The sequence below is a fragment of the Lygodium microphyllum genome, chromosome 2 (genome assembly GCF_053477565.2).
Source record: "Lygodium microphyllum isolate KBCC chromosome 2, Lygodium_microphyllum_v1.1.10, whole genome shotgun sequence".
In the NCBI taxonomy this organism is placed as follows: Eukaryota; Viridiplantae; Streptophyta; class Polypodiopsida; order Schizaeales; family Lygodiaceae; genus Lygodium; species Lygodium microphyllum.
Window position 1 is genome coordinate 39,987,248 of NC_141136.1, and position 144,179 is coordinate 40,131,426.

Consider the following 144,179-nt stretch of genomic DNA (forward strand, 5'->3'; position numbering starts at 1 on the left):
AATTACATAACTACTTTCACTAATTTAATTAAATAATCTAATTGATTCAAATAGTTTAAGGATTCAACTTGATATTAGATCACCTGTAGCATAATAGCAAGAAAATGAAAAATCCCTTTTGAATTTTTAAATTTCCATGAACCCTACAAGATTCGTGCTAACTAAATGCTTAAATGAAATTTCTCACAAAGCTTGTAACAATAAGTGATTTCTTGGTATATAAACAAATAATAATAATGAAAAGCTTTTCAATCGAAAAGGCTTTTAATCCAAAAGTAAGCATACTTTAACCATATCTTAAAATAACGATGTATTGCCCAATAGTATGGTTGCATTTTAGTGTCTAACATGAAATTCATCCATTATTCATGTAAAAAAACACTTTTCAAATAATATAAAATTTAACCTAGTTTTGTTTCTTATATCTATCTCTTTGTCATTGTTATCATAAGTAACCTACTCAAGTACCTTGAGTATAACCTTAAAAGCATTTGTTAAGACTTGTTTTGGACAATGTATCACATTTTTTGAGCCAAATTGACTATATTGCCCTTTCAAACATGTCTTGGAATAAAATGAAGCATATATAGGCTTTGTGTAAAGCAAGGACTCCCATGGAGTGGTCACACTAGCATATTTATGATTGGTAGCTTCATATGTCATTAAGGAGGCCACATCAAACATGCACAATGAACACCTATAGTCTCATGTAGCATCATGAACTCCAACTTTGCTTTATCTCCAAGCACTAGGTGAATCTCTTAAGAAGATCATTTGAATATGATAAATTCAACAATAAGTATAATCATCCCATAGCTTATGCAGGAAAAGTAGAGCTTTGAGACCTCAAACCACTGCAAAGAGATTCTAACTTTTGAAGGCACTTCACAAAACCTCTTATAAAACTCTACCTATATAAACATTAGACCATATTTTTAGTACTAAAAAGCAAGATTCTAAACCAAAAAGTTAGGTAGTAATTTCAAATTTTTAGCTAGCTATTATATTCACCCTAAAGTACATAGTTTTCAAGCAACCTTAGGTGTAACTAAGTAGATAGGGTACTTTAGAACTATCTATAAAGCCTCAAAATTATCTAAGAAGAAAGCAAAGTATGTAACTATCTTTCTTTAAAGTACCTAAGTTAGCTTATAAAATATCTTAAGCATAGCAACATAGACTTAGGTACCTTAGAAAAACCTAACAAACAAGTGGAATAATTTAACAATGTCAACCTTTATCAAATCTACCTTAGAAGGTAGGCATATGTATGATAAGGTATGCATGGATATATCTCAATTAAAATACATTTCTTTATTTGAAGTATCTAAGTAAGGTTATCAAAGGCCTTAAGCATAAAACATAGAGATACAAACCTCAAAAGCACCTAAGCGGAGTAGTCCATCAACAATGCCTTTCACTTAAGTATATCAAACTAGGTACATATAGCTCAAAAATATATACTTTCTAAAAATTAGCTTATAAAGTATCTTACTCATAAAAATTAGATATAGGTAACATAAAAATAGATTGCTTCCAATAGTCAAAGTAGGTTAAGAAACCCTATAATTTTACTATTCATGGTTAGATAGTTCAAGAGTTATCCTTTTTATGGGTGGCTTGGGAATCACAACCACTTATGGAATGCCACAATAGTAATGATATCTCAAAAGTTGCTACTGCCCCAATGTCCAAACTTCCCATGATCATATGATAGATACAAAATTTATGTCTATAATATATTTGAAGAGTCTAAATGAACCTATAGTAGGCATGTGGGTGCCAAACAAAAGTATCACGCACGATGCTAAAACATCCATAAGAACATAGGTATAATTCATCAAAGATAAATGGGATGCTTTGTGTACATTTTCTTTCCCAATTGTTTTATATATATTTCTTTCTTACTTGCAGAGACCCTAGTCTCACTTCACCAATACTTAGAGTGGCTCTATAATCTCTATATTAATAGTGCTTCTTTGAGGTCATTGACCTAGCATAGTTGCAAAGGCAATTCTCTATCCTTAGCCTATTATAGATGTGAATTGGGAGTTACAAAATTTCATTGGTGCAAGCCAAATTATTTTTCCACTTGCAAATGCCATCCCCCTCATTTTTCAATACCATTATGTAAGTTTCCTTTTCATCTTTAGCTCCTTTGAGGAATAAGGTACTACTATCTAGCTCAGTATATGTTACCCTTGCTCTATTGTAGACTAATTTCACTAGTGCAAGCCAAACAAATTTTTCACCTCCACATGCCCAGCAATCCTTGATTTATCCTCCTTGCTATTAAACACCATCATGCAAGCTTATCTTTTAGCATCAATTTCACTGAGGAACAACGTATCATTACTTAGCTCAATATATGTTAAATATTGCACATGGTTGATTTGTTAATACTAAATGCTAAAGGCTAAAATGTATGGGAAGTAGGGTGTCAAAGAAACTATGGAAAGATTTCCTTTTGAATATATAAATGCATTCCCTTGGTTGCATGCTACCAACATCTAATAATCTTCTTGAGCGTGGTTATCGTGCATTTAATAGAGTAGATTTCATTATTTGGGGAACTAATTCTTTGCTTCCTTGCTTGTTTAGCATACTTCTTGGATGCATAATACTCCCTAATTTGTCACATGGCTTCATAGCATTAGGGGAATATGGATGAAAAAAGAGCCCTTTAGCTTAGGAGTTAATGACTTTCCTAATGATAGGAGATTTGAGGTGGACCAATGGGAGAGGGGATGGTGTGTGTATTTTATCCACTTCCTTTTTTCTCTTGGAACCAACACAAGAAGACTTGTCCCTCTATATCCACTTATTTTCCCCAAATTTTACATCGGATAACGTGGCTCCTATTTTACTAGCCCCCATAGGGCATCCAAAAGTGGAGGGAAAATTTTGAAATTCTTTCTACCTCTTATAAAATCTCATTTTTCCTCAAAAAGCTCATTTCGTGTTGTGAATAATCAAAGAAAAGCTTTTTTTGTGTGTTTCTCTAAGAATTACTTCTTTTTTTTCCATTCTCCCTCTCCACTCCACAAATCCATCAATCAAATCTTTCCACTACATCCTTCCTTCCACAGCCATAACCAAAGCCACAAAGTCATTGTTGTCATTTTCTACTCCTAAGGCAGCATTTGTCCCTTTCTTCTAGCCAACTAATGGCCTTCATCCTTCCAAGAACTGCAAGCTTCTTGTTGCTAAATCTTTAATTCATCAATGATGTTGTCAAGATTCCATCAATGATATTGTCTCTTTGAAACATTTGCAAGTCATCAACAATGTCTTCGTGATTCCATCAATGCTAATTGTGTTCATAATATAAAGGACAAGCATGGACAATGAATAGGAGAAACGTTTAAGAAAGATTCATGGGTCTGCATGCAACCAAGAGCAATAGGCCCTCATTGACTAAGGAATCATACTTCTTAGGTTTAATGAGGTTAGAGACAAAGAGTTGTAATAGTACAACACATATACACTACAAAGGCTTTGAAGTATGCATCATGTATTCCCATCTACTTGTAAGTATCTATTACAATACTTCTTTTCTTCATCATGTTACTTTACACTCATAAATGTCATCTATTTACATGTATATTCTCTCTTTACATATATTTTTCCACCAAATTCAATAGAGGAACAACCCTTAAGGAGCTAAATCAAAAAGTGTGAAGCTTTGCATATTGATGGATCCAAAACCTTGATCATTAGGGAGTCTTCAAAAAGCCTTCTCAATTCTAATTTTTTTTCTAAATGAGTATAAATATTTGGCATCTTTGAATCCATATGATACTCTTAGACTTCTTCCTTGTCTTCCATTTGACTAGATTAAGTACCCGATCCCTAATTAGTGTGGTCAATGCACCCACTGATAACAAAGATGGTAAATGATATTCACAACTCCATGAAGTTTTCCAAAGCTTCAAGATCTAAGGGCCTTTTCCTAGTTTGCACCAATTCATATCTTTATATATGTTTCCAAGGTTACTAATCCATATTATTTTCATTTTATGTTTCCTTACAAAGGTACAAATGAGGAGTTTTTCACATCTACTTTTGGATAAGGTGGATTGTATGCATAAAAATGATGTATGCTCATGCAAAGTGCCTACTCCATAGTATCAATGTTGTCCATGCACTTCCATTTAAATCAATGGTGGATGAAAAAATAAGAAAATTTGATTCCTTTAGAGTCCAATGAAGATAGGGTCCAATAATATTCAACATTGAACTTAATACATGAAATGGGTTGGTAGAGAGTCTCATGAACAAGTACTCAAACTTATCAAATGCATGTAAACATGTAACTTTGATAAGGAGTGAGAGTATTTATCATTTTAGCTTTCAAGCTGGATACAAAAATATACATTTTTTAGTTTTGGTTTTTTCCCAAATGGGAAGAAAAATAGAGAAGATGCTCAAGGTAACTACAATTTTTCATGCATTTATTAATTAATTTAATAATCATGTGTGAAATGTGATTTTATCTTAGACCCTATATATAAGACCATCTGTCTCTTGTTCTCATATTTCATAGCTTTCTTCTTACCTACCTCTCACATCTTATGACCCATGATCTCACCTCTTCCTTATTCAATTCATAAGCGTGGAGGACTCCCCGTTAACTGAATTCATGGTTTTTCTTAGAGAAGACTAAATTTAAAGGTTAATAAGACCTCTCTTAGATTCTAAACCCTCATGTATTCAACTATGATGCCATTCTTTGGTATGGGTTTAGCCTCAAAGATCCCACTATGACTACATGAAACCCATCTTTGGTAGTACATGGTGACATTTGAGGGATCCAATGATGATTGGATCCCATTTCACTTCTTAACATATAGAAACAGAAACAAGACCTTTCAAAAGTGACTCTTTAGGTTTGTAAACAACCTATTCCCAACTTTTATTTAAAATTTATCAATAAGTAGGAAGCAAGGGCACTTTGATATGACATGCTTAATTATCAATGCCTTTCATGGATAGCCACTCTTATTCTCCTCTTGAATGAGTTAACTGATCCCCCTACTATATAGATCAATGCAGAGGGCTAAAATAGTGGCATACTCAAAGATTTACTTGACCCTAAGTCAAATTAGCTCAACAAAGCATAGGAAGAGGATGCGGCTAGATAGAGCTTTCCATAGTGCTTGTCCTCCTCGAGGGCTCATTTGTGACCATTGGTAGTGATTAGGAAGAAGGAGCTTCTAAGGTGTCATCCCTTCAAAGTATGTTGAGAGTCTACTATGTAGCTTGGGAGGAGTTGGATGAGACCATGGATGTCGACTCGAGGATGCCTAACCTTGATAAAATATTTGTTGGCCTTACAAAGTTTTTTTTGTCTCCATGATATGGAGAAGATGATCAATCAAAGAGAGGATGAGGTACTCTCCATACTAACAATAGCATGCGAGTTTCCACTAGACACTATGCCACTATGCAAGCTCCCTCCACCTACCCACGCTTGAAGAAATCAACGGTATCAACAATGTGCCAATGGTTGCAATTAATACCTCAAATAAATCCATAGTTGGGGTGAAAGAATTTGAGGCCACCCATACTAGGGTGGATGCAATGAAACACCCCACTATTTCACCTTATGTACCCCTCAGCATATTACACAATTCTAAATCTAATGTAGACCTAACCAAAGAGGACAAGATTGATGTTGATGAAGCCTAGGAGGTAAATTTTAATAGCTTGTATGTGTTTCTTCTTGTTTGATTTAATGAAAACCCACTAATGGTTTTTTTAAATTTTAATCCATGTCAGATATAAATGACATTGCTAATAGGTGGGGGATCAAGGGGCATTTGGAAGAGATACCACCCTAGCTCAATACATAGGGAAAATCCCCCCCTTGATATATTATTGTGGTCCATATTGAGTAGAGCCATGCCCAACTCACAATTCTCAAAGCACTCTCCAAGGTGCTATGTGTCTTAACTATCACTCCCAATGCCAACAAGGTCATCCTTATTGAGAAGAAATTAGTGGCGCATGTTCTCAACATGCGCTTATATAGGAGAATTGTGAATTGAATGGCTTTGCGGCTCTAAAAGTGGAGATGATTGGCTAGCATAGTGAAGCATGATTGCCTGCAGTAGTGAAGAGAAGTTACCAAAGCCATTAAAAACAAACAAGCTACCAAAGCCATAAAATTTGCTTCTTAAAAACAATTGATTGCTTTTTTACTACTACTACAAGCTACACTAGTGCTTAGCTACAAAGTCCTTTTATGCAAAGACAATTGTCACACCTAACATATTCCTCTTTCTACATGACTTATGTGCAAAGTTGTATCTCAGTCTTGCTTTTCTTTGACTCATTTAGACAACTGAAGACATTATATTAACAATTAAATGGTAATAAGAGTTTTGGAAGTTTGTAATATCTAGATGATATTCAAAATTAGGCCAATGAATTTTGAAGTGTTTGCAATGTGTTCCACACTTACTAAAAATGTATCCTTGATGTTGATGTTGATGTCTCCTTCCTTAAATCTTAATCTTATTTACATCAATCATAGGCATTGTCATGGAGCATGTCAAAGCTAGATTTAATAGTACGACCATTGGTGCTAGATTCAATAGTACGACCACTTGTGCTTCTTGCATTTTCCTATTTCTGATCCATTAGGTAGCATGATTAGATGTGTTTGTTATTATTTTTTCTCTCTTGCACTCACTTTCTTCCATGTGTTTATGCATCCAATGAAGGATATTTGCAATATTAATTAAGGTATTCCTTATGCCTTGCAAGATAATGGTCATCCATGATCTGGACCATGATCTTCGATAGGATAAATCAAGCTACCGATGTTGTTTTGAGAATACAACTACCTAGTAGTGTGGGCATAAGCTAGTAGTGATTGAAGCCCCTCCAATATTGTCAATCCTTAGTGGACGTTGGGCTACTAAAAGTGAGGTGAAATACAAATTTGAGGCACAAGAAGACCAATCAAATGGACTAAAATTTACCTTTTTCAAGCTATGTAAAACCCAAAGCATTTAAAGTCAGCTTAATGTCTTTTAAGGCACCATTCACCTCTAAAGTGCACTTGTAATAATTCTAATCCAACATGTATGGATAAAATAATATTTCATTCTACAAATATTAAGTGAGATTTGGGCTCACTCTTATGAAAATCATAATATCACCCAAGGTTACATTAGAAGACTTGCAATGGATAAGAGGGCCATAGATAATGTTTATTTACTGAGGGTTGTAGGTAATGTTTATTTACTTTTTCCTAAACTATGTTCATGATGGCCAAGGTTGCGTGTAAAAGGAGAAGGACCAATCAAACTAGAAAAGGGTAGAGGGTACCCAATCTAAAGTTGAAACCTAATCCAAATGTATATGTAAAGGTAAATAGAGAGCTCATTCTTATGTGTAACTTTTGAGTTTTCACTCTTCATCTTCTTGTTTATTGCTTGTTACCTTCATTACTTGAGAGTGAGTATGAGTTGAGTGACGGAGTAGTGAGAATGAGGCTCAATCATTAGTCATTGCTTTCATCTTGCCATCTGTCCTTTCTTCCATTGCTTGGAGGGTAAGAGGTTTACTAAGAGGGAGTATGTGATGAAGAGAGTGTGCAATATCAATTCGGAGAAGCCCTTCTCCATCCTCTTCTTCTCCTTTTTCTTTATCTTCTCTTAATAGTGGAGTAATGATTGTGTGGATTCAAAGAAGATGAGGGCAACATCTTGAGAAGATATACTTGGATTATGAGCCACCAATAAGCTATTCATGCAACTTGGACTACAAGATGGAGAAGATAAGTAGGTGAGTCTACTACACTCTTGATCTCTTTGCTTTTTACATTCGTAAAGAATGAGAAAGGAAATGTAGACAGTTTGGAGCTAGAGTACGACAAAACTAGAGAAATGTAAAGTGCTTGGATTGTTACCATGTAGCAATATAGAAGGCATTGTAGTGCTTGAAAGATATGGAATGGTGAGGATTTGATATTTTTCCCATATGCCTTACTCACTTCACAACACATATGCCTAGCTAGGAAACCAAATTGATGAGGACTTGATTTGGAGTAGATTTGATTTAAATAGGTGCCATTAAGAAAAAAGTAGAAAAAAAAAATCAACTTCTCAATTTTGTGTGAGTTGTATTGTACATTTTGATTTTGTGATAGTTTTCATAAGATTCTTTATGCTTCACGCTTGACTTGTGTACCCACCATCCTAAGCCTAGGGTAACGTTTAAGTCACTCAAAATCCAATCTCATCCATTGTCATCTAGACCCCACTGGAATTCTCAAAATTTCCTAGTTGGGTGGCCCTTACCTCTAGGAACCACTTGACCTTGACTCATGAGGATTGAGCCAAGGGTTCCTATTGACCTAATAGTCTTCAATAGCATTCTAGTGCCCAATCTTGAGAATCACTTTGTAATAAATCAAGGCTAAGAGCAAGCTAATTTCCTCACTTGTTTCAATGGGACTAAGAGACCGAGAGATTGGTTCAAAAGGAGTGAGAGACAATGGAGAGTTTGGCTCAACTCCTCTACCCACATAAGGCAAAACTTCAACTCCACCCCCTAAAATGACACTTACTCTAGGATCTAAAACCTGATCCTTGGAAGTCAGCATTTGGCCTTTATTCTATTTTTTCCATGAGTGAAAGCACCCGATAAATTGGATCCACCCAACTATCAATTGATAAATTTTCCCACCCACTTCCCATGTGTATATGTATTGTTTTTTTTTCCCTAAACACAACACACTATGCATGTTTTTTTACACATACAAATAGCTTCATTAATTATTTCTTAGTATAGGATTCATTTCATGTCCATTAAGCACATGTACACAAAAAGGAAGTCATAATTTTCCACAATAGTTGTTTTGATATTAAAAATACCAACTTTGCTCATAAAGATCTAGAAATACAAAAGATCTACCTTGTTAGAGGGCAATCACATTGCCCATAGTTCTAGGCTCGTAATGCACACCACATCACACTCATGCAGATTTCTACCCTATCGTAGGACTAGCCATGAGCATTACCAAAATTTACCAAAGCCCCTTGGTTCTCATGCCACCATAAGGGGGAACCTTCCGCATATGACCTCCTACCTAGATGTTGTCACTTGTAGGTAGGTAAAACTGGCTCCAATGTAAGACCCCTAGTTGTCACTCTTGGGGAGGCAAAATGCTTATCAATTCTATCAATCACTCTAGGGAATTAACTTGATTTAGAATCTTTTCTAGTATAAAACACAATTAGCATTTCTAAAAAAGATGATATTTATCTCCTAAATGCTAGCAAGTCATCATAAAAACCATACATTCTTCTTAGCATAATTCATTTCACAATCATGAGCAGTCTTTTATTCTTACAAGAATAGTCCATCAACTTGGATTAGACTGGATTCCTAACGTGTCACTCCTCAATCTCTTCCCCTCCCTTTAAGTGTAATCTTTATCCTAGCATAAAGCAAAATATTTTATCTTCTCATTGCATCTTATGATGAGACTTATTGCTACTCCTTTATGGTGATGATTGAATTCACATTCCACCCTTCTTTCCTATATTCCATTTGTATCTCTCAATTACATAGAGATCTTTAATGATGAGTTCATTGTTACGTCTATAAGCTACGGTTTGGGAGGTTGTCAATACATAAGTTTGTTGCTTTATGCTAGGTCTTTCTGATTAGCATTTATTACTTGAATTAATCAATGGAAGGCTTCCCTTCTAAAGGTGTACTACTAGATTTTAACTAGATCATAAGATCTACATGACCCCTTCTACAACCGCTAGCATCCTCTTTTACATTATGTTGAGTTTATTTCATGTATAAATCAAGTCTAATACTTTAGGATGCTCATTTCATTTATCTAAGTTTTGTTACCCCTTCTACAACCACTAACCCGACTTTACATTATGTTGAGTTTATTTCATGTATAAATCAAGTCTAATACTTTAGGATGCTCATTTCATTTATCTAAGTTTTGTTAAAGCTCTTAAGATCCTTAAAGTCTAAGTAGAGTTTTGCCTTGTGATTATGCCTAGTATAATTATATCTAAAGACATTTTCTTTGATTCATGGATGGACCCTTTCTAATATAAGTTCATGGTCGTGACGATTGGGAACCATTCAATACAGTGGAGCAAGGGGAGACTTGTCTCCTAGCTAGTGTGTTTCCATCCACAAATCTTTCTCCTACTAATTTTAGATATTGTGAGTAGACATTAAAGTGATACAATTACCTATGACTAGCTTTAACTAAGTTTGCTAGATCCCTTACGGTTCAATTCCTTGAGGTGGCTTCCTTCTATAGTTTGTGCAATAGTTTAACTATATGCTTATAATTATATTAAAGAGATATTTAAGATTTATAAATAATTTTATTAGTCTTCTTAGATTAACTTTATTTGCTAAAAAGTCTATCCTAACTAGCATAAATTATGTAATTTATTACTAACTTCATTGCTAAAGCTACTTAACTAACTTTTGAATTTTAATGACTAATTTGTGTAACTATGCTTACCAATTTTATTTAATCCACTACCTTATAAAAGCTAAGACTAACCTCTAATCTAAGGTTATATATGTTTTCGTACATGTTTTTAAGCTACCATCATGTTAGGTAGTGTTAAGGGGATTATCCATATTAATTATTTACTACTTATGGTCATTAAACCATAATTGTATTTAATTAGGAAATTATAGCAAAATTTCATTGCTAATCCAATCTTGGTTTACTGCATGGTTAATCAAAGTGTCACTTATGTTTGAAACATTAAGCATCCATACATTGCTTTAGGCTATTACACATTTATTAATCTTGGAAACAACTACAGTTTGATTAGGTTAAATATTGTTTTCCTTCCCTCAACATGACTCCGTATGAATTTTTTCTCATTAATTTACTTCATTTATAGTATTTTACAGGGATATTGTTATTGATATTGGTAGTTATCGATAGTTTGACTAATATTATCCTTTGATCGTAATTACATACATCATTATTTATGATTTTTTAAATTTTTACTCAATCTAACCTCATTTTTCATGAGATGAAATGCAATATTCAAAAAAATGGTAAACTTATGCTTTATTTGCTTAAATTTTTCATCTAACTTTTTTAACTTCATTTTCTCTAAATATCTTTAATTTCCTCAATTAAGAACGGAAAGACAATGGATACCTAGTTATTATTTGAAGCATTCGTATGTGTACTTTAGTTATTCATGGTCGATGAGGGTCCCACCACATTTGACAAGTTGAGGGGATTCACTATATATAAACCCTCTATATCACATGCATTCAAGGACTATTTAAACATACCCTTATCTATGAATTTCTTTGAGATAAAACACATCCATTTTCTATTCAATCTATAAATGACCCTTTTATGTGGCATGCTTCTATATGTAAAACATATGTAAATTTTGTATTTTTTAAATCCCTTCTTTTAAACTTACATAATACACTTATATATTTTTAACTAACCTCCTCAAGTTTGAGAGGCTGAACCACATTGATTTACTTGTGAGGAGGCATGACAAAAAGGAATCAAGGGTTTAGATAGTAAAGAAGGGGTCTCCTTTTCATGGACTTACTTTGGCTAGACTCACTTTGGACTTCACCTTGGTTTTCTCTTCTCACTCTTTCTTTTTCCCCGTGTGTGTGTATTGGGGGGGGGGGGGGGGGGGGGGGGGGGGTGCGAGGGGGAGAGGGGGTAAGCATTTCAATTGGAGATCACTTGGTTCTCTCTTCTCCCCATGGGAGGTATTTATAGCAATGATGGGAGTGGGAGAAGAGATTCCAATGACATCATTTTTGGGGGGGAAGAAAGAGAGAGATAGATCCTAAAGAGAGGGGAGGGAAGATGATGAGGTCAATGGAGAAAATTAGGTTATTTTGAGCTGTATCCCTTTATCTCAGGAGGAGATTATCATTTTCTGATGGGGATGAGGCTTCATAAATTCCAAATGCTTTTTCTTTTTCTTTTTTTGGGGGGAGAGAGAGGAGAGAGTGAGAGAGTTGGGCGATTATTTTTTAGTCACCCCTACTCCAATTAATTCATGTAATATGTTCTTCTTAAGTTTAAACTATTTCTATGCCGAATCAAAGTTTGGAAATTGCATGGCTTAATGCGATTAATTTATCATAACTTTTCTTCATGTTATAATGAGACCTTGGGATGTTTTTTAAGAACTTTCAAATGAAATTTGATAGATATGCATATAATAAAGAACATGTATGAATAGTAAATGAAAAACACTCGATATATTACATTCTCTTCTCCTTCAAGAAATTGACATGTTCTCATCTTGAGAGAAACTTGGGGTGGTCTCTCCGAAGAATGGACTCCTTCTTGAGATAGCAAGCTCAATACGTGTAGACATTGATAATGGACCACCTAGTTAGATGGGTCTATACATCTACAGTTAGCACATCAGTGGTCATTATGATTCTCACATTGCCATTGGCTTATCACTTATTATATTTAGTTGTTACACCTCTCTAAAGTTGGCATAGTTATAATGCCAATCAATTAGTATAGTCAATTATTTAATGTTTGATTTAGTAGGTCACTTTTCTTTATGTTGTATCTTATCTATACTTTGTGTCCATTGTATTGTGTATGAAAGAAGAATAGGAAACCAACAAGAAATTGTTTTGGCATCTATCTCTCTTCTTGTGTTCTTGAGTGATTTTTCTCTTGCATGTAGTATGGTGTGTGTTTGGCGTGGCAAATCAAGCAAGTCCCCCCACCACACGATTCATGGCATGGTGTCCAAGTGGCACCACTAAGAGAGGCTACTTTTGAAGAGTGAAGTGAAGGAGAAAAAATACGAATTCAGGCAAGCAAGCAACGAGTAAGAAGCTCTCCCATTATTCCACTCTTTCTCTCTGGATAATGCCTAAAGAGGTTCTAGAAGTAAGGCAGGGTAAAAATCTCAAATTACTGTGAGATTTGGTATGTGAGCAAAACATGTACATTATGCAAATAGACCCATAAGGGCTTCCTCCCTACTTTTTTGGCCATCTGAGGCCATTTTGAGCCCCATTTTAGATCCATAAGGTTGTAGACAATAACTTCAGGTATATTTGCGATTTCAATTGTGTTGACCGAAAGTTGGTGCACAAGTTACAGATTTTGAATCTATAAGTTTTAAGGTGTTTACCAAGAATCAAACACAAGTTTTATCTACAAACAAGTTGTATAATGTACTATTGAGCAATCAATGAAAAAAGATTGCTTGGTGTATTGTTGTATACTTGTTGTGAAAGGTTGCAAAAGACTTACTTACTAGTTCATATCAGTTTTGTGAGAATGACAGGAATAGTGGAAACCCCATCATTGAGAAGATGGAGAAGAACAACTACATATCATGGAAGCTATGTGTAAGAACTTAATTATTGAAAAATTCCTCTTCGATTTTGTTTCAGGTGAAAAAAAATAAGCCAAAGTTGAGTGACCCTGCAAAGTGTAGATGAATTAAACGCGTGGAAAGAATGAATGCAAAAGACAAAAAAAGTGATGTATTGGCTATATGCAATCATTGATAATACTATGTTGGGACATATCAGAAATGCAAAAACTTCACATGCAACTTGGATAATTTTTTAAAATATATTTTTAGTAAATACATAGGCATGGAAGATTCAACTCAAGAAAGATTTAAATACTTTGATAGGAAATATATCTATAAATGAGTATGTTTTGAAAGTGAGAAGCATTGCAGATGCCTTACCGACTATTGATACAATGTTTGATGATGATGATTTGGTTCCATCTATCTTGGGTGGCCTTAATAATGAGAAGGTGCGGAAATCATTTGTCACTTCTATATATATATATGGAACCCATTTTTAATTTTCCATGAGTTGATATCTCTCATGATCATTGAAGGTATCAATATGTAGGGTGAAATATCTAAAAGAAGTGGTAAACAAGTCCAAGCATTTTACTTAGGTTCTAGAAGAGGACGTGATAGATCCTCTTTAAGAGGCCGTGGTATGGGATGTATTATCAATAACCAACAAAACAAGTTAAAGTAGCAATTTGGTAAAATGTAGGTTTTAGAAGGATGTGGAAACTTTAGAGCAGTGTGGCAGTTCTAGGGGAAGAGGTGGATGGAAAAACACAAGTTCTAATCATTTTAGTATTGTTTATCATTATTGTGTGAAAATAGGTCACATTACACCCTAATGTTATATTGAGAAAGATATATCTGTAATAGTAAATTGTAGCAAGGAAATTATGCATTGTCTTCATGATGAAATGAAGCCAAAAAAATGTCTATTTGTTATGCAACATATGATGAATATTGTTATAGAAAAGAAAACACATTATGATATATGGTATATTTATTCAAGCGCATCTAGTCATATGACTAGTCATGCTGAACGGTTTGGAAAGATGCAAGATTTACAAAATCTAGGTTATGTGCAAATGAATGATGATTCATGCCCCCCAATTTTACACATTGGAAAGGTTCCCTTGTCCTTTCATGATGGTTAAACAAAGAGTCTGTCAAATGAATTATATGTGTCATCATCACAAAGAATTTAGTGTCCATTGTGGTCAAATGGTAGAGGAAGGTCTACAAATTCAATTTAATGCAAAATGTTACTTTGTGGAAGATTTTAATGATAAGTGCAAGTTGGTTGCAAAAGGAAGTAGAGTTGGCTGCATATTCACTTTAGATGTTAGAATTCCTACTATGAATGTTGATATGTATACTAAAGGCAAAGAAGTAGTGTTGTAGATATTGAAATATGGTACAAATGTATTGAACATGCAAATGTGTAAATATTTAAATTAATGCAATCCCAAAGGATTGATTACAAGATTCCTTTCTTTTAGAGTTACAGCATATCAATTTGGTAAGCAAGTAAGACAATCTTTTTCGCATGATAGAGATGTGAGTAGAAATATGCTTAATATTATGCATACGAATGCTTGGGGGTCTATACAGAACATATCTCTTAGTGGCAATAAATATTTTGTCACATATATTGATGGTTGATCAAGAAAGCTATATGTGTATTTCATAAAGAAAAAGAGTGATGTACTTAACACTTCAAAACTTTCATAAAGAAAAAGAGTGATGTACATAGCACTTCAAAACTTTCAATGTTGTTATTGAAACAGAAACATGCTTGAAAGTTAAGTGCTTCTTGAGGTCAGATGGAGGGGGAGAATACATCTCTAATGAGTTTACTGACTTTTTGAGATCTCATGGGATAAAGAAACAATTTACTTATAGGTATACCCCATAACAAAATGGGGTTGTAGAAAGGAAAAAAAGACATATTGCAAAAGTTGCACGATCATTGATGGTGGCTTTTAAAAATTTTCCAAAATATTTTTTGGTCTTAAGATATTCATATTATTGTATATATTATTTAAAAAACTTTCATAAAGTTGTGATTCATAGAATGACCCCCAAAGAATGCTTTATAAGTAAGAAGTGAGACATGTCACACTTAAAAGTGTTTGATTATATTGCATATATTCATATGCTTGATAGGCTACGAAAGAAGCTTGATTCAAAGGCTGAAAAATGTATTTTTATTTAATAATCTTTAGATAAAAAAGGATATCGTTATTATAACCCTATCACATGTGAGTTTAGAGTAAGCAAGGATATTATTTTTTATGAGATAAGTATTTGGTATGCATCTAGTGGTGATACATTGGATGATGATGATGTTTACGTGAAAAAAGAAAAGAAAAAATCACATAGCCTTAGTGGACTAGAAACATCATCTACTACTACATCTACAGTTAGTAGCCCTTGGTCTGGCAAACTAAGAAGCACCCCCACATCTTTAGGCGCATCTACAAGTGTTGTAGATAAACAAAGGGAAGAAGAAAGTTTCAGATGGTAATCATGCATCAAGTAGTCATTTGGGATTTAATGGAGATTCCAATGGTTCTTCAGAGAGTTTGGATGATGAGTTTGGTATTCCTTTAGTTAGGATACCAGGTGAAAAGAGAGCACATGGTAAAGGCTCCACTAAATGATCCAAATGTATGCAAGTCTAAAAAATTTAAATACCTTGTTAAAATATTTGATTTTGAAGGTTATGCAACTTACCATTATGCTTATATAGTAAAGGTTATTGAGGATGTTGAGCCCACTTACTTTGAGGATGCTATTGGTCATGCTCATTGGGATGTACCAATGGATGAGGAGATAGACACATTAGAAGCCAATAAAACTTGGGATCTAGCACCATTGCCTAAGGGCAAGAAAGCTATTGGTTGCAAGTGGGTCTACAAAATTAAGAATAATGTAGATGATTCTATTAGCATGTATAAGGCTAGGCTGGTTGCAAAAGCTATGCTCAAACATATGGTATCGATTATGAAGAGACATTTAGTCTAGTTTCTAGTATCTATTAGATGTGTGATTACTTTGGCAGCATCCAAAGGTTGGAGTTTGCAAAGAAAATAGATGTGAATACTTTCTTGCATGGTGAATTGTAAAAAGATGTGTATATGGATCAACCAATAGGTTATGAGGATTTAGAGCATCCCACATATGTGTGTGGGCTAAAGAAGGCCCTCTATGGGTTGAAGCAAGCATCTAGAGCATGGTTTAATAAGATCAAAGAGTATCTTGTCAACATTGGCTTTTATGTTTCTAATGTTGATCACTCACTTTATGTGAGAAAGGGAGATTCAGGTTTGGTCATGGTAGTCATCTATGTGGATGACTAATTATTACATGTGATAATGACAGTGGGATTGCTAAAGTTAAGGACTTTTTGAAAGAGAAGTCTCAAATGAAGGATTTGGGTGAGGTAAGGTATTTTCTTGGTATTGAGGTGATGCGATGGTATTCATGTTTTCCCTTAATAGTATGACAGTTACGTGGAGCAAAAAAAAGCAACCTACGGTTACTTTCTCAAGTACAAAGGTTGAGTATAGATGTGCTGCCATGGAAGCATGTGAGGTGATATGGCTACAAAAGTTATTGGGTGATTTAGATGTGCAGGGAGATGATCCAATTGTCATTCATTGTGATAGCATGAGTAGTATATAGCTAGCTAAGACAAAACAGAGAAAAGATACTTGCATGTTAGTACATTTTCACAAAGGCATCATTGGATGTAGAAGAGCTTTGAAATTTTCGAAGCTTACTTGGAGTTGCAAAGATATAGTTGAGCTTGAGAGGGAATGTTGAGATGGCAAGCTCAACACCACCTGCGGATACTAATGATGAGAGGGAATGTTGAGATGGCAAGCTTCAGAGGGAATGTTGAGATGGCAAGCTCAACACCACCTGCGGATACTGATGTTGAGAGGGAATGTTGAGATGGCAAGCTTCAGAGGGAATGTTGAGATGGCAAGCTCAACACCACCTACGGATACTGATGATGAACCACCTAGTTATATGGATCCACACATCTATACTTAGCACGTGGGTGATCATTATGATCCTCACATGGCCACTGACTTATCACATTATATTTGGTTATTACACCTGTCTATAATTAGCATAATTATAACGCCGATCAATTAGTATAGACTTAATAAGCCAATTTTCTTTACATTGTATCTTATTTATACTTTATTTACATTGTATTGTGTGTGAAAGAAAAAGAAGAAGAAGAAACTAGCAAGAAAATGTTTTGGCCTCTATCTCCCTTCTTGTGTTATTGAGTGAGCTTTCTCTTGCATGTATGGTGTGTGTTTGGCACAACAAATCAAGCAAGTCCCCCCACCACACAATTCGTGACACTCCTAAACCTATGTTTCATCCTCTTTTGGAAAATTTCTCTCCATTGTATGATGTATGAGGTATTCATAAAGAGTTCGATTTATAAGGAGCTTCTTCCTAGCTTCTAGTATCCTCTCAAGCTATAGCTCAAGGACTCCTTAAGTTGATATTATAGTTTGTTTATCATTGAGAACATCTTCAAGGTTAGGGATGCAAGATTTTACGAGGCTTACATGAAATACATTATGAAATTTGAGATGATATGGAAGATCTAATCTATAGGCATTTCTAGCAGGACACTTGATGATTTTGAGATGAGATGGTGTAGAGGCGATCGACCGTCAAGACCCGCAGACCCCTTATTGCTTCAAGCGTTCCAAGCCGAGCACTAATGGCTACCTCTCACATAGCTGACGCGCCATTCATCTCTACAGGTGTAGTGAGCTTATCTCCAAGCTCGATCAAGTTACCTCCTCTCTCGAGCACTCCCGTAGCTCCACGATCCAAGTGCAAGATTCAAGCAAGCTCCATCTTCAAGCTCCACGCTCCAAGCTCCATTGCCACAAGCAAGACAAGAGAAGAGAAGAGAAGAGAAGAGAAGAAGAGAGGAGAAGATGGAGAGCTTCTCCATCATGCTCCCTCACCCTCACACACTCACTCCCTCACACTCTCACACTCCCTCTCTCAAGCACAAGCTCAAGCAAGCAAGAACAAGAACAAGAAGAAGAAGAGGAGGAGAGCCACTTTTGGCCACACACAAGAATGTTCAACTTTATATACAAAACCCTAAATCTCTTTTGGGTGGTCATCCTCTTATCCCCTTTTTTACATGGCCGGCCATGGCCTAGGACCCTGTCTACCTTTACAAATTGCATGAGTGAGAGCCTGGCGCTCTTAAAATAAATCATAGTGTGCCTTGCACTCTTTTACAAAAGTATTGACTTGTGCTTTTTCTTATGTGCCTTTCTCCTTGATTTAGGACTTTTCTACACTTCTTATGTTTCCAAATTCTTCTTGGCACTCCTTTATCTTTCATTTCACTTTTTCCTTAGCTTTGTCTTCTACTTTAGATTTTTCAAATTTTCCACCTTATTTATTTGAGGGTTAATATTACATCCCTCCTAGATGAGTACTCGGGTAAGTTACTTATGAATATATGTGTACATCATGTGGGTTCAAAATAAGGTATTTTTAAAACATCATTTTTATACATTTTTTACATATAGAAGGGTGTAATATAAAGGGGTTATTAATAGATTGAATAGAAAATATTATTTTTTATTTAGCAAAAAATCACAAATAAGGATATTTATAAATAAGCCTTGAATGTATGCGATGTAGAGGATATACATACAGTAACTTCCCCGAGGACGAGTGCCAATCCCATGGCACTCACCGTCATAGGTAGCAAGCTTTGGCATGCACCAAAGACGTGGGTGGAAGGGTTGTGTGTGGTTGCCTTGAAGGAGTTTTAGTGGTGGGGTGGATGAAGATCATTGTGCCATGTTATTGGCGAGGGTGGTTGGTGGTAGGGTTGTTGGAGTTGGAGATAGGGTTGTTCGTTATTGGGAATTGCATTGGTTGCTGGCACAGGTGGTAATTTGTGGGGATTCCACACAAGACAATTCTTTGGTAGTAGGGCTTGCATGATGGGAATGGGCCAAAGTGCAGAGTTGAGTGTTGATGAAGAGCTCACAACACTTTTGTTGGAGTCTACAATACCTACAATTGAAAACCTTGCAAATGTGGTCTCTCCCTGGGGGTAGTGCTAGTCTTCATATAGTGTGCACAAGATGTAGTTTGATTAGTTTGGGAGACAGGCCGGACTCTAGACACACTAGGCAAGTCGAGAGTAATGTCCTACACTTGAGGACCCAAACTGTGTATAGATTGTGGTACAGATATTATGTGAGTGCTCGTGCATACTTAGATAGTACCTAGTTAGGAGAGTGCTAGTCGGATTCCTTGTAGAAATGTGTGAATGAAGAAAGGGTTCAATGGAGTGGAAAAGATTGTTGATGTTGAGGAGTACACTGAAAGGATTCTTGAGATATTATTTGTGTTTTTGTCAACACGATGTAGGATAATTGAGCTCATTGACGTCGAGATTAGATTTGATCAGGTAGTGGGGGTCTTCAATGTCAGTGGTGGTGGATCGCCATTGTTGAGTATACTTGGAAAAAAAAAAAGTGCAATACCTAGGGCTGTGGCTACCTCATTGTGCAGTGTTGCATGGTGTTCGTGCTAGTCAAACTAGGAGTTGGGTCAAACCTCAAGGAAGCATGTGGTGTTGTCCCCACACTTGAGGATCCAATTTGTGTACATAGGAGGTGCCGGGCGTGTCACTTAGGGAGGCAGATCTAACCATAGGCGAGCACAAACTCCCTAGGTGTGTCCTACCCTTGATGTGCCCTAAGTGGAAGTGGGGGGATAGGAAGGGCAAGGGGGTTAGGTATAGAGCCGGGCTGACCAAGGCCACCAGATTTGCCTAACCTGAGGACCCCTAGGTGCAGTGTTTATAGCACTCTGATATACATGGAAAATCTCATTTTTTATTTCCTTTTTCTTTTTGTGAGTCTTTGTTTATTTGCTCTCTTTTTTCTTTGGAGATGCATTGGGAGGGGGCACGCTAGACATCATCATGATGCTCTACAGTTACATTCCAAGGGGGGCTAAGAGATTTGCTCTCTCTTTTTTCTTTGGATATGCATTTGGAGGGGGCACGCTAGACATCATCCTGATGCTCTACAGTGATTGCATTCCAAGGGGGGCTAAGAGATTTACCAAGGAATGCATGGCTTGGCATGGAGCCCTTTTCTCTTCTGGTTGTACTTGTTGTGGCCACGGAGGGGGACTTGGTTCCTACACTCATTATTTCTTTCGTTGATCTGATTTAGAGTCACGCCCTTCTTCGTAGACTAGCTCCAGTGGCTCCTGTTGAGGCGGCTGCATTTGTTGTTTTTGTTCCCCAATCCCCTAGCAATGAGAGTTCCTATGAGGTTCAACTAGTTGAGATTAGGGAAGCACATTGCTCCCCTACTCCTAAGCTAGTGTTAGGCTCACGTGTCATGGCATGGAGTCCATGTTGTAGCGATGTGCTAGCTTGTAGGCTAAGTCTTTGATTCCCTCTTTATAAGAGTAATCTCCTCCTCCCTTTTTGCCTTAGTCGTTCTTTCTCTTCTAGCATTTGCTTGCACTCTTCTTCTAATCTCTTCGATTCCTCCTCCACCCTTTGCAGCTCTCTATTTTCTTTGGAGGTGGATCGAGTTCTTCTTATGGGGATTTTGAGAGTGTCATTCTTCTCTCCGCTTGACTTGACAATTTTTTAGCCTTGCTGCTCATGGATTGTCCTCTTGCTCTCTTGCTGTTGAGATGGTTGGTCATTCTCCTTTTTATTAGTAACTCTCTCCATGTTGTCCTGTTGTTCCTTGTGGACTTTATCTCCCTCTTGTTCTTGGATTGGTGACGGCTTCCCCCAACACATTATACACATCCCTCCTTGGGTGTTTCTCAGTCTTGCTGCTGGGGCTAATAAACTTAGAGCCTTCTCCACCATTGCAGGGATCAACTCCATCTCCACTTGACGAGCTTCTTCTCCTCTTCTTATCGTCGCCACAATTTCTTTCAGTATCAAAGCTCCTCAGAAATTCTACGCACTTGCTGTAATCGATAACTTGCCCGACCTTCTCTACATACTTCTATAGACTGCACTGGTCTAAGAGTTATTTTATGACTGGCTCCTCCAAGAAGGAGTCTTTTAGGTTTAGGGTAAACTTGAATGTAAACTAGCTGAGATCCCTCGTTTCCACCATTAAGTTGTACTTTGCTTGCTCTTTCACCGTGAATGGGAGCTTACCACCTTAATCTTACCTCGAATGTAGAGTCTGGCAAAGAAAGAGAGAGTAACCAATGACAATGCTTTGGGCCATGCTCAAATGCAATGTGTGCTTTTTGCAAGGGTGATTTTCTCTTCATGGGGATTCCATCATGGCTCTTTGTTCTTGGAATTTTTGTCACTTTCTCCATAATGATTCTTTGTGGGGTTGGTGGTCTTGTGGTGACTTGGACATTGAACACTTCCATATAGAGACATGTGTCATCCTGCATTCACTTGGCAACTCGTGAAAGTACATGCAAGTCCTATGCTTCAATTATAATGGACATGTGTAGCTCAAAGAGACATCATTTATTTGAATCCCTTGGTATTGACTTCGATGCATATCACCTGCACTTGATTATCATAGCTTGTGTGTGTGTTGGCTTTGTTTTTATTTTTGTATTATCTATACACAGTTGCAAAACTTATTTATTTATGTACATTTTTATGAATCCATGTCACTTCCTAAGGATAAAAACCAATTGTAGAACTCAAGATTGTACTAGAGTGTGGCACAAGCATCCAGTACTTGTGACAACCTACTCAATAACAACAGATATTTTACAACATCGAGTAGCATGGTACCTTATCCAAGTCTACTCGCAACATGTAACTCCTCCTCAGTGAGAACCTTATTAGCCAAAGAGTTCTCTTGGCTAGTTTCGGCTAAGTCCATACCCTGAATAGCAGTCAGTATTCAGAAGGAAGTTGGTACCACATAGGTTGGGTCTCTTTGAGACCACCATTTGGCCAATCGCTCCTCCGAGACCGTCATAATCTAGGCTCCTAGTTCAGCCATTGTAACACAGTTTTCAAACCAATGTTTTTCAAATTGACTTCAACCCTTTGATTGTTGCTTAAGTTGCTCTATCTCTAAGAGATTTTGTTGGCAAAGTGCTTCATTGAATGTCACAGTTAAGGGTAGTTTGTCAGCCTCCTCGTCAGATATGAGTTGCATACACTTATGTAGGAGCATGTCATAGTGCTCGCTAAGACATTCTTGCTCTTCCCAAGATAGAGGACATGGCAAGTATTCCTTAAGCTTCTCCCTAGGGAATGTGCCCATGTCTGCAAGGACGTAGACATGTGCGAATATTTTGAGTTTAGCATCCAACTCAATCAAACACTCTGTGACACTTCTATGTTCTATGAGGGCTTGCTCAATTGCTATCTCCTATAAGATTCTGGGATTTTTTCTAGGACTACTAGCTGGGGGGTCGAGTCTAGATGAGCAAGATTGATCAATGCTAGGATTGCTCACATCCTTGATGTTTTTATGTTTTGCCTGAGGTCTTGCTGCTATTGTGTCATGGTTCTCCTTGGATGTGACTGGCATAGTCTTGTCACCATGTTGTGACAGTATTGTATCCACTCTTGATTAATCAATGTGAGTTCTATTATCAGTGGATTGAGTGTTGCAAGCAACCATTGATGGTAATGGTTGCTCTGGCTTTTCAGAGCACTTGGATGTGTCTGAATTTTCACCATTGTTAGGAGAGATGGCAACGGGTTCATTGGTGGATGAACTCGATGCTTTATTCCTCAGGTCTTCAGCACTCTTGGTCTCAATGTTCTTGGCATCTACAGCCACTAGCAACTGCCATTGTTTTCATTGTTTTCTCCTCTTTTTCTTGGGCATTGCGATGTATCCTTTAGGGACTCAGGACCTTGAACCAGGTCAACCATTGATGTGTTTGGTTGGGCCTCAACATTCTCTTTCTCTAATGTGTCCTTATGGGACATGGCTAAGGCCTGCTAAATGGCCTTGCTAGGTTGTGAGGATACAAGCTATGATTCCTTATTGGAAGAAGTAGCGGCTTGTTCAGAGGACTAGCCACTATTGGTCGACTGCGATCTCAAGTCCTTAAGAAGATTGGAAGTGGTCATGTCTTTTGTTGCCCTTTGAGCATTCACCAATGCAGATCGAGCATCCCTTGAGCTAGTCACGATGGATTGCACAGGCATAACCTTAGGTTGAGAGCTAAGGACAGTGTCATGATCCACCTTTTGGACATTCGGAAGCTTAGATGGAGATAGAATTTGGAATTGGGTAGCCACACTTGACAACTGTTTTGTTGTACTTCCTATGTTCGTTTAGGAAAAGAGAGTGTAGGAGATTTGGAACTCCTAGGTGGACTTGGCACTAGCTAAATGATTTGCTCATGGCTATGAAACAACTCTACCATTTGCTTTATTGAGCAATCAGCCTTATCATGAGCAACATTGCACCCTTGATGCTCATTATCCTCTTGGGAAATCAAAGGCTCCTTGGGCACTAGTGGCTTTTGTGCACATTCAACGGTTACACCTAATATCCACTTATTAGGCACGCTAGGTTGAGGATCTACCTTTCGAATAGTCATGTTTGGTTTCTTGCCTTGAGACTTGGATTTTCGTTTAGTTTTCCTCATGCGCTTATTTGCTTTTGATGCGATTTTGCCTTTAGCTAATAGAGAAGGTTTAGTAGGGGTTTTGGTACCCAAATCCATTGGCTACCTACATAATACCCTTGAGCATGTAGCAACACTTTGGATATCCATTGCGGTGTTGTGTTGGCTCTCCATCAATACCTCTATCTATAAGGCTTGGGCTTCTTTTGTGGTCTTCTACAATATTTGTAAGTCGAAAGCCTATCCTTGGCATTGTCTCTTGACCTTTTTGTTTCAAGTATGGCCTTGCTCTTTGGTTCTCTCTGTTCAACATGCGCTTGTACCAACTCTTTCAACAAGTCCTTGCTCTTGTTACTAGGCTTTCCCGATATGTCAGAATGCTCCTTGTCCTTTCCCTTGAGGTTTGATGAGTTCACCCTTACTAAAGGTTGTGATTATCCTCACACCCGATAGTGTCAAGTGTATCCTCAATGCTACATAACCAACCTCAGACTTCGTTGCCCTTTTGAAGGGTCATCCTAGGAGGGTTTCCTTTCCACAATTAGCACTATTTGGAGGAACATGGAATAGGATGGACAAGCTTTTAGTTTCAATAGTTACAAGGATTTTGCACTTCCCTATAAGTACTTGTTAGTATCCCCCGTAAGGACTAAGAGTTACATCAGTTGGTGTGAGCTCTAGTTGGCTTAGTAGGGTCCATGCTTCATAGGTCAAGATATTAAAATCAGCTCCTTCATCGATGAGAGCATCGATACAATGCTCCATTTTTGCGATGAGTTTGACCCTAAGATAAGCAGGCGATACTATGTCTTCATCTTTCGGGTCTTGGCTTATAAATTTAAGCCTTCTAATACATGCCCTTGAGTCCCCGATTGCAAACCCGATGTGGATTCTCTAATGATGTCTTGGGTCATCTGGACAGCGCCATTCAAGGTGCATGTATCGTTAGGACTGTCATTTCTAGTCATCCTCCCAGTTGTAGCTTGACATTGTTCCATTCCGTTTTGACTAGACGCAGTCTGAATGCAACATATATATGCTTTTGTGGTGTGGCCGTTTTGCCCTTATTGGCTAGATTGGTCCATTGAGGTTCTAGGGTCTCTGTTTGTCCTTGTTCGGATATGGGCTTTTAGTTGTTGTTTTGCAAGTGAAAATCTATGCTTGTGCAGAGCCATTACTACAGTAGGATCTAACTTGAAGGACTTGTCACAACGCACATTTTCTCTCCAACCTACTTGGGGGAGGCGCGGAGGGGGCACTTGCTCTAGATTTTACCCCTATGATAAATCTATGATGATGTGCCTTCGGCTCTATATAGTATTTGGATCGATTTCAGGGTCTACAGGTCAAAATTTTGAAAAAATCAAAATTTGACCCAACAAGTTCAAATTGCAAAGGCCGAACGTCCAACTCGGCCCATCATCCAAATGGCCGAGGGTCGAATGAGAAAATGGCCAAATGCAACTGGGCTAAATATCCAATTCAGCCAGTCCGAATGTGGTTATTCGAGGGCCAAGTCAGGTGGAACGAATGCAAAGTGGTCCGAATGGTGAATTTGACCATGTCAAATGTCAGCTGGTCCGAGTGGGGTTGGGCTAAGTCAACAGGGCCAAGGGCTGAATATTGAGTTCGTCTGAATGGTCAATTCGGAGACCGACTAGTGGGTGTCCGAGTGGTAGTGATTGATGTCAAGAATCACATGATGGGGGGATGTGCTTGAGCTGCTGTGCCAAACACACATTATATACATAAGAGGAAGCTCACTCAATAACACAAGAAGAGAGATGGAGGCCAAAAATGTTTTCTTACTAATTTCTTCTTCTTCTTCCACACACTATACAATGTACACAAAGTATAGATAAGATACAACATAAAGAAAAGTGGCCTTCTAATTCAAACAATGCATAACCGACTACACTAATCGACTGGCGTTATATCTTTGCCAGCTGTAGGTAGGTGTAACAAACTAAATATAATAAGTGATAAGTCAATGGCCATGTGAGTATCATAATGACCACCAACGTACTAACTGTAGACGTATGGACTCATTTAGCCAGACAGTCCATTGTCAATGTGCGCACGTGTTGAGCTTGCCATCTCAACACTCCCCCTCAAGCTCAATTCTATCTTCGCAACTCCAAGTAAGCTTCGGAACTTTCGAAGCCTCTCTACACCCAATGCCTTTGTGAAAATGTCAATTATCTGATCCTGTGTGTGTGCTGACACATACCAAGTCAATCTCTCTTGCAAGTACCTTCTCTCCCTCACAAAGTGGTAATGCACCTCAATGTATTTTGTCCTAGTATGGAACACTGGATTCCTAGCTAGCTGTATGCTGCTCATGTTGTCACAATGAATGACAACTGGACCATCTCCCTGCACGTCCAAATCACCTAATAACTTTTGCAGCCATACCACCTCACATGCTGCCATAGCGCACCTCTATACTCAACCTCTATACTTGATAAAGCAACTGTAGGTTGCTTTGTGCTGCTCCATGTAACTACTGCACTACTAAGGGAAAACATGAATCCACTTGTAGATCTTCTGTCTGACATGCTACCAGCCCAATCTGCATTTGTGTATCCAAAGACCTGTACGTCCTTACCTGCCTCATAAAAAAGTCCATAATGTAAAGTGGACTTCACATACCTCAATATACGTCTAACTGCATCCAAATGAGGCTTTCTAGGCATCTGCATAAACTAACTGACAAGGCCAATAGCATAGCTCAACTCTAGCCTTGTGATAGTCATGTAAATCAAACTCCCTATTATCCTCCTGAATATAGTAGGATCTTTTATCTCATCCCCAATGTCAACACTCAACTTCACATTTTGCTCCAATGGTATTGAAAGAGGCTTACATGCTATCATACCATACTTGGATAACATATCCAATCCATACTACCTTTGGGACAGCCATATACCATCATCACACCTGATCACCTCAATACCAAGAAAGTATCTTAGCTCACCCAGATCTTTCATCTCAAACTTCTTCTTCAAGAAGTCCTTAACTTCAACAATCCCATTGTCACTGTCACTTGTAATAATCAAGTCATCCATATAGATGACTACGATGACCAAACCTGCATCTCCCTTTCTCACATAAAGTGAGTGATCAGCATCAGAAATACAAAATACAATATTGACAATATACTCTCCAATCTTGTCAGACCATGCTCTAGGTGCTTGCTTCAACCCATAGAGCGCCTTCTTTAACCTGCACACATATGTGGGATGCTCTAAATCCTCATAACCTGCTGGTTGCTCCATATACACTTCTTCTTACAATTCACCATGCAAGAAGGCATTCTTAACATCCATTTGTTGCAAACTCCAATCTTTGGCTGCTGCCAAGGCAATCACACACCTAACAGTTGCCATCCTAGCAACTGGACCGAATGTCTCTTCATAATCTATGCCATATGTTTGAGCATAGCCTTTTGCAACCAGCCTAGCCTTATACCTACTAATTGAACCGTCTGCATTATGCTTGACTTTGTAAACCCACTTACAGCCAATAGCTTTCTTACCCTTTGGTAAAGGTACCAAATCCCAAGTCTTATTGGCTTCTAATGCAGCCATCTTCTCATCCATTGCTGCATCCTAATGAGCATAACCAACAGCATCCTCAAAACAAGTGGGTGTAACATCCTCAACTAGTTTCACCATAATGGTGAGTTGCATAACCTTCAAAACCAAATCTTTTAACAGGATATCTGACCCTGCTAGATCTGCGTACCACTAGATCGCTCAATGGAGCCTTTATATTACTATGAGCTCTCTGTACACCTGGTGTCCTGACTGAAGGAATGCCAAGCTCATCACCCAGACTCTCCAAACCACTAGAATCTACATCAAATCCCAAATTACTGGTAGATGCATCATTACCATCCAGCACTTTCTTTTTTCCTTTGTCCTTCCATGCAACACTTATAAATCCACCTGAAGATGTGGGGCTACTCCTTAGTCTCCCAGACCAAGGGCTCACTGTAGGTGTAGTACCAGATGATGTTTCTGGTCCACTAAGACTCCATGATTTTTGTTTATCTTTATGCACATAGATGTCTTGATCATTATCATCATCCAAAACATCACCAGCAGGTGAATACCAACTTCCCATCTCATCAAAGATAACATCCCTGCTCACTCTGAACTCACATGTGACAGGGTTATAACAGCGACACCCTTTCTGCTCTAAAGAGTATCCAATAAAAATGCATTTTTCTACCTTTGGATCAAGCTTCTTCCATAGCCGATCTAGCACATGAACGTATGCAACACAGCCAAATACCTTCAAGTGCGATACATCAGGCTTCTTGCCAATAAAGTATTCTTTAGGAGTCAACCCATGAACTGCAGTTATGGGAGTTCTGTTCATAATGTAGACAACAGTATGGACAGCCTCGGACCAAAAATGTTTGGGCATTTTCTTTTCATCCATTAATGCTTATGCAACTTCTGCAATATGCCTATTTTTTCTTTCTGCGACACCATTTTACTGTGGGATATACCTTCAAGTAAATTGCCTCTTTATTTTATGAGTCCTCAAGAAGCCACTGAACTCATTAGAGAGGTACTCTCCCCCTCCATCTGATCTCAAGCACTTCACTTTTAAGCTTGTTTTTGTTTCAACAGCTGCCTTAAAAGATTTGAAGTGCTCAAACACATCACTCTTTTCCTTCATGAAGTATACCCATAGCTTCCTTGAACAATCATCAATAAATGTGACAAAGTATTTGCTGCCACCAAGAGATACATTCTGTGTAGGCCCCCAAACATTTGTATGCACGGCATCAAGTATTTTTCTACTCACTTCTCTATGATGCGAGAAGGGTTTTCTTGCATTCTTACTAAACTCGCATGCTTCACAGACTTTATGCAATTCTGCAATCCTCTAGACTGCATTAATTTCAACCTTTGCCCATTTGCATGTCCAATATGTTTATGCCATATTTCAATATCTAAAACTACTCCTTTTCCTTTAGCATACATAGCAGCATCCATTGCAGGAATTCCAGGATGTAAAGTGAACATTCGGCCAACTCTACTTTCTTTTGTGGCCAACCTGCACGTATCATTAAAATATTCTACAAAATAACATTTTGCATTGAATCGGACCTGCAACCCCTGCTCTACCATTTGGCTAACAGACACTAGATTCTTTGTAATTGATGGCACATGTAATACATCTATCAGAATCTTTGTCTGGCCATCATACAAGGACAAGGGAACCTTTCCAATATGTGAAATTGGGTGGCATGAATCATCTCCCGTCTGCACATAACCTGGGTTTTGTAAGTCATGCATCTCTCCAAACCATTTAACATGGCTGGTCATATGATTAGATGCACCTAAATCGACATACCATAGATCATCATGTGTCCCCTTTCCTGTAACTGCATTCATCACATGCTCCATAACAAGCAGACACTCATTTTTGTCTTCATTCTGTCGTGAAGACGATGCATAGTTTCCTTGCTGCAATTTACCACTGCGAATATCATCCTTCTTAGCATAATAATTGGCTGCAATATGTCCTATTTTGCCACAATAATGGCAAACAATAGCAAATTTTCCAGAGCCTCTGTTCTACCATCCACCTCTTCTCTAGAGCTCCCCCTGCCTCTAAAGTTTCCTCTGCCTCCAGAAACCTGCATTTCACCAAACTATTGATTGAACCTGTTTTGTTGGTTATCGCCAGCACGTCCCATACCACAGCCTCTAGAAGAGGATCTACCACGTTCCGTTCCTAAAATTGAGTAAAATGCTTGGACATGTTCACCATTTCTTTCAGACGAATCACCCTGCATATTTATCTCTTCAATAATCATAAGAGAGATTAGCTCATCAAAATCTGGAAAGGGCCTCCGTACATATATTGAAGTAACAAATGATTTCCATGCCTTCTCATTGTTAAGGCCACTTAGAGTGGATGAAACCAAATCATTATCATCGAGTATTGCATCAATCATTGCTAAAGCATCTGCAATGCTCCTCATCTTCAACACATACTCATTGACAAACAGTTTTCCTTTCTTCAAGGTATTCAACTCTTGCTTGAGTTGAATCTTTCATGCCTTTGTATTTACTGAAAACATGCTCTCAAAAATTATCCAAGGTGCACGTGAATTTTCTACATTCATGATATATCCTAGCATAGTATTATCAATGACTACAGATAGCCAGTACATCACCTTTTTGTCTTTCGCATTCCACTCTTTCCATGCTTTTAACTCATTTGCAGTCGGAGGCATACCCAGCTCTGGCTCCTTTTCTTCACTTGAAACAAACTCATAAAGGCCCTTTCCAATGAGGAAGTTCATCACACGAAAATTCCATGAAGGGTAGTTATTCTTGTCGAGCTTCTCAATAATGGGATTTCCATTGTTCTCTGCCATTATCACAAACAAGGATACAACACAGCAAGCTAGTCTTCTGCAATCTTTCACACTGCAACTTGTTTGCAGATAAACCTTATGTTTGCTTCCTGCAAACACCTCAAAAATTACATATTCGCAATCTGTAACCTGTGCACCCACTTTCGGTCAATACAGCCAAAATCACATTGTACCCTGAAACTGTTGTTCGCAACCTTCCGGCTCTAAAATGGGGCGAAAAACAGTATCAGACACCCAAAAAAAACTGCAAGAAAGGCTTGAAGGGCTTATCTGCAGAATATACAATAATCTGCTTGCACACCAAATCTCACAGTAATCTGAGATTTTTGCTCTACCTTGCTTTCGGTGCCTCCACAGGCGACTATCCAAGAGAGAGAGTGGAAGAATGGGAGAGCTTCTTACCCGTTGCTTGCTTGCTCGAACCTTGCTTCTTCTCCTTCACTTTAGCCTTCAAAATCAACCTCTCTGAGCGGCGCAGCTCTGATACCATGTCAAGAATCATGTGATGGGGGGATGTGCTTGAGCTGCTGCACCAAACACACACTGTATACACAAGAGGAAGCTCACTCAAGAACACAAGAAGAGAGATGGAGGCCAAAAACGTTTTCTTGTTGATTTCTTCTTCTTCTTCCACACAGTATACAATGTACATAAAGTATAGATAAGATACAACCTAAAGGAAAGTGGCATTCTAAGTCAAACAATGCATAACTGACTACACTAATCGACTGGCGTTATATCTTTGACAGCTATAGGTAGGTGTAACAAACTAAATATAATAAGTGATAAGTCAGTGCCCATGTGAGTATCATAATGACCACCAACGTGCTAAGTATAGACGTGCGGAGTCATCTAGCCAAGTGGTCCATCAATGTTCGCACATGTTGAGCTTGCCATCTCAACAGTTGAATGGATTTGGGCTGAACGACCGAAAACAAGGTGGGCCAAGGGCTGATTTTGCGACTCAGCCCAAAATCGCCATCACTCGGAAGGGAGCTAAATGCAGCGCAATTTTGGGCAACGCAATGATAAATTGCTTGAATCACACGACTCAGGTCACAGCGTATCGCACACACCTCCAAATCAAATCTATGGATAAATGAGAAGAGTTTTATATAGCTAGAATAGCAAATAAACTCCAAAATGCAAATCGACAAAAAAATTAAACCCTCATGCCCTATTATGATAGCAGAAACCCTATTGCTTACTTTCCTTCTTTTTTCTTTGTTTTTTCCTACTCTATTGCATCCAAATCATAAAGCAAATACCTACACTACTCCAACATGATTTTCCAAATCCAAAAAATCAAAAACTTACTTGCTAAGGAGATCAAATACCTCTTCAAACTCCCTTGCTTCCTGCCTATCTACCTCAAGCATCGGTTCGAGGAAAATCCTACTTCAATGCTCGATTTGGAGCGCGCAAGCGCTCAAGGCTTGAATCCGTTGGTCCCGGGGCAACGGAACCAAAATGTAGAGGCGATCAATTGCCAAGACCCACGGACCGCTTATTGCTTCAAGCGTTCCAAGTCGAGTACTAATGGCTACCTCTCATATAGCTGATACACCATTCATCTCTATGAGTGTAGTGAGCTTACATCCGTGCCTGATTGAGTTACCTCCTCTTCTGAGCACTCTAGTAGCTCCACGATCCAAGTGTAAGCTTCAAGCAAGCTCCACACTCCAAGCTCCATTGTTGCAAGCAAGACAAGAGAAGAAAATAGAAGAGAAGAAGAGAGGAGAAGATGAAGAGCTTCTCCACCACGGTCCATCACCCTTACACACTCACTCCCTCACACTCTCACACTCCCTCTCTCAAGCACAAACTCAAGCAAGCAAGAACAAGAAGAATAAGAAGAGAAGAGCCACTTTTGGCCACACATAAGAATGTTCAACTTTATATACAAAACCTTAAATCTCTTTTGGGCGGTCATCCCCTTATCCCCTTTTTTACTCTGCCGACTATGGCCTAGGGCCCGTCTACCTTTCCAAATTGCACGGGTGAGAGCCCGTTGCTCTTTAAAAAAATCATGGTGCGCCTTGCGCTCTTTTACAAAAGTATTGACTTGTGCTTTTTCTTATGCACCTTTCTCCTTGATTTAGGACTTTTATGCACTTCTTGTGTTTCCGGATTCTTCTTGGCATGCCTTCATCTTCTGTTTCACTTTTGCATTGGTCTTGTCTTTTGCTTCAAATTTTTTGGGCTTTCCACCTTGTTCGTTTGAGGGTTAACAAATGGAAGCTCTAATATGTAGGCATTTCTACCAAGACACTTAATGGTTTTGTAAGAACCACAATATTTGGAGCTAAGTTTCTTAAATTGTCCAAGGGATAGTAAAATTTTCTTTGGCTAGAATCTTAAGAAAACCGTGTCTCTCTCTTTGAAGATTCACAAAGTTCTCTTGGGGTCCACATAGGCCTTTTCTCTATCATGTACTACGGTAACCTTAAAATCTTGGCCGATTGCCTTGGTTTGCTCCTTCATATATTCTAACATTCTCTTGGAAGCTTCAACTATTATTAGGGTAGGAATAGAGAAAATTAGAGAAAATAGGCACTCTTGCCTATATAACACTTGGAAGGGGGTCATTCCAATACTTTATTGATTCAAAGTATTATAAGGGAAGTCAACTAGAGCAAGTACTCAATTCACTTCTTTGGCTTTCTACATCAAGAAGCTCTTTGAATATCTTTTAAAATGTGGTTGACTTACTCAGTCTACCCATCAGTTTGAGGTTAACAACCTCTACCGAAACAAAGTTGGGTAACAATGGCTTTTTGAAAGATACAAGTCCAAAACATAAAAGTGAAACGTAAATCCTTATCACTAACAATTATCTTCGACATCCCATACGATCAAAATCTTTCCTTGACAAAGGAACTAAGAATGTCAAATGCCTTAAAGATAGTTTTTACACGAATGATATGTGCTACCTTAGTCAATATATCAACAACCACTAGGATGGAGTCATATCCTCCTTGTACAATTGGAAGAACAACTAAAAATTCCATACTAATGTATTCCCACTTCATCTTAGAGATGTCAAGTAGATGCAACTCTCTTGGTAGCTTGATTATTTTAGCTTTGAGCCACTGACAACTTGGACATTGAGATATATGCCTTAGTACATGAACTTTTATTCTTGGCCAACAATAGCTTTTTCTTACTACATTTACTATCTTTGTATGGTCAAGATGTTTGGCTATAGGATGATCATATGCTTTCCATAAGATCTTCTTTTTTAGGTTTCAATCCTACTGCTGGTTATGCACAACCTATGCTGATTATACAAGACTTCACCTTCTATGTACCAATGCTTACACTTACCCTTCTTCTTGATGGTTTTCCCTTCTACTTTTATAGTCTTTGTTATCTCAAGGTATTCAAGATCCTTAGGAATTTCTACAACTACTGCCTCCAAAATGGGATTGATATGCATGGAAGTTAAACTCATAAGAAATCTCTTTCTTAAGGGTTCCTCCAAGAGTAAGGAAACCATAAAGACTTTCTAGCTAAGAGCATCCAGCTATGACATGATCCTTTCCTAGGCAATATTTGATTTCAAAGCAAATTCCTAGAGTACTTCAATTCGTCTCCTTTGCCTCACATTGAGATATGACTTGGTAAAAATCCACTTAAGGCTTTTGTGATCAATTATGAGTGTGAATCTTCTTCCAAGAAAGTAGTGAAACCATAGCTTCAGTGCATGGTTAACTACTAAAAGATCTAGATCATGCATGGCGTAATTCCTCTCATAAGGTTTGAGCATACGAGAGGAGTACACTACTAACTAACCTTCTTAGGTAAGAATACACCCAAGCATCATAATGCTAGAATCAACATGACAATGAACTCAAAATCCTTTGAGAAGTCCATCAATTTTAGGATGAGGATAGTAGTAAAGCATTCCTTCAGCTTTTGAAAGCTTTCCTACTCTTGTGTTGTCCATATGATCTTTGCTTGTTTCTTGAGCAGTTTGGTGAGAGGTGTAATTGTCAGTGATAACCTTCATAAAGATCATATAGCATCCAATCGGACCTAGAAATCTAGATATATTTGACATTCCCAAGATTGAGTGATATGCCTTTCTTTGAGACGATAAAGCCCAAGTACTTGATGTTCCTTTTTTAAAAAGCACATTTGATCTTCTTGGCAAAGAGCTTGTTTCCATAGAGAGTATTTTAAACAATCCAAAGATAACTTGGATGATCTCCTTCTTATTTGGAATAGGTCAAATTATCATCAAAGAAAGTAAGAACAAACTCATTAAGATACAACGTAACAATACCATGGACCCCAACCTATTAAAGATAGTATGAGATTCGATTAGCTTGAAGAACATTACAATGAACTCATAATGGCCATACCTGGTGTTGAAAAATTGTTTTTGGAATATCCTCTTCTTTTATTCAAATTTGATAATATCTAGACCTTAAGTCGATATTTGAGAAGAACACAACACCTTCCAACCTATCCAACAACTCATTGATCCAAGGAATAGGATGCTTGTTCTTGATATTCACCTAATTTAATCCCTTATAAGGTTCTGTCTTTTGTCTTATGGAAAAGGATAGGAGCACTCCAAGGTGAGTTGTTAAGACTTACGAATTTATGATCCAATAATCATAATCATATAGCTCTAAAATTGACTTTTCTAGTTTCTCCTCCTAGTTGAAATTTGATGTTATTAACTACTTGCATTCAAATTGTGTCCCTTCCCTTTGTTAATTCTACCAAAAGTTTCTTAACAAATTCAAGACTTAACTTTAGCACCTTTGCATACTTAGGAGAAATAAATGAGTGGTAGCTACACAATCAATAAGGTTTGAAAAGGAGTATCTTGTTGATATGTTGAGACCTAGATGACAAAAAACTATCGCCCAATGCCTTGATTATTTGCAGCAGCATTGATGGAGCCTCTTTCAACTTCATAAAATTTTCTCACTTATTATTGACACTTGAATCAACAGAGTCTTTTTTTTTCAAGAGATTCCCACCTACTCAAACCATCTCTCACATAGTCAACTCATACTCTAGCTCCAAACCATCAATACCTCTCCTCTCACCCTTGTGTTGTATTCCAAATTGAAGAGAAGTTGTTAATGCCCTCATGACCCAAGTGGAGTCCTTCAAGCTACCACCTCACCTTCTTCCAACTACAAGCTACCATTACTCCAAGCCAAGAGAAGAAGATAGAGGAAAATAATAAAAAGAAGAGAGAAAAGGAATATATATATATATATATATATATATATATGGAAGAGTTGTTTCCCACCTAATCCCTCTCTATCTCTGTCATACACTCCCCCTCACTCAACCTCTTAGCCTCTCAAGCTACAAAAGTTGTGAAAACGACAAAGGAAGAAAAGTTGGAAATAAGAAAAGAATATGAAGCTTCACCCTTGCTAGTTCCTCAATCCACCTCACACTCTCAAGCTCACTCTTTCTCACTCTTAAGCTATGGAGGATAGAAGCTTGTAGATAAGCAAATCAAGAAGATGAACTCTAAAAGTATGCATACACAAGAATGAGCTCCTTATTTATTTTTATGCACTTTATACATGGGGGTTTCATTTAGGGTTGAGCACCCTCTATCACTTTTGTTCTTGTAACCGGACTTGTTTTCTTTATAATCCACTTTGGATTTTTGGACATCTGCATGTAAACATAAATAGACTTCCCACAATATTCAAAATTGTTGTGGCTCTACTATTCTAATCATGGTTGCATTTACAACTTTAAGGGTTAATAACAACACTTCAATGATCTCATAAACCCTAGTGACATTACCTTCCACATAGAACTCTACCTTTTCCACATTGTATGGAGGGCTAGAGGGGTTCTTCAGTCTACATGAGTGGATGGTAAATTTGTCCTTATTCCACAAACATGTATTGATGGACCACTATCTCAATCAAGTCAATGCTCTACCATCTCACTAAGAGAACTACTTGCAATTCTACTTGACTGTCTACCAACATACACTCGAATATAATAAATCGTATTCAAGCCATCCTTAATATAATAAATCTTATTCAAACCATTCTTAAGAATAAATATTCCTTAAAAATACAAATCACATTGCATACAATGGATGTTCTTTATTGTTCTCTTCACCATTCATACACTTTCATATATTTGGACACAATTTATATAATTGTTAGGCTACATTTTTGAACATCTAGGTGAAAAGGCAACTTCTACTTTTTAATCAATTATTATCATGTGATATTCAAAATACGGTATCACACCTATTGATGCCTTTAATGTACTGCTCAAGCACTTACCCTCGTGCTTCAATTAGTCTTTTTATTGCACTATGATTGATTCTTGAAGTGTGTGAATCAACCAATTGATTCATTTGTTCCTTGGGTGAGTACTCTGATGGTATGCAAGCATGGACCTATGTTTCACGACAAAATTCTTTTAAGAACATGGATGGGGTGCATCATGCATCGATCACCAAGGATGAATTACACTTTTTGCAATATTTGTTACAAGCGAGCTAGTGATTCCTCAAAATCACTCAAACAATCGCAATAAATTGTTGTTCTATAGGATGCACTCTTTGCAAAACCAACAATATCAAGATATAAATGTATAGCCCATGTGCATGAGTTGCAAGATATAATTGTCTACCACATGAAATCTTTGCAAAATTGTGCAACTACAAGGCTCTTAGGGGGATTGGTTGTTGAGGCTTGCTTGATTCTAGATGTGAGTAGGATATTACTTACTAGTTCTTATTGGATCACCTCAATTTATTTTGGATCTTGTCCTTGTCAATTATCAAGATGTTTAGCTTGGCCAATAATGATTAAGTGGCACTAAAATGGGCAATCCATTTGGATGATGTTATTTCTAAGGATGAGGTGAATAATGTTTTGCTACATATTCCTTAAAAAGGTTTGCTTTCATCACATTAGTTGGCCATTCCTTTGAGAATTAATATCTTCCATTCATTTTAGTATTAGCATTATCAATTGTATGCATATTATTAAATGGTAAGGGTTCAATGAAAATTCCCTCTTTCAAGCAAGGCCACTCTCTTATCCAATTGTTTGCTTCAATGAGCTAGCAACTAAAGACCATCTTCTTGGTTTAACTCTCTCTTGTGGCCAAAAGCTCCTTGGTAAATTATTCGCAAATATTCATTCACGTCTCTCAAGAAATAAGGCAAATTTTGGATAGATAAATGGCTATTACAACATTATCTCTTCCTTTTTCATGCTTGCTCCCATGAGAATAAAAACCCTTGGATGCCTTGGTGCAACTTTTACAACTATGTTGTGGAAGAAGCAAGGTTATGATCAATGATCAAGCCAATTTTGGGTTTCTTATGGCAGCTTTATCAAATGTTTTACATATCATACAATAGCTTTGAGGGTTGGCCATTTCGCATGCTTTGCATGTGGAGCAACACCCTAGGGTTGCCATCACCAAGGCCTTTATTAAGAACATTGGAATCTCTAATAATAATACTCAAATCAAGCCATCAAGATGCCATTTGTTGAATTCGACTAGGCAAATTTGGGCTTGGGGATCGCAAGGTCTATGATTCTTTGCCCAATCTAGGGTTTCCTCCTTCCATTGTATTTGCCATTTTTTCAAGTCCCTAGGGCATACTGGTGGATTCGGACTAGCTTGCAAGATAGGCTAAAGTGGGATTTAGTGAGGCTTAAGGATTTCTAAGGAACTTGCCTATCTAAAATTTATCACAAAATGGTGGAAGATAAGGGATGGGCGACTAAGAAAGCAAATAAGTTATGATTGCATAGGAATAGTAAAAGCTAAATAGCACGACCAGTTATTTCCGAGTCAAAGATACCCACCCAATAGGTGATGTGCTCCGAACACCACAACATATCCAACGGTAGATATATATCTTCTACAAACCTCCTCCCACTTATCTTTTCATTTGAGGCAGGTCAACGCACCACCATATCCATTCTTTGCTCTTTGGGACGTTGCCACCAATTGCTAGTTTGCAGCCAAAAGACATGTTTGTTTTCCCATTTTTGTGCTGGACTGCTGCCCTTTAGCATATCTGGAGTATACATCATTCAAGAAAGCATCCATGGTTCAATTGGCTGGGTACAAGGGTTGTTACTACAACACGTAAATGCCACGGCTCAGCTGGTCTTGTTCTTTGAGAAGTAGCAGGTCCATGGATGAGAATTAGCGGTGGTGTCTGCTTCAGTTCAGCCTCCTTTATGAAGTTACTTTCTACTTTTAGCCTAGTGGGCTTCATACGTGGTTTTCTGCATACCTTTTTGGCTTTACCTCGTAAGCAAGGTCCTTTATGCATAACATTATAGGAGTGTGCAAGAATTTATACTGAAAAAGTAGAGTCTATGAGTAAATAAAATAGTGCATTTGCCATTAATTAGTAGATCTACTTCAGCATACAGCCTTTATAAGGATGGCTTCTATTGAAGTGAAGCTGCCATGCAACTCATTCTCAACGAGCCATCACTTGTGAAACAAGCAAGCTGGTGTGATCATGTAGATAGGAGTTTAGCTTGTGGAGATTATCCTTTTGTTAACTTCTTGTGATCATATAGATGGGAAGTGAAGATTATCCTTGTATGGACCATGGTGCATGAGTGGAGTCAAAGCTACGAGGACAAACTTAGAAGCTCCAGGTAGGCCCCCTGCTTTGCAAGGAGCTCATCATGAGAGCCTTGTTCTAAGATGGACCCATTCTGGAGGACAGCAATACAATGTGCATTCCTGATGGTGCTCAGACGATGGGCAACCATAACAGTTGTTCTGTTCTGCATGAGCTTGTCCAATGCACCCTGCACCAGCTTCTCTGACTCTGCATCCAGGGCACTGGTGGCCTCATCAAGCAACAGAATTGCTGGGTTCCGGAGCAGAGCCCGAGCAATGGCCACCCTTTGCTTCTGCCCCCCTGACAGCTGCACCCCCCTCTGCCCAACCTCTGTTCTATAACCGTCAGGCAACCCACTTATGAAGCTGTGAGCATTGGCTGCCCTTGCAGCCTCCTCCACTTCAGATTCGGTTGCATCTTTCTTCCCATAGCAGATGTTATCATAGATGCTTGTGCTAAACAGTGCCGGTTCTTGCTGCACCAGACCCACATGCTGCCTGAGCTCCTTGAGCTTCAGCAGCTTTATGTCCCTGCCATCTATCAATACTCGCCCCCACTGTGGGTCATAAAACCTTGCTATCAGAGCAATCACAGAGCTCTTCCCTGAGCCGCTGGCCCCCACTAGAGCCAGGCTTCGTCCTCTTCTGATTTTGAGATCAAAGCCTTTGAAGATCTGCACATCAGGTCTTGCTGGGTATGCGAAATCCACATGACTTAGCTCAATGGCCCCTTTCACTTGACCCACTTCTGCAGCAGTGGGATCATCTGGATCAATATCCGTGCCTCTATCCAGAATGTGAAATACAGCCTCCAAGCTCTGTGTGCTCCTCAGTAAATCAGGAGCCAGGGTCAGTGCTCGTGCAACACCAAAAGCAGTGATCATTAACACAATGAAAGATTTTAGCACGTCCCCAAAACTGGCCTTTCCCTTGTTTATCAAGGTGGATGAATACCAGAGGGTAAGAGCATACGAAGAGAACAGGCAAAACTGAGACATGCCAAAGCTAAGCCCCCCTATCTGTCCTTTCACAAAGGAATGCTTGTGGATGATATCAAGCTCCTTGCAAAATAGCTTCATAACTTTGCCCTCTGCACAGAAAGCAGCCACCGTGCGGATATTGCTGACAGCCTCACTTGCCACCATGTTGGCTCTAGCATAAGCCTTACTTAGATCACCACCGTAGCCTTTCATAAATTTATCCTGCCAAAGAAGAAGACGCTCAAGGACACTTATTCCAAATGTTTGTGGGAGCAATCATTTCTCCAGATTGCAGCAGGAAAAGTATTAATGTCGTACCTGCCCTGCAAAAGATGCAACCATAGCAGGGTATGTGATGATTGTAATAGCAGCTACCTGCCATTGAAGACAGAATGCAATGGAAAATGCAGTGGCAATCAGCCCTATATTTTGAAAAAATGTGATCCGGTCAACAACTACAGCTCTGACCAAAGATGCATCTGCAGACAAAAGGGTAGCCAGAAGGGTACTATTGTTCTGGTCGAACCATCCAACTTCATTTCGAAGAATTGCTGCAGAGTATACATTGGCGTGTCAGAGCAGAAGCGTTTTATCTTGACCTAAACAATACTGAACCTACACAACATGTGCAAAACCTTCAAAATATCAACCTAAAGAAAGCCAAACCTAGACAGCATGTGCAAAACTTACAAGAGGAGGCTATAAAACCTCATAATCTTGTGTTTTAAACATATCTTGCTTTCTTTGCTTGCATAATTTTCTAAAATTTTGAAAGAGCAGGTGATTCGATTAGGGGTTTCTAGCACAGAAACATTACCAGAGAACATCATTGTTCGGATTCGTCTAGTGATACTTTCTCCTACAAGTTCAGCAAAGTAAAATAGACAGCTATATGATATCAGAGAAAGTGCTGCAACTCCACTACATAGAACTGAAACCTTCAAAAGGCCCCTCTTCATGTAAGCCGGACTAGGTGAGTAGAAATATTCTATAGCTTGACTGATTAACAGGGAAAATAGAGGCAACTGGCATCCAGCAACAATGGCCCAAATCACAGCCAGAAGCCCATATCGCCATTTGTCAGAAACCAGCTGTATCACCCTTTTCATTGATGGCCCTGAACACGCGTCTGTATTTCCCTTCATCTTTAGGTCCAATTCAACAGAAGGAACTGTTGACTCAGCAGTTGAGCTGAAGCTAAAGATTCTTTGGGAAAGAGAGAGGGAGCCACTGAAAGAACCAGGAGAATGCCTGCAAACAAGCCATTGGTATACATTCAACATTATCGAAGCCAAATAAGATACATAATCTTCAGTCATTTTCATGCACGAACCAAGTGATTTGCAACTTTTAAGCAAGAGCAGATTACCAAACCGGTTCACACCCCACCAGTACTTACCAACTCAACTTCTGTGAACAGGACCTAGTTATTTGCCACTTAAAATTACTGACCTTTCAAGTCCAGATGTTGCAGTACTCTGGCCATGGGCATTCTTTCCATGGATGTTCTGCTGTAACTTCATGAGTTTGGCATATGCTCCTGGGTTTTGCATAAGCTCCAGGTGAGAACCCACCTCAGAAACTCTTCCATCTTGAACAACAGCAACCAGATCTGCCTTCTGAATGGTTGATAAACGATGAGCTACAATCAGAGTAGTCCGTTCCACCATGACACGATCAAGCGCTTCCTGAACAGTCTTCTCTGATTCTACATCCAAGGCACTTGTGGCTTCATCTAAAAGAAGAATGGCTGGGTTTCTCAACATGGCCCGGGCAATCGCTATCCGTTGTTTTTGCCCTCCTGACAATTGAACCCCTTGTTCTCCTACCTTTGACAGAGCCAATCAGCATGATAAAATCACAGTGACAATTGATAAGGCCAGTGGAAGACAGCAGGAAATAGAAATGTTTAAAGACCTTGTGATATTCATCAACATTCCATTTGTGCACCACAAAGGAAAATGAATAGAAGAAACAGAGACATAGTATAGCTTGACATTTAAAACATGTACAATAGCAGCATTAAATGAAGGACTATTCATCTGCATCAACTTACAGAGACTTTGAGCTAAGTAAATGTCATCATCTAGAAGGAGATTGAGCACATAAAATACTTTGACACTGACAAGACATACACAGATGAAAATTTATGCAGTAGATATAGTTGCTTTAGAAGTCACTCAACTAAAACGAGTACCTCTGTTTCATAGCTGTCTGGCAAAGCATTAATGAAGTCGTGTACACCAGAAACCGAGGCTGCAGTCACTATTTCATCCATAGATGAATCTCCATCTGATCCATATGTAATATTTTCACGTATGGTTGTACTGAAAAGAGCTGGCTCTTGGTTCACAAGGCCCATTTGTGACCTTAACCATTTCAATTGCAAGGTCTTTATGTTATGTCCATCCAAAAGCACTTCACCTAGCATTGCAGAGGCACATGTAAGCTGTATAAGTATTGGATAAAAGAAGCTCACCTACAAACAAGTTGCAATATGGTTGAAGATATTGCAATCTTTGTCTGCCTAATTCAAAACTCCAAAAGACTTCTCGTTTCTGATGTGATGAACCTCAGAACAGCATTTTATATTATCTAATTTTGATCAACCTTTCATCACATTTGCCAAATGACTGTATCCATATTTTTCATCTAATGATCCTAAACAACTTCATACAATATATGCCAAACAGCACAAACATACAAACCTAAACAAAGTAAAATTGACGGTTAGGAAAACTCAAGCCAAGAAGGATCTAAATGAACCCACAAATTCAATAGCATTAGGCCATCAACTTTATGGTTGATAACAGTGTTCTTCATAACATGATTGGTTGTCACCTGATAGTGGATCATAAAATCGTTCAACAAGAGAAATGACTGTGCTTTTTCCTGAGCCACTGCTCCCTACAATTGCAACCACCTTTCCAGCTGGAATCAAGAGTGAGAATTTCTGTAAAATGATGGCATCAGGGCGAGACGGATAGCTAAACTGTATATCGTGAAGCTCAATGTGACCCTCTGTCTTGGGTAGCCTTATACCCTCCTCTTCATTACCCCCAATGGCAGGTTTCCTCTTTATCATCTCCATTATTTTGTACCCTGAAGCTTTTCCTTTGCTGAAGGCTATTACATCAGGTGCAGCTTGACCAAGGGCACTGTTACATCAAATAAACATTGCAGATGGTGTTATACAATCTAGAAAATCATACCATATATTCGGATACTAAAGATAATCAACTGAGATTACCAGCAACAACAAATCCTAAAAATGTATGATTAAGAAACTTGAGAAAAGGAATGGTCTTAACCTTCACGAATAAAGGAGAGAACTTAAAGTCATGCAAGCCTCTATGACTCTAGGAGCTTCGAGAAAAGGATCAAACAGCTTCAATAATGTCATGAGCTACCAAGGAGTAGGCAGTAATATTTGTACACTGCATGGGAACACCACACTTGAGCTCTTTCGTACAGAATTTAAAAAGAAAAAAAAAAGTGTTGAGTTTTATTTCACACTTGTATATAGCAGCAAGTGTTCTAGTTGTACTCACATTGTAAATATTGTAAATGGCATAGGAACATTCTTTTATCATGTACAAGGTAGTTTAGTAGGTTACTTCTCCTGTACTCGAGTGACTTACTTTTTTTGTCTAGAGAGAGTTTTTGACTTTTCTCTAGACTAGACTTTCTCTGGAGACTTCTTGGACCTGCCTCAAGAATTGCCCCGCCACCAGAGATATTTTCCTCTAGAATTTTATCTAGAGACTTGGAAGGTAAACTGGACACACAGACTGCACGCTCCTGACCCAGAGGTTTTTTGGTAACAAACTAGAGAAAACCTCCTCCACCACTCCATCCCTAGATACTGATATTGCATGAAGATCTTTTGCCCTCCCCTCTTCAGCTATAAAAAGAGGGGGGAGGCAACAAGTATATCAAGCAATCATTTAATGCTAATAGGAGTGTGCTCTTGCAAATCCGTGTACTTCTGTCTCTCATCCCTCAGGCATCACTATCTTTCTCTTCTCATTCTTGTCTCTTCACTATCCCCCTTCCCCCCAGACTTCACTCTCTCTCCTCTCTCCTCCAGACTTCCTGTATCTAGCCCCCTGTCTCTAGAGTTCTTTCTCTTCCCTCTTCTCTCCAGACTTCACTCTCTCTCCTCTTTCCTCCAAGCTTCCTGCTCTGCCTCTACTTCTCTGTACTTCTCTACAAACTTAGACCTCTATCTCTCTAGACTCCTCGACTCCTGACTTCTCTGTTTGACTTCTCTCTTTCTCAGACTTCTCTGTCTCCAGACTTCTCTCTTCCCCAAACATCTCTGCCTCCAGACTTCTCTGCCCCTATACTTTTCATCTTCCCCAATTTTTTCTGCCTCCAAATTTCACCCCTTCCCTACACATCTCTGTCTTCAAACTTCTTCCATCTTGACTTCTCTGTCTAACTCCTCTGCAGCATTTTCCTCTTCCCTCCAGACTCCCTTTCCCTCCTAGACTGCTCTTACCTCTTCGCTAGAGCTTCTTTCGTGGTTCTCTTTGCATTAACAAGCAATGTCAAGGAATTCGGAGGCATATGAATTATACTAATCTAGGGAATCCCCCCCCCCCCCCAAAAAGCATCTCGTATACGCACTGTCACATGACAACCACACCTACAATTTGGCAATCACGATGGGACATGGCTCTGCAATTTGCTAATCATTGGAAGTCCAAAGTGAATGCCTACAAATTGCTCCAGCAAATGCCTTGAGGTGACTCCCATTTCCGCTCCTAAAACTCCTCTTCAAGCGTTTAGTAGACACCAAATTCAAAGAAGCTCTTCCCCATGCCAAAACATAAGTCCAAAGTGACTAGCACAGGCACGGGAGCTAGCAGCAACTCAGAGGTAAGGGCTGATGCCCTTGAGCCTCTCCACAAGGCACTAGGAAGAATAAATATAAAGCTGCCCACCTTCAAGGGGCTAATCACTATAGATCGTGAAGACAATGTCCCTCAATTCCGTAGCTTCTGTCAAAGCAGAAAGATAGATAGGAAGGATGCATTTCTCATACTATTCCCTTCCACCCTCGAGGACACTGCGGATAAGTGGTACAGCATTCCCCAAGTACGAGTTCGTTAAGGCTTACCATCCGGGAAATCAAGAGGATCACATCATCCAAGAGCTTAACTCACTAAAGTACAATGATAAGACACGATCCCCAATCTCCTCACACAAGCAAAAGTATTAGTAGCACACCTTCCGACTTACCTTGGAGACTTCATGGTACGGCAATGGGTTACTAGAGCACTTCCGCCAAGCACTCAACAAAAGATTCGTGAAACCTTGGACATCATTGCTAGCTTGGGTGCATTTCAATAGTTGGCAATAAAGATCAAGAATGCACACAACCTCTCCTTACAATTAGGTATGTTCTTACCATTATCATTAGAATATCATTATCATTGAATATTCTAATGATGTTATTGCACAATTAGCATGTGAGTTACAGGCCTTGAAAATGGAAAAAACACAAATGAAGGAGCAACATGCGATAGAGCTCTTAAGGAAAGAGATTGAGCAACTCAAGAGTGGAGCTACTTCTAGCGTAACGGCTACCGCTCCTTGGTGTATCCATGGTCAACAACAAGGGCACATGACAAGTCAGTGCCCTCAGCATAAATTCTGCAGCTTTTGTCACAAGATGGGGCTTGAAGATCATGAATGTTGCTACCTTAAAAGACTCAAACCACTCACCCATGTAAGTCCACTTGCACCCCCTATCTTTCTCACCAATTTACCCCTCAAGTTTCTCATTTACAACGAGGCAATAATTCTTATTACTTAGCATCCCACCCAACCTTTCCACCCTCCACAAATCCTCCTTTGCTGACTACTATTCTCCTCCACAAATCCTCCTTTGCTGACTACTATTCTTCCACCCGCGTGTGCTGCCTCTCCTGTACCACCCTCCACAAGACCAAGGGCCCCTCACAATCCCTCTAACCGCCCCATATTGTGCTATAGTTATGGACAAAACGGACATTATGAAAGTAAACGCACCCTCCTAGAAGGAACACCTCCATGCTAGTTTTGCCCAAGTTCTCATGACCACAATACTAGAGATTTTCCCAGAACCAAAAATACACAAGCACCTCCCCTACCACTAGCACGCCCGCTCCCTTGGTGACTGTTCTCACATGAGCACAAGCACAAGCAGAGGCCCTTCAATTTCTTCCAATCCCGTAGAAATCTCCCCGTATACTCCTTTGCACTTCCTCCTCAGAAAATCCACAACTTCCACCAAGAAATTTTAATAAAGTCCCTCCGGGAAACTCTAAACTACCAACATTGGTAAATGAATTTGTAGCAAGAGAAAAGTGCTTACTATCTTTTGCAAGGAAGGCTATTACTTAGGCCACCAAAACAGTAGGAAGGCACAACCTTAGAGAAGAAGCTTTTGACAAACTCAAGAGCAGTTATATCATCCATCCCCACCACCAACAAGGATGGCAAAGGCCCTTGATGATCATTCACCAAGTGAATCTTTGCTCCAAGAAATTTGCAACATCATATCTCTCTCTTCCCCAAGCTCGCATTCTGAGTAGAGTTCAAGAATATGTGCAGAATATTCTCGATCAAGTCAAGGGTCCGAATCGAACACAATTAGAACCCCAATATCTACTAGTGTCAATTGTCACCTACTGTTGGTTATTCCTATCATTGCTAACTCTGGCAGCCCATGACCTTCGGTTAAAATTAAAGGGAATGCTAATAAAGGGGCCATAGTGGATGGTGGCTCAAGAGTTAATGGCTAAAACAACACTCTTAACATGAGGGTTTACAATTACTTGACCCGCCCCTTTTGCCATTAGCATAGCAAATATTCAAGAAGTGTAACCCATGGGATTGGTTGAAGGGATCCTAGTGCACATATAAGACCTCCAATTCCGTATGCCTGCAACCCAGTACTCTTCCCTCCCTCAACTACATTTCTGCCTTTGTGTGCCCTACCAATACTAGCTGCCTTTACACCTAACTATGCTGTTATTCTAACTATTCTTCCTATTAGCTCTCCCCCTTAAAGAACCTAAGACTTTCCCCATTCTCTCCCAACTTCTTAGTGCCTCCTCTCTTCAATCACCATTCCTCTTCTTCAGCCTGCACTTCACCATATCCCTTCTCATTCTTCCTTACCCTCCACTTCAAATTTTGACCCCTTACCTTCTCCCCTACCCAATGGGCTCCAACTCTTCTTTAACCGCGCCTTCTCTTTCTCTTCTTGTTCTTTGATTTTCCACATGCCTTCAGGATCAGAGCTGTCACAACAATACAATGGTGTCAGCTCAAATGTCAAGGACAATATCCAATCCCCACCTTCCCCGAGGTACCACAATGTAGAATCACCACACTCCCTCCCTATTTCTTTGGAAAATGCTCCCCTAAGAGTCGCCCCTAGAAACAAAGTTCCAGCTCAAGGCCTCAACTCTAGTTTGAGATGGGCAATTGCCTATGAGTATGTGCAAACACCATTCAAGAAGTTCTTATCAATTCTTCAACAATGGTTGCTTCAATCATACCGGTTAGGCGTATTTCTACGTTCGATTTGGAAGCTTGCAGCAATCTAAGGAGATTTCCCCTACCAACCCACAAGAGCTTTGGATGTCCATGGCCTTTTTCAACAAATGTTTTTCAGTTTCTATTTTTGGAGTTACATCCCCATTCAAGCTTAAAAGCAAAACCCATTTTTTACTATCTTCTTCAATAGAAGGTCAAATGTATCTCTGCTCCTCTTGACTACCACCTTCCTCAATAGAAGGTCCAGCGCCCTCCAATCGTCCTCACTACAAAGGGAAGTACTTCTCATTTGGAGCTTGCACTACCGTTGTTGAATTCTTTCCTGGCATAGGAGACATATACACACGCAGCAAAGCAACGAATGTAGAGGATGCAGGACTACAACATGCTCCCCAGAGTGCTGCACATTTATGCCCTTTAATGTCAATTGGATAGGAGAGAGTTTTCGACTACCTAAACCCTACCTTGAGTTGACCATTAGATGGTGGAGGGAGATTTTACATGGTAGAGGTCCTTGAGAACCAAAAAGGCACAAATCTAATCCAAGGAGGAGAGTGGGAGCCTGGGAGATGTTCATTTTTCATATCAAAGAACATGCATTGCAAACTTCGATGGAACTAGAGGTTCTTTTCTACCCTCTAAGAAAGACAAGGCAAGCGGAGCTACAACTTTTACAATGATGAATGACTTTTTGATAGAGGAGACTAGCCTCTAGGTAGGCATCAACATTCTGATTACACTCATTTGGATCAATCCTCAATTCAGCTGCTTTTTCAAAGGTTCAAAGGGCTCTCTTGGAGTGTTACGTGATAGAGTTGCATGTAGAATAGATGACGATGATCTTTGACAGTTTATAGCTCAAATCCAAGAAGCTATATCCTTTTCAAACAGTCATGTATTGTGAGACTTCAACAATAACTTACAAGAGATCAGCACATTCTTCAAACATGAGACCTCAAGGAGGAAGGCTGCCTTGACAAGAGAGTAGCCAAAGCTTCACCAGCAGCACTATGAAGAAAGGAGACGAGGTGTCCAAGGTGGTGCAAATAGGTTCACTGCCAAGAGACCTCAACAAAGAATGTATTCTCTAGTAAAAATTACAAATTTGTTTAATTGATTCAAGTTGTTGCTTTTGAAAACCAAAAGACAATTGGATGGAACACTGCATTACAAGCTTGCCACTTATATGGGTCTTCTCTCACTTTCCATTCAGATTCCCTGATGTAACCTTCAGTATAACAATGGAAGATAGCTCTGAATCTTGTGAAAAACATCCCCCTCATCTTCCACCTCATTATTCAATCACTCAACTCTCTTCTTTTGTTGCCGCCTTTCGCCAAAGCAACAGACATGTTTATTCAATGTGAGGCCCTTTCAGTGCATATTTCATCTTCCCCCTTGCACAACAGGATCATGAGTCTTGTTGATGTAATACACACCGACCATGAAGGAAGACTTAATATCTTCTCGTGTAGTTAACTACACTAAATTATTTTGATGCATATGGATGGGATTTCGCTACAGTACAAGGCCCAAGCATTACAAACAAGGAGCAGAGAGGTTCAAGAGAGCTTGTGGTTCTGTGGTTAAGGGCCCACAAGACATTGGACAGGTTGCCACAAGTGAATATTGTCTAAAGCATACTTAGTTATTCCACATGCATACAAAGACAAAGTTAACCGAGATTTCTTTGCATTACAAGGCCTAAGAATTACAAATAATGGGAAAAGGAGCTCAAGAGAGCTTGTAAATTTAGGGCAAAAAGAGCCCACACAAGGTTGGGCAAGTTGTAAGGGATTACTACACAACCCTCATAAGCTCCAGAAGTAGACCTCTAGCCTTTGAGAGAAACAATTTGGCGAAGCACAAAAATTAGTCACAAAAGGTATGCAAGCACCTCTTATGGACATTTCACAAAGGAGGATGTGGAAGATCTAGTTGCATTGCCGAATGACAAGTGCCTTGGAGATGATAGCTTGGAGAGGACTTACTTTTAAGTGATTGGGAGGTTCTAAGTGAAGGAATTCTTTTATCTTTCTACAAGATCATGGAATCGTGCTAGATGTCTCAACCGAAGGAATTCTTTTATCTTTCCAAAAGATCATGGAATCAAGCTCCCTGTCTCAACCACTTTTTGAGGGATTAATTCATCTCATTTCCACGTGCTAGAGACGGATTAGACATCACTTATTATAGATCTATCACCTTGCTAGGAACTTCATATTTCAAGCTTTTTCCCATGAAGCGATCATCGTTCATTTCACTCAAATAGGGTTTGTTTTGAGTGTTAGATCATAGACATTACAATGAGGGTAGAATACCCTTGGAAAGTGAAGGCTTAATTTTAAGTGCGGAGTGGGTACCCTCAATCATTGAACAATTATCATCTATAGGGCCCAATTTTTCAGCAGAAAGCACATACCTATTCTTTTGAGAGGGTTTGCAGATCAAATGCTCAAGAGTGTACAAACACAACTACATTACAATGGACTCAAACAAGAATGCAAAAGGAAAGGAAGAAGAAAACAAATTCTAAAAGAATGAATGAGCGATAGGAATATTTAGAAAGAAAGGATGCTCAAGGACTGGAGATTGTCCAACAGTCACTATCCCTTATGGAAGCAGAGGGAGGGAGTGTCAAAAAGTATCATCCTCTAGAGACACTTTCCGAGTGCAGAAAACCATCACTGATGGAGAGAAAATATGATATAGAGAGATGATGACAGCAGGGCAGCAGGCCTAAACAAAAAGCAACACCTAGAGAGGATCTGAGAGTGGGCAAACTATTGCAGATGATGAAGACAAAACTGGACAGCAGCATCAAACCAAAAAATGTAGAATCACTGGCTACAACAAGTGTAGGTGATTTGGAGGGCTGAGAACCGAAATTCAGCAGGTAAAGATTCTCCAAAAGAGAGGGTGGAAGCACCGGACGGATGGCAGCAGCAGTGGCGGCACTACTGGCAGCTTGCAGCAAGGGCAGAAATTTACATGATGAGGAATGATGATGGACAGCTTGGCAAGGATGCAAATGCATGCCCACATGGCTTCAGTTGTGACATTGTGAGAGAAGCTTGTTGATCTCCTCCTCGAAGGCAAACTCTGCCAAACCTGTAACATGCTGCATAGAAAGGATGATCTGGGTAATGTGGTCAATGCAGTGAATATCCATCTCATAGATTGTCTCCACTCCCCCCCTAAACAAGGTCTGCATTCCTGAAAACCCAAGTGGGGGAAAAGTTTCCAGACCTTGGTCCGCCTAGGGAAAGCCCTCAGTTCACTAGCTTGTTAATACAGACTGAGTCTAGAACTCTGGATTGAGGATCCGCAATCCCCCCTCAAAACACCCAAGTGATGGTCTACCAGGCCATCTTAGCATGTGAGTCCATGGACTCATCTAAGCCAGCAGACCATAGGGTATTTGGACTAATCGGCATATGAGAAGCACCAATATGACACTACATGCCAAGCTATCGCCAATAGGACCCAATTCGCCACAAGAGCCCTGCCAACAAGGGAGAAGCGAGCTATGGTCCAGTAGGTCAGCTTCCATCAAATGGAGTCTAGCACTGGGACAAACTCTTGGGCTGCTGTGATTCTAGCCCCACCTAGGACCCAAGGTACCCGCCTGTCGCTCACGCACCTGAATCCCAAGTGGATGCCCCAATCAGTGCTAAAATTGAGGCCTCTAAAAAACTAATTGACTTAGTACGGTTAATTTTTGCACCTGCAACAATTCAAACAACTCCACTACCAGTCCCACTTTCCAACATCACCTCATCATCCTCTACTTGCAATAATGCAATAGCACAAAACATCTTGTGTGCTCAACGAAAGGGCAGAGGAGTGAGCATCCCATCTCCTCTATCACTAAGGACAGGATGAAATCCCACACCTACTCCCTATTGTGGAATACCTAAGTTGAAACTATCTCTTGCTGAAAGAGTTGTTTGTAGAAGTGAAAGGCTAGCCCTATCAACTCATCAATACATGATTGCACTCTGTCAATACAGATCACGCAGGCTGCGGATTTGGTCTCCAAAGATACTAGGCCAATGCACCCTAAACCACTAACTGCACCTCAGGAGAAATGCTCTTAAGCGAGCCTCTATAAGACCTGCTAGTATCAAGCGGACCAGGCTAGCAGCCACTCAATCACATCCAGGAAACTCTACACCAAACTACCAATTGATGTCCATCATGCATCTAGGCCACTCATTTGAAAGCAGCTCCAGCCCTACATCTCACATCCACTACATCTAGATGGGAGCAGAAGTGGCATGCAAGGCAAGTGATGCGGTTGCAAAGGTGGCGGCAGGCAAGATAGGTAAGGAGGCTGCAATGGTAACACATGTTTCTCTTCCCTTTTTTGGGGGGGGGTCATCGACAAGAACTAACCACGGGAGACAGCAGTCGGCGGGCACTACTCTCCTTGAGGATGTTCATAAAGAATACATAGTAAGCCTCATCAGCCAACAATTGCCAAGTCTTGAAAGATGATACAAATATGTAAATGCAATAAACTGAGATCAAGGTGTGATGGACCTATAACCAGAAATATTCTTCAAATCAGAGGACCGACATCTCAATGCCATATGACTATTCTCATAAGGCATGCGATAAAGAGAGTGATACTAGCTGCCATAAAAGTCTTGCAAATGCTGAACGCATTTGTCAAACAGCTGATGCTACTATGGTAGAAGGATTTTCTTTTGTCAGAACAAGACCTGTATGCCTGCCAAGGAGATGAAATGTCTAATAAACTGAATAGAAGGTGAGTGACTCTGTTTGAGGCTACTCTGGGGAGGCATGCTGACTTGAATGGCAGGGGTGAGCTTAAGAGAGCTTCCTGTGAAAACTTGTTGCACTAGTAGCATTTGCGAAAATTCTTCTTTGCATTATATCAAATCAAAACAGATCGCGTACGTAATAGATATTCGATACTCACAGTGAGCTTGAAATCACATTAAGAATTGCAGCAAATGCTTGGCCACCATTGGTTGTACCATTACGCACTAGACCTCCAGCATACCACAGAAGAAATGTAAATGGTAAAATTCCCATTGCATACAGCAATCCAATGCTTAATCCCATCATTAGACCACTTCTTATACAAAGCTTTTTGGTGTAACGGAGAGCCTCCGAGTATGCTCTTGAAGCTTTCTCCTCACCCCCAAAGGCATGCACTGTTCGAATTTGAGCAATCACCTACATGTGTGTGCACATTTTTGTGTATGTGTGTTTTTTCCAGAAATATATCACAATGCAACATACATTCCAAATCAGTTATAGCAATCTAGCTACCAAGCTGTTATGTCACAGTCAAGAAAACATACACCATTATCTCCTACAACCTGAATATACGTAGTCCTAAGTAAAAGAAATAATTAATGATTCCCTTTACAGAATCATGTATATGTTAAACTAGCTTGCCCCCTCTACACATCAAAATAAAGCAATCAAACACTTGGACACTTTGTTCAAACTTCACATGATCGCATGGAAGCATACAACAGTTAAAATGGTTAAGAATATTGAAAACCCAAAATTCAACGTTGCTTAAAAGATAAAATAGCTTATTGAAACTCGGCTATACCAATGCATGGGATACCATCACATACTGTGCTAACACATTGGCCATAAACTTTGCAAAAGCATGTAGTCATTTTGAAGTACAGCAACTAGTCCACACAATGTGAATGTGACTAGACTTGTGCATGCCATTCCAACTAGACAATGAAAGGGCAGCTAGTGCAGATATGTGTTGAGCAGTTGTATTGTGTAGATTATATGAACTTCCCAGAGAGACTTGTAGTTATTAAAAGCTCAAACTTTCTAGAGGGAGCATGCAAAATCATCCTGAGACATGATTAAGCCCAGAGAGTCATCTGATTTGTAGATGACATGCTAAAAGCATATGGGAGGAGGTTTGAGCTCAGAGTTTCCACTACCATTGTTAGATCAGTCTTCTCAGGATTACCTCAAAGAGATCCAGTTGAAGAGATGTTAAGCAGCCACTTCTCATAAACAAGGAGGTCACATCTGGTACTGTGCACACATTAGGTTAGACAATTTACCTTCCGTGGGTAGATTATCATTGAAGATTGCAGGCATTTAGAGGAGTGGTTCACTTGAGCCACCTTCTTCGGACATACAGGTAGAGATTACAAGGAGCCCAGAAGAAGCCAGTTGATGATGCAGTCTATTCAGAAGGGAGTTCCTGAGGAGTGGAGGACCAGATTGCCAACTTCAGACTTAGATAGGTCTCTTCTCCAAAGGAGATGTCGCGAGACAGAGGTCCTTCCATTTCATAGTTGAGGATGGAAAACTCATGAGGGAGGAGGTTGAGACCAGTTACACACTGCCCCAGATGGCACAGTTTCTCAAAAGGGAAGGGGTGAAATACCACATCAAGGCACCATTTGAGCCACATTTTTAGGAAGCCAGAGACATTTGGGAGGAAATATCTCTCTCCCAGTGTACATATCCTCCCCCCAAGGCACTAGAGGACCCACATCCTTTTTCAAAACAGTTAGTATGCTTGCTACTAAAGTTTGAACCCCCGCCAACAGGTGCAAAGGCTTGCAACCTTAACTAGTGGGCCATGAGCTGCGTTTTGTAAAGGCTGGGCAAAGCAATGGGCAAGGCTTTCACAATCCAGCAGGCAGCTGGGGGAGCCAGCAGTGTGTAGCCAGCATGAAATGACAGAGTACTCTGCCTGCACTAGACAGAGGGTTAGGTTATAGTTCACAGTGACTAGAAGTGGTTTGACTTCGCTCAGCTTGCTACTATCCAGTGACATTGAGTTTTTGGGCAAACCAAGGGAGACCCTTTTGGGATAGAGCTCCAAACATTCCCTCTTTCTGTAAAGCTGAGCTTTGGGCTAGACAACATTTTTCAACCATTTGGGCATATTTGTGGAGGAGAATGAAGAACTGTTTCGAGCCTTGGAAGATTCCACCCTGCCTATAGCTTATGGCACATAGGAGTCTGGCAATGCACAATTGGTTAGCAAAGGCTCAGTTGCTTGAACAAGATGTGGGATGACTACAAAGCAAGGAGACTCCAATGCATTGCATCTGGGATTGCCCTAGGGATCAAGAGCTTTGGAGAGCCCTCAGTTATTCCAGAGTATTCATGGCGAGCGATAGTGATGTGAGGAACACCTGCATAAGAAAATGAGGATACCCAAGAGACCACATACCCTATCAAATATTAGGCAAAGCAGACAATTGTCCCCATGTGTCAGATAGAATAGACCAGAAGTCATCATCAAATATGGGAGGCAGGCTCATTGGCAGTGATCATTGCTTAGTACATCTAGATAGCAAGATGCAGCGATACTATAATGCAGCAAGATATCTCTACTTCTGAGACATTTTCTCATATTGAGAGAGATATCATCCATACTCTTAGAGCCTAATGAATGAGGTTAAAAGAAGAGACTGATAACGAGGAGGAGGCAAGAGGCCTTCCTATTGTTTACCATGAAATTTCTGATATATCGATAGTATGATAAGATGGAGGTTCAGCAAAAACGTCTAGGATTTTTTATTTGGAAGGAAGGTAACCTTCTTTACAATAATTTTGGTGAAGAGAGCCGCAAAGAATAGCAACTTTGTCGACCGGAATCATTTTGATTACTTCCTCATAAGTGTAACAATTTACACAAACTTGCTGTCCTCCTATGAAAAGAATCAGAGTAAATAAATATTTTGAACCTTAAGATTTTCCATCCACTCTATCCATTTAAGGTTGGTTTAGATATAGGGAAGACAATCATCATTGATGAGACTTTTAAGGTTGGTTCAGATATAGGGAAGACACCCATCATTGATGAGACAATATATGCCATTCCTCATCCATCACCTTTCGCAATACATTGAAGAAGGATCATACCATCAATCTAAACATGCGTCCTGTCCTTACTCCTAAAGAAGCTCCTGAATGCACAATTGCTCAAGGATAGCATCACACAGTAAAGCGGTGACACCAGACCTTGAGAATGCATGCACATACAAATCACGATGGAGGGAAGGATCATCATGGTCACCATGTGTAATCAGGTTGATATACCTAAAGAATGCAGAAATCTATGATTCTTGAACCCGACACAGAAAAATACATACTTAAGGTTCATCACTTCATTGCGTAAGAAGAGTAGAAATAGATTAGAACATAGACAAGTTGAGAATAGTTTGGTCATGAACATTGCATTGCATTTTGTACCATTTAGAATACATCAGAATACATTAGATTGAATGCATCAGTTGCTTACATCCTGCTCAATCGATAGATATCTACAGACACAACTCATGACTCTTGACTTCTCAAGATGCAACTCCCGACTCTTCTTTGACATTTGGTCCACCCACTATCCAATACCTAATGGTCTCATGGCTGGTCTTTGTAGTGCATACATGCAATTAGAGACTTAATTTTGACTCTAGTCTCACCTCTAGTCCAAGCTAAAATCATTACAATCTACACAAGGTTGAGCCTAGCTTTCAGTTTTACAATCAAATAGAATATCTTTGAAAAAATAATTGCAAACATTTTCATATGCCCTCCACTTTACCCCTGTTTCAAAACCTGCAGCCATAAACTGCTTCCAACTAGACCAACAAATGAGTCTAAAATTCAAGAGTAAAGAGGCAATCTCACCATGAACATCTCATATCAATGTTCCTGGCTCAATCAAATCTGAATAGCCCTGAAAAGTGGAGTCCCAATGGTACTGAATAGGAGAGAAGTGGTACCTCTAAGATGCCGAGGCACATGTATGTTGGCTGGCCCATGAATCTAACGAGGGGAATCGGAAACCTCACTCCCTCCAAATGAACATGAAGATCAACTAACACACATCGTAACCAAACACATTCGACTCTCACTATGAAAGTTGCCATGTACTCACCCTCACAAGATGAGGTAGGTACAATAGGTTGCTTCATGCTCAGCCAAGAAACGCATGACTAACCTAGAAAGAAACAATGTCCACTAGTATACTACAATGTAAACACATTCGATTGTCATTGTGAAAGCTGCCATGTACTTAGCTTCACAAAATGAGGTAGGTACAATAGGTTGCTTCATGCTCAGCCAAGAAATGCATGACTAGCCTAGAAAGAAACAATGTCTACTAATAGACTACCATGTATCGTGATCAACAGCCCAATTTGAATCACTGTAAGCACACATTTGCAAGTCTCCTCCCTTGGGAAATAGCAAACGTTATGACTATGCTCATTGCAAATTTCAAAAAATGCACCTAACACATTGCCAATGTGGTAGCACCTCTCCTTTCCTAACGGGTTCACACTTAGTGACTATGTGTACATATGTCATGATACTTTCATATTAGTCTTTTATCATGTTGTAAACTTAGTTCTTTTTTGTGGAAGAAGAAGAAGATTTCAACCCTATCTCTCTATGTTCTCAAGTCTCCATTGCTTTTGTATGCGTGTGCTCTTGGGTGCTTCACCTCTCTCCCCTCTTGTCTACTTTCATGGTATTACAACCGTCCCATGGCTGCACGGAGCTCCATTGAAAGCTAAGGTGAATGTGTTAAAGTACGAAAGTAACCAAGTAAAGCAACGGGTAAGAAGCTCTTCCACCTTGCTCAATTTGCCTTAGCTTATAGTTGTAGGAGGCTCCTGAGGTTGGCACAATTGCAATCTCCGATTGCAGTGAATATTGGTAAGCAAAAAGAATAGTGTATATGCTACAAATAAGGCCTTCAAGGCTTACCCATTGCAATTTTCGACATCTGAGAACATTTCGACCTCCATTTTGGACCAGCAAGTGATCCCAGTAGCAGTTTTTGGATATACTACAATTTAGACTATCACCGCCATTTACAAATACATAGATTATAGATTTTGTATCTATAAGGTTTCAAGTGTTTGCAAGGTTGCAAATACAAAAGACATATGCATACAGATTGCAGATTGCAATTATTGTTATACAATCCACGAAAAAGGTTGCGTATTTAGTTGTGGTGCACTTACTATGAGCTTGCTTGCATATTGCAGTTTTTTGCAAGGTTTTCTATTTTGTCAAAATGTCCAACAACTTTAACCAGATTGTTAGTGAGAAGCTTGATAATAACAATGATCCTACATGAAAGTTCAAAATGATAAATTTCTTTAAGGACAAAGGTGTTTGGAATTACATTGAAGGAGACATGGTAATAGCCCTTGAAGTTCTTGCACAAAATGCTACTGCAAAACAAATCAAGGCTAGGAAAGATTGGGTGCAAATAGAGTAACGTCATGTATTGGGTGTCAATCGATGTTATAGATAGCATAAAGGGCTATTTGCAAGACTTTGAAATCCCCACTATTGCATGGAAGAATTTAAAAGGCTTTTCGAAGTACATACAAAAGCCAAAAAGCTACAGCTCAAATCAAAGCTGAACCAAGTGAAAAGAGAAAACCTATCCATTAATGATTATGCCTTGAAGATCAAGAGTATTGAGTAAGCTATTGGATCTCTCAATGTTATAATTAATGATAATAATATTGTGCATGCATGCTTCGATGGACTTGGAGATGAATACAAGAGCTTCAAGTCATTTGTGAATACAAGGAATGATATCCCTGATTTTACAAGCTTGATAACTATGCTGATACTTGAGGAGAAAAACCTTGTCTTAGATTCCTCTTTTCTCAAAGCAAAAATAAGTTTGAACAGGTGTTTTACTCTACTAGCCAAGGTAGAGGTCCTATAGAGACCAAGGTCGTGGTCATGGTCAAGGTTGTGATCTACCAAGTACAAAAACAAGTATATTGCAAAGGTGGCTTGTGCATTGATATCAAAAAGAAACTTACCTCATTACTATTGGGCTAAAGCAGTTGCTACTACTACATATTTTATGAACACGACACCCACTATTGTTATACATGGTATGATACCTGAAGAGAAGTTTACGGGTAGAAATACAAATCTATCCCATCTTAAAGTATTTGGATGTTTTGCTTATGTGCATATTCCTTATGAGTTTCTCAATAAATTGGATCCCAAAGTAAAAAAAGTGTATTTATTGGATATTCTCTTGAGCAGAAAGAATATAGGTGTTTCACACTAACGATCCCAAAAAAGATTGGATGTCCACTTACTAAGTCGCCACTCGAGACAATCTGTGCTTGTAAATACAGCACTAACCCCTCTCATTCAACACACTCACTCACATTCATTCATTCATCAATCATTCTTCTCGCCTTTCTCCAACCTTTCCACTGCTACTCACACCCTACAAGGACATAAAAATTCAAGGTCTACTTCCCCTTGTTGTCAAGTACCTTGATCTTCTCCATCACATGCTATGCTTTGGCTTCAAGTGACATTGTCTAGCTTCCCTCCATCTCCTGTAGGCTTGGTGACCTTCATCTCCACCTAGTGACCATTTCCTCCACCTGGCATCAACTTGGCGACAATGTTTTCTACTCATCATCAACCTCAAAGGCTGCATTTTGCAGTCTTGATCCTTCTTGGCATCAGCGACGGCTGTAACAAGCACTTGCTACCCTATGCAAGTTGTGTTTTGTAGTCTATACCCCTTCTATGGTTGTGTTATAACATCTCACATGCCACCTTGTTGATTACCACCCTCCAAAGTTTACAACTATTACTGATGATCTACTACTTCTTGGACTTCGATGGCCCCTAAGGATTGCATTTCGCTACCCTCACAATGCAAGTTCCCTACAAATACTACCACCTAATCAACCAAGATAGTTTCCAGCTTTGCTCCATTGTATCAACTTGATTCATTCAATGAGATTCCGCAATTTATCATTTGTCATCTTCTTCTTTTGAGTTTCAATTTTCTTCTCTCAATGTTTGCCATACATTGTGTTTCTCCCCACAGACCCTACTATCTCTATGATATGGTATGAGTGCATATCATCTTGTCATTCATCTTAACACAACCCACTAGGTAAGATGAAGTTTGAACAAATTTTGCTAACAGTAGCATTATGAAGTGCTTGAAGGGTATCCCTACTTTTATAGGTACCTAGAATGCTTGTTTTGTTGTTAGCATAGCAACATGGACAAGTAGAATGGAGACTAGGAACGCCAGAATGCTATTCTATAATGAAGGGACGCAAGGAATATGTTCCAACATGGCAAAACATTCCAACTTGTCCGTGCTGCAATGTTTCTCAAGTTCGAACATTGCAACATGGTGTTTCTTATTGGGAACATGGCATTCAATTGGGCCATTCCAACCTATCTGTGCTACCACGTTCCCTGAGTTTAAAGTTTAAACAATTATAAATTATCATTATGGCTCTTGCGTCTTTAGTATTTAAAGTTTAAACTTCAACCATAATTTATTGGAGTTTTCTTGGTTGTGTGCACTCAACACTGCATATTGTATTCATTGTTCAAGTCTTATTAGGTTATTTGCACTCCTAGCTGTTGTGTTAAGAAATGCACTTAGCCACTTAAACAGCCCCAAAACATGCTTATTTTAGGCTTATTTTAGCCAAAACACTAAAATGGGGAGCGGATCAAGAAAGTTAAGTGGGAAAGGATCTAGAACCCTAATTTTCTATAAATCTTTTATAATCTCGTTTTTGCAGGTTTCAGGTGTTACCAGCTTGCTGCCCACACTCCGGTCACGAAGGGCATCTCAGCCCTTACTGTCCATCACTGTTCCCTACAGTCTGGCGCCTATTTCCAGCCCTTCACACGCTGATTGCTGTTGTTTCTGCCTAGCAACTGATTGATGTTCATCTGCACTACTATTGTACAGCTTGCCACGCCAGCAAACTGCTGCATTTGCAGGCTCCAGCTGCTGCCCTAACAGTTTTCTCTCTCCTGTCTACAGTCGTTGCAGTCTTTCTCTCTCCTGCAAGCTGTCCTACTTGCATTTTCAATCTTTCTCTCCTGCAGCCTCCGTTTTTTGTCTTTCTCTCTCCTGCAGGCTGTCCTGCTTGCGTTTTCAGTCTTTCTATCCTGCTGGCGTTTTCACTCTCTCTCTCTCCTGCAGGCTTACCAGTGTAACTAATACACGGGAGGCTAGGCACAGGCGCTTTTACCCCCAACATAGGGTGATTCTCTTTGCCTTCAGCATGTTGAGCCTTTAGTTTGCCTCAACCCAACTCCTTATCCTAGTTAATCTTTATTCTATTCCCTTAAATCTCCACACTCTTGATCTTTGACTTTGGTCCATTGGTCAATTTGCCCTTCTGCTTGCTTTTCTCAACCTTTGACGACTGTGTCTATAGTAGTTTCTCAAGTTCTCCTAAGTCTTCTTCCTTATTTCTGCTTTTCTATTCCTAATCTTTTGCATAATGCCCTGTTTAATGACACAAATAATAAGCATTTAAGAAATGGATAAATTTAACTTCAATGCATGCCTCTAGGCCATGCAAATTAAAGACCTCCAAGATTAGTCTTTCTCTCTCCTGTAGGCTGTCCTACCTGCGTTCTTAGTCTTTCTCTCTCCTACAGGCTGTCTTGCCTGCGTTTTTAGTCTCTCTCTCTCTCCTACAAGCTCCGTTTTTAGTCTTTCTCTCTCCTCATTGCTGTCTGCATCAGATCCAGCTTCTCATTGCTGCTGCGTTTGCTGGTGCTCAATATCCGAAGGCTACCTTGCTGCGATTCGGGATCCGTTCGAAGTACGACACGCTCTACAACTCACTACCCCTGCCCTGATCCTAGAGATACAAGAGTTCGAGGTTCAGTATTCATTCACTGCATAGTATGTTTGATGCATGAGCATCGTATTATTAGTAGTCGTATCATTTCATTTATTCACTGTGTTCATTGTATCTGAGTTACTCTAACCCTAACCCTAACTGTGTTCTTTTTATCAGTCTATGCTTTGTCGTACAGTTTTTGTTTATGTTTCTGTGTTAGGGTATTTTTCTTTACACTAGCATCGATTGGTCTCAATATATCTTTAAAGTATGCTTTTAGAGTATCTATGAATACTTGTAAATTAGCTTAATGCAAAAATTACTTTAAAAATCTTGAATTTTGTCCTTTTTTTCCTCGTTCCTCCTGTTCCCGAACAAGGCCTCCCCATTCCAATCTCATTCCTATAAGATAAATTTAAATATCTTGAGTTTTGTCTTTTTTTTTCTCATTCCTCCTATTCCCGAAACGAGGCCTCCCCATTTCAATCTCATTCTTGTATCAAAAACTTTGAAAGGTTTGAACAATATGGCATGGAAGCCTTGTTGAGCTAAAATAAGCATTACATGATAAATTAGGCACTTAAACACCCCCAAAAATGCTTAATTAATGAAAACCATAAAACAATGCATGGTTGGAGAGAGTTTTAAAACAATGTGTGGTACGAGGTCCTGAAACTTCCTATAAATAGGCATGCTGCCCTTCATTCAGCCCAATCTCATTTTTGCAAGTTTTAGGCCCTCTAGCTTCACTACCCACATACCGTTCGAGGAGGACATCCCAACCAAAGCTGTCCATGATGTCTACATCAATCTAGTGCCTATTTCCAACCTCCTTGTTGATTCGCACTATTTCCAGCCAAGCAACTGCCACAATTTGCTGCACTACTATCGTATTATAGCCTGTCCATGCAGCATATTGCTGCATTTGCAAGCTCCATCAGCTGCCGCCCAGCCATCAGCGACCACTTTCCAGCTGTCAACATCAGTCTACTGCTGCTGGCACATCATCTACTACCTGCGTTTACTGTGCAGACTGCTGCCACATCGTCAGCAAAATCTGTATTTGCAGTTTTCTCTCTCCTCTACCTGTCCACTAATCCAGCACCACACACTGCTGCATTTGCTGCTGTCCAACATCTGGAGGCTGCCTTGTTGTGTTTAGAGCTCCGTCAAGAGTACAACGACACTCTCCTACTTAGCACCTCTGCCTTAGTCAATATATGAGAATTCGGAGTATAGCTTTCATTCTTGCATGGTTTGTTTTTGCTACATGAGCATTGTACATTCAATATTCGGTCATTCATTCAAATTCCATTGTGTTCATTGTCTCTGAGTTACCTTAAACCTACTTGTGTTCCTTTGAGTTTATGCTTTGTCCTGCGCTTTCATTTATATTTCTACATTAGGATATTTCCTCACATGGTATCGAAGGGTCTCTTCCACAAAATCTCGGCCTTTGATATGGAAGCTCTTCGCAAGAAGCAAGAACGATAGGATGGCAAGACGACTTCGAACACATCTTCACCACATCATCATGATGCTCTCAAGCCTAGCACATCGAGACGAGATGGAGTGGGCTTCACAACTTGTTCCTCCTTCCAACATGGAAGAAGAGTCTTCGAACTACCATGGAGTCCACTAACCATATGAGATCTCACGAGCCAAATATGATCTCATTCTCACGTATCAAGCTCAACAACAAATTGAAGGTACATTTGAGTTTCCCCTTTAGGTTCGGTGCACTGGTCTAATGTTTTTGCAAGAAAGAAGAAAGCTCCACAATAAACTAGCCATCCAGACATTGAAACTAGCATGGAGTACAAACAATTTCCCTCTTCGCCACCTTCATCCTCATCCTTACCTCTTACGTCTTTTCCACACACTTCTCCACCTTCATTCACTCCTATGTCAAGTACCCATGCTACTACTTCTTAATCTTTTGACTTTCCTTCTTGTTTTCCACAAGAACTCTTCATACCAAGTATTGGTTCATAAGCCCTAAAGATAACAATTTTTCTTTTTGAACTCAAGAAAAGGTCAACAAAAATTGCAAGAGTCTATGGTGATTGCTCCTTCTTCATCTTTTCCTTCCACTTTTACATCTCGTGGTCAATTTGATTTTGGTGATTCATCTTTTTCATCATTCAAATGGACAAAAGCAAACTAACACATTTCCCACATCACAAATGACAAATCCATTTAATTTCCCACCCATACCCACTAGTTCCACTACACCATGCTTTCAACCTCTATTAAGTGTACTTCACAAGGCTTCACACATCACACTCAGATGCCCATCACCCTTAGGCACACCTTTTAGGACCTTCAACCGGGTGGTGTCTCCATGATGGAGGTTCATCCTCCCATCCCCACACTTTCGAGTTTCTCATGGCTTAGGAATACCCCCAACCCTTACCGAGTGTGGATCAATCGGTACAATAGTTTGCCTCCATGGCATTACCTACTGGGCTTTTTGATCATTTTGTTGTGCCCTGGCCGACCATTGGATAGGGCTTACATGTCTAGATACCTCCACCTCCATCGCCACTTTATGGAAACATTCATGTTCCAATGCCTTTGCATCAATCAGCACCCATTGGACATTATAAGCCTATTTCTACCTACCCACCTTTCCCTTCTATGTATCCCCTTCCACCACCTCCTCCTTATTCCACTTATCCTACACCTCATGATTATTCCTCCTCATCAACCAAACATGCGTTTAATAACAAAACTCATTTTAATGGATCGAACTACACTACTTGGTCAAAGCTGATGAGACATGTTCTTCACTCCTGAAACCTATGAGATCTTGTGTAAGGGTTAGAAACCCAACTTGATCCTACACTCATTCCATACCAAGTTGTCCACTTATGGATTGCGAGGAATGCCTCCACCATTGTCGAGTTGATGCAAGGTCTATTACCTGAGTTTCATTCACAGCTTTAATGTTTTGGCTTGGCATTCGAGCATTGGGCACACTTGACTAACTGCTATGCAACTCGCGATAGAACCCATCGCATCAATTTGAATCATAAGCTCCAAAACTTTAAAATCACTGACCAGAATGATTTGGAAGTCCAATTGGCTGAGTATCAATGCCTTCTCACCGATTTCTCCACCACATCGGCTCTTAAGTCCTCACACAATCAGGTCACATTGTTTCTAACGAAGCTACTAAGAAAATACCTTCGTTTTCTGTAACAAGTGATCACACAATCCACTATGCCAACATTCTATGAATTTGAGTGTCAGCTACTGTGTTATGCTCAACTATTCGATCAGTTTCATAGTTTGACCTCTATAGAGGAGGCTCTCATTGTTGCTTCTCAAAAGGGGCAACAAGGAAAGGATAAACAAAATCAAAATTCCAATCAAAATCAAAAACAAACTCAAAATTAAAGTCAAAATCAAACTAGTGAGACCAAGAAACCTCCCAATCATCTCGAAAACCCAGGTGGTAGAATGTACCGAAGATAAAATGATATTCTCAACACTGTTAGAAGGCTGGCCACTTTGACGAGGAGTGTTGATCAAAGGCAAGAGGTACAACACCAATATCTAATAATTAGGACCCCACCTCTTAGGCAAGTAACCCCTACAAGAGGTAAGGATGTGGCAACCCTCAACAAGGACACTGGCAAGGCCAAACCCACACTACCACTAGTCAACCATTACAATCAACAATGTTCTCAATACCAGAGGGCTTGTCTAACTAGTCTGCAAAGGCCATCGTCTTCACGCAGTAGATGGAGACATCCAAACAGCAGGGCAACAGCTGAAATCAAGCCACCTAGGGTTGAAGAGTGATGGGCTACGGTCAGTGATGGATAGACAACATATGGTAGATGGCTGATGGCTGATTACTGAAATCTGTACAATAGAGTGAGAAACCTTCACCAAAGGATAAGGTTGAATGGTAGGCAACCCTTCTTTTTATAGATGTTCAAGGGTGCCCTTCTCAAATTGCGCACCAAATTTGCATTTTTTATTAATTAAGAGTGTTTTGGGACTGTTTAAAAATGTTAATCTACTGTGAAGCATGCTTTAGCTCAACACCCCCTCTCAAGCCCAAAACAGGCCTAAAAGGAAAGGCCTATAATGTGCACCTCAAGGCGTCCCGCCCCAACGCAACCAAGGCATCAAACAAAGAGTGCACATTGACTGCCCAATGGCCTGCCAAGACTATAGAGGCAATGGTTATCTTACCAAGGGAGTCGACATGGTCACCCCAAAGAGAACAAGGAATCGGAACAAGGGTTCTCGTCAACTGCCTAATGGCCTACCAAGCCTTACAAAGACAAATGGAACCACATTGAACTTCTTCTTCTTTTTTTTATGGAAAGTCAATTTCAGGAGGAGCGGCCGATTAAGTAACAATGACCCAGAAGATGGGAGTAGGAATGGTACACCCAACACATGACAAAACAGTACGTGTATGCAACCACTCAAGGATTTCGATGATAAGGGAAAGGTGATTATCATTGGAAGAAGAATGGTGCTGTAATCCGCCACTGGTGTTCTACACAATGGGATGCATAGTATGCTATATGCTGAAGAATGCTCATGCAGCATGTCCCACTTGGACAGTGTCCCTCTCGGGAAGATTGTTCACTTGCCCAAGCACCTTGATACAATGATGATGAAATCATGCAATGCATAGGAGAAGGTACAACTGTTGAGATATCGAGCTCCACTCGTGATATGCCAGGGTGACCGTTGTGTATTTATGTCACCGACGTGTCAGTCAAATGCGGTTGGTACACCGCTCATGAATAATAGCTAGATGACAGCTATCCTTATCTACTCTAGTTCGTGGCTTAGTTAGTATGCCACCATAGTTAGTTGAGTTTGGTTTGAGACCCATATATAGGGTTCTTCTATTTCTTTGTACTTGAGTTATTTTGGCTTCCACAACTAAGAATAGGAAAATTGTTTTTCAGCCTCCACCTTTGTGTGTATTCCCCCATTGTGCAATCAAAAAAGCTACAAGTGAGACTCCTTCCTTCTCTCCCACAATCTTGGCATGGTATCAGAGCCTTGTTCGTGGTAAGGAGCTCAAGAAAGCAAGCCAAGCTCGCGGTGTTCTGGTAAGAGGAGCAGTGTTGCTTTCATTTTCTGTTTTGGGAGCAGATCTCTGCAAGTAGCACAGTCGGAAATTGCAAGAGTGCATTGTCTCAGGTTGAGACGCCCTTCGCGGTGAAGCAAGAGGGCAGTATATGCTGCGGGAGAGAGCTTTAGCCCTTGGCGACCCTGTTTTTTTTATTTGAGGCCATTTCGGGGCCTGTTTTGGAGGCGGAAGTTTTCTGCACGCACTCAAGAAAAGGCCCAGTTTTATGCTGTGCGACCACTGTTCTACAAGTCGGTGAAAAGTTACTGTAGAAATTGCATCGTATGCCTGTGCGCAGAGACATTGGGAGTTACAGAATCATCCTTGTTGCCTGTTGATGCAAAATCGTCACTAGGAAGTGACTGTGTGGTCAAATACCACTTTCGTCAGTTTTGCAGATTTGCCCTTGTGAGACTGAAGCTGTGTTCTCTGCAGTGAAAGAATTTTTTGCAGTATTCTGTAATGGCGTCTGATTCTCTTTCACAGATTGTAACCGAAAAGCTTGACAAGAACAACTTCCAAGCATGGAAGTTTAGAATGATGAATTTCCTTATAGGAAAAGGATATTGGAAATTTGTTGCAGGAAATGAAGAAGAACCAGTTCTTCCTAATGTTCCCAATCAACAGCAAATGCAGGCATTCAAAGCATGGCATGAGAGAGCCAGGAAAGTTATGTACTGGCTATCTATCAGTATTTCAGACTCTATGATTGTGCATATTTAGGATGCAAGTACGCCAAAGGAGGCATGGGATACTTTGTCAAAAATGTATAGCACAAATACGCAAACCAGGAAAATGCAACTCAAGCAAGAGTTGCATAATGTGCAAAGAGAAAGTATGAGCATTAACGACTACCACATGAAGGTGAAGAAAATTGCAGATGCACTTGCTTCCATTAGGTCGCCAGTGAAAGATGATGATTTAGTTTCCGTGACCTTGAATGGTCTAGGAAAAGATTATGCACAGTTCCGAACATCCATTTCTGTCCGTGAAAGATTTTCTGATTTTGAGGAGTTGATTGCTCCTCTAATTTCTGAGGAGCAAAGAAATAGTGGTGCATCCTCTTCAGGAAGAACTTCAAAAGAAGCTGTCTTCTACTCAAATGTTGGAAAAGATAGAGGTAGAGGTAGAGGAGGCCGATTTGGAGGCCGTAGTAGAAATCAGAATATGCAGCAAACTCAAGAAAACCAGTCCTATGGAGGAGGACGTAGTAACTCAAGAGGCAGGGGGAGCCAAAGAGGTCGTGGTGGATGGCAAAGAGGCCAAAATGCAAACAGTAATGTTGAATGCTACTACTGTGGTAAAATGGGTCATATAGCTAAAAACTGCTATAAAAAGCAGAATGACATCATGAATGGAAAACTGCAACAAGGGAATTATGCATCTTCTAGTAGACAGGGTGATAACAGAAATGAGCATTTGTTTATGATGCAGCACATGAACAATTCTGTGACAAGTGCAGAAGAAAGCAATGATGTATGGTATATTGACTCAGGTGCATCAAACCACATGACAGGTCATGCAGAATAGATGGAGGATGCAAGGAAAATAAAAAAACCAGGATTTGTGGAGACTTGTGATGATACTGCACATCCTATTGTGCAGATTGGAAAAATTCATTTGTCTATGCAGGATGGGAAAAAGAAATACCTGTCTGATGTATTTCATGTCCCGAATATCACCAAGAATCTGATTTCTGTTGGTCAAATGGTTGAGCAGGGCTTGCAAGTCAGATTTAATCCTCATGGATACTTTGTTGAGGATATGAAAAATAAAGGTCGCTTCATAGCAAAAGGAAAGAAGAAGAGAAAAAATGTTTACGTTGGATGCAGACATGTCTGAATTGAGTGCAGCAATGTTTGCACATGGAACCGGTGTAGTTACAGATATTGATATCTGGCATAAACGCATTGGTCATGTTAATGTACAGCGACTTAAATCAATGCAGGCCCAAAATATTGTTGCAGGATTGCCAAAATTCAAGGTTGCAGAAATGCATAAGGTATGTGAAGTCTGTCAATTTGGAAAACAGGCAAGCAAACCATTTTCTAGACATGTTCAAGAGAGTGAGAAGCCATTGGAATTAATCCACTCTGATGTATGGACTACTAAAGCTGCATCTCTTGGAGGCTGTCACTATTTTGTCACTTTTATTGATGACTATAGCAGAAAAGTTTGGGTGTATTTTATGAAAAAGAAAAGTGAGGTTTTTGGGCATTTCAAAACTCTTAAAGCTATGGTTGAAAAAGAAACAGGCCTGCAAATAAAATGCCTAAGGTCAGATGGAGGGGAAGAGTACCTCTCAAATGAGTTTGCAAGGTTCTTGCAGGACCATGGCATAAAGCAACAATATTCATGTAGTCATACCCCACAACAAAATGGAATTGCAGAAAGGAAAAACAAGCATATTGGAGAGGTATCTCGTGCTATGCTCAACGAAAAAGACTTGCCAGATTTTTACTGAGCTGAAGTAGTTGCTACAGCAGTCTATATAATGAACAAGACTCCCACTGCAGCAATACATGGGATGACTCCAAATGAGAGGTATACTGGTAGGAAACCAGATATTTCTCATTTGAAAATTTTTTGTTACATTGCCTATGTACATGTGTCAGATAAGTTGAGATCCAAGTTGGATCCAAAAGCTGATAAGTGCATCTTTATTGGTTACTCTCTGCAGCAAAAAGGGTATAGATGCTATAACCCTTCTACTCGTAAGTTTACAGTGAGCAGAGATGTTTTTTATGAGATGAGTAGCTGGTATAAACCAGTAAATGTGATTGATGATGTAGATGCACAAAATGGTAATGTTGCACAGAATTCACAGCAGCAGTCACAAAATATTAGTGGACCTGGAGCGTCCTCTAGCAGTGGTTCACATTCTTCGCCATGGACAGGCAGATTGAGATCAGGAGAATCTTCTCAAAGCAATGTAGATAGTGGTATGCAGGTATCACGAAAAGAAAAAGAGAAGGTTGATCAACCCATGTTTGATGTGAATGCAGGTCACTCTTATGTGGATGGTAAATCCAGTGGCTCAGAACAGAGCGTTGATGATAAGTTGGGTATTCCTTCTATTGTTACACCTGGAGTAAGGAAGTCCAGGGATGTTTTGAGTGCATCTGGGAGTGAACCTATTTTGCGCAAATCTACGAGAGCTAGGTATCCTGTGGATAGGCTGAAATATGATGGATTTACAGCCATTCACTATGCATATATGGTCAAAGTGATACAGGAACCAGAACCCACTTCTTTTAAGCAAGCCATGGGAAAAGAAAAATGGGAGAAAGCCATGGATGAAGAAATGGATGCCTTGGAAGCAAATGCTACATGGGAATTGGTATCTTTGCCTAAAGGTAAGAATGCAATTGGCTGTAAGTGGGTTTATAAAGTGAAGCACAATGCAGATGGTTCTGTGAACAGATACAAGGCAAGATTAGTAGTCAAGGAGTATGCACAAACATATAGCATTGACTATGAAGAAACATTCAGTCCGGTTGCAAGGATGGCAACCGTAAGAGCAGTCATTACTATGGCTGCATCAAAGGGATGGTCTTTACATCAGATGGATGTAAAGAATGCCTTCTTGCATGGTGATTTGCAAGAAGAGGTCTATATGGAGCAGCCACCAGGTTATGTGCATGCTGTTCATCCTAAGTTTGTTTGCAGGTTGAAGAAAGCCTTGTATGGCTTGAAGCAAGCACCTAGAGCATGGTCTGACAAGATAGGACAGTATCTTGTCACTATTGACTTTCAGATTTCCAAGGTAGATTTCTCACTTTATGTGAGAAAAACAGAGAAAGGTATTATGCTACTTGTCATTTATGTTGATAATTTGATTATGACAGGTGACAGTGATGAAGATATCATTCATGTGAAACTATTGAAGTAGAAGTTTGAGATGAAGGATTTGGGAGAGCTACGTTATTTCTTGGGCATTGAGGTAATTAGATCACCAAGTGAGATACAGCTCTTGCAGAGGCAGTATGGATTGGACATGCTGCCCAAATATGGGATGACAAGCTGTAAGCCTATTTCAGTTTCTTTGGAGCAGAATGTGAAGCTGAGCGCAGATGCAGATGAGCTTCTGGAAGACCCTACTATGTACAGACGCATAGTAGGAAGCTTGATTTATATGACTATTACCAAGCCAGATTTGAGCTATGCTGTTGGATTGGTAAGTCAGTTTATGCAAGCTCCAAGGAAACCACATTTGGATGCGGCTAGACGCATACTCAGGTATGTGAAGTCCACATTACAGTATGGACTATTTTATGAGACTGGGGTTCAGATACAGTTGCATGGATACACTGATGCTGATTGGGCTGATAGCATTTCTGATAGACGATCTACCAGTGGATATGTGTTCTCTTTTGGGAGTGTTGCAGTCACTTGGAGCAGCAAGAAACAGCCTACAGTTGCCTTGTCGAGCACAGAGGCTGAGTACAGGGGTGCAGCAATGGCTGCATGTGAGGTAGCTTAGTTGCATAAGCTACTTTATGATATGCATCAGTCTACAGATGGACCAGTTGTCATTTATTGTGACAACATGAGCAGTATACACTTGGCAAATAACCCAATCTATCATACTAGAATAAAGCACATTGAGATGCATTATCACTGTGTGCGAGAGAGGGTTTTACTAGGTCTTATTGATCTAGTTTATGTCACCATAGAGAATCAGGTAGCTGACATATTCATGAAGACATTGGACGCAGAGAAGTTGCACAAGTTCAGAGATCTGCTTGGTGTGCAGAAATTGGGATTGAGCTCGAGGAGGAGTGTTGAGATATCGAGCTCCACTCGTGATATGTCAGGGTGACCGTTGTGTATTTATGTCACCGACGTATCAGTCAGATGCGGTTGGTAAACCGCTCATGAATAATAGCTAGATGACAGCTATCCTTATCTACTCTAGTTCGTGGCTTAGTTAGTATGCCACCTTAGTTAGTTGAGTTTGGTTTGAGACCCATATATAGGGTTCTTCTATTTCTTTGTACTTGAGTTATTTTGGCTTCCACAACTAAGAAGAGAAAAACTGTTTTTCAACCTCCACCTTTGTGTGTATTCCCCCATTGTGCAATCAATAAAGCTACAAGTAAGACTCCTTCCTTCTCTCCCACAATCTTGACAACAACAAGTGGGAACCCCCTGTCAACCTGAATATCGAGACTGGAGAAGAAAGAGAAGCCAAAGAATGTTGGTCTTCATGTGGTGCCGAGATCCATATGGATGAAGATGATGAAGCATCCCTACTGGAATTGCAAGGATAGAAGACACCACCATGATAGCTTCAAGAGAGATGCTGCATGATCCGCCATGGGAGGGAAAACCTTCAAACTGGTAGAACAACAAAACTCCAAGTAGATGGAACCATGAAAAAAACAGCATGTATCTCCTATCTCTAGCTCTAGAAGAATTGGTACAAACCTATATGTTAGATCTACACTGAAATACAAAACCCTACAAAAACGATCAAAATTTGTAAGCATAGAGGTGAGTAGTGAGATACTGCAAAAAACAAAACTAAAAATAAAAGAAAACAAAGCTAAGTGCAATGCAATGAGTATGTAAGTACGCGACAGAAGTCTAAAAAAGGGAAAGGCTAAGTATGTGGCCGCCATTGTGCACGACGAGGCGAGGAAGCGGTCTTAAATGGTGAAATGAATGCCCTAGGAATGGATACGTAAAGTGTAATCGATAAGTCACTAGCAAACTAATCAGCTAATCCTTCATGAGTAGTGAAGGATATAAACTGTTGAGGCTGTCCATGTGCCACATATCAATACCTACTCGGACAAATGGAGCAAGTGATGCAGCAATGGGAGACGTAGCCCTACTGGACTGGCCAGCAAGAGTGGAGGCAGATGCAATAGTCTACTGTGGTTTTCTAAAAGGAAGACCCTTGGCCTTGGTACAACACTCCTTGTCCACATGACCTGACCTGTAGTAATATGTGCAAGACCTATTTTTCTTAGAAATTTGTTGCCAAAGGCACTCATATTTCTTTGATTCTGTCAAAGAAAGTGGTGAACGTAACTCTGACTTCAAGGAGCCAATAGTTACAAACTCGATGGCAAGTAACCACCAATATTCGGCCAACTTGACTTTCAGATCACCCCCTTCTTTAATGGAAAACTCCTAAAACTCAAAATCGAGATTGATACGTCGAGTGTGATCTCGAGACGCATAGCAATCAATGAGATAACTCCAACACTCAAATACAAGGGAAAAATGTTATAATTGAGAATCGAACTCAAGAAGCAACCCTTGCATTTACTCAACATTAGTTGTAGTATTGTGGTCTCTCCATTGACGAATGTGATTAGGGTGAGCTAATCAAGGACCCATAAGCTCGGTACCAATGACAGGGTTCGCAAGTCTCTCAAATTCAAACACTTGTTGCATGAAGTTTGATCATGTGGTGAAATTCAACACGTTAAAACAAGTCTTGTTTGTGAAGGCCTTCTTAACAGTTGCAATAAGAGTGGTGGTGCTAGGAGATGGAGGTGTGTAATGAGAATAGGTGTTGCATTTTTTATTAATTAAGCATGTTTTGGGATTGTTTAAAAATAGTAATAAGCTATAAAGTGTGTTTTAGCTCAATACCAAGAACTTTGCAAACATATGGACCAAGGCAATCAATCAACTGGTGTTGCAATATATTCTACCCAAGATCAGCTTGGATACACCCTCCCCTACTGCTTCAAATTGACAAGGAGATTGTGATTCCCTCTTGCTTTCCCTTCCAATTTAAGAGGGGATGGCTTTATTTCTCTCGATAGTGACAAGATATTGTTTAAAATTTCTTTTTCAAACATTATGTATATTGTATTTTGTATCTTCATCCGCATTATCAAGATGACATGATTACAAAAGGGTACTTGGGCAAATAAATAATTCCCCTATGAGGACACTATCCAAGTGGCACCATTTAAAGCATCTTGTATAAGCATAATCACATCTACATTGCCTCTTGTATCACTCCAATGCATTAGTATTTTGTTTTGTAAACATGCATCTGTGTGCATTACTCCATTTTTGGTTTTTTTGAGTAGTCAACTCCAGATCCACCATTTTCACAACATTACACATGGCAACCTCCCTTGCTTGCTTAGCTTCGCTAGCTTGCTTTCCACAGATCTTTTTTGCCTCTCTATATAGCCACCATATTTTCTTCACACACCACTAACCTCTTTCTACGTCATTGACATCTACTAGTGGAAGGGATAGCTTTGCTTATTTTATGAAAGCCTTTGGGTCTGGCTACTAGTCTCCAATCCGTTACTTAATCAGCTGCCATATCTCCTTTTTGAAACAATCATTATTAAACCAACCAACCAAAAGAAAAAAAAAACACACACTTACACAAAATAGCTCGCTCTGGTTTTATCCGCATTTGCAAGACTTGGTAGGCCACAAGGCAACCAATGTGTAACCTTTGTCCAATGCCCTAGTGTCCCTAGGGTGGCCACTTGGACTCCCTTGGTAAGATAACCATCGCCTTTGTAGTCTTGGTAGACCACTAAGTAGCCATCATGCACCCTTTGTCTAATGCCTTGGTTGCTTTGGGATAAGACCCCTTGGGATAAAAACACATAAAAACAAAAACACTCAAAACCTTGGGTTGGCCTTCTTTTCTAGCTCAATTTTTTAGTCCTACGAGAGGATGCTGAGCTAAAATAAGCATTACATCCTGAATTAACCACTTAAACAATTCCATAACTGCTTAACTGACCGCTTAAACAATCCCAAAAATGGTTAATTAACAAAAACCTTAAAATGACAAACGGTTTGAGAGAGTTTTAAAATGGTGCACAACACAAGGTTCCAAAACTTTCTATAAATAGATATGCTGCCCTCCATTTAACCCGATCTTATTAAGCAAGTTGAAGGCCCTCTAGCTTTGCTGCCCACCCTGTTTGCAAGGGACATCTTAGCTGAAGTTGTTCGTATTGTCTACATCAATCTGGCACCTGTTTCCCGCCTCCTCATTACTTATTTGCACTGGTTCTAACTAGGCAACTACTACTGATTGCTGCACTGCTGTCATACAACCTGTCCACATCAGCATATTATTGCATTTGCAGGCCCCAATTGCCATCCAACCATCAACGACCACTTTTGAGTGGTCGCCATCAGTCTATTGTTGCTGCCACATCATCTGCTATTTGTCATCAACAGAATCTATGTTTGCAGTTTTCTTTCCCCTCTACCTGTCTAATACTGATCTGGCGGCACACAGTGCTATGTTTGCTGCTATACAACATCTGGAGGCTTTATTGTTGTGTGAAGGACTAGGAGTACAACACACACTCGTGCTCAGTACCTCTGCCTCAATCCTCGAGACACGAGAGTTGGGGGTACAATTTTCATTCCTACACGGTTTGTTTGCCGCATGAGCATTGTATATTCCATATTCAATCCTTCATTCAAGACACCAACAAAACAGTCAAAATTTTGATTTTCACCCACAAGGAAGAGGAGCAAAAATTGCAAGAGATAGCAAAAGCTAAAAAGCTTGAGGTGGATGGTATCAAAGCCAATATGGTAGCATATAATGTTTCTACTATGGGAAACAAGGGCAGTTTTCAAAGGATTATCGAGGGAGTCAAAACAATACAAAACATGGACAAGTAGTGGTAAGAGAATTATACTTCATCAAGTAAGGAATTTGATTATTAAAGATGTTGGTAGTCTCCAGTCAAGTGCTCCACGGTAGACAACCTGTTTTTTTGGCGAGAAAGCTTATTCCTCCATGGCCATGTGTTGTCCTCCCCCTGTGGATGCATTCATGCAAGGGAAAAGGGAAAGGGGCTCTGATGACCAAATTGTGTCAAAGTCCAAGTTTCTCAGAAAGTATAGTCATATGCTTCTCAAGCTGGGTAGAAGACTACCAATGTCAAGCTATTTTCAAGGCATTGTATGCCAACATGTAGAAGATCAATGTAGCCAAGAGGGCAGCTCTCCTTAGGTAAGAAGGTCCATAAGGCAAGCATCACTCTACCAATGGAAGCTATATGCACTAGGTATTATGATTTTTCCACTCTTGGCTCATTTTTCTACTTTATGGGGGAGGTGCCAACACATGAAGAATTCAATAGATGGTTCATCTCTGCATATCAAACTCGCTATTCACTTCAATACAAGTTCATTGGGAAAGGTATTAAGCCTCTTGGGCACCCGTAAGGAGAGGAATTCGGTCCTCTTGTGTGTTGTTGGTTACAAAGGTAACCTAGTTCATGCATTGCCATGGTCAACAACGTTTTCACCCAAGAAGATTCTATAGTCAAGATTCCCAGTCTAGATTAATTTCCCTAACCTCAACCCAATATTTGAACAAAAGTAAGCGCTTGGCATCTTCCTTGGGCAAGTTTTGTATGTTCCCCCTCTACCCTCTAACCCTAGAGGAGAGCACAAAACTTACATGCTGTGAAATCGCAAGATGGAACCCCCTGAGTTACTCAAATTTACAGATGCCAAAGGTTTTTTTATCCTCAATGAGGTCAAGTTCTCTTAATTCCTTGATGCATGCTATCATTGTCATGAATCATGCCATTTTGCAAGGAACTGCCCAAAGAAAGCAAGAAAAGGAAACCAGAAGGAGAATGAAATATAGAAAAAACTAGAGAATAAAGAAGCTGGTGTGGCTGATGAAAGTGCAAAGCAGCAGGTGGCCGAGTCAAAGAAGCCAATGGCCAATAGGCTCCCTGAAACCTTAAAGCATCAATGCTTCAGCTGGTGCCCTCCAACATTTGTCAATGATTTAACATGTTGATGGAGAGAAGCTATTGCTGTGCAACTTGATCCTTGTCATAGCTGGCGGGCTAGCATTGAAGCCATTACTGGGCTGCATAAGTAACATGGTCATAGCAAGGTAGCAACAGAGAGAAGGCTGTTTAGTGCAGTGCAACAGTTCAAGGACAGCACTCTTAGCTGTTTGCTTTCTAATCTTGGGGATGCTTATCTTCTGCACTTATTGCAAAGTGCTGAATATCATATTAAGAGTGAACAAATTGCTTGAATTTCAGCTTCAAATTCAATTAAGGGATCCTGTTATGCTGATGGGTGAATCTGCACACTATTCCTTTTTCCAAGCAGATAAGGGTTAATCATTTACCTTGGAGATGATGGCAAGCCATTGAAGAAGGAAGAAATTACCTCGAGGTTTCTCTGACACCTCTCCTCTATTGTGGGCACCCAGCCCAATATAGCGGAAGGCTATGAAGGGCATCTCTATGACTTCTTCGGGCCCATCAAAGCCTTTGTGGAGAAAGAGCTTGCTCTCTCACTTGAGAGACCATTCTCTACTAAATAGCTTTTTTTATTCTCAAGAAAATGAAGAACACCTAGAATAGATGGTGTCCCATCAGAGGTATTTTTGGCAACATGGGATGTATGTGGCAATGATTTGCTTTTGAATGCATACAAGACTAATGGCAACATGGGATGTATGTGGCAATGATTTGCTTTTGAATGCATACAAGACTAATGGCACCATGCCGAAGGAGGAAGATAAAGGCTTAATTAAGCTCATTCCAAAAGGCGAAGCTAGGAGATCACACAATCATTACATGCCTTGGAGACAAATTTACCCCCATTGTGAGGTCGTAAGTATTTCAGCCTATGCCCATATTGGTTTACAGGACTTGGCATAGAATCTATGTACTCCAAGTCGTCTAGACTCGCTTTTAAACTTCTCAAAAGATTGGATGAACCACAGCCTTGGTGCTTCATGGTCAAAAACTAGATTTGTAACACGCCATTGCTACATGACACATGGCAAGCTCTTACTCCATGGGAGAAAATTTTCTGCAAGAATGTGGAGATTGTCATTAAAGCCTCACAAGTGGCACAGAAGCTGGTAGATGCATGGCCTCTGATCATCAAAATCTTGGATTGGGTTGGGAACCTTCATAGAAGATTTAACAATTCACTATATCAGGTAATTTGACTTCAATTAGCACCGTTCCATAGAAGCTATGTACTCATTATTAAGTCTGATGCCCATAAAGCAAAGAGGCTTTGTGATAAAGGATTAAAAGATAGTCTGACTCAGATCTCAACACCTAGAGTGGTATAGTATTGAGGTATTAGGCCAAAGGCATAGTTTGAATGAAGAAGAGGAAGCATGGCTAGCATAATTGCTTTTGACATATCATATGAGTCGAGCCAATGACCTAAAGTTTTGGCAAAAACAAAAAGGCAAAGTGTCAATTGCTCTTCAGAAGCACAGTGATTTCAACTCTGCAAGTAATGCTTTGATTCTAAAAGCCATGGAGGGCTAGAAAAAGCTACAGCCAAGGGGTATGCCTAAAGTTTGGAAGGGGCATTTCAAAAGAGTTTAGACTGCAACCCCATCCTTCAAATTAAACTTAATGCTGTGGAGGTTTTTGGCAAGGAATATTCTAACGAAAGATTGCACCAAGTTCATGAAGGTTGCAACTATGTGCCTATTTTGTAGAAGACAGGAAGAATCTGTTAAGCATCTGCTGTGGGATTCTAGGGCAACATAGAAATGCTGGGAATTTGTAATGAGTATTATGGATAAGGCTGGCCTTCACTTCTTGATTAGTTGGAAGCCAGCCTTATTTGGAGACAAAGATAGCTAAATGAAGTTAGATATCAATTATGGTCTGTTATGAGAGCTATAGTCATTATGTCAATATGGCTCTACAGAAAAATGATTCTTTTTGGTAGATCCAACTATGCTAGAGTGCTTGACTTTGCAAGTGAGAGGCTTTTTGCTGAAATAGCTGCTGTCTTTGAGACCCTAGGAAAGAAAACTCCCAATTTTAAAGTGGCTGGGAGACTGCTTAAAAAGCTGATGACATCCCTCTGATGTAAATATTTTACATGTCATAATACAAATCTACTAGCATTAAAGAAAGCAATTTGATGATAGAGTACAACAATTAATCATTATGTAAACACATGAATGTAAACACTACTACAACTTCATGGAAGGATAGCATGGTATGTTGATTCAGATGCTTAAAACCACACAACCCACCATGTTGAGTGATTCACTGATACGCATGAAACTAATATACTAATACATCTAGTTATATTGAGAGGATGATCGAATCTCGTCAACATTGTATATATCATAAAGGTCTCATATGTATGAGAGATGGCAAAATAAAGTTCTCTCTTAGATGTGCTAAAAGTTATAAATAATGTTGACTTTATGGTTTGATTGTTGCCATAGGATTTTAATGTGCTACAGAAGCTCGCAATTTTTTGGGAACATAGATCACAATTTTAGTTTTACATTTTTATAAAAGCATTAAAGTTGGAGATACAAGTCTTATCATTCAAGGGAGCCAATCATGTGTACAACACTACTTTGAAGCATCCTTTGCTAGGTGCTTTTTTCAAAATTCATGCTAATGTAGATATCAGAGGAGTAGATGTCAAAGCTTGTTCAGTCTCTCTAGAGCAAAAAGTCACAACCCTTACACATTGTGTGATTGGAAACCAAAATAATAAGTTCTTGGCCAGTTTTGGTGTGTAGGCAGGTTTGAACATAGAGCCTTGCTTATTGTTGTTTTTGGTCAACTACTACAGTATACCTATGGTGCCTCAATTCCATGCACATCTTTGACCTTTTATGTATCATCTACCACCACTTGGAGTATACATTGGACAGCCATTTCGTTTTTTTTTTCCTCACAAAACCAATGTTGAATTTTGACTAACCATTGTTGCCTTCAAAGGAGGTACAATAATACCAAGCTTTCCATTTCACAAAATGCTAAACTATACTCTAGTTCAACGTCAACATTTGTCCGATTTTGCTGCAAATCTTGCATTGCTACTTGCAATATCACTACATGTAAACATTGTTCCACCTAGCCCTGCATGAAGACAACTATTCTCAATTCCGCTAAGCTAAGGGGATCCCTTTGTACATTTCCATCAGCAAATTAAAAGCACATTGGCTAGCACCTTACTCCTCATACAAAAAGTCCAATTCTACATTATCAGGATCATCGCCAAAAACAGAATCAATCAGCAAACACAGTTCAGCATAGGTTAAAAGCTTATTGTATACATTGAGAACTAGATCCAAGTTAGATTGATAAGACACAAAGATGAAAATATTAAAACAACATTCTAACCTCTTGGGCTATTTTTCCTGCCCTAACATATGCCTCTTGGCTTTTACTTGTCAATCCAACCAAGGTGTATGCACAAGCACCTCCAGCCACAATCATGAAAGGCACAATAGAAAGAGTTACGAGAGTGAGTTTCCAAACAAAGGATAACCCAAGAGCAAAGCCAACTGTACATTGTGAGATGTTATGTATAAAGCTCCCTGTCTAACATTTACAACAGCTCTTTTACTTCTCTCTCTCTCTCTCTCTCTCTCTCTCTCTCTCTCTCTCTCTCATAATAGGTAATTGTATTAATCATGAAAAAAGTACAAGATTATGCAGGATGTCTCTAGGCCATCGAGCATAAACCAGATACAATAGACTCAACAGATACTTCTCTCTCTTTTTTTTTGAGATGGGTAGATACTTCTCTTCTTTTTTTCATGAATATGTGTATATTAATATAGATACTTCTCTCTCCCTCTCTCTCTCTCTCTCTCTTTTTTCATGCAGATAATTGAATTAAGTAGTAAATATTTACATCAGACCATCAGGTCAACATTCTCTCTGTATCTCTTACATTCTATTACATCAGACCATCAGGTCAGCATACTATGTCTCTCTCACACTAACTTTATAGAATATTTACATGAGGCCTGTAGGCTCTGAGAACAACCTATCACATGTCCCATTCTAATAAATCATGTAGAAGGAACAACTGGAGTAGAGCAAACAATTGCCAGCCAGGGAGCAACAATATCCGGAAGAACCAGGTCAGCTGACATCATAGAAGAGATTTGCCATAACACCAATCCACACACACGGGCCACATGTCCATGGATGCCCGATGCCGAATCAAAAATAAAGGCATTGCGAGTACGCCACATATGCCACAAGGCTGTCCATCTAGGGAAATTAAATAGGCAGGAACAATCTGAAGGCAAAGAGGGCATAGAGGACATATTTTCCAGAATCCACAAATGAACTAGTAAGCGGTGCTGAGCCATCGAGAACCACACACTGGAAATGAAATTCCAGATCTGTCGCGCAGCAGGGCAGGAGACAAAAAGGTGAAGCAATGTCTCATCACATGTAGTACAGAAAACACAACGACCTACAGAGATCTTTCGGGCAAGGAGCACTTCTCCCGTTGGAAGTCCCCAATGAGCAGCCGCCACATGAACACTTTATCGTGATACGGAACCTCAAACTTCCAAAGCTGGATAAATCTTTTTCGCCACTTCTTTTTGCTATCCCTAAGATGCCAGAGCTTATTAACCTTACCGGTGATCCATCTCTTAGCTTCCACCATCTGATGATATATCTGATTAGCTGACCTTTTCTCAAAGTCATCAGGTAGCACAAACATCCAGTCATGCCATGGATGCAATGGCTGTAGCACAAGCAAAGGAGAGAACCTCTGAATATTGTCATGTATGGACACCCAAATGTCCATGTATCCACGAGGCACCCTAAAGTACTGACGAATACACCTAAAGGAATAAAGACGGGGTTGCCCAAGGATAACACCATCACAAACTGTCTTCAACCCTAACCTAGCCATCCTATTAAACTTGTCTCGCTGCAAATCTTTTTGTGGCCAATCCAACAACCTTGAGGAAGCAAGTATTTCTTCTTGCAACGAATTTTCCTCCTTACGAATATCCGGAGGGCGCCAAACTGCAAAACGAAGCATCTACTGCCAGAAAGCAATCAAATGAGAAAGGAGAAAAGACTGGGAAACCATTATAGGCCTCATAGAATTAAGCGCATGCCACCAAGAAGCATGAATAACCGTGCTACCATGAGAGATGCCAGCCTTTTCTATGAAGAATTTGGCAAAAACACACCAAGGATAACACTGAATACATAGACTTTGCAAAAGGGACAACCTCAAAGCAGCCATATGCAAATTAACATCCAACAAAGCTGCACCCCCCATCCTTTTCGAAGTGGTCACATGCTGCCAAGAGATCCATACCTGCCCCAAACGATTGTCTTTCTTTTTCCACAACATAAATCTGATGGGCTGGACCAAATCCAAAAGGGACTTCTTAGTCCAAGGCAACAATGGCAGAAAAAACGAGATCATACTGATCATAATGCATTGAGCCACTTTTAGTCTAATATGTAGAGGCCAACTCTGAGATTTCCAGTACATGAACCGTCATGAATTTGGGATGCCATCCAATCCAATAAGGCACGGGGAGCAACCTCCACACCAATAGGATATCCCAAGTGTCTGGTTATATTTGTCAGAGTGCAGCGGTGCGGAAGCGTAGGACTGAGAGAGAGAGAACGCAGAAAGAGAAGAGAGAGAAAGAGACAGTGGACGATGAAGATCTGCTGTATAAAGAATGCTGAATACAAAGATATGCAGATATATACACGGGCGCAGTGCGCTGGACTGCGTGTCTCCACCTCGATGATGCAACCTGCTGTCCACCTCGAAGTCCGCTGCAGTCTGCACTGTCTGCTGTCTGAAATCTGTGAACAGAGACAGAATCTGCGCGTCACCGGTCTGTAATCTGCGAGCAGAGAAGTGTACCAGACTGCTGAGAATGTCGGGTATAAATAGCCGAGAATCGGGGCAAAAGAGGGCGCCAGAAATAGCCAGGCGGCGGCTGCATTAAATGCAGCCGACTGGCTGCTGCAGGTCGGACTGCCCCGTGGCAGTCCAACTATGCAGTCCGACTGCACCAGGCCTGCCCTACTGCCCTGATCTGATCTCTAACACCCCCTCTCAGAGCCTGGGCAGGGCAGAAGCCTGAGGGATCTGGAATGTCTCCGAAGTAGAGCCTGAGGAAGCACCTTCGTAAACAAATCCGCAAGATTGTCCTCCGTCTTGCAATACTCCATAGTGATGGTCTCATCTAGAAGCTTTTCTCAAATGAAATGGTACTGGATCTCGATGTGCTTCGTCCGGGCATGAAAAACAGGATTCCTTGCCAAGGCAATGCAACTCTCATTGTCACATCGCAGCAATGTAGGACGAGTCTGGGGGCACCCAAGCTCCTCCAATAATCTCCGAAGCCACACAACCTCGCATGTGGTGGAAGACGCGGCCCGATACTCCGCCTCAATAGACGAAAGGGCTACCGTGGGCTGCTTCTTGCTACTCCATGAAATAACACCGGCACCCAAAGTAAAACAGTAACCAGTAGTAGACCGCCTGTGGTCCACGTCACCGGCCCAGTCCGAGTCGCTCCAACCTGCAAGTACAAGATCTGACCCATCGGTCCCTGCGGGGTAATGAATCCCTAAATCAGACGTCCCCCTCAGATACCGAAGTATCCTCTGAGCAGCCTGCCAATGCACCGTCTTAGGTTCACTCATGAACCCTGCCAAGAGCCCAACAGCAAAACATAGATCAACCCTAGTGTTGAGAAGCCAAATCAAAGACCCAATCAACTGTCGATAGCGGGACGCATCCGCCAAAGGAGAAGCTGAATGGGAAGTGGCCCTCCAGTTCGGATCCATAGGAGTAGAGAGGGCCCAACAATCCTCCATCTCAAAAGACACCAAGAGCTCCTGTACATATCTCTGTTGAGAGATAAAGATCCCCCTCTGAGACTGATAAATCTCATGGCCCAAAAAGAAATGGAGTAGACCCAAATCCGTCATCTCGAACGTCCGATGTAAAGCTGACTTCGTCTCCTGGACCTGCTGTGCAGCATCACCTGTGACAATCAAATCATCAACATATAATACAAACAGCACACAACCATTCTCGGAAGTGTGAACATACAGCTGCGAATCGGCCTTGGACCGCCGATATCCCAACTGAGACTGAAGGAACGAATCAATCTTCTCGTTCCATGCACGCGGGGCCTGCTTGAGGCCATACAAGGCCTTCTTCAACCTGTAGACTTTCCCATCTGAAGATCCAAAGCCAGGAGGCTGCTCAACATAGATCTCCTCCTTCAAATCACCATTGAGGAAGGCCGACTTCACATCCAACTGATAAACAGGCCATCTCCTATGGCCAGCCAAAGCAAGAACAGCTCTAATGGTCGCCATACGAGCTGTGGGGGCAAAAGTGTCATGACAGTCAATCCCTGGGCGCTGTGCAAAACCTTTAGCAACAAGGCGAGCCTTGTGCTTATCCAAAGTACCATCACTGAGGTATTTAGTCTTGAAGACCCACTTGACTCCAATCACCTTCTTCTTCGGGGGGCGTGGCACGAGTAACCAAGTGCCATTCCTCTCAATAGCCTCCAACTCAGCTTCCATAGCTTTCTTCCATGGGGCGGAATGTAAAGCCTCCTTCACAGAGGTGGGCTCTCGATCCTGCATTACACGGGTCATCAAACAATAGTTGGAGCAAACAAGCTCCGTAGAATGTGCCTGGTGCCTTCGTGACCGCCGCGAACCATCCTGTGGTCCCCACTCCTCAGGAACCCCCTCGATCCCTGAATCACGGAGTGTGTCACGGGCCCAACGAGGAGGAGGCCGAACCTCCCCTCGTCTTTCTCCAGCAGCAGAAGACTCTGGAATATCCACCGGTGGTAACTCCTCAGAGGTGTCCGGTGGAACAGTAGACTCTGTGTCAGAAACAGAATCATAATCAAAAGGCACGGTCTCCAGTGGAACTGTAGAAGAAGCCCAACTCTCCCCTGGATCTCCAAGAACGGAATGCTCCGCACCCGTTGAAGTAGCCGGAACCTCCACAAACCGCACATCACGGCTAGTGTACACATCCCGCTTGACGGGATCATACAGTCGGTAGCCTTGGGACTGGGAGCTGTAGCCAACAAATACCTGTTTTCGGGAAGCTGCTTCAAATTTATCACAGTGAGCCTTGGGAATGCGAACATAGGCATCACACCCAAAGACCCGAAAGTAAGAAACATCTGGCTTCGTCCCAAAATAAGCCTCAAATGGGGTCATCCCTTCCACGGCCGAAGTAGGGGATCGATTAAGGATGTGGACTGCAGTAGCCACAGCCTCGGCCCACAGAACCTAAGGGGTCTGTCGGTGCTCCATCATGGTGCGCGCCATCTCGATCACACTGCGGTTCTTCCGTTCAAGAATACCATTTTCTTGAGGAGTATTGGTATTGGCAAACTCCTGGTGAATTCCTCTATCTGCACAAAACCGAGCAAACTCATTAGACACAAATTCACCTCCCTTGTCGGATCGCAAGGTCTTCATCTTCCGGCCTGATCGGTTCTCCTCAAAGAGAAACCAATCCTTGAAGTGCGAGAAAGCTTCTGACTTTAGTGCCAAAAAATAGGCCCATGTCATCTTGCTGTAGTCATCCACGATCAGCATGAAGTACGAGCTCCCACACAGGGACTCATTCCTCATAGGGCCACATAGATCCGTAGATACTAGCTCCATCGGTGAAGTAGACCGCCGCGAAGCTGTGTGGGGAATGGCATCCCTATGCTGCTTCCCCCGTATGCAGGAGACACATGGCTGCTGGCTCACCACTATATCCGGCAACCCTCGAACAAGCTGTCCACGTGACGCCCTCCGAAGATAGTCATAGTTCAGGTAACCAAACCGAGCATGCCATAATTCGGACTGTGACTGAGAGGTAAGAAGAAGAGTAGAGAGGGTGGTGGAAGACTTTAGTTTGTAAATGCCGTTCTCCTCATATCCGAATGAGAGAACTTTCCTCGATCCACGATCAAGAACTCGTACCGTCGTACTGTCAAACTCCACCAGAAGACCAAGGGAGCAAATCTTATGAACTGAAAGGAGATGGTATCCTAATCCTGGTACATGCAAAACCTCTGAGGTATGGGTACCACCTCGTCCATCCGGAATAAGCTGCATCTTACCCTGACCAACAACAGAAACTGAAGAGCTGTCTCCAATGAGAATCTGCCCACGTGAGGGTCGCAACTGGGCAACACCATCTGATAAAGGAGTCATGTGCCACACAAAAGCAGCCCCCTCTGACTGGGAAAACTCAGCCTGCTAAGGCGCTTCCGCGTCCTAAAGCTTCTTCACCCGCTGGAGGCGATGAAAAAGCAAAACCTGCACTTGTAGGCTGAAAACTCAAACTTCCTCCGCGTAAAAAAAGCAGTAAACAGCAGCAAATCCACCACCTGTACTCCTTTCCTGTCCGCCCACACTCGTTTCAGCCTTGTTCCAAGGCGTAGCCCTCCTGTCTGCCCTTAAACGCAAAAAACGCAAATTTGTGTCGCGATGGAAACTCCTCTTCAGGTTGATTCTGCGCTCAGTCAGCCCTCAAACACTGCTCTAATACCATGTCAGAGTGCAGCGGTGCGGAAGCGTAGGACTGAGAGAGAGAGAACGCAGAAAGAGAAGAGAGAGAAAGAGACAGTGAACGATGAAGATCTGCTGTATAAAGAATGCTGAATACAAAGATATGCAGATATATACACGGGCGCAGTGCGCTGGACTGCGTGTCTCCACCTCGACGATGCAACCTGCTGTCCACCTCGAAGTCCGCTGCAGTCTGCACTGTCTGCTGTCTGAAATCTGTGAACAGAGACAGAATCTGCGCGTCACCGGTCTGTAATCTGCGAGCAGAGAAGTGTACCAGACTGCTGAGAATGTCGGGTATAAATAGCCGAGAACCGGGGCAAAAGAGGGCGCCAGAAATAGCCAGGCGGCTGCATTAAATGCAGCCGACTGGCTGCTGCAGGTCGGACTGCCACGTGGCAGTCCGACTGTGCAGTCCCACTGCACCAGGCCTGCCCCGCTGCCCTGATCTGATCTCTAACAATATTGCCCCTTTGGATCACAATTCCATTCCATCCCAAGGCCTATAAATCATTCTTCGTACAGGAGAGAATGGCGGATTTCTGAGTATTAATGTGAAGACCCGATACCAAAGCAAAAAGATTCCAGGCCTCCATTGCCCAATTAACATTGATACGATCAGCTTGAAGGAACATAAAAGAATCATCTGCCAAGGATTGACCCACTAGCTGACCACCGCTGAGAACAGATAAGCCAACTATCTCACCTTGAGCTGCCAACTTATCCAATAAGGAGAGCATCAAGTGAGTTACCAAAGCAAACAACAAGGGATTGAGAGGACAACCTTGCCAAAGAGACCGAGATAAGGCAATTTTCTCCGTAATCCCTCCATTAAGAGCAATATGTGCCACAGCACCCTGACTAATGGTATCAACTAAAGAAATCATACTGGGCCCAAAACCCATTGTAGACATTAATTGGCGCAAAAATGACCAACTAACATGATCAAAAGCCTTCTCTATATCCAGCTGAAGCATAACAACCTGCCGGCTAGAAGCTTTGGCATAATCAATTCCTAGCTGCACATTCAAAATGTTGTGCATTATATGCCGACCTCTAATGAAACCGTATTGACGTGGATGAATGAGGTGCAGAAATACTTTCTACAATCTGTTGGCAATAATCTTAAAGGAGATTTTATATAACGATCCCATAATTGAAATGAGCCTCCATTGCTTCAAAAAGCACAATATTTTCTTGGGCATATTTTTGTTACAAACGAGTAAAAAATTGATGAGTTTGATAGTTGTTATCATGTAAAGCTTCGGCTCTGGCTAACAGTTTGTATTTTGCATATTCCTCATCCAGAAGAGATTGGACCCTGCCTTTCAACCATTCAATGCAAGCGAGCAAGTCATCATTGGAATCCCTAGACTGACACAAAGACAAGGAATGAGCTAATAAAGATTGAGCATGCTGCAATTCAGCTTGAAATGAGGATGCATGCTGAATACTATATTGTCGGGATAACGTTCGCGCATTATCCCTAAAAACCGCCCATGCTTCCATCCCTCTAGATAGGACCTTCGTGCTAAAAGAAGTTATCAGTTGCTAAACATCTTCCAAAAACTGATTTTGCTGCAAAAAAGATTGATTAAACCGAAGAGGCAAATGGGCAAGAAGAGCCTTGAATGCATGAACAGGTCTGTGGCTCATTTCCAGGACCAAAGGGTAATGATCTAAACAAAACATGTTGTCTTTCCACCCGCATGTCAATGACTGTAGGAAGAAAGGAGTCAGTTTGGCAGATGTAGATCCTATCCAGCCTGGCCCAAGTATTTGGATGTTGAAGAGAGCAATAAGTATATCCAGCTTGTGATGGATACATCTAGGACCACATATCCTATTTCAAAGATGCCATTGCAAGAGCATCCCAAGCCTGTCGCTCAAGGCCATCCATAACCGAATTTGCAGAGGTCGCCTAATCTGCAGAAACACAAGCATTAAAATCACCCATAACAAAATCTTGATGAGCCAAGGCGAGGTAGTGCAGGTCATCCCAAAGCTGACAACATTCCCTTGCATTAGAAGGACCATACACGCCTACAATCCACAAAACCTTCCCCTCATAACACATTTCCACAAATCAAAAATATCGTCCACGGATATCTTGAGAAACTAATGCTGGCTGCAGGGAGGATTTAACAGCCAACATAGCTCCCGATTTATGCAAAGCGCGACCACTAAAGAAGACCGCATAATCCTTGTACACATAAGAAGATCCAGCCAAAGAATGTTGTTTGTGCTCCGCAACACAAAAAACATCCCAATTTCCAGCAAGCACAACTTTCCACAACCGATACTACTTGCTGCCCGAAGAGATACCTTTCACATTCCACAAAGCAATTCTCATAATAAATCGAAAAAAGAGAAAACTATTGAACCACCGCTTTTTTTTCCTTTTACATCTAAAGCTTTAGCTGCCTGGAACCTTTCCTTCTCCCTTCGGATTACATCAACAAGGTCTACCTTTTGCAAACCAACAATGGAAGTAGGAGAAGGGAACTATTTTTGTTGTGACCAAAAAACATTCCTAGGAGACACAAGCCTTCCCTGCGCATCAAAGTGCAAAGCAGAATTGGAATTCCTATTATCATCCCCCGCCGGAAGCACAGGAAGATAGAGGGTTCATGTAAAACCCCTTACCTCTTCGTTGAAAGGTCTAAGTAATGGGGTGTGGCAATGGGCGAGCAAGAGCCAAACGAGAAGCTTGTCTTGCATTACGTCTAACCACTGAAACCCAAGAATCTTCCCAAGAAGACACATTCCGGCCAACTGCAATGGAAATACGCTCAAGACCCACTTGTGAAATCTCCTTCTTATCATCATCCCGACCATGTAGGGAAAGCATCTCAAAATCAACTTGAGGCTGCTAAAGTGAGTGGGGAGCATGGTGTTTCTGCGTCTCCATGTCTGAATCTATAGTGTGTTGCAAAACCTCCGGATTTTTGTTACATTCTGAAATGAAATGGCCCAATTGGCCACATTTGAAACAGTGTCCTGCAAAAGTACCCCATTTCAACTCATAAACCAAGGTTTGCAGTCCTAGGACCTAAAAATGGATTTTGGTCGAGTGAGGTTTTCCTATGTCCCAAGGCATGCATACCCCGTTCCGATTGCGGGAAGCCAGCCGAGGCTTTACCAACACCTTGCCTAAGGTTCTCAAGACCAAAGGGAGGAGTCTTCAGAGATGCACAGGGAAATCAACCACCTCCACCCAAATAGGGCATGCCTGCCTCAACACCTCCTGAAACTCGGCTATTGGCCTCCAAGGGACCATGTGAACCAGCTGCCCATCCAAAAACAAAGGGATGCATTGCATGATGAAAGACCGCACTTCCAAGGAGCGAAAAAGCACCTCAAAAAACCCCTTGGGACCATCATAAATTTATTCAACAAGAGGGGTCTGCACAGGCCCTAAAGCATGTTCTTGGCACTATTGCACATTTACAAGCATAGACTGCAGCCAAGTATGAATCCTTGTGATCAAGGGAATCCTTCCTGTGAAATAGAGGATGGCTGCCCTCTCATGGAAGGCAGCAATCTGCTGTAGAACCAGTTTCGTTCCCATGACTGCTACTACATGATCCCCTTCCGGAAAAGAGTTAGCTTTACTCTCATTAACATGTACATAATCGGACATAAGATGGTTGGCAGTGGCCAACATAAACTGAAGAGACCCATCAGGTCCTTGACCAGAAGCCTAGACCTCTGGTGGAGCCAAATTTGGGGGGCATAAGAGCGGGTCTTCTAGCGGCATCTTCTGACGTTTACCTATCTCTTCCCCTTCTGTCAACTGCTCGGAATCCTCCGCCAAAGAATTGCTATCCGAATCCGGCAGAACTTGGTCTTTTCCAATTCCCAAGTGTTGGTCAAGAAAGGCCACATCGATACCATTTGTCTCCTGCAAATTCTCCATCACTGAACTAGATGCTGAGCATAAACTGCTTGTCTCCCCTGTTGCAAGCTTGCAGACCACGAGTCTCTCTCTCTCTCTCTCTCTCTCTCTCTCTCTCTCTCTCTCTCACATTAATTTACTTACTGTTTTCTTTCATAGGCTATTTTGACCTCTTGTAGAGGTTAATAACTTTGGTTCATTACATCCTCCCCCCCAATAATTTATTGAATTAAATAATATTTATACTTCAGCATACAAGGGACCATCTAACCAGCAAACATGAACCATATACACAGCTAGGAAAACAGCCTGATATGCTACCTTGTGTCAAGGTCTTAGAAAACATGCAATGGGGGACTTACGATTTGTACAAGTCAATGACAAGGAGAGTTCAAGCATCAACAGGTTTTTCTATGCAGTGGACAATACAGTTGGACTGAAGTGGGGTTGCCCGCTTTCCCCCTACTCTCTTTGGTATTTATAATGAGGATCTATCTGGCTATATGGGCAAGGTGAGAAGAGCAGGAGAGCAAGCTCAGCTAGAGTATTGATAACCATACTCCTATATGCAGGTGACGTGCAAACATGGGTGATTCATTCAGTGCATCACTTTACCTTCAGGGGGACAATAGTGTAGCATGTTAGATCATATACACTTGGTTGTCACCTTCACAGAACCAGATTTCTCATTAAAAGAGGCAGCATAGCTAGGTGGACAAAGGATATGCTGCATTGAGGGCACTTGAGAGGGGATGGTGAGCACATGTACAACTTCAAACGCCACACACTAAACTGTAGCCGTTTAACACATTGGTCACTCGTCTACTGCACAAAGCACAGATATGGGAAGCTTCAATCATGATATGTGGAGTATAGAGACGCCTGATTATGATGATTGTTTGCATGTTACATATAAATTCATCAATACTACTTGAGATGGGCTGGGCTGGCAGCATCTCCAATGGTCACTGAGGCTTTCTTTCACATTTGGGCTGGGCTGGAAGCATCTCCAATGGTCACTGAGGCTTTCTTTCAGGCCTCAACATGCCGACACAACATTTGGGAGCACCCCTAGCACAAATACCACAGATCCACATTCATAAAGATAGTTAGGAGAGAGAAGATACAAGTTGCTGCTATGCTCAGATGCAGAGGCGGCTGGGAGCACACAAATTCCAGATGTATCACCTCACCCCTTTTCAGTGTAGCATGGATTGCCCACATTTGGAGCTCACTACTCTGATCAGAACAGGGTCATTAGGATGGACATTCTGAAATTAGATACAAAGAGGACTTGGATCAGTCCCCCAAGAGACACTTGATACAAAGATGGCACCTTACCAGCACTTTTTCCTACATATCTTGCCTGATGGATTTGTCTGTAGGCCAGCATACACAGATGTACATTTCCTCACATGGTCCATTGACAAATCCAAATCTCTTGACCTCAACTGAGGATAGAGACAAGCTGCTACACACATACAGCTCTAGAGGACCATATTAACCAATTATGTCATATTTGCCAATTATGCCATCAAGAGAAAGAGTCAGAGGAACACAGTGTGTAACAAATCCTGATATACAGTTTATTACAAGATCAAAGGGACACACCATTGTCTCTTCCAAGAGGGTTACCATTGTCTCTTCCAAGAGGGTTTTGGTGGTTTGCACAAGTGGATGGAGTACGAGGATCAAGGATGCCAAGGTTTATTTCTTTTGGAGATCGAAAGGCACAAAGAAAGTCTATAAAGAGATAGGAGAGTAGATGTTGAACAACATAGACAAAGGATCCTCACAGATTCTTTAGTTCCAACACTCCAATCAACACACCTACATGCAAGTTTCAATGCCTCTATATTAATCAGCACCCACTCAATGTTTGCAACCTATTTTTACCTATCTACCTCCTTATCCCCTGCCACCACAATTTGCCTCCATGGCATTACTTACTGGGCCTTCTAGTCACTTTTTTGTGCCCCAACCGAGCACTTGTGTCCCGATGCCTCCCTCTCTAATGGCACTTTATGGAAACATTCAAGTTTCAATGCCTCCACATAATTGGCACCCATTGGACATTTTCAGCCTATTTCTACCTACCTACCTCCTACTTATCCCCCTCCACCACCTCCTCCTTATCTCTCTTATTCCACTTATCTAACATCTCATGGTTCTTCCTCCTCATTAGTCAAACATACCTTTAATGACAAGAATCGTTTTAATAGGTCGAACTTTACTACTTGGTCAAACTTGATGAGATATATCCTCAACTCACAAAACCTATGGAACTACCATTTTGTTGACATTATTTCGTCTATTGGTTGCGCTTTCCACCCACCACAATTGGCCAATCTCTCACATGGACAACAAAAGTGCCATTCTGAATGGTTACTTCATCAAAGAAGTCTGTGGAGCAACCTTCTCTTTGCAAACAGAAATGATAAGATATTTTGCTTGTGCAAAGCTCTTTATGGGCCGAAGAAAGCGCCAAGGTCTTGGTACCACAAAACGAATGAGTTCCTACAAACTCAGGGATACCATTTTACCCCCCTATGATCCAAATCTATATGTGCACACTACAAGCGCAAGAGTCAACTACATCCTGCTATACATTGATGATATACTTTTCACTAGCTCCAATTCTATGACCATAGCAAAAATCAAGGCAAAGCTTTGCACTACATTCAACATGATGAACTTAGGTTTGTTGTATTATTTCTTGGAGATGGAGATAGTTCAATCCAAGGGAAGTATCTTTACGTCACAACAAAAAGTATGCCCTACAATTGGCGAAACAATATTGCATTGATCAAACAAAGCTTATGGCCATGCCTCTTGATCCCACTATCCATCTACATACAGATACAACCATCATCTCTATAGTCTTGGTAGATCACTAGGCAACCAATGCACACCCTTAGCCTAATGCCCTGGTTGCTTTGGGATAGGACACCTTGGATTTAAAAAAAGTAAACAAAAGGAGCTTATTTCTCATGGCTCAATTTTGGGCCCAAGAGGGGATGTTGAGCTGAAAATGCAGTAGCTTGACTTAGCAACCCCAAAACATACTTAATTAATTAAGAGACCTTATTATTTTAAAGAGAAATGTGATATTAAATAGTTACTATGTTTCATGTGCCAAACCCTAATTCGGATGCCCAAAACTTTCCATAAATAGACCTACACCCAACCACTCTTGCTTAATCTCATTTTTGCAAGCTTCAAAAGCCATATCTCTGTTGCCCGCTCCCCATTCAAAGGATGATTTTCTCCAACTTTGCCTTCAGCTTGAGAGAAGACATCTTTCTTCTCTTAGTGGTGAGAGAATATAATTTACAAAAAAAATTTCAAACCCCACTTGGATAGTGTCCAAGGGGCACCATTGCATAGCATTTTGCATAATGCATGATTACACCTACATTACTTCTTACATAACTCCAATACATTGGTATTTTATTCTTATAAACATACATCTGTGCACATTTATCACATTTCAAACTTTGGAGTGATTGACTCTAGATCCATCATATTCCTAGCATTACACATGGCAATCTCCCTTGCTTCCTTAGCTTCGCTAGCTTGCTTTCCGCACACTTTTTTACCTCTCCACATATCCCCCATATTTGCTTCACACATCCTTAGCCCATTCCTTCATCATGACTATCCAACAATGGTAGGGATAGCTGCCTTATTTTGTAAAGGTCTTGGGTCTAACCATTTGTTAGTCTCCTATTTGTCACTTAATCAATTGCAACCCATAGATTTTAAACAAAACAAAACAAAGTTCATTGTGGTTCCATCCGCCTTTACCAGACTTGATAGGCCACTAGGCAACCAATGTTCATCCTTTGTCCAATGCCTTGCCTTTGGGATCCCTTAAAAGCGGACACACCCTCCAACTCAAATTCACCTCTACCTCAATCTTGGAGACATGAGAGTTTGGGATACAATTTTCATTCCATGCATGGTTTGTTTGCTGAATGAGTATCATATTATATTTATTCATTCATTTAGATCTTCAATGCATTCATTATCTTTGAGTTAATTGATGCTAACCGTATTCTTTTGAGTTTATGGTTTGTTATACATTTTCATTAATGTTTGTGCATTAGGGTATTTATTTACACATAGGCCACCTCTCCACCTCACAATCGTCTCATACATGCATATTGTATTCCCCTAGAGAGAGGAAAATTAAAAATATTGTTGATTGCCCGCAACTCATGCCTTTAATACACTCCTCTGCTTTGGTATATGGATTCTATTTTTGAAGTACATGATTTTTGAGTTCATGTATTATTGTTCTATTGTTCAGTTCTCTATGTTTGCCGCTTTATCTTTTTGCTTTCATTGTTTGACATTCATCTGACAAGTTTCATCATCTAAGGGAAAGGAAATTCTAAGAGCAAAGGGATGGAGTCAACGAGAGAAGCTGAATAAGGGCTACCTGCTATAAGAGAAGTGAGAAGTTGCCATGGAGATGGAGATGGGTGGGGAGAGAAAAATAAATGGGCACCAACAAAAGAAGGAGATTTCTCTACACCAATGGGTAAGATAGTAGCGAGCAAGGCTAGAGAAGTAAGGGCACAAGGAGGATAGACATGCAGCCTAAGATTGGCACAACTTTGCATTTGCAAGAAGTTCAAGCAATCTCAAAGACAACAAAGAAAAAAAATCAAGCATGACTTACATGCATAAGAATTCCCCTTTGACATCTTAATTATCTTGTATCTTATTCAAACCCATGATCGCATACATTCAAGTTCAATCATTAAATATTTTGTGTTTGAGACCAACCACTACATACCAAATGCTCAACTCTAATCACTAATATAGATCCCTTTTTTCTTAAAATACAATCTCTTACCCTATGTAAAAGTATGGCCCCAAGTCCAATCACTAAAATTTCTCCTATCAATGTGAATTACGGACATGCATGTCCAATCAAACATCTCTCCTATCACTAGTTTCAATCACTAAATGATATTCACATATCATGTTCAATCCCTAAATTAGCCTAAATTGGACTTTCACTAATAGCAAGTCCAATCACTCATGGTCTTTGTCTCACAACAAATCCGCTCACTAATAGAGTCTTGTCATGTCATCCAATTGGTGGCATGGTATTCTCCTTTATCATTGCTCAAAAATGGATCCTTCGTGATCCATCTCATCCCTCATAAGTGTGTACTAACAAAATCCCAAGTTCAAAGGGATATTACATGGATTAACATTTCTAATTTAGCACAGAGTTGGTAACAGCTTGAATTAACAACACTAACTCACATTAAAATGACTTAAAAGTTGGCTCATTATGTATGGATCCCTAAAAATTACTTGGCAAAGGAAAACATGGCAAATGCAGGCTGCATACTATCATAAGATACATTTTCTTACATAGATATGTATGGACTTGACTCATTAAGTAATGCCATGAGTGCCTAATTGGCTAAGCTAGTATGTAAAGGCATACAAAAAAGAATTTGAAGGAATGTGTACTTATACTCACTCAAGGAATCATGTGTTTACAAGTATTAAATAGTATCTTACTTGAAGCATGCACTTAGGTGCATCAAAAAGTATCTTACATCATAAGGAACCCATACTTTTACTCTTCCTGTCACATGTAATGTACCAACAATACTTATAGATTATATAGACATGGATGGAACATCACCATAATTCAATTAAAACTGCTACTCTGCCTGAAAATAGGTTTTTGGTCCCAATTCTAGGTCAGTTTGGAAACTGACCAAACCATACAATAGAGAGACCATGTATAGCCTGCCAAGAGTGACCTTCAGCCTAAAACCAGTAAAACTATGATAACACAAGTCTCAATGCACATATGGGGGATGGTAGTGATCTTACACTAAAAATTTGCTTTCTGAAAGCCCTACATAACATGGAGAGATATGAAGAATTAATGCACCAGCAACAAAAGCAAAAAGATGGAATAGAACAACTAACCTTTGCTCCAATCGCATCTTGTATGAGTGCAGTGTCACTCGAAATTCCAACTACCACATCACCTATGCTTTTTAAGTTGGCATCAAAGAAACTAACATCTTGGTTCATCAATGCCCTCAGGTACTCCCTCCTAATTCTGGCTGTCTGCCTCTCTCCACTGTAAAGCCAAAGAGAAACCTCTGCAGCAGTTTAGAAGTCGTTGATTACCTTACTAATATTAAAAAATGTGTATGTTGAAATTTCAGAATAGAAGTTTCACCCATTGTATAAGGATTTAGATGCAGAATCAAACAAACTAATGTGAAGATTGAGCAAAATATTACATTGCACAGAGTCGTAAGGAAAATTACCAAAATGACTCTTTAACATACTCTTTAACAGAGAAGCTTGTAAATTTAGTGAATGCAAAGGCTATCACATCCCTTGCTTGCTGTCCAACATATTCAGAATTCATTAAGATTATAAGAACAAAGAAGCAGGGATTTACCAAGCCAGCCGCTAACCAGGCGTGCAAGACTCAAGTAGACCAGATAAAGAGCATTCTGGCACACAAAGAAAAGGAAACAAACGAGCAACTGAGCTATACAAGTCAGAAGACAGTGCATAATAAAAAATGAGCTCTCCCTCCACATATCCTGCCTCCTCCCAGCAAAAAAGAAAAAGCAACAGAAGTATAAGACGGAAATAGTATAACAGCGAAGGGAATACTATAGGGATGGACCCCAAAGGAACTACCGTAGCACACCTACATTAGTAATACACAGGTAAGACCGTCACCGTCATTTTGCTAAGTGACAGCATTTCAACAGTTGCGTGCAGGGGACACAGAAATGACAAGATAACGTGAAGTCTGCCATTCTCAGTGTTAGCAATAGTGAGAATGGTAGGCAAATAATGAACAAAACACTGTGAAAAAATGGAGGAAGGGGAAATGCAGAAAGGCCTACCTGGGAGACCAAGTGCACCAGGTGAGAGCGCTCTGAAGGGGTGGCGGCAGAGCTGCCGAGGCTATGGATCATGCGGCCAAAGAAGATGAAGAAGACGGGGAAGGTGGCTCCATGGACTGCAGCGGCCATGCCTCCCACCAGCATCAGCATCCAATCCAGCTCATCTGCGAACGAGAAAAGCTTGTGGAACGGCAAGCTCCCCTTTGTTGATGATGCGCTGAATGTACTACCGACCAGCTTATGATCATCTGCGGGCTGCAACCGGCAAAGAGCTGATGATGAGGATGATGATGGCGATGGTGATGACAGAGGGGGTGCGCGCCTCCCCTCGTCCATGACCTCTTTACAGAAGAGCTGATATATGAAGTCACGTCACAGCTCCGTACTGCGGTTACGAACGATAGTGGGTCTTCGTGTATCTAGATATGTAGATGTAGAACCTAGATCACGACGCATGCATGCGACGGAAGAAGCATGCCAAGTTGCGAGCCATCATATGAATATATATATATATATATATGACACAGCAGAGAGAGAGAGAGAGAGAAGCTTGTATAATTGTACTTCTTCGTAATTAATACAATTACCTACTGCGAAACAAAAAAACGAGAGAGAGAGAGAGAAGCTGGCAAGGGAACTTGGAAGGTTCAAGGCATCAATAATCAAATTATGGAATGGCATTTGCGGATGTCAAAATTATATTAAAATTTTCTAATCCGTTGTGAATATTTCCATTGATTTTCCGAGCATTACTTTCGGGTGCTTTATCCGCCTTTTATAATTATCAGTTTATTTACAACTTTTTTGCCTTCTTACTCGATTACAAAAATAAGAGGACTTCGAAGTTCGTGGGATGTAATAATAAATATCCTTTAATACGACTTTCTGGCAGAAAGGAGCTTGTGCATTTGTGCAATGAGCTGTGTATTTATATATAACAATAATATGCTGTTTAATATAACCCCTCTAAAGCTCTCGTCTTCAGCGAAGGCGTGCATGCGCAGCTGCGCTGCCTAATAAACGATCACGCGTTACGCGCCATGCCTCTGAAAAGAGAAGTCGTCAATAACTGTCCGGATCATCAGGAGTCCGATTCAGGACCTGCAGTCCACCACCGGATTTTGGTAGTTCTTTATGATGCTTTTCAACTACGAGGAATTAAAATGTCCAGATGTCTTTAAATAAGACCCTACCGACTTAACACAATAAATGTTTTGTGCGTGGACGTATATATATTTATGTTAAATATTACGGTGTGTGTGTATGTGTGTGTATTTACTTTTGGTTGTTCCTTTAGATTTCACAAGCATACCAAAGTAAAGTCTTGGCTCAAAGGCCAGTCGCACCCAAAGTTAGTGGGGCAGATTGAAGTGCTACTCCTCCCACTAACCCCATGGTCGCACTCTTCAAGCCCACGGCAACAGCATTATCTTAACCCCAACCTTCCCCTGCTAGTACCCCCTCAAAATGGGGTGCTAGCTCAATGCTAGCAGGGGGGGAGGCACTCCTTGAAATATGATTGGTTGGTTCGAGTCGGCTTTTCATCAGCTCCATGCATAGAGCCGATTGGATTTTAGTTTTTTTTCAAGTTTTCCTATTTAAAATCAAATTCACCTCGAGGGTGCAACCGTGAATGGAGTGAGGAATACCTACATCCTGCTTGCTCCTACTATCGCAAGGACAATTGGGCTCTCATCTCCTAAAATAAGTACATTGGAGTGACAAGAATCACGACTATGGTAGCACGCCACCATCAAGAGCAATTTTGAACATTAAGGTGCATGGAAAAAGCTCATATGAATCTCTACAAGTCTAAGCTTGTTTTTACCGTAATTATCAAGCTAATGATGACAAGTCTTTAATCCATGAAGCTCGCCTACTAATCAACCCACAAAAAAATATTTAGCGAGATCCAAACATATCTTTTTTAAAGGGTGGATAGGTGAATAAACCCTCACTAGTTGGTCTTATCGATGTTCTTGGCCAACCTTTTGTGAGCAAAGGGAAGTAGATATCCTCTATCACATGACTACTTCCCTTTGCTCACAAAAGATAAAAGGAGGACTCCTCTCATGACATGATATCAATGTGCTTTGCATATCCATGCTTGAGTCTCTTAAATACACATATGGTTGCAGTTATGTGTGTCTGAATGTGTTTGCACATGTGAATGCATGTTCATGTGTAGGTATAATTGTGTGTCTTTTCAATGTATGACATGGTCACATTCATGTACACACATGGGTGTTGTAAAATAAGAGCATGATTTCTACTTAACATTGTATTGCCATGGCATCTCTCTCTCTCTCTCTCTCTCTCTCTCTCTCTCTCTCTCTCTCTCTCTCTCTCTCTCTCTCTCTCTCTCTCTCTCTCTCCACACACACACACACACACACACACACACACATATATATGGGTATGGGTATGGGTGTATATATGTACATGCATACATGTTTGGATGGTGAAAGGATGGGATCATAGATACCAAAGGTTATGAGTCATGTCTACAAGATAATGTAGTAGTTAAAGAGGATGCATGCTACATTCAAGCATAATAATGTATTCATATGACTATTCATGTCGAAGCAATGATAATGGAAAATCTATGTATTCCCTATCACAACAATCTTTGTGTATTGTTTCCTAGAGGTGCTAAAGCATCCAAATATTCTAGAGGTGTCAAGATCTACAACCTAGAATTGTGATGTGGACGATTCCTTGATCGATGAGGAATCTCAAATAGGTAACATGCCTTCCCATTTTCGATTGCATTTGAGTCCTCTTAGTCATCAAGCTGGCCCTAAGCCCCTACTCACACCAAATTTCCCTTTAGTCTTACACTACTAGTTACTCCAAGCCAATGCATTAGTAATGGTGCCACCTACACTTGCTTTTGTCCCACTCACACCAAATGCCCCTTTAGTATTGCATTGCTAGTTATTATAAACCAATGTGTCACTAGTGGTGGTATTCTTGCTTTTATCTCACTTGTTTTACTTACGGCTTTCAATGTTCCACACAACAATAACAACAAAAGCATGACCCCTAGTTATCAACTTTGCATACTTTTAAAAATCCCAAATTCATTGATAAAGATGGGGAGAATTTAGATGCTCGTTTTTTACAATTTGAGAAGGTTAATCCTCAACTATCTAGGCCAAGTAAATCCAATGCAGTGGGAGACAATAGTTGAATCATTGCAAACTGCAAGTAAAGTGTGGCTAGTAGAGAATGAAATTGCTAACTTTGCTACATGACAACGTTAAGACTGCTTTTCCTTCTCAAGTCCATCAACACAGGATAAGATGGTACCTCAAATGGTGGAGAGTCTATGACTTGGTTTGCAAATAGCCAAGCAAGGTCCTAAGGATATAGAGAGCTACATTACTCAACTCCATACACTGATGCAACAACTTCCTTAGACTCATGGATCCACTCAAGAAGCTCATCATTCCTTCTTTGTTTGAGGTTTGAATGAGGGTTTGTGATCTATTGCCATGGCTACTATAGACTTGATAAACACAGTCTTTGCAGACACAATTAAATTGGCTATAAGGGCAAACCAATCTTGAAAGAAGTTAAGAAGTCCCCAAAAAAAGAATGGCATTAATGAGTAACTACGAAGGCAATGCCAAAAGAAGGTCAAAGTAAAGTCAAAGTCAAAGTATTTTTTTTGGAATGAGGTTTATTATTTCTTGGAGCATCACCCTATTATGTTTGAACACGTATTATACATGGACACATCAATATTCTTGTTGTATTATGTTATGAGAGTTGGTCCCACATCCATGCACATCATAATATTCTCCATAGTTGTATTTGGAACACCCATAACTATTGTATCGATTGCACCCATGAAAATGTAATTGCAATAGTCTAGGCTAGGTCCAATTAATCTAAGCTAGAAGCATGCATCAAGGGATGACAGTCTAGGAGTCCATAAAGTAGGTAGGGCACCCAAAATGTTGTGTAGCCCTAAAATGCAAAATCCAATGCAAACACTAACCCTTATTTATAGGGGTCCTTACTTTAACCCTAACCCTAATTTCACTTTATATAAGGATAGGAGGACTCTATTGTAAGCACCCTTACTGTTGCCTCCATGTTGTTGAAGTTTTGTCGATGCAATCTTTGAGTAACTATTATTATTCTTCTTCTTCATCTATTCTAAAATCACATATCACCATTTTGAGAGCAAGGGAGAGAAAGAGTGAGAATTTGTATTGCATGAAGAACTAGGAATAGTGAAGCTCTTCACTGTCTTTTGCTTTTTTTTTCTTTCCTCTAATTCTTGATAACAACTTTGAGTTTGAGGTTGTGTATGAGATTATATGATTTCTTCTATATCTTATTCTTTTCTCTTTAAGGAATTGATTTAGATGCACAATGGAAGGGAGATGGCATAAGATATAGACACCGAATCCATCTTCTTCTTTTTCATTTTGCTCATGTACACAATGAGTATCTCCCAAAGTGGATAGATACTTTGACTTTAGCATACATTGCATATGCCTCTTCTTTATTTCATTCAAGCAAAAATATGTCTTAACCTATATCATATTTCTCAATGCACCTCTCAAGCTTAAAATGACCTTGTAAACATAGTATTATAAGTTTACTTTTAAAATACCCAAACTTATATTTACCTAATGCTTTGGTAAAGATATCCATGACTTGGCCATGGGTTTTGACATGTACCAAGTTTATCTATCCGTCCATGACTTTCTCTCTGATAAAATGATAGTACCCTTCAATATGCTTTGTTCTTACATGATAGACTAAGTTCTTTGTAAGCATAATCCTACTAATGTTATCACAATACATTATAACTCCACCATATATCTCAATCCCCATGTCACATAGAAGTAGTCTTAGCCATATTTGCTCATATATTGCCAATGCTATTCCTCTATACTCTGCTTCCATACTCGATAGAGCTATTGTGGCACTACAAGATATAGGCCTTATACTGACGTTAAAAGTGATGAAAATGTTTATAAAGAAATTTGCCCCCATCGTTGCAAAAAACGTCGTTATTGGCGATGCCATAGAACAATCGGTATCAAAGTCGTTATCAGCGTTGCTATTTGCGTCGGTATCACTGATGCAAATAACGACACCGATAACGACACTTTGTGATGCATTTTGCAACGCTAATAGCTATGCGTGCAGTAAATTTGTGACGCTAATAGTGACGGTAATAGGGAAAAAATTTGTGGCAATGTGCTTTATTTGGGCCATACAAAATAGTTTCAGAAATGTGTAAAATGCTCGTGTAAATAAAGACAAAGTGTACTTAAATCATAACACTGATACATGAAATAAATACATGATTGCATAATGAAAGTGACCGGTACAATCATGGCAAGATACTACTACTACATAGAAAATGTCTACACAGATCACGTGACAAAAAAAAAAGGGTATGTGAGCTCCAAGGATCCAAGTGCGAGCTATAGATTATCGCCATCCGAAACCTCCTCCCGTTGAACGAACTCTGCAAAAAAAGAAACAACTACACATCAGTCCACCATACAATAATGCATTCTAATTAAACATGGTAACTACGGACAAGAAAGATGAGTGACTTATAGGGCCACCGCATCCATACAATCGATCGATCAATGCAGTGAGATCGTGCCTCTCTGCATATCGAGTCTCAAGGTCAGTGGGATCGCGATTTGTCATGGATTGCTGCAAAGAAAACAAAATACAACTGTTAGAAACACGATTGTCAGTACAAAGGATATTGCAAAAAAATAAGCAAGCAAAACAAAAGAAAAACTTACAAAGTCCTCCAAATATTAACTGTGGCCGCCACTCCCAAGATGATGGACCACTCTGGCCTCTAGTCGTGCCCTCGCCGCCTCACGCTGCTGTCTTCAACATCCTAGAGAATTTGTAGTCTCCTCCCTGAGTCAGTGCCAGTTGTCCGCGTCTAGCCACTCGGGCTTTAAAGCCCTTCTTGAGTACCTTGCATGCGTTCAATCATTTATGTGACATATATACATGCATACACTCATTCATCCAACCGGTAGAAAACCTATCTGCTATGACTGGTACCGAAAACTCCTCATGCAAGGATGCTACTATGTAGTCCTTGCTTTCCTCCAGTATGTTCTTCCAATGATCCAAGACGTTGTGCCGAAAAACTTATTGGCACAACTCTCTCATGCGAGCCATCACCCTCCTCCCCTCATCATTCATGATGATGGCTCATGATCTATCATCTACAAGGTAGGCATACCTCTCTGGGTATGCCTAAGATGGGTCCTCTTTCACCTACGACCACGCTTCTGGGCATATCCAGGAGACCCCTGTACATCTGGTGTGCCTACCGAGGTAGTATCTATCGGAGTAGCACCCATAGGGATGCCACCTAAGGACGATTGAGCAAAAGCTGGAGTGAGTGGAATAGACGTCCCCACAGGTGTGACAAATCTCGGAGGTGACACAACTCTAGTAGAACGACTAGACGAAGACACTGCATCCGTACCTCCACAGTAACCACTTGAGACATGCTCTCTCGAACCGCCACGAGAGCGAGGAGTAGCACCTGTATCCCGAATCGATCACGGGTTCATTGCATCCAGATCTCTGCAGCATCCCCCCTGAACCACTCCCTCCGTTTGGCCCAAGTCTTGAGTGTCGACCTCGTCTGCTAGAAATTGAAGCATTAGAGAGCGCCGAAGTAGAACTAATGACGATGTCCGAGACAGCTCCTAGTCCACCATATCTCTGAACCTCGCCATCTAATCTACTGACATACGCATGAAGATCTCATGCAGCTCCTCATCGCTTATCCCTTGACTCATCCTGATGATCTAAATATCCACAAAGGTCACTTGCATAGACAAAAAATGATGTTAGCATAATCAATATAAATCATACAAAGCACGGTAATATAAATCTTTAAAATTTTATATTACTTAAAATGCATATCTTATGTACCCTTATAAGCGATTCGTCAATGAATTGAGTAGGTGGATGCTCCACGTATGAAGTATCCTATGGTCCCATGTCAATCTCCTAACACAACTCCGCATACATTGGAAGGTCGATAGACATGTCACCACAAAAGGATGAGTCCACCTAGTTCTCAAAGAATTCTTGGACTCTTATATTTCCATTATTGTTCCCCGATGTTGGCTCCTCTACGTGCTCCGAGCTTTCGGTGGCCTCCACCCCTTGCAATATCGACCCCTCTATTTGTATATTGTCCTCATCTATGCTTGGAACATCGCTTTGTTCATATACTGTCGCACTTCGGGGAGCTGAATGTATAACATATCACCATCGAGGTTGTCCGGGTCTTGGATAGAAAATTACATGTTCACAATCACTTACAAGAGAGATTTAACTATTGTGACATGTACCATGTCGTAATACAATTTAAAAACACATGAGTTCATGCACATGTTTACAATGGGCTGGTAACACAAACGTGTCACACAAATCTGTCTATTTTTTTTCGGAAACTATTTCAAGAAATCTAGATGGACCTCATCGAACTGTTGCTCCACCTCCTTCAAGCACCACTTTGAGCCACTGCACATCGAATAGGATCATGGAGAAGCTATAGTAATCCATCGTGACAATACTTTGCAAGTTCCCAAAATATTCCATCTCATCTATAACTATGTTTGGATCTGTTGCTCGTTGTCGGCTCTCTTGCTCGAACCTTGCCATGATACCACAATCTGTTGTGGAGCATAATTTGTTAATACACTCCGCACAGAAAAGCCGTCCGTGCAACCAAGCTGCACTATATATTTTTATTGTACATTGAAATACTCAATTAGTTGTCGCATATAAAATATAGATACGACAAATCCTAAACACATCATCATCTTTGGACTACATCCGCTCGATAATTTCCACTCCTCGGTTGAGATCTCCGCCCCTTTGCGAGATGCTCCGGTCAAAGCTCCATGCAACCATTGCGTTGACATAAACTGCGGCATCTTCTCCATGCCCTCAGGATATCGAATCGGTCGATGGCACGTACTATGTCAAAATTCAGATGGCGCTTCCTCTCGATCTTTCCTAGCTTACTGGTACCTAGTGAGCCATGTCTCCATAGAGGCATTGTGCAACATACAAAACCAATTCGCTTTCTCCTCCATTGCAGCATCCATTCTTTTTTCTACCCCATTTCCAACCACCACATCTCTAGTCAGTCTATCATCGCCCTTTAGCTACCATAGCATACTGTTGTCTGAATCCATCGTTGGTAGCCATTGTGAAATATGCACTAGCACCTTAGACACCAACCAACCTTCAACCATGCTACCTTTTGGCCGACCTCATTGCCGTACAAAGCCTTTCAGGGTTTTCATGAAGCGCTCCAAGAAGAACATCCATTGCGTATGGACAGGTCCAACAATCTCCACTTCATCTACAAGATGCACAAGAACGTGGATTTGTATCGTGAGCATGTTGGTAGGCATGTATTTCTCATAAAGACAGACCGTCTCCACTGCTCCCCGCCTCACGGATTCAATAGAGGACGTCCTAATCTCCTTCTGTGAGATCCATTGCACTAAAGTCGACAATCTATAAATTGCCCCACATATTTTTGGAGTAAGGCTCATGCGATCACGATCAGTAGTACAAACTGTCACGAATGAGAAAGCATTATGAATAATGACTATACTCCAAATAGCAAAATACGCAGGCCACTTACAATCCATTTGTAATACAAACCTGACATATCTTATGCCAATCATGGGATTTTAGCCCTGATAATTGGTCGTCTTTAGAAAATGCGGACCTAAGAGAATGCATTATACCCGTCGGAGTGCGGATAAACTTGACTATTTGCTTCACAATGTGCTCTTCTTTAGTGGACAAAACCCAAGAAGCGCGAGGTAGCTCCAAGTGATCATCAGCACTTGACTTCGGCCAAAGCGCCTCTATCTTGCCTACCTCAAAATCCATTCGTGCCCCTAGAGTGTCTCTCTTTCCTGTGATGTGGTCCCATAGCAAGCTGCCTACGTTCTTGAAAATATACATGGGATCTAACAAGTGCTTGATTTGTAAGTGGGTCTAATATGGCAACTCGTAGAAAACTAAGAACCATCACATTCCGTTTGGATATGACTCCGTGTTGACCATTTTCAACTCGTACCAGGTTTGGGCATTCATACGTATTGGAGGTCATCCAAAAAAACCTTCCCTGAGCTCATGACCCTCTGGCAAGAACGCAGTGTGTCCTTGATATACCATCTTCTTCATGGTTTGTGACCTTCAAGAGTCTAACTGTGGCCCGCACAATGGACATGCATGATAACCTGAGGTAACCAGACCTATCCCAACACCTCTATCTAATGAATACAAAATTGAACGAGCTATGATAGATATTACCAATGAGAACGGAAGCCTACTTACCTGAGCACTCTCTGAATCCCGGAAAGTCATGCATGGTCCACATGAGAATGGCTCGAATATTGGCGGACGTCGACCATCGCGCTTGCTCATATCTTGCATGGTGACCCCCTCCGCCCACAAAATCTTAAGCTCATCGACTAATGGACGAAGATACATGTCTATATTTTTGACTTTGTAGCGGCCAGGAACGAGTAAGCTAAGGATGAAATATCATTTCTTCATAGAAAGCCATGGAGGGATATTGTAGTTGATAAGGACTATAGGCCACACACTGTAAAAAGTTGAGCGTAGACCGAATGGGTTCATGCCATCCATTGCAAGACCGAGCCGAAGATTCTTTAGCTCTCGGGAAAAGCCTAGGAAGGTAGAGTCAATGTGGCTCCATGGGCGTGAATCTGCTAATATTCGTTGAACTCCATCGGTGGACCTATTTTGCGCATGCCACATTGTGAAGCTCACCATGCCGGACGTACGAAACATATGGTTAATGTGGGGGATAAGCGAAAAGTGTCTAATAACTTTTTGAGGGATGGTTTGCCATTCTAAGTCCTATCGATACCTGTGAGCACCACACTTTGGACATGTCTCCATAGTCTCGTATTCTCCTTGAAACAGTATGCAATCGTTGATACATGCATGGATGTTGTTGTAGTCCATGCCAAGCTTTCGTAAAATATGTCGTGCATCATCATGAGACTCATGCATGGTATTTACAAGTGGTAATATATGACACTTCAATAACTTTAAAAAAATCATAAAACACCTTAAAAAAGCATAAATGTTTTTTATAATAGTGCCGAAAAGAAATCAACGAAGCATATGTACAAGGTACCCGAACAACTCGGTCACACTCGCATCGCTCCACCCGTATTTTTCTTGCACATTTAGGAGTGTAAGTAGTGTCTTCGGGTGAGATACTCGGCTCCCATCATATAATGGTATGGATGCTTTCTCTCTAAGCGGATCAGAAGTCTTGATATCCATGGGCATCAATGCATTGATCATTGCCTCCATCTCAGGCTCCAAGATTGTAGATAAGTCTCGAAGGCTGCCTGTCTCCTTTGGTATTGACGGTTTAGATTGGGTAGTACCTTCCAAGTAGTGGATTGGCTCAGGCACTCCATCCATTGCACACCCACGAACTCTTCTAACTGGCCGCAAAGGGTGCACTCCTTCTTGGGACGAGACGTCACCTCCTGGATAGAAAATTTGCTAGCCACACCCAATCTTTTTGTATATGGTATTCAATTAGCTTGCGAATACAATGCATGATTGATATAAACTTTTCTTACCGTTTGCTCAAAATCTAAGATTGCCTTATCAATGATCTCAAATTGAAACTCGCCAAAGCATCGTACGTGTTCTATAGACAATCAACGTTTTCGTCTAATTGCCAACTTAGGTTGAGAGCAAGGACATGGGACACGTTGATTAAGATACACCTCGCGATCTTGAACTTCGTGACCTTCATCGTTTTCCATTTTGTCTATGTTACGACAAACAATTTGTTTTTGTTATCATTCTTTTTTTCTTTCTTAAATTGTTTGAGAAGGGATTTCTTCTCTTGTAACTCAGCAAAAATTAATGTATATAAAGTCTCCACCCACCCACAAATTAACGTATGTCAGAGTGTTTCCTGTCTCGTGGTATTGCACCAGACCTCGCCACCACTCTCTCTTTTTTTTAAATCCATTTATTCTCTCCTCTCCTTCCATCTCTCTCTTTTTTTCTTTCTTTATTATGATGTATGTTTATTCCCTCTCTCGTTCCTTCTTCATTTTTCTCTTCCTCTTTCTCTCTCATTTCCTTTAACAAAACATCTCTCTCTCTCTCTACCAATACCACTACCACTTCCACTACAATAAACAAGAAAAGAAGAAAAAACAACAACAACAACTACTACTACTACTATTACTACTACTACTACAACAACAAACAAAAAAAGAAGAAAAAACTACTACTACTACTACCACTACTACAATAACAACAACAAACAAGAAAACTAAACAACAATAAACAAGAAAACAAAAAAAAGTATTACTACAACAACAACAAATAAGAAAACCACTACTACCACTACAACCACGACTATGACTACTACGACTACGACAAACCACTACCACTATAATAAACAAGAAAATAAGAAAAAACAACAACAACAACAATACAAACTACTACTACTACTACTACTACTACAAAAACAACAAACAAGAAAAGAAGAAAAAACTACCACCACTACTACTACTACTACTACTACTACTACTACAACAATAAAAAATAAGAAAACTAAATAACAATAAACAAGAAAAGGAAAAAAACTTCTACTACTACAATAACAACAAACAAGAAAACTAGTATTACTACTACTACAATCACGACTACGATGACTACGACTATCAAAACAACTCTCTCTCTCTACTACTACCACTACCACTACCACTATCACTATAATAAATAAGAATAGAAGAAAAATCAACAACAATAACAACAACAACTACTACTATTGCTACTACAACAAAAAACAAGAAAAGAAGAAAAAACTACTACTACTACCACTACTACAACAACAACAACAAACATGAAAATTAAACAACAATAAACAATAAAAGAAAAAAACTATAACAAACAAGAAAACCACCACCACCACCACCACCACTACTACTACTACGACTACGAGTACGATGGCTACTACTACAATAACAACAAACAAGAAAAGAAGTAAAAACTACTACTACTACTACTACTACAATAACAACAACAACAATAAATAAGAAAACTAAACAAAAATAATCAAGAAAAGAAAAAAAACTACTACTACTACAACAACAATAAACAAGAAAACTACTAGTACTACTACTACAATCACGACTATGACGACAACGACTACCATAGCAACAACAAGCTAGAAGAGAAGAAATTAAACAACAACTACCACTACCGCTACCATGACTATCACAAAAACAACAAACAAGAAAATAAGAAATTAAACCACCGCTACTACTACTACTACTACTACTACTACTACTAAAAAAAGAAAAGAAGAAATAAAACAACATCAATAACAACATCTCCCTCCCTCTCCCTCTCTCTCTCTTTCTCTCTTTCCCCTATTATGTTTAATGTTTTCTCTCTCTCTCTCTCTCTCTCTCTCTCTCTCTCTCTCTCTCTCTCTCTCTCTCTCTCTCTCTCTCTCTCTCTCCTTATTTCCTTTTCTCTCTTCCTCTCCCTCTCTCAATACACATGATTTTTAACAAAAAGAAAAAAAAAAAGAAAAAACAAAAACAAAGCAAGAAAGAACAATGCACTCACTGTAAATGCCCAAGGATGGATTTGGTGGCTCCTCTTCGCGACGGCGGCTCCTCTTTGCCCTCCATACACTTCCTCCTCTTCTTCACGAACGGCGGCGGCGGTGGCGAGAAGCTTTTCTTCTCTCTCTTTATCTCTTTCTCTCCCTCTCCCTCTCCCTCTCAAATGCAAGATGGAGTTCCCTCTCCCTTTCGCTCTCTCTTTCATTTGTTCGCGTAAAATAACACGCTCGGGTTTTGGCTCGTATTTTTTCATCTGAGCACTGATGCAAATAGCGACGCCACTATTTTGCGTCGGAAAGCGCTGTCGCTATTCCTCCGTATCCTTGTAGTGTGGGTTTCTTCTTGCTACTCTAACTTACCATGATTGAACCAAATGAAAATGCATAACCATTGGTAGATCTTCTATCCATAAGACTTCCCACTGAATTAGCATTTGTGTATCCTAACAAGGTATGCTTTATTTCTTTCTCATAGAATAAGTCATAACTAAATGTCTTCTTTCCATGCCTCAACACTCTCCTTATTACTACATCCAAGTTTGACTTGCATGGCCTTTGCATGAATTGGCTTATCACCCTAATTGAATAGTTCAAGTCCGATATTTTATGATTAGGTAGATTAAGTTACCAACCACCTTCCTAAATATGGTAATATTGTCAACATATTGTCCATCATCAACCACCTTTATATTTTGGTCAAATGGTGTATTAACTAGCTTACATACTATCATCCCATACTTTTCCAATATTTTCAAGGAATATCACCTTTGTACCAACCAAATTCCATATGGAGTGTTAATTACTTTAATACCCAAAAATACCTCAACAATCAAATATCTTTGATATCAAACTCCTTGTGCAATCCATGCTTTATTTCTGCATTCTCTCTTTCAAGAGTATCTCTTATAAATAAGATCATCAACATAGTAATAATAATCACCATTTTGTCAAGATTTGCATGGTGGGGGATGTCAGGAATCATGTGGTGGAGGGACTTCCTTGAGTTGCTACCAAATACACACCATACACAAGAGGAAGCTCATTCAAGAACACAAGATACTGACGTTAAAAGCAACGAAAATGTAAATAACAAAATTTACCCCTGTCGTCGCAAAAAGTGTTATTATTGGTGATGCCATAGAACGGTCGGTATTAACGTCGCTATTGGCATTGGTATCATATCGACGCTAATAACAACTCTGATACCAACGGTTTGCGATGAAAATAATGACACCAATAACAATGCGAGTAGTAAATTTGCGACGCTAATAGCGATGGTAATAGGGAAAAAAAAATTGTGGCAAGGCAATACATGATCGCATAATGAAAGCGATTGGTACAATCATGACAAGATATCACTAATACATAGAGAATGTCTACACAGATTAGACAACCAAAAAATAAAGGTGTGTGATCTCCAGGGATCCAAGGGTGAGCTATATATCCTCACCATCCGAAAGCTCATCCTGCCACAAAGGAGCATCGAATGGAGTCTGCAAAAAAAGAGACAACTACACATCAGACCACCATAGAATAATGCATTCTTATCAAATATGGTAACTATGAACAATGAAAGGTGAGTGACTTACAGGGCCGTCGCGTCTATACAATCGGTCGATCAATGAAGTGAGACCGTGTCTCTTTGCATATCGAGTCTCAAGGCCGGTCGGATTGCAATTTGTAATGGAGTGCTACAAAGAAAACAAAATACTAACTGTTAGAAACATGATTGTCAGAACAAAGGATATTGCAAAAAAATAAACAAGCAAAACAAAAGAAAAACTTACAAAGTCCTCCAAATATGTCATGTGGCCGCCACTTCCAAGATGATGGACCACTCCAGCCTCGAGTCGTGCCCTCGCCGCCTCACGCTGCTGACTCCAACGTCTTGAAAATATCACCTGCACAAACAAAAAATGATGTTAGAATAATCAATTCATACAAAGCACAGTAATATAAATCCTTAAAAAATATCTCACTTAAAATGCATTCTTATGTACCCTTTTAAGCGATTGGTCAACGAAATGATTAAGTGGATGCCAGTAAGTATGAAGTATCCTATGGTCCCATGTCAATCTCCCGACACAACTCTGCATACACTGGAAGGTCGATAAACATGTCACCACAAAAGGATGAGTCCACCTTGTTCTCAAAGAATTCTTGGACTCCTGTATTTCCATCTTGAAAATATCACATCGACTCATCTTGAAAATATCACCTGCACAAACAAAAAATGATGTTAGAATAATCAATTCATACAAAGCACAGTAATATAAATCCTTAAAAAATATCTCACTTAAAATGCATTCTTATGTACCCTTTTAAGCGATTGGTCAACGAATTGATTAAGTGAATGCCAGTAAGTATGAAGTATCCTATGGTCCCATGTCAATCTCCCGACACAACTCTGCATACACTGGAAGGTCGATAAACATGTCACCACAAACAAATGAGTCCACCTCCTTCTCAAAGAATTCTTGGACTCCTGTATTTCCATCATTGTTAGCCGATGCTGGCTCCAAGCTTTTGGTGGCCTCCACCCCTTGCAATATCGACCCGTCTATTTGCATATTGTCTTCATCTATGCTCAAAACATCGCTTTGATAATATATTCTCGTACTTCGAGGAGTTGAAGGTATAACATACCACCATTGAGGTTGTCAGGGGTTTGGATAGAAGATTACCCGTTCATAGACACGTACAAGAGAGTTTAAACTATTGTGACATGTACCATGTCGTAATACAATTAACAAACAAATGAGTCCATGCAGATGTTCACAATGGGTCGGCAACACAAAGGTGTCGCGCAAATTCGTCCATTTTTTTTCGGAATCTATTTCAAGAAATCCAGATGGACCTCGTCAAACTGTTGCTCCAGCTCCTCCAAGTACCATTTTGAACCACTGCACATCGAATAGTATCATGGAGAAGCTACGGTAATCCACTCTAACAATATTTTGCAGGTTTCCAAAATATTCAATCTCATCTATAACCGTGTTTGGATGCATTGCTCATCGTCGGCTCTCTTGCTCGAACCTTGCCATGATACCATAGTCCATTGTGGAGCGCATTTTGTCAATACGCTCCATGCAAAAATGTCGTCCGTGCGACCACGCTGCACTATATATTTTGTATTGTACATTGAAACACTCAAATTAGATGTTGCATATAAAATATAGATACGACAAATCCTAAACACCTCATCACCTTTGGACTACATCCCCTCGAGAATTTCCACTCCTCCATTGAGACTTCTGTCCCTTCGCGAGACGCTGCCATCAAAGCTCCATGCAACCATCGTGTTGACATGAACCGTGGCATCTCCTTCATACCCTCGGGATATCTAATCGGTCGATGACACACACTTCGTCGGAATTTAGATCGCGCTTTCTCTCGACCTTGCCTAGCGATCTAGTACTTGGCGAGCCACGTCTCCATAGAGGCATGGTGCAACATACAAAAGCGATTCACCTTCTCCTCCATTGTAGCATTCATTCTTTTTTCTACCCCATTTCCAACCACCACATCTCCAGTCAGTCGATCATCGTCCTTCAGCGACCATAGCATTTTGTTGTCTGGATCCACCGTTGGTAGCCATTGTGAAATATGCACTAGCGCCTCAGACACCAACCAACCTTCAGCCATACTACATTTGGCCGAGCTCGTTGTTGCACAAAGCCTTTCAGGGTTTTCATGAAGCGCTCTAAGAAGAACATCCATTGCATATGGACAGGTCCAACAATCTCCACTTCATCTACAAGATGCACAAGAAGGTGGATTTGTATCGTGAGTATGCTGATGGGCAAGTATTTCTCAAAGAGACAGACCATCTCCACTGCTCCCCGCCTCATGGAATCAATAGAGGACGTCTTAATCTCCTTATGTGAGATCCATTGCACCAAAGTCGACAACCTGTAAATGGCCCCTGCGTATTTCTGGAGTAAGACATCATGCGATCGCGATCGGTAGTACAAATTGCCACAAATGAGAAATCATTATGAATAATGGCTACACTCCAAATAGCAAAATGCGCACGCCAATTACAATCCATTCGTAGTACAAACCTGACATATCTTATGCCAGTCATGGGATTTTAGCCCTGATAATTGGTCTTCTTTAGAAAATGTAGACATGAGAGAATGCATCATACCCGTCGGAGTGCAAATAGACTTGACTACTTGCTTCATAATGCACTCTTCTTTAGTGGACAAAACCCAAGGAACGCGAGGTAGCTGCATGCGACCATCAGCGCTCGACTGCGGCCAAAGCACCTCCATCTTACCTACCTCCTTCAAATCCATTCATGCCCCTATAGTGTCTCTCTTTCCTGTGATGTGGTCCCATAGCAAGCTGCCCACATTCTTGAAAATATGCATGGGATCCAACAAGTGGTTGACTTGTGAGTGGGTCCAATATGGCAACTCGTAGGAAATTGAGAACCGCCGCATTTCGTTTGGATGTGACTCCTCGTGGACCATTTTCCGCTCGTACCAACTTGTGGCGTTCATACGTGTTGGAGGTTGTCCAAGAAAACGTTCCATGAGTTCATGATCCTCTAGCAAGAAAGTGGCATGTCCTTGATATACCATCTTCTTTATGGTTCGTGACCTTCGAGAGTCTAACTGTGGCCCGCACAATGGACATGCATGATAACCTGAGGTATCTAGTTCTGTTCCAACACCACGACCCAGTGAATAGAAGCTTGAACGATATAAAATATAGATATTACCAACGAGAACGAAGGCCTATTCACCTGAGCACTCTCCAAATCCCAGAAATTCATGCATCGTCCACATGAGAATGGCTCGAATATTAGCAGACCGCGGACCATTGCGCTTTCTCATATCTTGCACGGTGACCCCCTTCTCCCACAAAATCTTAAGCTCATCGACTAATGGACGAAGATACATGTTCATATTTTTGACTTTGTAGCAGTCGGGGACGAGTAAGCTAAGGATGAGATGTTCTTTCTTCGTAGAAAGCTATGGAGGGATATTGTAGTTGACAAGGACTATAGACTACACACTGTAAGAAGTTGAGCGTAGATCGAATGGGTTCATGCCATCCATTGCAAAGATCGAGCCGAAGATTCCTTGGCTCTCGGGCAAAGCCTGGAGAGGTAGAGTCAATGTGGCTCCATGTGCGTGAATCCGCTGATGTTCGTTGAACTCCATCTGTGGACCTATTCTGCGCATGCCATGTTGTTAAGCTCACCATGCCAGACGTACGAAACATGTGGTTTATGCAGGGGATAAGCGAAAAGGGTTTTGAGAACTTTTTGAGGGATGGTTTGCCCTTACAAGTCCTATCGATACATGTGAGCATCACACTTTGGGCATGTCTCCATAGTCTCGTATTCTCCTCGAAACAATATGCAATCGTTGATACATGCATGGATGTTGTTGTAGTCCATGCCAAGCTTTCGTAAAACATGTCGTGTATCATTACGAGACTTAGGCATGGTATTTGCAGGTGGTAATATATGATATTTCAATAACCTGAAAAAAATCATAAACACCTTGAAAAATGACAAATGTTTTTAATAATAGTGCAAAAAAAAAATCAATGCAGCGTATGTACAAAGTACCTGAACAACTCAGTCACACTCGCATCGCTCCACCCGTATTTTGCTTGCACACTTAAGAGTGCAAGCAGTGTCTTCAAGCGAGATACTCGGTGCCCATCATATAATGGTATGGATGCTTCCTCTCTAAGCGTATCAGAAGTCTCGACATCCATGGGAATCAATGCATCAATCATTGCCTCCATCTCAAGCTCCAAGTTTGTAGGTAGGTTTGGAAGGCTGGCTGTCTTCTCTGGCATTGACAGTATAGATTGGCCTTGCAAGTGGTGGATTGGCTCATGCACTCTATCCATCGCACGCCCACGAACTCTTCTAATTAGTCGCAAAGGGTGCACTCCTCCTTGGGATGAGACATAACTTCCCTGGATAGAAAATTTACCAGCTAGACCCAATCTTATTGTATATGGTATTCAATTAGCTTGCAAGTATAATGCATGATATTAACTTTTCTTACTGTTTGCTGAAAATCTGCAATTGCCTGATCAATGATCTCAGATTGAAACTTACCAAATTGTCGTACGTGTTCTATAGACAATTGACGTCTTCGTCTGATTGCCAGCTTGCATTGAGAGCAAGGACATGGGACACGCTGATTAAGATACGCCTCGTAATCTTGAACAACATGACCTTCATTGTTTTCCATTTTGTGTACGTTATGACAAACAATTTGTTTTTATTATCATTCTTTTTTTTCTTAAATTGTTATCCTCTCCTTCCATCTCTCTCTCTCTCTCTCTCTCTCTCTCTCTCTCTCTCTACGTTACGACTACGATCACGACCATGACTACGACTATGACCACGTTCACGACCACCATGATGACGACCACGACCACGACCACGACCACAACGACCATGACCACGACCACGACCACGACCACGACCACGACCACGACCACGACTACGACTACGACTACGACTATGATTACAATGACGACTACGACGATGACAACGACGACTACGACCATGACCACGACCACGACCACGACTATGACCACGACCACGACTACACTACAATCTCTATGAGGGCATAAGATTGGGATCTCCACAGATACCAAAGCATGATCTCTAACTTGATGGTTGCATATATACTACTACTACTCATGGAATAAACCTTAAAATAGTTAATATGCTCAACTATATGCTTGTTAGAGTAGAAATTTGTTCCTAAGACTATTCTAAGGAAGAAAGAGGGTTAATGATAAAAGAGTGTCATTCCTTGCAAGTGATTTTATATTATATTTATTAATTAAAATTGATAGTTGAAGATGAGTTTCCTAAGAGATCTTGTGGTGATGCTATTTTAGTTTTGCGAAGCATATGAATGATGCTGTTTTAGTTTTTTGTATTTGTCTTTTTAAGAAGAGATTGATTTTTATGGAATATCCAAAGTTATTTTTGGATTTACATTATGAAAAATGAATGTTTTTCATATTGATAGGCTAATTTCGTTATATATTTGCATGGTGGAGGCTAGGACAAGCCCCATGTATGAGAGGTCTCGTTGCAAGAAGAACATTATGCTAGGAGGCACAAGTATGCTAGGGCTCTCTAGCCATATATTCCTTAGGTTTGTTGAGGATCGGCCTAACCCCTATGAGCCTAGGATGAGCTTATTGTAAGGTCCTATTTACTTTTTTCTCTTTCTCTCCCTCTCGCATTTCCTCTCCCTCCCTCACCCTGACCCTCTCTTTCTCTCTTTTCCTATTAGGTTTAATGATTTTTCTCTCTTTTTATCTCTTCTCTCCCTCTCTCATTTCTTTTTCCCTCTCATCTTCCTCTCTCATTTCCTTTTCTCTCTTTCTCTCCCTCTCTCATTTCCTCTCCCTCCCTCAGCTTGACCCTCTCCTTCTCTCTTTTCCTATTAGGTTTAATGATCTTTCTCTCCCTCTCTCACCATCACCCTCTCTTTCTCTCTTTCTCTATTAGGTTTAATGATTTTTTCTCTTTTTCTCTCTCCTCTACCTCTATCATTTTTCTCTCTCCTCTCACTCTCTCGTTTCCTTTTCTCTCTTTCTCTCCCTCTCTCATTTCCTCTCCCTCCCTCACCATGACCCTCTGTTTCTCTCTTTTCCTATTAGGTTTAATGAATTTTCTCTCTTTTTCTCTCTTCTCTTCCTCTCTCATTTTTTTCCTCTCTCCTCTCCCTCCCTCTCCCTCCCCCTCTCTTTCTCCCTCCCTCCCTCTCTCTCTCCCATTTCCTTCCCCTCTCTCTCTCCCTCTCCCTCTCTCTCATTTTCCTATTATGTTTAATGTCTCCCTCTCTCTCATTTTCCCATTATGTTTAATGTCTCCCTCTCTCTCCCTCTCCCTCTCCCATTTCCTTCCCCTCTCCCTCTCCCTCTCTTTCTCTCTCATTTCCTCCCCCTCCCTCTCTCATTTTCTCCCTCTCTTTCTCTTTCTCTCCCTCTTCTTCTCTCTCATTTCCTCTTTCCCTCTCAATATACACAAATTATACAAAAATAAATAAAAGAGAGAGAATGCACTCTCCCTCTCTCGTTCTCTCATTTCATCCCCCTCCCTCTTCCATTTCCTCCCTCTCCCTCTCTTTCTCTCTCTCTCCCTCCCTCTCCCTCTCATTTCCTCCCTCTTCCTCTCCCTCTCTTTCTCTCTCATTTCCTCTCCCTCTCTTAATATACACAAATTATATAAAAAAAAGTAAAAGAGAGAGAGAATGCACTCTCCCTTCCTCTCCCTCTCTCATTTCCTCCCCCTCCCCCTCCCCCTCCCACTCCCTTTCTTTCTCTTTCTCTCCCTCCCTCTCCCTCTCCCATTTCCTCCCCCTTCCTCTCCCTCTCCCTCTCCCTCTCCCTCTCCCTCTCCCTCTCCCTCTCCCTCTCCCTCTCTTTCTCTCTCATTTCCTCTCCCTCTCTCAGTATACACAATTTAAATCCTAAACAAGTAAGAGAGAGAGAGAATGAACTCACCGTAAAGATTTGAAGGAGGGTTTGGCGGCTCCTTCTCTCCTTCGTGAACGACGGTGGCGGTGGCAATGAGAAGCCTTCTTTCTCTCCCTCTCTCACCCTCTATGCAAAACGGTCTCTCTCTCTCTCTCTCTCTCTCTCTCTCTCTCTCTCTCTCTCTCTCTCTCTCTAAAACTTTCACGAATGCACGAAATGAAATGCGCTCGGGTTTCGGCGTGCTTTTTTCTCTATGGGGCGTTGCTATTAGCGTCGCATTTGCGACGCTAATAGCGACACTAATAGCAAGACAAATAGTGATGCTGCTATTTTTCGTCGCTAATTAGCGTCGCTATGGCCTAGTTTTCTTGTAGTGAGAAGAGAGATGGAGACCAAAATATTTTCTTGTTGGTTTTTTTTTCTTCTTCCACTCACAATACAATGTACACAAAGTATAGATAAGATATAACATAAAAGAAAGTGGCATGCTAAGTTAAACAGTATATAACTGAATATACTAGTCGATTGGTGCTATAAATATGCAAGCGATAGGGAGGTGCAATAAACTAAATATAATAAGTGATAAGTCAATGGCTATGTAAGGATCATAGTGGCCACCAACGTGCTACGTGTAGATGTGCGAACCCATCTAGCCAGGTGCTCCATTATCAATGTCCACATGTGTTAAGCTTGCCATCTTCTCAACACTCCCCCTTAAGCTCAACCGTATCTCTGCAACTCCAAGTAAGCTTAAAAACTTTTGAAGCTTTTATGCATCCAATGCTTCAGTGAAAATATCAACTATCAGATCTTTTGTGCTAACATATACCAAGTCAATCTCTCATGTAAGTACCTTCTCTCTCACAAAGTGGTAATACATCTCAATGTGTTTTGTCCTAGCATGGAACATTGGATTCCTAGCTAGTTGTATGCTCCTCATGTATCATGGTGAACAACAACTAGATCATCTCCCTGCATATCCAAATCACCCAATAAATATTGAAGCCATACTACCTCACATGTTGTCATAGCCACACCTCTCAATAAAGTAATTGTAGGTTGCTTTTTGCTACTCCATATAATTACTGCATTACTGAGGAAAAACATGAATCCGCTAATAGATATTCTGTCAAACATGCTACCAGGCCAATAAGTATCTGTGTATTCAAACACTTGTATATTCTTACATGCCTTATAAAAAAGTCCATAATGCAAAATGGACTTCACATACCTCAAAATGTAACTAACTACATCCAAGTGAGGCTTTCTAAGTATCAGCATAAACTAATTAATAAGGCCAATAACATAACTCAAGTTTGGCCTTGTGATAGTCATGTAATTAAACTCCCTACTATCCTCCTGAACATAGTAGGATCTTCTATCTCATCCCCAACAGCAACACTCAACTTCACATTTTGCTCCAATGGTACTGAAAGAGGCTTAGATGCTGTTATACTATACTTGGATAACATATCCAAGCCATATTGTATTTGAAACAGCCATATACCATCATTATATCTAATCATCTCAATACTAAGAAAGAACCTTAGCTTACCCAAATTCTTCATCTTAAACTTCTTCTTCAAAATGTCCTTAACTTCAACAATCCCACTATTATTGTCACTTGTAGTAGTCAAGTCATCCACATATATGACTATGATGACAACAAATCATGCATCTCCCTTTCTCACATAAAGTGAGAGGCTAATATTAACAACATAAAAGTCAATGTTGACAACATACTCTCTAATCTTGTTAGACCATGCTTTAGGTGATTGCTTTAACCCATAGAGCACTTTCTTTAACTTGCACACATATATGGGATGCTTTCGACTACTCTATATACACCTCTTATTACAATTCACTATGCAAGAAGGCATTCTTGACATCCATTTGCTACAAATTCCAACTATTGGCTAATACCAAAATAATCACACATTTATCAGTTGCCATTCTAACAATTGGGTTGAATGTCTATTCATAATATATGCCATATGTTTAAGCATAGCCTTTTGCAACCAGCCTAGGCTTCTACTTGCTAGGCGAACCATTTGAATTATGCTTGCTTTTGTAAACCCACTTACAACCATTAGCTTTCTTGCCCTTAAGTAATGGTACCATATTCCAAGTCTTACTGGCTTCTAATGCAACCATCTCCTCATCCATTGCTACATCCCAATGAGCATGACCAATAGCATCCTCAAAGCAAGTGGGTTTAAGATCCTCAACCACCTTTACCATACAAGCATAATAGTGAGCTATATAACCTTGTTAAAACCAAATCTTTTAACAGGGTACGTGACCTTGCTAGACCTGCATACCACTAGATCAGTTAATTGAGTCTTTACATTACCATGCGCTCTATATACACTTGGTATCTTGATTGAAGGAATACGAAGCTCACCATCCAAACTCTTTCAAAGAACCACTAGAATCTCTATAAAATCCCAAATGACTAGTAGATGCATCATTACCATCTCACACTTTCTTCTTTTATTTTTCTTTATCTACAACACTTGTAGATCCACGTGAAGATGTGGGGCTACTCCTTAGTTTCCTAGACCAAGGGCTAATTGTAGATGTAGTACCAGATGATGTTTTTAATTCACTAAGGCTATGTGATTCTTGTTTTTCTTTCTGCACATAACTATCACGATCATGATCATAATCATTATCCAATGCATCACCACTAGATGCATACCAGCTTATCATCTGATAAAAAATAACATCTCTACTCACTCTAGATTTATATGTGGATCAAGTTATAACAATGATACCCTTTTTATTCTAAAGAGTATCCAATAAAAATACATTTTCAGCCTTTTAATCAACCCTCTTTCGTAGCTTATCTGGCATATGAACATATATAATATAGCCAAATACTTTCAAGTGTGATACATCAGGCTTATTGCCTATAAAGCATTCTTCAGGGTCATCCCATGAACTGCAACTGTATGGGAGTTCTATTCATCATATAGATAGTAGTATGAAAAACTTCGGACCAAAAATATTTTGGTATATTTTTTTCAACCATCAATGCTTGTGCAACTTCTGCAACATGCCTATTTTTAATTTCTGCAACTCCATTTTGCTATGGGGTATACTTGTAAGTAAACAGTCTCTTTATCCCATAAGACCTCAAGAAGACACTAAATTTATTAGAGAGGTACTCTCCTCGTCGATCTGAGCACTTCATTGTCAAGCCTATTATGTTTCAACTGGCAACCTTAAAAGTTTTGAAGTGTTCAAATACATCACTCTTTTCCTTCATGAAATATATCCACAACTTCCTTGAATAATCATCAATAAACATAGCAAAATATTTGTTATTACCAAGAGATATGTTCTATGTAGGTCCCCAAACATATGTATGTACAATATCAAGTATGTTTCTGTTCACGTCTCTATTATGTGAAAAAGGGTGTCTTGCTTGCTTACCAAACTGACATACTTCACACACTTTATGAAATTCTACAACTTTAAAAGCAAACAACCTTGTAACCAATCCTTTAGACTACATTTTTCAATCTTTGCACATTTTCATGTCCAATATACATTTATGCCATATTTCAATATCTGCGACCGCTCGTTTTTCTTTACCATACATGACATCATTCATCACAAGAATTTCAACATCTAAAGTGAGCATGCGGTCAACTCTACTTCTTTTTACAACCAAGCTATATGCATCATTAAAATCTTGTACAAAACAACCATTTATATTAAATCGAACTTACAAACCTTGCCCTACCATTTGGCCACTAAATTCTTTGTGATTGATGGCACATGTAACACATTTGATAGACTCTTTGTCTAGCCGTCATGCAAGAACAAGGGAACCTTTTCAATGTGTCATCATCCATCTATACATAACCTGGATTTTGTAAATCTTTCATCTGTCCAAAACATTTAGCATGATTGATCATATGATTAGATACACCTGAATTAACATACCACACATTATCATGTGTCTTCTTTCCTATAACAACATTCATTATATATTGCATAACAAACAAACATCCATTTTTGCCTTCATTTTGTCATGAAGACGATGCATAATTTCCTTGCTACAATTTATCACTGCGAATACCATCCTTCTTAGCATAACAATGAGCTACAATATGACATGTTTTACCATAATAATGACAAACAATACTAGAATTGCTAGAACCTATGTTTTGCCATCCACCTCTTTCTTTAGAGCTCTCTTAGCCTCTAAATTTTTCATAGCCTCTTGAAACCTGCATTTTATCGAATTCCTAATTCAACTTGTTTTACTAGTTATCGCTAGCATGTCCTATACCATAGCCTCTCAAAGATGATCTACCATGTCTCCTTCCTGAAATTGAGTAAAATACTTGGACCTATTCACCATTTTTTTCAGATGAGTCACCTTGCATATTGATCTCTTTGATAATCATGAGACAATCTAACTTATTAAAATATGGAAATGGCTTTCATACATATACAAAAATGACAAATGATTTTCAAGCCTTCTCATTATTAAGGCCACCTAAAGTAAATAAAACCAAATCATCATCATTATGCATCGCATCAATCGCTACCAAAGCTTTTATAGTGCTCCTCATCTTCAAAACATACTCATTGATATATATTTTTTATTTCTTCAAAGTATTCAACTCTTGCTTCAATTGAATCTTTCATGCTTTTATATTTACTAAAAACATGTTCTAAAAATTTATCCAAGTTGCATATGAAGTTTTTGTATTTTTCCAATAAGAAAGCTTATCACATAGAACTTCCATGATGGATAGTTGTTCTTATCTAGCTTCTCAATGATGGGGTTTTCATTGTTCTCTTCCATTATCACAAGAGTGATATAAAATAACAAGCTAGCCTTCTACAACCTTTCACAACAAATGCACAACAATATATGAAACAACCTTTTTCATACACTACTTAATAGTACATGTAATCTGTAACTTGTTCGTAAATAAAACTTGTGTTTGCTTTTTGAAAAATATATCAAAACTTACAGATTTGAAATTTGTAACATGTGTACCCACTTTTGATCAATACAATCGAAATTGTAGTATACCCTAAAACTATTGTCTCCAATCTTGTGACTCTAAAACGGGGCCCAAAACAGCCTTAGATGGCCAAAAAACCTACAAGAAACCGTAGAGGACCAATTTGCAGAATATATAGTGCTCTAGTTGTACACCAAATCTCACAGGTAATCTAAGATTTTCACTATGCCCTACTTCTGATGCCTCCATAGGCACTATCCAAGAGAAAGAGTGAAAGAATGGGAGAGCTTATTATCTATTACTTGCTTGCTCGAATCCTTGCTTCTTTTTCTTAACTTCAGCCTTCAAAGCTAGCCTTTCTTAATGGTGCCTCTTTGATACCATGTTAGGATTTGTATGGTTAGGGGACTTGCTTGAGTTGCTGCATCATACACACACCATACACATGAGGAAGCTCACTCACAAACATAAGAAGAGAGATGGAGGCTAAAATGTTTTCTTACTGGTTTTTTTTAATCCTTCCACTCTTAATATAACATATACAAAGTATAGATAAGATACGACATAAAGGAAAGTGGCTTATTAAGTCAAATACTACATAACTGACGATACTAATTGATTGGCGCTATAATTATGCTAGTTGTAGATAGATGCAATAAGCTAAATATAATAAGTGATAAGTTAGTGGCCATGTGAGGATCATAATGACTGTCGACGTGCTAAGTGTAGATATGCAAACCCAGCATTAATCCGTCATCAATGTTGGCAGGTGTTGAGCTTGCCATCTCAATAAGGGACTTACTTGAGCTATTGTATTGAACACACATAATATACAAAAGAGGAAGCTCACTTAAGAACACAAGAAAAGAGATGGAGGCCAAAACTTTTTTTTTGCTAGTTTTTCTTCTTTCTTCCTTACACAATGCAATGTACACAAAGTATAGATAAGATACAATATAAACAAAAGTAGCCTACTAAGTCAAATAGTGCATAATTGACTATACTAATTGACTAGTGCTATAACTATGGTAGTTGTAGGTAAGTGTTACAAGTCAAATATAACAAGTGATAAATTAGTGGGCCATGTGAGGATTATAATGACTATCAACATGCTAAGTATAGATGTGTAGATTCATCTAACCAACCAACATCAATGTTCGCATGTGCTAAGCTTGCCATCTCAACACTCCCCCTGAAGCTCAAATGCATCTTTGCAACTCCAAGTAAGATTCAAAATCTTTGAAGCTTTTTTGTGCCTAATGCCTTGTAAAAAATTTAACTATTTAATAATATGTGTTGGCATATACCATATCAATCTCTCTTGAAGTAACTTATCTCTCACGAAATTGTAGTTAATGTGTTTTATCCTAACATGAAACATTGGATTCCTAGCCAATTGTATATTGCTCATGTCATCATAGTTAATAACAAATGGACCATCACCTTGCATATCCAAATCACCCAATAGCTTTTGCAATTATACCATCTCACATGTTTTATAGCAACACCTCTATATTCAGTCTTTGTACTTAATAAAGCAACAATTAGTTGCTCTTTGTTGCACCAAGTAATTGTTGCACTACTACGAACAAACATGAATCCACTAGTAGATCTTCTATCAAACTTGCTACCAACCCAATCTATATGCGTATACCCAAACACCTGCACATTCTTACCTTTGTCTCATAAAGAAGTCCATAATGCAAGGTTGAATTCACATACCTTGATGTACATCTAACTACATCCAAATGAGGCTTCCTAGGTACCTGTATAAACCGATTCACAAGTCCAAGCCTTGTGATGGTCACATAGATTAAACTCTCTACTATCTTCTTGAATATAGTACGGTCTTTATCTCATCCCCAACATCAACACTCAACTTTATATTTGCTCAAATGGCACTGAAAGAGGCTTACATGCCATCATACCATTCTTGGATAGCATATCCAATCCACAGTGCCTTTGGGATATCCATATACCATCAATACATTTGATCATCTCAATACCAAGAAAGTATATTAGCTCACCCAAATCCTGTATCTCAAACCTTTTCTTTAAAAGGCCCTTGAAATTAGCAATCCCATTGTCATTGACGCCTTTAGTAATCAAGTCATCTATATAGATGACTATGACAACCGAACTTACATCACCCTTTCTCACATAAAGTGAGTGATCTACAATTGAAATATAAAAGCTAACATTGATAAGATGCTCTTTTATCTTGTTAGTCCATGCTCTAGGTACTTATTTTAGTCCATAGAGCATCTTTTTTAACATACACACATATGTGATATGCTCTACATTCTCATAACTTGTTGGTTGTTCCATATATACCTCTTCTTGCAAATCATCATGCAAGAAGGTATTCTTCACATGCACTTGCTGCAAGCTCCAACCTTTCGATATTGCTAAAGCAATCACATATCTACATGTTCCCATCCTAGCAATTGAACTCAATGTCTCTTCATAATCTATGCCATACACCCATGCATGGCCTTTTGCAACCAGCCTGGCCTTATACTACCTACTAATAGAACCATCTACATTATGCTTTATTTTATACACCAACTTACAACCAATAGCTTTCTTGCCCTCATAAAATGCTACTAGATCCCAAGTCCTATTGTGGCCTCTAATGTAGCCATATCCTCATCTATTGTTATATCCCAATGAACATGACCAACAATTTCCTCAAAACGAGTGGGCTTAACATCCTTGACTATTGACATTTTAGGCTTCGGTGATTGCAAATGTGTATATGTGAAAGCACTCTTATGTACTTAAGATTGTATAATGCATGAATATTGATGAGAGATGTGGAGTGAAGTGTGCCATATGGGCACACATGAAGTCATATGGTGTTACATGGAGACACACATGGAAAGTGTGAGGGATCATTTGATGGAGCATCTCCTCCTTTATATATGTAACCAATTTATGCAATGAAGGATAAGGAAAGAGTATTTGAGTATGCATATTGTGTGCTTTCTCTCTTTAGCCATGGAGTTTCTTATTTATTACAATCCACCATAATTATGTGTCAATAATTTTGTACACACCATGATCAACCCCACATTGGGATTCTTGACATGGTATTAGAGCCAAGGTTTATGGCTCTTGATCATGGTATACTTATACGTGTAGTTATCATTGTATGCAGTTTTCTCAAATTTAGCCTTAGTATGTTTTAGCTATTCTTTCCTTAAAAATCTTGCACATTCATTATTATACTGGTTCACGGTTTCAAGGGAGTTGAAATCTTTTGAGGGTTATAGAGAGGCCATCAACATCAAGTGAAGGGTGTTATGGAAGCTAAAAATGGAGTCATTCAACAAAGTATGAGGAGTTATTGTCATCAAAGAAGCTATCATGGAGGTAAATGAATGTACTTTTGGAAACTATTGCTTGAATTCTCCCTTAACAGAAGGATGCTCTGTATGGGATATGTGATTCTTATTGGGTCTTGCAAGTTTGGCAAGAAGCATGTCTAGAAGTAAGAGATTGTCAATGAAAGGCAAGTGAGTATGGGGCTCATTCAAGAGTCTATTTGTGTGTATCTGTTGGCTTCAAAAGCAAGCCCATGAAGAGGGCTTTGACCCCCTAAATACTAAAAGACAGTATGAAAAAAAACAAAAACCATGGACTTAGCCAAAAGCTAACATGAAAAGTAGCTTAAGAAGAGCTTGATAAACAAAGTGCTCAAAATTTGGTGTGCTGTCTAACTCAAGAGAGAGAAATGGAAGATAGAAGGTTCTTTTGGATGACAATAGTAATGAACTGCTATAGGGAAGCACCATAATAGGGGCCATCATAGTCTAAGTGAGCAGGAAGCTTGAAAATATGCTATGTGTAGCTAAAGAATCTCCTCCAACTCCGACAAGTTCATGAAATATTTCAGAGGGGATGAAGAACCATTATTACCACCTAAGAATCAGGATACTCCTTCATATAATGCTTGGGAGAAGAGTTTTGTTGAGAAGTACAACACTTCAATCAAAGAAGTCTTTGAAATTTAATCCTTTATTGCCATTATGGAGATCTTAAAAGTAGAATATAATGAATCCAAATTATTTTGTTAGCCCAAAAGAATGTGTGTTGTCTGAGAGGAGAGAGAGAGAGAGAGAGAACGTGTTGTGTGTGTGTGTGTGTATGAGAGAGAGAGAGAGAGAGAGAGAGAGAGAGAGAGAGAGAACTACTTACATGTAGAGAGAGAGATAGTGTGTGTGTATGTGTGTGTGTATGAGTGAGTGAGTGAAGGTGGTGGCAAAGGTAGTGATGGTGGTAGAGCTAGTGATGATAGTGGTGGTGGTAGTGGCAATGGTGGTGGTGGTGGAAGTGGAAGTGGAGGTGGATACATCTAAGGCTGGAATAAGTGAACTGTGGAATAACAATAGAGGAGTTTCCAAAAAAAAAACTCACTCGAAAGCTCGCTCAAACAACTCACTTCTTGCCCTTCCCCAAGATGAAGAAATTTTCGCTACTGGCAACAAAGAATTTTTCCCATGGTGGATATTTATTTCCTGTAGTGGATCTTGTTTTTCCCAATATAGTGGATCTTTATTTCCTTTAGTGGATCTTGTTTCCCATAGTGGATGTAAAAGCCCTTACCAAATATATAAAGTTTCAAATGAGCCTTAACTTGACTAGGCGTGAGAGCTTCTAATTTTTCTGGAAAGAAGGAGGAAGACCCTGATTGACATGTGGCTTTGTTTGAGACAAGGTGGACAGCCATTGGATTCAACCAAATGTATGGTGATCAGATCATGAAGCAATAGATTGCAACCACACTGGAGGGAAAAGCCATGGATTGGTTTAGTATTTATGGTATGGAAGCATTTAACACATATGATACATTGAAAACTACATTTTTAAGTAGGTTTAGAAAGGATAAAACAAACAAAAGAATATGTTGGTTGAAGATTAAGCTCATAAGTTTAAGAACCTACTTAATAGGTTGGATGGTGTAGATGCACCATCAATAGAAATACAGATTACTTATTTTATTCCTCTTCATGTGACGAATCTCATGTTGACATAGAGTGTGGTTGAGCAGGTTGTAGGGATCCATATCGGGTACTTTCCTATGCATATCACCATGATAATCTTGTGCGAGCTAGGTTCATCATTCATTGAGGTCATGGAGTTCCTAATTTTCCTTTGGATCTCTTCATAGGCCTTACTTTTGCCTCTTTGATCAGCCATTTAGATGCAGTCCACATGACCCATTATTAGTAAATGTGGTGTAACTTTTGGTGGGAAACTGTGATTGGTGAGATTTCTTATTCAAATCAAAGGATATGAATACCTATTCAAGAAAAGCTATTAATCTTTATGATAGGAAGTGATCGTAGAACTCTACAATTGGATTTCTATGTTTTTCTTGGAGTGGTTTGCACCCTGTCCACAGCGATCTCAATACACAAAAATGGCCATAGCTTTTAGAATGTAGCTTTGATTGGGGATGTTTTTGATTCAAACTAGAGGGAACAAAACAGTCTTTGAGATGAGCCATGGGTTCACTCCCAGATGAAATATATAATTTTTTGTAATCGGATATTTGTGATTGTCCCTGATTGACTGAGTTAAATCAATGTTTGTCCCTTTATCCAAATGGACATGGTCTAACAAGATCGGAGATTATCTTGTCAATATTAGTTTTTATCTTTTTGATGCTGATCACTCACTTTATGTGAGAAAGAAAGATGCATGTTTGGTTATTATAGTCTTCTATATGAATGACTTGATTATTACATGTGATAGTGATAGTGGGATTATTGAAGTTAATGATTGTTTTCGAAGAAGAAATTTGAAATAAAAGATTTAGGTGATTTGATGTACTTTCTTAGTATTGAGGTGATAAGATATGTGATGATAGTACATGGTTGTCCCAAAGGCAGTATGGCTTGGATATGTTGTCCAAGTATGGTATGACAACATGTAAGCCTCTTTCAATGCCATTGGAGCAAAATGTGAAGTTGAGTGATAATGTGGGGATGACATTAAAGACCCTACTATGTTCAAGAGGATAGTAGGGAGTCTAATTTATATAACTATCACAAGGTTAGTTATGTTATTGGCCTTATTAGTCAAGTTATGCAGATACCTAGAAAGCCTCATTTGAATATAGTTAGACACATATTGAGGTATGTGAAGTCCACTTTGCATTATAGACTTTTTAATGAGGCAGGTAATGATATATAGATGTTTGGATACATAGATGTAAATTGGGTTGATACCATATTTGAGAGAAGATCTACTAGCAGATTCATATTTTTCATGGGTAATGTAGTAGTTATATGGAGCAACAAAAAGCAACCTATAGTTTCTTTATAGAGTACAGAGCTAAGTATAGAGGTGTTGCTATGGCAACATGTGAGGTGGTATGGCTGCAAAAGTCATTGGGTGATTTGGATGTAGAATCATATGGTCTAGTTATTATTCATCTGATAACATGAGCAACATACAATTAGCTAGGAGTCTAGTGCTTCATGCTAGGGCAAAACACATTGTGGTGCATTGTTACTTTGTGAGAGAGAAGACACTTATAGGAGATTGACTTGGTATATGTTAGCACACATGATCAAATAGCTGACATTTTCACAAAGGCATCGGGTGTAGAGAAGCTTTGAAAATTTCAAAGCTTACTTGAGTCGCATATATATAGTTGAGCTTGAGGAGAAGTGTTAACATGGCAAGCTCAACAAGTGCATGCATTGATGATGGACTACTTGGCTAGACGTGTCTGCACATCTATACTTAGTATATCAATGGTCATTATGATCCTTACATGGTCATTAACTTATCACTTATCATATTTAGTTTGTTGCACCTACATCTAGCATAATTATAGTGTTAATTGATTAATATAAGTTATATATTGTTTGACTTAGTGGACCACTTTCCTTTATGTTGTATATTATCTACACTTTGTGTACATTGTATTGTGGGTGAAAGAAGGATAAAAAACAAGGAAGAAAACATTTTGGCCTCCATCTCCCTTTTTATGTTCTTAAGTGAGCTTCCACTTGTGTGTATGGTGTATGTTTGGCATAGTAGCTCAATCAAATTACCCCACTACGCAATTCATGATAGTTTATATCCATAACACTATGCATCATAACAATCTTAATATTGCTTATTTATAATAAAATAAATTTTGATATCCTTAGTTTAGATAATAGACTTGTTTTAGATTGGAGTATAAAAGACAGGAGAGTGTCAATGTAACACATCTTTTGCACATTTGTAAATTTCTCCATTCTTGGAGCTTGAAGGTTTCATACCTTTCCCACCAACATTGAAGGTGGATACTCAATGCCCACCATTGTAAAAGGTGGATTCTTTGCAATAGCCTCTCATTTTGATTCTCATCACATATTGGTTTAAATTAGTTATGGCTACATTGTGCTGTAGTTGATATAAGTTCAATAACTATGGCATGGCTATGGCTAGTTGATTCATATTGTAATCTCTTGATTTTCTTAGTATTTTAATTCAAGATAGGCTAAATTCATTTCAATGGTATCAAAGTATCACTTTTGATTCATTGGCAATATCATTTTCAAAATTTTATCTAGTTATTGGTATCGTTATAGGATAACTGGAGCTAAATGTTGGTCACAAATCTTGTTACGAACCTTGACTAGTCAAGATTCGCTATAGTAAGTCTTGACTATTTCTGGTGGAGAAGATTTAAAGAAGAATGGTGAGTTCTTGTACATTTTAGCAACTCATGGTTAATATGAGGCTTATTTTGGAGGTTCTTGGTGTAATTGGGATTAATGGAAATTAGAAAAATCCTAAGCAAGATTACTTTTTGTTAAACAAGAATTTTTTTCTTCTCTTAGCTTATTTCAAGCTTCTATGGCTGATTCTTGAGCTTGATCTTCTCTCCATGACTTGATCTTCTTCCCTTGAGTATACAACAACCATTCTCTCATTCCTATGAGCATGAAGAGTACCATTGTGACCAGCATTTGGAGCAGGTAGGCCATGTGGATAGACAACTAAATCAATACATTTTGTGTCCTAATTTCTAGGCAATAATTTGGTAGTCATCTCCACTATCAATCTTCTCTCCTTGATATATTAAGCATGGCCCCTAGCAATTCCTCGTGAGTCTTAAACAAGTTGGTACCATTTTTCCAAGGGTTGAGGTAAGCTATTGTAGATTCTCTCTCTTTCTTGCTATAATCTCAAGACAACAATGAAGTTTTGTTAATAGTATTTTGAGAAGTTTGTAGAAGTGCAAGTATAGGCTACTATTTTTTGGTGGATTATTATTTGTGAAGCACTTCAATGTATTATTTTTGGGAACTTGTATTATTTGTGTACTCATGGACATCATCAAATTATCATGGATATATTATTTTGTAAGATCTAGACTCACCCCGATGCAGATTGTATTTATCATCCACAATTGTATTTGTTACACCTACAAGTGTTGCATGGATTATACACATGTATTCATGATTAGATTGGCATACAGTTGGTCTATTTAGAATAAGCTATAAGCATAGGACGAGGATTGACTAGCCTGGGTCCGATAAATGGGGTAGGATTCCCAATAGAGGGTGCAAACCCTAATTCACAATGGTGAAAACCCTAAAATACAAAAGGGGTGAAAACCCTAATTCATAGGATGCAAACCCTAAAATGCAAAGTGAGGCACAAATCCTAACCCTAATTTGTGTCTATATAAGGGTGGGAGGTCTCAGTTATATTGACCCTTTTGGTGCATGCATACTACAAAAGCTCTATTAGTATAACTATTTAAGCTTTCTATTCTCTTTTTCTATTCTATCATCTTACTTCCATTGTTGAGAGTGAATGGGAGAGAGTGAGTGAGAGGTATGTTGAGTGTGGGAATAAGGGGAGGTTAAGCTCTTCATTGTTTTCTTGCTTTTCTCTTATTCTCTACTAGCATTTCGACTCATTAATGTGCTTGGTGGTGGATGCTAAGGAGTGACAACATTGGATTGTGTTGATTGTGGTCATGGAACCATCTTCAAGCCTTCAAGCTTTTGGACTACAATGTGAGAAGGTCAGTTGGTAAGTTCACTACAACTCAAAGCTAGTATTGCATTCTTGCTTTCTTGGGATAGAGAGAAGAATGTTTGATTAGTTAGACTAGAGTGTTGAGAGACAAGCTAAGAGATTGTCTCATTGAAGTGAGTTGCAGCTTTTGAAACAATAAAATTTTGTCCAAAATCTTGATTATTAGTGCATTTAGCTCAACATTTTAGTTCTGTTGTTGGGACCAAGGATGGTACAACCACTAAGATTATTACACTTCTACTGTGTGGTGGAATAGGAGGCTTGTGCATGGACATGGATGGGATCAATGGGATAACAATCGTTCATGCTTGTGGCTAGCATTTCAAAATCCATTTAGTTAGGTTAGGAAGGCCACATCAGAAGGAATTGGTTCGTTCGATTAATATTGAAGGAATATGAATTTTTAGGATAAGAAAAAATACGAAACTCAAACTCAAAAACACAAAAAACCTCAAAAAGACATAAAAAACACAAAAATGCAAAATGCAAAACTCAAAACTCAAACTTTTCTTGCTTAAACAAACCATGTGACATTTTTGTAGATTGAAGATACATCATGCTTGTCATGCTTGTTGGGTTGTGTATTGAAGCGAAACCAATACAAAAACACAAAATGCAAAATACAACTCTCAAAGCTCAAACTTTTATTGCTTAAACAAACCATGTAATATTTTTGTAAACCGTCTTCTGATCCCATGTTTAGCAAGGTACTTGTCAAAGTAATTAGAGACATTTTCCACCTCCATCTGATCTAAGACATTAAAGTTTATAGCTCAACTCATTTTCAACATGCTTCTTGAAGTCCTTGAATGCATCAAATACATCATCCTTATGTTTTAGTATGTAAAGCCAAGTATACTTGCTAAAATCATAAATGAAGGATACATAGTAACGAGCACCACCAAACAAAGCATTATGAGATGGATCCCATACATTTGAATGTACCAAGTGCAAGGATCATTAGCTATTCTGTATATGTCTCATAAATGGAAACCGTACTTGCTTTCCAAACTGACATGCACCACATACATGTCCAAAGTCATGATACTTGAACTTAGGTAGTCGAAGCACAATCTCCTTTTGTTGCATAGATTTCAGCTTTTGTACATTCACATGGCCAATCCGCTTATGCCATATCTCAACATCCCGTATAGCACCATCATCATGTGCAAACATGGCTGCTTTCAATTCTGGAATTGATGCATCAAGAGTAAAAATTCTGCCATCTCTTTGGCCTCTAGCAATAAATTTGCAGTCATTACCATATTCTTCGACAAAGTATCCATCTCTATTAAATCTCACCTACAGATTATGTTATGCCATTTGTCCAATTGACAAAATATTCTTGGTTATTGTAGGCATATGTAGTATCTTATACATGCTCTTTTTCTTGCCATCAGGCATCAACAACGGAACAATTCGTGTGTTGTGAATGTCGTGTTGGGTGTCATCCCCAGTACACACATAACCATGTGAACCTACAACCATCTCATCAAACCATTCTCCATGGGGTGTCATATGATTTGAAGCCCCTGATCAACGTACCATCTTTCATCTATGTTCTGCCTAGATGCATTCTTAGACACATACTGTATGGCAAACAATCTGTCAACCTACTCATCATGAGCACTGCTAGAAGATGCATAGTGCCCATGTTGTTTTCCCTTTGCCTTCATATCTCCCTACTTCTTGTAACAATCCTTTGCAATGTGTCCATATCTACCGCAATAATGATAGTCCTTATCTCTATTTGACTGATCATTTGACTGCCATGAACCAGATCCACCACCTCTACCATGGGGTGATCTCCCCCTGACTCTAAAGCCACCAGTTCCACGTTGGCCCTATGTATTTGTGCCATGCCAGGCATTCGATTGATGCTATCCATAAGTGTTTCGAGTGTCTCCTTGACCTCAAAAAGAGCCATGGTCTCTCCCGCCTCTACCACGTTGGCTAGAGTAAAGAACAGTGTCTATGCCTTGAGACGTACTAGAACTTGTATTCATCCCAAGCTTAACGTCCTCATGCAGTAGCAAAGCAATCAACTCACCCCAATCCGGGGATTCAGCTCTCAGAGAAATAGACATATCAAATACTTTACACTCTTTGCCAAGTCCATTCAATATCACTACAATCATATCATCCTCAGAAACTGAAGATCCAATGGTGGCAATCTAATCCGTTATGTTCTTGATCTCTGTAGTGTAGGCATGAATGCTTCTGTCATTCCTAGACATGCTATTGAACTATTGATTTAGTTGAATCTTTCTTGCATGTGTTACATTTCCATAATTCTTCATGAGTATGTCCCATGCATCCTTTGGGAAACTGCATCCAGTAATCTGTATAACCATAGCATTTGATATACATAAGGAAAACCAATGTAACACCTTGCATGCTCTATCAATCCATAGCTTATGAGCCATTTTCTGATCATTTACTGGATTCCTTTCATGTAATTCAGGCTCAGTCTCACCACCTATAAATAAGTCCCAATAACCCTTCAAACCAAAAAATTCTTCATACGAAACTTCCATTAAGCAAATTTTTTGTTGTCCAGCTTTTCTCCCACAATTTGAGTGATATTGTCAGTGTCTTGAGCATTTGCCATAGTTGCAACTTAGGTATTCAGTGATGTATATAACCTGTAAGTATCTGACTCCTTTTCCTACAGTTTAGGACCAGTTTCTTGCTAACAATACAATTTCTTGCAATTTAAGACAGATTTCTAGACAACCTGCTTGCTGTAAATTGTATTCCAACAATGAAAAAACATAGTAAACTGAGCATAAACCAAGCTCAAATCAGTTCAAAACATTCTATGGTAGTGGCAAAACGTTCCAGCAACAAACTATGTCCATACAAGTATCAATGTTTATACTGCATGCAAGTAGTAGTACCAAATACAACCAGCCCATTGCTATAACTAGCAGTATTTTCTCTGTTAAAACAAGAGTATTCAGACCTCAAAATAGCCCCAAAACATCTCATTCATTTTCCACTCTATGAAGGAGTTGATACATGTCCAACTGGTCAGAATAAATCGCATGTATGTCAAGTGAAGATGATAAGTATCCTTCCTGGAGACAATAACTAGTCAATGCCCTGGTATAACCAGCAACAAATCAGTCCAAACTTTGGACTTTCAATACTCACAATATCCCAAAAAGCATCTACCACTCAAGTGGTATGATCCAAGAATTTGTCATTAGCAAATAAGCATCATAGATACCTCAACCTTGTAGGTATATTGTTTCCAAATTCAAGATAGCAACTAGTTTATTGTTTCCAGCCTGCAAATAAGCTCCAAAACTAAGCATTTAACACTCCAATATCATGCTCAAATGCATGATAATAAGGGCATATACATTGTTAGGATGAAAGCCACCATTGCCTTGGAATAACCTGATGTTTACTGCAGTAAACAGTCAGTCTGCACAGGTCTGTGTTGAATATCTCAAAATCTGTGAGGAATTTGAAAAAAAATTATTCTACAAAGTTCTAGACCACGTCAAAATGATTAGGAATTGAGAGCATTTTCTCCAAAAACCATTTTTGTAGCAAGATATAGCTTCTGCAAAAAAACGGGATGTAGGCACAGTCTCGTTTGATGACGTTTTCTTCAGATATGATGTCTTGATGTCAAATGGCCACTGCCAAGCCTTTAGGCTTCTGGCATTTAAGCAATGATATCATGTTGGAAGAGAGGGAGAGAGATAGAGTGGAGCGGAAGATGAGTCTCAGCTCATTGTTGTTCTTCTTCCATTATTCTTCCATCATACAAACTGAAAGATACTTACACACATAGATATAACTGACCAAGGCTAATTGTGGTTAAGTCACTAACTACATCGACTTATTGAATGTCACACATCTGTGCAACTAACTCAAATGTCACACACGTGTACAACTGTATCCAGCTAATGTCGGTGTAGTTAGTGACTTAACCACAGCTAGTCTTGGTATCGACTTATTGAATGTCACACACGTGTACAACTGTATCCAGCTAATGTCGGTGTAGTTAATGACTTAACCACAGTTAGTCTTGGTTAGTCATACCTATGTGTCTAAGTCTCTTTCAGTTTGTATGATGGAAGAATAATGGAAGAAGAACAACAATGAGTTGAGACTCATCTTCCGCTCCACTCTATCTCTCTCCCTCTCTTCCAACAATTCCAACAATCAGTTGAATGTAAAAGCATTTAGGATGTTGTTTGATCAATCCAATAAAACCAATTGTATTTTTCCAAACAATTCAAGAATAGACGCGATAACAATTCCATCATATATTCGCTCTCCCCCTTGGGATCTAAGAGTGATCCTATGTAAAATTTACTTAACACTCCCTTCCTTTGGCTAAGGCGTATGATGAGGTCTTATACAATTATACAAGATGTAAGTTCTATTGATCACTTACATTGATCAACAATCTAACATTCTTCCCAACAAGTGTAAAGCTATTGGTCTTTACTTTGACTTAGGATTTCCTAATCCTTGAGCTCTCTACTTGCCTTTGAGGCTTGGAGTCGTTGTTTGTATCTAGCCCAACCCCGAATAGGATTGATAAGCATAGTATCTATCAAATAGATCTCAAGGCATCTTAGTTTTAGTCCTTATGTTCGTTGTTTGTACTAACTACGCACATCATCAAGATCCCAATGAACTAATAGTTCGTGATATTAGCAAGAGCTTGGACAAAGGTCTAGAATTTCAAAAAAATGATTCTCTTTTAGACTAGGTTACTTGCCAGGCAATCCATCAGATGTGCAAGTTACAACATATACCTTCAAAGTGATGAAAATGCACCTACTATTGTGAGGATGGGAAGTCGACAACGCTTGAAGCCTTTATATGGTGTTTATGAATTTAGCGCATAGCATCTAAATGCGATTAACTTCTCTTAATACATGCATTTGGGAAACTAATTCCTTCGAATAATCAAGATGAAGTTTATCTTTTTCAACGAACTGTTCTCATGTGGTATAGTTCAAAACCTAACGTATCGCATGTGGGAATCAAGCAAGCATCTATCAATTTGGAGATGTATTGATTATGACTGTTACTGTAGTTGGATTAACAGTCATGCCCTCTCTCGAAGCTTTGTTGCTGGTTGTAGGATTTTCACATGCACTCAACATTCTTTGCTTGGAGGCCATTCTCGTTCTTCCTTGCTTTAAATGCGATTTCCACAAGACTTCAGCTACCTCTTTCTCAAATAGTGGGGGGGCAATTGGGGGGGGGGGGATTAGGCTTGTGGATAACCTCACGAGAAAGGGGGGAATAACAAGTGTGTGTGGTCACCCTCTAAGGAGAGTAAAAGAAGGAGGAACCTTCTAGAGGGTTCTCTCTCTCTCTCTCTCTCTCTCTCTCTCTCTCTCTCTCTCTCTCTCTCTCTCTCTCTCTCTCTCTCTCTCTCTCTCTCTCTCTCTCTCTCTCTCTCTCTCTCTCTCTCTCTCTCTCTCTCAGCGTGCCGTCCCTCCTTTTTCCTTCCATGGGGAGGGGGGTTATAACGGAGGGGAAGTGGGGAGGAGGTGGATTGGTGCAAGTGGGGAGGAGGTGGAGTGGTCCATCGACATCATCTTTCGCATCTTTTCCCTCGTCATCATCAGCTCCTTCTTCAAGGGGACGAAGGATAAATTTTTTTACAATTATCTTTAAAATAAGGAGGGGTTCCTATGCAAAGGGGGTGAGGATATTACATCCTCTTCCCCTTAGAGGACTCGAGATGTCCTCATCTCAAAAGAACTGGGGATTTCATTGTGAAACCACCCATTACACATTTGTTGCGACACTTTGATCACTCATAAGTATGCGGTCTTTTAGAATAACAACTTATTGTATTTTGATATATCTATCTGAGTCTAGATTACAAGAGAAAAGTTTATGGTAGTTACATCTCATGCGTATCTTCTAGGTTTTTCCCAAGTCTTTGATAATTTCCTGGTACATTTTGGATCACTGAAGCTTGTATAACCTCATTTCTCGCAAGTTCAAGTCCTCTTTGAGTCTTGTTGGGACAATTGACGTGGATATGTCCAATGTTGTGGTACCATGAGCATCGGTGTTTAGGGTGCTTTGGACATTCCCTTTGGAAATGACCTAACTCCTTGTAATAGAAACATTGCGAAGCTTTATCACTTGGACACAAGATTGCTGGTTGTCTTTGGCGGGATTTTCTTCTTTAGACCAAATTACCCTAGGATCCTTTTAATGGACCAAAGTGGTCCTTTATCTTGAAGACTTTGTTTCCAAATTGTCCTCTCTTTAGATCTAGACTGAGACCCATGGATAATCGACTTTGCTTGTAATACCAAAGAATACTCCTAAGCTTTGACATTCTGGTAAGACCCAATCTATATAAGTCAAGAAGAAACAACTTAAGAGAAATTCATCGCAAGTTATTATTGTCATTCCTTGCTAGAGTGTCTCTGATCATTTGTAAGTTCTAGGCTCAAAATTGATGCAACTCATATTACTCAGGTTAACTGTAGTTACAGGAGTAACGTTTATTTCAATACAATTTGTACTACATGTTGATAAAATTTCTAGGATTTCTAATCATCCTGAAGAGGTATAGGAGGTTCTAGGTCTTTGTTTTTATTTGTTTCCTCTATATATCCAAAGATTGCGCTTGTGTAGCTTCGTTTTCTTAGAGACTCAATATCTTCAGGGTATTCTACTTGTACATGTAGTGGAAGCATTGACGGTTGGGACATCTCCTATGGATGTGTCCTATTTCTCCTCACATGTGGCATCTCTTGTCTTGATCTCAGGAATCATCTTTGTCACAATTGCCTGATTTAAGTTCTTGGATGATTGGCTTCGTTCGAAGTAATGCATCTTGCAAGTCTGTTGGACGCATTGCCTCAAGATGGTGATTCAGAGGAGCGTTCAGGCCATGGCAAAACTTGGATACTTGCTGTGCAATATCCATAAGTGGTGCGTATTTTAGTAGGGTTACAAACTTTGAGTAGTAAGCTTCCAAGGTTAATTCCATCTGCTTGAGCTTGAAGAATTCATTCATCCTCAAAGTCTGGTAGGTTGACAAAAGATATTGTCCATGTACAACATCTTTCAGCTAAGCCTAAGTGATAGCGGCTTCAAAGACACCTCGACCTTTGCACCATTGCTTCCACCATATCTGATCCTATCAAACTAAGTTAATTTTGGCTATCATTGCTTGATTGGTATAAGTAGTTTCCATAGCAAAGAAATAATCATTCATCAACTCAATCCATATCTCCGCCTCCACTGCAACATCTATTCCTTTTCCACCAAACTCGGGTGCCTTAATCTGCTTGAGAAGGAATTTCTTCTTTTGCATGTTAGTATTCGTGGGTGCATAAGGTGCCTAACAATTAAGCCATACCACTTAGGCTATTTTGTTTAGGATATGTCTATGAACCATACATTAATCAATCACCTATCATTACGAGGTTTCGCTCTAATACCAGATGTAATGTGCTATTGATCATCCAAGCATGTTTTTAGCAGTCCATGGAGAGATGATTCTAAGCGATACTTCCTGGCACTCCCATGGAATGTTACGGGGTTTGTCACTTAGAATCATCTCTCGATGGACCACTAAAAGTGTGCCGGACAACAAATAAGGGAGCACATTATAGAGTGTGTGAGTGAGGGACTGAATGGGCGAAGCTTTCTTCTTGTTTATCTTGAGCACTCTCTTATGCCTAATTTCATCCTTTCTCTTTGCATCTAGAGGTCATAGAGGGTTGAGGGTGTCACGAATCATGTGGTTGGGGGACTTGCTTGAGCTGTTGCACCAAATACACACTACATACACAAGAGAAAGCTAACTCAAGAGCACAAGAAGAGAGATGGAGACCAAAACCTTTTTTTGTTGGTTTCTTGTCCTTTTTTCACACAAAATATAATGTACACAAAGTATAAATGAGTTATAATATAAAAAAAGTAGCTTACTAACTCAACGGTGCATAATTGATTATACTTGTTGATTAACACTATAACAATGCCAGCTATAGGTAGGTGCAATAAACTAAATATAATAAGTGATATGCTAGTGGCCATGTGAGGATCATAATAACTACCCATAAGCTAAGTATAGACATATGGAGCCATCTAACCAGGTGGTGTTAGAGGGGTTTTAGTTGAAAGGTCATATCCACTGGGGATCAAAGAGAGAAGGAAGCAGAGAATAGGAGATAGAAGAGAAGAAAAAGAATAGACAAGAGATACGCAAGATAAAGACAAAGCTCAATGATTCAAAGCACTATGTATTGATAAAACCCGAGAAGATAAACAAAATCCATATTTGGGACTACTCGGAAGCAATATCTAAGCAGATCTTCCAAAGCTCCCTAGTAGACCTAAAATGCGTGCAAAATACTAGCTTCTTCTCTGCTATTCATATCGCAAATCTGATGGTTTCCTTAGATCAGAAAGGGGAGTAAAACCCCATGACACTTAATCAAAATCCTCCTCGATCACTCCTTCTTCTCCCCGTTTAGAGTGTTGTTTGTCGCCTGAAAATTGCGATTGCGCCCTACACGAATTTGAAAGCCCCTTTTTTTTCCATGATATCTCCCAAAATAGACTGAAAAGCCACTTGCTTTTTGCATGTCACCCTATTCTAGAAGTTTTCTATACCTTTTTAGGATATTTATAAGAAATAATATCCAAAATATAAAAAATAGGGTAAATTTGTCCAACAATCCATACTATGGACACTACCCTTAATGATTAATATGACATTGACTCTTTAAATTAGTAAGAAAGTCAGATGATGGTACACTTTAGGATTTTTCACATTGTGTCCACATAGCGATACGATAGTAGTCCATAATTAATATATACATGTATTGAGCTTGCCATATCAATGCTCCCCCTCAAGCTCAACTATATCTCTACAACTCTACGTAAGCTTCAAAATTTTCGAAGCTTCTTTACATCCAATGTCTTTGTCAAAATATCACCTATCTGATCACGTGTGTTGATACGTACCAAGTCGAAATCTCTTACAAGTACCTTCTCTCTCAAAAGTGGTAACACACCTCAATGGGTTTTCTCCTAGCATAGAACACTAGGTTTATCATGAGTTGTATGCTACTCATGCGATCATAGTGAATGATAAGTGGACCATCTTTCTACACATCTAAATCACCCAATAACTTTTGTAGCCATACCACCTCACATGCTGCCATAGCAACACCTCTATACTCAGCCTGTGTGCACTCGATAAAGTAACTATAAGCTGTTTTTTGCTACTTTATGTTACTGCTACACTACTAAGGGAAAACATGAGTCCAGTGGTAGATCTTTTATCAGATATATGCTACAAGTCCAATTTGTAGTTATATATCCAAATGTATGTATATCCTTACTAGCCTAATAAAATTTTCCATAATGCAAAGTGGACTTCACATACCACACATAATATGCATTTGACTGCATCCAAATGAGGCTTTCTAGATATGTGCATAAATTGACTAACAAGCCCAATAGCATAACTCACTAGCCTTGTGATAGTCATGTAAATCAGACTCCCTAATATCCTCTTGAACATAGTAGAGGCTTCTATCTCATCTCCAACATTAGCATTCAACTTCACATTTTGCTCCAATGGAATTGAAAGAGGTTTACATGATGTTATACTAAGACAACCTATCCGAGCCATACTACCTTTGGGATAGCCATATACCATCATCACATTACCTTAGCTCACCCAAATCCTTTATCTCAAACTTCTTCTTCAAAAGGTCCTTAACTTCAACAATCCCATTGTCACTCTTACTTGTAACAATCAAGTCATCCATGTTAGCCATGGTGGTTTCACACTATATTTGCCCTTAGCATGGTTTAGAGCCTTAGTTTTTACTATTCGTTGTATGAAACAATCTTAAAATTCCTTATGAAGTTGTATGTCTCATGAAGTGCAGCTTCATGGGTTTTGTAAAGAAGAAAAATCCTACAAGTATTTTTGCATGTTTGATTTATGCAATGAGTTTGATGGTATCCGCAAGAGGTTTTCATCATCAAATAAAGAAGGATTCAAGTTCAAACATGGATAAAGCATGGGAAAATTTGGATTCTTTTGAGGATATTCTTCATGATGCTTATGAATGGCATGATGATCATGAAGGCAAGAAAGTCAGGTCTTGTTCAAGCATTAAGCATATTGGGAGATTGCTTATAATAGTTGAAAAGCTCAAGGAAAGATATGAAGATGTTTTGGTTTTCGATCCAGATTCTAATTCAATTTCAAGTGATGATGATGATGATTGGTGCTCTTTACCCATGGCCTTGCCAAAGATTGAGATAAAGGGAGACTTGAGCAAGCGCCAAAGAAGTTCAAGAATCCTCGAGTGCCCCAAACCCAATAGAGCAACTTGCTAACGGGAGAGTGGATCATCATACACTTTGCATCGATAATATTAAGATATTTTCCATATTTTAGTATTTTGGAAATTGTTATAATCAATCTCCAGTCAGCTTTAATCAAGAAGAAAGCAAGCCAATAGTTATGAACAATGAAAAATATCAGATTGGTGATCAAGAAGATCAATTATGTATTTAAGAATATGATGCTATTATGGATGATAAGTTTGAGGATTATGGTTGTTGCAATGAAGATGTCATTGTGCATGATTTTCTTGGTTCTCTTATTGATGCTAAGGAAGATAATGCATCTACTAGGATGGATTTCAATGAAGGAACTTTACCAGAACTTGAAGAAGTGCCGCTACTTCTAGTGCAAAATGCACCATCTTTGGATGTATTTGTTCAAGATACTGATGTTTCCAACATGCAAGATAATATTTTAGGTCATTTCATTGCTCAATCTAAAGAACAAGTTGGTGTTGCACTTCCAAAATTGCAAAATTGCAAGATTAGCATTGTAATCCCTTTGTAGGAAGAGCAAGATTGCAAGATTTGCACTACATTTCCTTTGCAAGAGTTGGTTGAATATGAAGCATTACAAAATGTAGTCAGTTTGCATGGTTTTTCTAAAGTTCCCCATGAGGTACATTTCCTTTGCAAGAGTTGGTTGAATATGAAGCATTACAAAATGTAGTCAGTTTGCATGGTTTTTCTAAAGTTCCCCATGAGGTACACTCCATGATTCAATCTCCAACTGAGATGATTCATTGGTTTTCAGTTGAGCTTGAGAATGAAAGAAATGTAGTCAATGTTGCAGCAATTGAAGCTTTGTTTGTTATTAATCGGCTTCAAGAGGAGAAAGCATTACTACAACAGGAGGTTTCTCAACTGAGGAATGTAATGGATTTCCAAGTTTCTCATTGTTTTGAAGTCATTAATGCTCTTAAGGAAGTTATTCTGTAGAAGGATAATGAAATTTCTAATTTGCATACACAGTTGGTATTTTCTCTTGATTCAAGTCAAGATGTTATTCTTGAGGATCTCTATGCATCGAATAATCAAATTGTTGATGTTTCAATTCAAAAATATTATTTCTGAAGTCATTGAGGACTATGATCAGTCTATCACTAGAGTTGAAATATCTGCAAGTATGCAAGTACCTATAGTGGATATCTATGCAGTTCATATTGCAGCAGGAATGGTTGATTAGTTTTTAACAATGAAAGTGCTAATGATGTATGAGGTGGATGCTTGTAGCAAGTGCATGCTACATTTTTTTGTATTAAGAAAGCTTTAGAATGATATGCAAGAACCTAAATTTTAGAAATTCTTACTACTGAACTTTGAATTCCTACAATAGTATCTTGACTTCATGCAGCATCAACCAAACTTCATGTAGCAGCAATCAAACTTCATACAGCAACAACCAAAATTTCTACAATACCTACAGCAACAAGCTGAATTCTTGTACTTTCTACATCAGCAAAATGTACTACAACAAGCTGAAAAATAGTTAGAAGTGCTACAACAACCTCAAAAACAACAAATACGACAACCGCATGATGATTACTGGTTCCAAGTACTTGAAAGTAAGCAATTACAAGTTGTTGTGGATTATCTTGCATATTTCTTTCAGAATGCAATGTCTTATTCAAGATCCAAATTGGGTGGTACATTGCCATACATTTATTATGATGAAAGTGCTATAACATCATTGATGTTTTTTCAAGGCAATGCAATTATTCTTTGCATCATTGAAATGGTTGTACTATAGAACTATGGCTCATTACCTATCAGCAATTGCAGCCACTTTCATTCTAGCTATAATGCAAGGGGACATTGTTCAAGTTGATTATGATGAGCCACAAAAGGATTCACAAGTTAGCAAGTAGTTGGAATCAATTTTATGCAAGTCACCATTGCAGTGTCTCATGCAGTAGTAGTGCAAAATTCTATGGATGTTATGGTTATTTGTTAGTTTTATGAGATAAATAGTTCTTAAACTTTGACAATATCTCATTGTACTTATCTTGGTGATATTTTAGTGTTGAGAGTAGTATTTATCTGTCTTGAATGGAAAAAATAGATATCACTTATTAGATGCATACCAAAAATACTTATCTTATAAAAAATAACATCCTTG

At 39.8% G+C, this 144,179-nt stretch overlaps 1 protein-coding gene and 1 pseudogene across 2 annotated transcripts; both read right to left on the reverse strand.

Annotated features, from left to right (window-relative positions):
• Window positions 1-38,754: 38,754 nt before the first annotated feature.
• On the reverse strand, window positions 38,755-96,915 carry LOC148039645 (ABC transporter B family member 19-like). Of its 2 annotated transcripts, XM_087692287.1 has the most exons (11): window positions 96,452-96,915; window positions 95,992-96,046; window positions 95,505-95,683; window positions 79,424-79,624; window positions 52,489-52,748; window positions 42,828-43,144; window positions 42,184-42,410; window positions 41,439-41,815; window positions 40,804-41,237; window positions 40,305-40,537; window positions 38,755-40,208 (listed from the first exon to the last, which is right to left on the reverse strand). In XM_087692287.1, exons 1-11 carry the CDS (start codon window positions 96,785-96,787, stop codon window positions 39,012-39,014), a joined length of 3,816 nt encoding a protein of 1,271 aa, XP_087548413.1. In that variant the 5' UTR covers window positions 96,788-96,915; the 3' UTR covers window positions 38,755-39,011. The 2 variants fall into 2 exon arrangements, with proteins under 2 accessions (XP_087548413.1, XP_087548423.1); XM_087692297.1 differs by lacking the exon at window positions 79,424-79,624 and having other exon boundaries at window positions 96,452-96,914.
• A 598-nt stretch (window positions 96,916-97,513) lies between these two features.
• Window positions 97,514-114,887, reverse strand: LOC148039646 (uncharacterized; annotated as a pseudogene).
• Between the last annotated feature and the right edge of the window lie 29,292 nt (window positions 114,888-144,179).

Bases quoted from the DNA above. Each gene is read 5' to 3' on its own strand.
- LOC148039645 (XM_087692287.1), bottom strand. From the start codon at position 96,787: ATGGACGAGGGGAGGCGCGCACCCCCTCTGTCATCACCATCGCCATCA. The intron at 95,684-95,991 runs GTAAATCCCTGC...AAACTGCTGCAG, and splicing joins CCTGGTTAGCGGCTGGCTTG to AGGTTTCTCTTTGGCTTTAC. The intron at 52,749-79,423 runs GTTAGAATGTTG...ACACACATGTAG, and splicing joins CAGGAAAAATAGCCCAAGAG to GTGATTGCTCAAATTCGAAC.